We start from the raw sequence: 144,179 nt of genomic DNA, 5'->3' as shown, positions 1-144,179 counted from the left end.
CATGGCACGGGTGTGTCCTGCACCAATGTGAACAGTTCCAGCAGTGCAAAAGTAAACAGTAAACAGTGCTGCTACTTGCACATGAAAGCGCTCACTTCACAGCAGAATCATGTCACGCTCTTGCAAGCGTATATACGACTTTCCACATCTGCAGGAGCCCTAAGATGTGTCTTGTGGAACGATTGCATTCTGCGAGAAAGCACTCTAATAAACTAACTTCACTGTTGATATTGATACAACCAATGTTTGCACCCTGATTTGATTACAATTTTGTTATTGTTTTTGTGTGTTATTTCAAAAAATTCATTAAAATATACTTATAAAAATATATTGAGAACCAGATAAGGGTTTACACGGGACAGAATTAGTCCACAGGATAGAGTGCTGATTTCTAGTTTCTACTTTTCCGTTTTTGGATTTTAACAGGATTATTCTAGCCCCATAGGGATAGCATTGTGATGCAGAAATGTCCAAGCAAATTAATTTTGTCCTATGTGAAAGCACCATAAAAAGGAAAAGCAATTATCTCCATATGTGCTTTTTAATATTTTAATCCATTATCATTGCCATATAGATATCTTGATGAATTCTTATTTTCATAAAATCTTCATTTAGAAAGTATTTTAAATGGCCATTTATAGTTCAAAATGACATTTTAAAAGGCAATTTTCTAAAACTTTTTCATAGATCATGAACCTATTTTCGTGAGCCCAGCATGCAGCATTACCAGCAAAATTATAAATGTAATGATGGAAAGCATTTTGCCAATAGAAAGCATACATTATAAGTAACATTAAGCATTTGGGTTATTTTCTGAAACAATCAGACTTACAGCTTGTATATGAACAAAAAGTATAAAACACATCTGCCTCATTCAACTGAATCTAGCAAACAAAGCTAAAACGACACCTAGCTCCAAGCCTGAACAAGTGATATACTGTTTGCTCCTTTTTAATGCTTCGTTCAGATGAGCGTTTTTTTTTTGCGCACTAATAGCCATGCAAAAAGGTCACCGCTCGCGTATAGAAAAAAATGTGTGAATGAAGCTAAAAGCGTGATCTATATTCGTGCATAATTTGCGCGTTCACATGGGGAATTATGCACGGCTAGCAGCACAGCAGAGCATTACACTATGAACGGACGGATCGTCATTCCAGAATTGAGAATCCTTGTACAGCCTACTGCAAGCTGCTATAAAATGGGGACGAGTATGGCTGCGCTTTATTCTGCTTCTGGTTTGACTTGAACTTGCAAGACAGTTACTAGACTTAGAGACATGTCGTCATGAGACTATATTAGTTTTGGCTAATTGCTGTTGAGCGCATTTGGTAAGTCTCCTGAGACCCTAGTCACCTTTCTAATGACCAACCTAGTACTAGCAATAGTGCTAGGCGGTCAGGAGGAGTAGAAGGATCTGGGTGCATCCGATGGTGTCACAGCATGACCGTATTGGGCAGTTTTATTCCCTTTACGAAGACTTGAGGTGCCACCCGGAAAAGCTCATCACTTTCTGTCATTTGTTGGCCATTCAATTTCTGGAGGAGGTGCATTTCGGGATTACCCACAGAGATAACACCATGCGTGAGTGCGTCTGTGCTGAGCAAAGACTCCTGGTCACTCTGTGGTAAATTCATCTGCGCATTTATGTTCAAAGGTGCTGATATTTTAATTTCCTTGCCCTTTTTTTGGCTGCCCTCTGTTGTTTTTGTTTTTTTAGCGTGTTTGTTGCCTTTGCTTTTCCCAAAAATAGCAACAATGCACACAGTTAGGCAAATGCACTTTTTGGGGGCGGTTTCTCTTGTCAGAGAACTGCCCCTGTGTGAATAGAGCCTAAAAGCAGAATTCAGCTGTGGTGTTTTGTTTGGACTTAAAACCTCACCCCAAACTGCATTGGTGCAACCAGGTGTGTTTTGACTATTTTTGCATTAAATTGTGGCCAGAAACGCACACAGCCGGCCGATATACTCTACTTTGTTAGTGAAAAATTTGGTGAATGGGCGCACAAATCCAACATTTGTGCGCCCATTCATATGGCCTGGTGAGCCCAGCGCAAATGAGCTGAGCTCACCAGGCCATCATCCACTTCCCCTCCCTCCCCATTGCAGGTTCACCTGTCTTCCTCCCCGCTCGTTCTGTGCAATAGGAGGGGGCGGGCAGGGGCAGAGCTAAACACCCCCTTTTGATGGCTATGGACAAGGGGCAGTGGGAGGGCGGACACTTAGCTCTGCCCCGCCCCTTGTCCATAGAATCAATGGAAGGAGGCGGGCGGACCTGTGCTTAACTCCACCTCCGCCCTGCCCCTCTTATTGCACAGAACGAGCGGGGAGGAAGACAGGTGAGCCTGCATGTGGTAGAAGAACAGAGAGATGGAGTTTAGCAGCCACGCTGCTAAACTCCCTCTTACCTACGGCCGCTGCCATGGGAGCCTATGCAGCGGCTGACGTATTACGGCCAAAACATAGTTCCAAAACTATGTTTTGGGTCCAACGTAAAAACGCCTGGCACTATATTGGCTTGGCCGGGCATTTTTACATCTCACACACACGACTTCACTTTCTCCTGCTGTCAATTAAGCTAGGGCATCCGAAAATTTTAAACTGTGGTTCCACTCAAGAGCAAGTTAAGCTACATAACTAATGGTGGAGATCTGCACAGTGGCCAGACATACACCAATAATCTTCTTGAATTACCCACTCTACGTGTACCATCACTTAACACTTCCTGGGGGTAATGACACCTGCAAGTCTGCTATCGGTGATTTCAGGGGAGAAAAGTGAGCATTTTTGTTTTTGAAGAAACGCTCTCACGTAGAAACCATGGGCTAAAGATTTGCACGACCAGATGCCTAAAATGGCCGCCATAAGACCCACCAACATCCACATGTGCCACTATGCAGCACTTCAACAAGCTCATAATCGGGTTAATTCTTTCCTGATAATGAATCTCTCTCCAGATCTTCCTTAAATGACCCAGGACCTTTAATTTAAGGTCACTCTACCTCTTTTGCATTTGCTCCCATGTCTGCACAGTCCCGCACTTGTGTGCCATTGCCAGTGTGATCTTTCTCAAGGTCTTTTTTTGTGGGTAGTAGGGTGTAGGTAGAGGCCATACTTCCTTTCGTAGTCAAGCTGGTCCATCATCTGGACCAGCAGCTGTGTTTCTTGCCAACCCAGAGGAGATGCACACCCAGACACATTGTTTTTATGTTGATTTTTAACAAAATGGTGGGTTAGTTTCACTTTCAAGTGCAAGCTGCAAGCATGGGATGTATATTATTATGCAGGGTTGGGCACGCTGTTATGATGCTAGATGCACAGTAGACTCCTCTTGCACTTGGAAAGCTAGCACATTTAGCTTCTGGGCAAAACCCGAAGACTGTATTTTGCTTGCCAAGAAAACAAGAAATTGGACATATTGCCAGCCATTCGAAACCCCACCACCTCCTCCTTAGAAAACTAAAAGGGCCATTAGGATCAGACAAGTGCATACACGCTGTTCAATACACGCAGTCGTGTATCTTCACCATTTACAATGCACAATAGCAGTTAATGACAGATGTTGTTTGTGGCAAGTACAAACAATCTAAAATGTGTTTACATAATTTGGGGCTTTCTTTAGATTGTTAGGCACGTTCCAAAATTTCATCACTGAGAAAGAATCATGGGTCAAAACATTTACGGGAACGAAGTTTTGGGCGAATTCCTAAACAGCCCACTTAAAGGCTCACTGCCAAAGAAAAAACTGGACTTCACCTGGGTGACAAATCAAGGCACACCTCCATGTAGTTATTCTGATAAAAGGTGGACTAATGTAAGAGTCTGCTGTGGATGTGCCACTCCGCGTAGGCCAACACACACTTCTGTGGAGGGGATTACAGGCTTTTCGGAACACCCTATCACCCAAACGCTTTTCCCCAGAAAACAGGGCAACATAGTCTCCTAAAGCTATGTTAAAAACACCTTAGGGCTAAATCAAAATCATTACACCATGTGACTGAAAACAAAACCATAGACTACGCTGCCTCCCCCAACTGTATCCTGCTTGGGAAAAACAGAGCAATAGCCTTTTGCAAAACCTGGACCCAAAGACCTTAAGAATTAAAAAAAAATAATCACCCACAAGTAACTTACATTAAAGGAAGTAAAATTTGAAATGTTATCAAGGGAAGTTTTATTGGCACATAAATAAAAAAAACACAAAATAGAAACATTTAAAGAAAAAATACAAAAGCAAATATCACAAAACACAACACAAACATAAACGCCTACTGGCCATGATCTGTGCTTGACACATCCCCCAGATGCTGGGGAGTTTTTCTACGTGCACCATATTGCTGCGCTTACTGTCCGGCCTTGGGCAGGTGGCCAACTCACTTCCTTGCTGTGGGTAAGGGCAGATCATAGGGGCAACAGGCTAGGAATAGGGGCCACTGCCTTGTGGCACCCAAGAAGGGTCTGAAAGGTCTTGTTGGCCCACAAGGCCTGGTTGTAAGAAAGATGTCCCAGAAGGGCCTTTAGCTTCCATAGGTGGGCCTTGTTGGGCCACATGGGCCTGAAATTGGCCTAGTAGACCATTAGGGGGCTGAGATTGGCCTGGGGTCCTTTGGTCTGCAGGAACTGCTAGTGGCTACTTATGTGTTGGGGGAGGACAACAGAGCCCTGTGCTGGAGGTAAAGCTCCAGTAGGGGGTGGGGGGCATGTGATTGTGTTTGGTGCCTAGGCTTATCTTTCCTCCTCAGTGCCCGTGCCTCAGCTGGAGACCTGATGGAGCTATGGGAGTCTCCCGAGCTGAAGTGCACTTGGGGCGGGTGGGGGTTAAAAACATCAACCACAGATGTCTGATCTGTAAAAAACTCAGGGCTAATGTCACCTGCATGGTACGTCGGATCTCTGGTCCAATGCTCATAGGCCTGCCTCTGGCAGTGCCTTCCCCTCCAATTGAGATGCCACAAGTCTAAGAACCAAAAGACTTTCATGGCTGGTTCTGGCAGCTGGGCAGCCTAAAAAAGTGTCTCAATGACCACCCTTATGGTCCTCACCAATCTCTTGGGGAGCTATCGGAAATGGGAGGAGCGACCAGCAGTAAAGGTCAGCCCAATCCTTATCTGTCTGGATTTTCAGGTAGTCCAAGACTCCACATTGGACCTCCATTCCAGATGAAGGAGGATTTGTCCGGTCTGCCGGAGGTGCCCAAGGGGGAGCCCTGAACCCAAGATGTGAGTGACCACGCTGAGGCGGCCCTTTCCAACCAAGGGTGCTGCTGTTGCTGGCTGGAATCATGTGATCTCCCAGACATTGTAGAGGCAATCTCCAGGTCCGTCTCCTTCTCTTCACCAAGATTGTTGTATCTTCTATTGGCCGGAAGGGGAAGCAAAAAAAAAAACATGTTAGTTTCTTCATACCTGAAAAAATCCATGTCAAACTTGCACATGGCTCACCAAATGTCCCAAATTAGTAATGGTTAGTGTCTAGGCCACTTTGCTTGTGGGCCCAAATAATGACATTGTTTGTACTATGTATTTTTGGCCTATGTTATCTGAGGCAAAAAGCACACACAGCTTGTAAAAGGGCCATACTTGCGTTGTTTGCTTAGGAAGGGGAAACACAAGGGCCAATGACAATAGAGCACTTTACTCTTTAAGGATTGTAGATGATGGAAGAGTATTCAGCAAGTGTGCACAAACATTACATGTCTAGCATATTTGACAGGGAAAAGGCAAGTTGCAAGGCCACCAAAATGGCCATTATTTTGGCTACTAGAGTCAGGGGCTGCACACACTGGCTGCCTAGTTGTGCAGGCAAAAAAGGGTTACAAACCAATGTGATGTTTTAAAAGAAGGAATAGCCTGGGGTGGTAAAACAAACTGCTAGTGTATGCTAACGAGTCTAGTTCCAGACTACCACCAACACTTTTCCCCAAATGCCCAATGAAAGGATATACTTACGGGGCAGCTCCATTAGGGGGGTTAGAAAGTGCAGAAACTGCCCGAATTTGTAAGGCTACCTTATGGAAGTGCCCGGCTGGCCTTGTCTGTACCACTCCCATTTGTAGTGGTCCTTGATGGACTGCCAGGCTGTCTTCACCAGTTTTTCTATGGGGGCGAAAGAAACCACACCAAAAAGCAAAAAAGATACAAAAGTCAATACTAGCCTGAAAAGTATAGCTAAAAACCAGAGTGTGTACAAAAATAATTACCCAGAAAAGGACTGTGGCAGGGTACATGTAAACCGTTTTAGACCCCCCCCCAAAGCGATCTGATTAGAGATGAGCGAGCATGCTCGGATACAGCAGTTACTCGAGTGAGCATCGCTCTTCTCTAGTAACTGCTTACTGGTCCGAGCATGCTCGGGGGGGGGGGGGGCAATGGGGAGCAGTGGGGGGCGGGGGTCAGCGGTGGGGGATAGCGGGGGAGAGATCCCCCCCCCCTCCGCCGCTCACCTCCGCCACCCCCCAGAGCACGCTCGCATCAGTAAGCAGTCATCCTTCGTGCTCGGCCATGCACTTTCATTCGATCGCCAATACCTGTTAGATGTCGTCAAACAGATGACTGGAAACTGCAAACCGCAGTCCTCAGTGTCTGCTCCACACTCCGGTAGGTGAAAGCCTGGAGTTGTGACACCCTCCAGACCCCATGGCCTTATTCCACAGTGTGGCTATCAATTGACAGCCGTGTGAAATAAGACCCAGCCCAGGAGGCCATCAAACAGCGTATCGGCAGTCGTTAAAGGGGTTGTCCCGTGCCGAAACGGGTTTTTGTTTTTTTTCAATAGCCCCCCCGTTCGGCGCGAGACAAACCCGATGCAGGGGCTTAAAGAAAAAACCGCACAGTACTTACCCGAATCCCCGCGCTCCGGTGACTTCTTACTTACCGTGCGAAGATGGCCGCCGGGATCTTCACCCTCGGTGGACCGCAGGGCTTCTGTGCGGTCCATTGCCGATTCCAGCCTCCTGATTGGCTGGAATCGGCACACGTGACGGGGCGGAGCTACGAGGGCAGCTCTCCAGCACGAGCAGCCCCATTCAAAACGGAGAAGACCGGACTGCGCAAGCGCGTCTAATCGGGCGATTAGACGCTGAAAATTAGACGGCACCATGGAGACGGGGACGCCAGCAATGGAACAGGTAAGTGAATAACTTCTGTATGGCTCATAATTAATGCACGATGTACATTACAAAGTGCATTAATATGGCCATACAGAAGTGTATACCCCACTTGCTTTCGCGGGACAACCCCTTTAAGGGACATATTTTTTACATCTATAAGGGCGCCAACCCACTTGCGATTTTTTTTCCTGCGATGTTTTGCGTTTTTTCTCAAGAGCAATTAGTATAGAATGTGTTCTTGTCCATCTGGGGTTTTTTTTCCGTTTCGTGGGGTTTTTTCACATAGGAACTGTCAGTTGCATATGTGTCCTTATTTTTCTCTTAATGCACCCATGATTGTCAATGGAGGGCTGCAAAAAACGCGCAAAAAAACCGCGAAAAACGTGAAAAAAACACGCGAAAACGCCGTGTTTTTCACGCGCGAAAATCGGCAACGCAAGTGGGTAGGCGCCCTGACTTAGGATAGATTTGCACCACATATTCAAAAGTATCTGGATATCATACAAAAAATGCAAACAATAAATCTTTTTATGCTCACTGCTCAAATGTCCCTCAGTTTGAACACCATGTCTAGCTTGTGGAAGTGTGATGTTAATTGCTAGTTATGTAGTGAAATTCTTCAAAGAGAGGATTGGAATTCAATACTTTCAATAACATTTTTAATTGTTTATGATAGCACAAAATACAGCCTAAGGGCTCAGTCACACCGGCGCATCGGCACCCGTACATAGGCGCCGATGCGCCGGTGTGACTGAGCCCTCACTGCAGGAGGAAGACGGACGTACCTCAAGACGGACGTCTCTCTGCAGCGCTGAAGATAGAACACATGACCGGCAATGAAGCCGGTCACATGTTCTTTCTCCAGGCGCTGCAGAGAGATGTCCGTCTTGAGGTACGGCCGTCTCCTTCATGCAGTAACACGGGCACCGATGCGCCCATGTGACTGAGCCCTAAAAAAGCACAACATGGTCCAAAACAGCAAATGAATCATCTGATACGGCTTGTCAAAGTTTGCACTTCTTCATCACAGCATATAAGACTTTGAAACAAAGATACTATTTAACGCAAAGAAAAAGTAGACAACTAAAAAACTTTAATTTGAAGGTATATGAGTAGAGATGAGCGAACGTACTCGTCCGAGCTTGATACTCGGGCGAATATTAGCGTGTTCGGGATGCTCGGTACTCGTAACGAGTACCACGCGATGTTCTGGTTACTTTCAGTTTCCTCTCTGAGACGTTAGCGCGCTTTTCTGGCCAATTGAAAGACAGGGAAGGCATTACAACTTCCCCCTGTGACGTTCAAGCCCTATACCACCCCCCTGCTGTGAGTGGCTGGGGAGATCTGATGTCACCCGAGTATAAAAATCGGCCCCTCCCGCGGCTCGGCTCAGATGCCTTGTGAGTTAGCTGAGGGAAAGTGCTATCGTGCTGGAGCTGCTGTAGGGAGAGCATTAGGAGTTAGTGTAGGCTTCAAGAACCCCAACGGTCCTTCTCAGGGCCACATCTAATAGTGTGCAGTACTGTGTTAGCACTGTATTTTTTTTATATTTTTTTCAAAATTGGATCTGCAGAGCATTGCGCCCTGCAATAGGGACAGAAGTGGTGGTTAGGCAGGGAGAGTGTTAGCAGTGAGTGTAGGCTTCAAGAACCCCAACGGTCCTTTCTAGGGCCACATCTATCCGTGTGCAGTACTGTCCAGGCTGCTGTTAGCAGTGTTGCATTTTTTTTTTCTTTCTCAAAACCGGCTGTGCAGACCATTGCACCCGGCATTAATACTACAGGGATAGAATTGTGTAGGCAGGGCCAGAAGACATACATTATTCATTGAATAGACGCAGTGTGGCTTTTCCTTTGAAAAACAAGGGAAAAAATTCTATTTCGCCTGCCTCTGACAGTCCTCAGGGCTCTGGGTACGTGTGTGTTGCGTGCAGAACGTTAAAAAAAATCAGACGCAGCCAGCTACGTTTTACTGCAGGCTTGCGCCAATTTTTTTCCTGCATGGGAAATCCCTGATCTGCTGTAGCGAATAACTTTGCATCACTGCAGTTCTGTGACACATTTGCAGGGCCACAACACAGTTATTAAACTTAGTAGTATTCATTGAATACACGCAGTGTGGCTTGTCCTTTGAAAAACAAGGGAAAAAATTATATTTTGGCTGCAGGCTTACGCCAATTTCTTTCCTGGCTTGGAAATCACTGGTAATACAGCATGCTGAGGGGTAGGGGTAGGCCTAGAGGACGTGGACGCGGCCGAGGACGCGTAGGCCCAAGTGAGGGTGTGGGCACAGGCCGAGCTCCTGATCCAGGTGTGTCGCAGCCGACTGCTGCGCGATTAGGAGAGAGGCACGTTTCTGGCGTCCCCACATTCATCGCCCAATTAATGGGTCCACGCGGGAGACCTTTATTAGAAAATGAGCAGTGTGAGCAGGTCCTGTCGTGGATGGCAGAAAGTGCTTTGAGCAAGCTATCATCCACCCAGAGTTCTGCGCTGTCCAGTGCTGCAAATCCGAATCCTCTGTCTGCTGCTCCTCCTTCCTCCCAGCCTCCTCACTCCACTACAATGACACATGCTCAGGAGCGGGCAGACTCCCAGGAACTGTTCTTGGGCCCCTGCTCAGATTGGACAGCAGTGGTTCCTCTCCCACCAGAGGAGTTTATCGTCACTGATGCACAACCATTGGAAAGTTCCCGGGGTCCGGGGGATGAGGCTGGGGACTTCCGGCAACTGTCTCAAGACCTTTCAGTGGGTGAGGAGGACGATGACGATGAGACACAGTTGTCTTGCAGTGAGGTAGTAGTAAGGGCAGTAAGTCCGAGGGAGGAGCGCACAGAGGATTCGGAGGAAGAGCAGCTGGACGATGAGGTGACTGACCCCACCTGGTGTGCAACGCCTACTCAGGACAGGTCTTCAGAGGGGCAGGCAAGGGCAGCAGCAGGGCAGGTTGCAAGAGGCAGTGCGGTGGCCAGGGGTGGAGGCAGGGCCAGACCGAATAATCCACCAACTGTTTCCCAAAGCGCCCCCTCGCGCCATGCCACCCTGCAGAGGCCGAGGTGCTCTAAGGTCTGGCAGTTTTTCACAGAGACGCCTGATGACCGACGAACAGTGGTGTGCAACCTTTGTCGTGCCAAGATCAGCCGGGGAGCCACCACCAACAGCCTCACCACCACCAGCATGCGCAGACATATGATGGCCAAGCACCCCACAAGGTGAGACGAAGGCCGTTCACCGCCTCCGGTTTGCACCGCTGCCTCTCCCCCTGTGCCCCAACCTGCCACTGAGATCCAACCCCCCTCTCAGGACACAGGCACTACCGTCTCCTGGCCTGCACCCACACCCTCACCTCCGCTGTCCTCGGCCCCATCCACCAATGTCTCGCACCGCACAGTCCAGCCGTTGCTAGCGCAAATGTTGGAGCGCAAGCGCAAGTACGCCGCCACGCACCCGCACGCTCAATCGTTAACCGTCCACATAGCCAAATTTATCAGCCTTGAGATGCTGCCGTATAGGGTTGTGGAAACGGAGGCTTTCAAAGCTATGATGGCGGCGGCCCCGCGCTACTCACTTCCCAGTCGCCACTACTTTTCCCGATGTGCCGTCCCAGCCCTGCACGACCACGTCTCCCGCAACATTGTACGCGCCCTCACCAATGCGGTTAGTGGCAAAGTCCACTTAACTACGGACACGTGGACAAGCACAGGCGGGCAGGGCCACTACATCTCCCTGATGGCACATTGGGTGAATTTAGTGGAGGCTGGGACAGAGTCAGAGCCTGGGACCGCTCACGTCCTACCCACCCCCAGAATTGCGGGCCCCAGCTCGGTGGTGGTATGTTCGGCGGTGTATGCTTCCTCCACTAAAGCACCCTCCTCCTCCTCCTCAACCTCTGTCTCGCAATCTAGATGTGTCAGCAGCAGCAGGACGTCGCCAGCAGTCGGTGTCGCGCGGTGTGGCAGCACAGCGGTGGGCAAGCGTCAGCAGGCCGTGCTGAAACTACTCAGCTTAGGAGATAGGAGGCACACGGCCCACGAACTGCTGCAGGCTCTGACAGAGCAGACCGACCGTTGGCTTGCGCCGCTGAGCCTCCAACCGGGCATGGTCGTGTGTGACAATGGCCGTAACCTGGTGGCGGCTCTGCAGCTCGGCAGCCTCACGCACGTGCCATGCCTGGCCCACGTCTTTAATTTGGTGGTTCAGCGCTTTCTGAAAAGCTACCCACGCTTGTCAGACCTGCTCGTAAAGGTGCGCCGGCTCTGCGCACATTTCCGCAAGTCCCACACGGACGCTGCCACCCTGCGCACCCTGCAACATTGGTTTAATCTGCCAGTGCACCGACTGCTGTGCGACGTGCCCACACGGTGGAACTCTACGCTTCACATGTTGGCTAGGCTCTATGAGCAGCGTAGAGCTATAGTGGAATACCAACTCCAACATGGGCGGCGCAGTGGGAGTCAGCCTCCTCAATTCTTTTCAGAAGAGTGGGCCTGGTTGGCAGACATCTGCCAGGTCCTTCGAAACTTTGAGCAGTCTACCCAGGTGGTGAGCGGCGATGCTGCAATCATTAGCGTCACCATTCCTCTGCTATGCATCTTGAGAAGTTCCCTGCAAACCATAAAGGCAGCCGCTTTGCGCTCGGAAACAGAGCCAGGGGAAGACAGTATGTCGCTGGATAGTCAGAGCACCCTCCTGTCTATATCTCAGCGCGTTCAGGAGGAGGAGGAGGAGCATGAGGAGGATGAGGAGGAGGGGGAAGAGACAGCTTGGCCCACTGCTGACGGTACCCATGCTGCTTTCCTGTCATCATTTCAGCGTGTATGGCCTGAGGAGGAGGAGGATCCTGAAATTGATCTTCCTAGTGAAGACAGCCATGTGTTGCGTACAGGTACCCTGGCACACATGGCTGACTTCATGTTAGGATGCCTTTCTGCTTCATCAATCTGTGTATAATATTCCTCCTCCTCCTCCTGCTCCTCCTCCTGAAACCTCACGTAATCACGCTGAATGGGCAATTTTTCTTAGGGCCACAAGGCTCACTCATATAATTTTTCTAAAAAATTTTTATACGTTTCAATGCTCTTAAAAGCGTTGGAACTTTAACTTGAACCAATTTTTCGTTAAACTGGGCTGCCTCCAGGCCTAGTTACCACTTAAGCCACATTAACCAAAGCGATTAATGGGTTTCACCTGCCATCTTGGTTGGGCATGGCCAATTTTTACTGAGGTACATTAGTACTGTTGGTACACCAATTTTTTGGGCCCTCACCTACAGTGTAATCATAGCAATTTCTATGTTCTTCGCCTGCACTCATGGTACAGAAAGGTGTGTGGGGTTGGCCTACACTTTAGCTACATAAATGTAACTTGGGCCTTGGCTATACTGCAGCTACTGAAATGGAACTAAGACTGCGCTCCCACTATACTGCTGCTTCGGAATTGTTCCTGGGGCCTGTGTAGGCTGCTACTATTACTTAAATGGAACTTAGACTATGCTCCTCCTATACTGCTGCTTCGGAATTGTTACTGGGGCCTGTCTTGAGTGCTACTATTACTGAAATGGAACGAAGACTGTGCTCCCCCTATAATGCTGCTAGTGATATGTTAGTGGGGCCTGTCCTAATGCTACGGCTGAAATGTTACGAATTCAGGGCTCTGCCTATACCGCTGCTAATGGTATGTCTCTGGGGTGTGGAAACAGAGGCTTCCCAAAGACATGATGGCGGCGAAGCCATTTCCCACAAACGCGGTTACTGTTAAGGTGCATATAACCACGGACACGTGGAGAGGACACGTAGTGCCTCAAAAACATCCCCCTCCTCCTCCAACAATGAAAACATTCTTGGCAAATGTTACAGCTGTGGCAGAGAAGAAGGATTTGTCTTCTATATGTTCTCAATGGGGTTGGCGCTGCTGCCGCCGGCCCCATTGAGCGCATATAGAAATGATTTCTCAGGGAAGAAAGTTAAAGTAACCCGAACATCCGAACATCGTGTGGTGTTCGTTACGAATAACGAACATCCCGAACACCCTAATATTCGCCCGAGCATCAAGCTCGGACGAGTACGTTCGCTCATCTCTAATATATATATAAAGATGAAAGTACTCACTGACTGACTGACTCACTCACTCACTGACAGACACTCGCCACTAATTCTCCAATTCCCGATGTCGTATAAACATGAAATTTGGCACGGGCATTGATTATTTCCAAAATATGCAAAGTAAAAGGGTCCCAACTCGATTTTTCAATTAGAGCACTAAAGAATTAGCATCCAAATTTTATGTACGTAACCTAGCGATTTAGCACTTGAAATTTGGCACGAGCATTGATTATGTCATAAATAGGAAAAGGTAATGGGTCCCAACTCGATTATTCAATTCTAGCGCAAAAGAATTAGCGACAAAATTTTACGTACGGAATCTAATTCACTTCCCGATGTCATAGAAACATGAAATTTAGCACGAGCATTGATTATCTCATAAATAGAAAAAGCTAATGGGTCCCAACGCGATTATTCAATTATAGCGCAAAAGAATTAGCATCCAAATTTCATGTACATAATCTAATTCTCTCACTTGAAATTTGGCATGGGCATTGATTATGTCATAAATGGAAAAGTTAGTGGGTCCCAACTCAATTATTCAATTCGAGTGCAAAAGAATTAGCGTCCAAATTTTATGTACATAATCTAATGCTCTCACTTCCCAACGTCGTAGAAACATGAAATTTGGCACGGGCATTGATTATGTCATAAATAGGAAAAGTTAATGGGTCCCTACTTGATTATTCAATTCTAAGTGCAAAAGAATTAGCGTCCAAATTTTACGTACGTAATCTAATTCTCTCACTTCCCGATGTCATCGAAATTTGAAATTTGGCACGGGCATTGATTATTTCATAAATAGGAAAAGTTAATGGGTCCCAACTCAATTATTCAATTCCAAGCACAAAAGAATTAGCGTCAAAATTTTATGTACGCAATCTAATTCTCTCACTTCCCGGTGTCATAGAAGCTTGAAATTTGGTATGAGTATTGATTATGTCATAAATAGGAAAAATGTAATGGGTCCCACCTCGATTATTCAATTAGAGCGCAAAAGAATTAGCGTCCACATTTTACGTACGTAATCTAAGTGTCTCACCTCCCGATGTCATAGAAACATGAAATTTAGCACGAGCATTGATTATCTCATAAATAGGAAAAGCTAATGGGTCCCAACTCGATTATTTAATTATAGCGCAAAAGAATTAGCGTCCACACTTTATGTACGTAATCTAATTCTCTCACTTGAAATTTGGCAGGAGCATTGATTATGTCGTAAATAGGAAAAGTTAATGGGTCCCAACTCGATTATTTAATTCTAAATGCAAAAGAATTAGCGTCCAAATTTTACGTACGGAATCTAATTCTCTCACTTCCCGGTGTCATAGAAGCTTGAAATTTGGTATGGGCATTGATTATGTCATAAATAGGAAAAGCTAATGGGTCCCAACTCGATTATTCAAATAGAGCGCAAAAGAATTAGCGTTGAAATTTTATGTACGTAATCTAATTCTCTCACTTCCCGAGCTCATAGAAATTTGAAATTTGGCACGGGCATTGATTATTTCATAAATAGGAAAAGTTAATGGGTCCCAACTCGATTATTCAATTCTAAGCACAAAAGAATTAGTGTCGAAATTTTATGTACAGAATCTAATTCTCTCTAATTCTCTCCCTGTGTCATAGAAGCTTGAAGTTTGGCACGGGCATTTATTATGTCATAAATAGGAAAAGCTAATGGGTCCCAACTCGATTATTCAATTAGAGCGCAAAAGAATTAGCGTCCAAATTTTACGTACGTAATCTAATTCTCTCACTTCCCGATGTCATAGAAGCATGAAATTAGGCACGAGCATTGATTATCTCATAAATAGATAAAGCTAATGGGTCCCAACTCGATTATTTAATTATAGCGCAAAAGAATTAGCGTCCAAATTTTATGTACGTAATCTAATTCTATCACTTGAAATTTGGCACGGGCATTGATTATGTCATAAATAGGAAAAAAATAATGGATCTTAACTCGATTATTCAATTCTAAATGCAAAAGAATTAGCGTCAAAATTTTATGTACGTTATCTAATTCTCTGACTTCCCGGCGTCATAGAAACTCTAACTTTGGCACGGGCATTGTTCATGTCATAAATAGGAAAAGTTAATGGGTCCCAACTCGGTTATTCAATTCAAAGCGCAAAATAATTAGCATCCAAATTTTACATACAGAATCTAATTCTCTCACTTCCGGATGTCATTTTATATAAAGGAAATGTTGCATAGTTACCTCCACGTAGTGTTTCCTGGGTAACGCAAAGAACGATGTAAAATGGTGAACATATTTTTTTCCTCGGTATCTCTAAAGTAACCACGACTTAATAAGATTTTCCCTGTGAGCACCAGATAAACACCAGTACCAAATTAACTCGGGCGAAGTCGGGTATATCAGCTAGTGTGTAATGAATCTCTTTTATAATTCATGCCCCTAGAATATCTAGTGCATAAAAACATAATACAAAAGCCTTCTCAATTTATTAAGCATTGCCTCCAATCACCCACTATCATGGATTTAGTCCTTTTTAATACCCTTGAATCAGAATGAGTTAAGGGAAACATTATATACACTTATGAAATATTTAGCAACACTTGAAAAATTAGATTGTGCCTTCCTAATACATGTGCCTTCCTAATACCATAAAGTATGGTCCCACATAATACATGGCTGCCATGTAACCGACAACCCTGCTAGTGGTGTAAGTCCATGTGGCTGACTCATGAATTAAGTTTTCACTAGCTGTAAGTTATTAATGGCCGCATTATTTTAGGCAAACTGAATGGCCATTAACAACTTACATGTCTTGAAGACTTTCATTTATCAGCCACACAGACACCGTCGGAGTTGTCAGCTGCATTGTTGCTGCAACCTAGCCATTCCAGTAGCCCTTTGTTGCCTCCTATGTGGGATCATAACCTTACATGGTCAGAGACATTGCACATGATGATATGATTTATTTTTACCTTATGAAAAAAATTTAAATAATGTTTGCAGCTCTCTTTATTTATTTGTTTAGCCAGAAACCAGATAACTTCTGTTAAAGAGTAAAAAGTTAACAACTCCTGAATAGGAATATATGGTCAAAATAGATTAATGGTGTTACTGAGTAATTTTTGGATGTTTGCTAGAAGCAGCACACTTAATCTGTGATGAAAGTAACTGAAAGTAACTCTTAATCCTGTTCGGGCAATAGAGATAAATTCAGAAAGTCTTGCGGGACATGTACGTTTGTGAATTTTATCTACTTGAAAAAAAATTCTCTGCTGTTTACTGAACCTAGAGTGATTATGAAAATTAATGAGTTAACCTCCAGAAACTAATGTCAGCAATAGAAAAAAACAGAATACAAAATATTATTTCATACAGTAACATATAGGTACTTTTAAAAGTAAAATATTCAAATGAATCCAGGAAAGACACACCTTAATGAGAAAAGCAATGGCAATGCTCAGTTGTATAAAATTATTCATACATTCCAAACAGGAATAACAGAGAAACTATGCAGTAGTTATCAACATTCTTATTTTATGGGAAGTGCAAGCAAACATAGTATTGAGGCTGAAAAGTCCTCGTTAAGTCATTATCAATAATACAAATGTATTATAACAAGAATCAATCAGCACATATTTTAATACATTTCTAACTGTGCAGTATCAATTTACAAAACTTTTTATCGCCTCTGAGTGGCCACAGCGGTCACCTAACCAGGAGCTGGCGCCGGGTTGTGGGAGCCACTGAACTGCATCCAGGGGGACCTGAGGAGAGATGAGTATGCTCTTTTTTAATTTTTTTCCCAATGGTGCGGAAGAATTTTTATTGTAGTGATAAAACCCCTTTAAGAAGCAGGTACAAAAATATTGCACATGAACAAAGAGTGTTAGCATTTGGTTAGCTCATCCAGATCTATTTTTGTGACTTCTTTACATCTTAATAGCAAAGTGATCGTTCGAGCACAGCTGTTCCTCCATTTTTATAGCTGCTCAGCAAACTGCTGTTACTCGGAATGCTGTACTTTTAGTAGTGCCAATTTTGAGTATTCAGCCTTTGTCCCATTGTATTGTGTTTTAATAAATGATGTGGCCTCCGCTTTAAGTTACTGTCTGCTCCTGTTCATGTGTCTCCAACTTTTTTTGATTGTCCCAACTTATGTTGTTTGCCTTTTTTGCTCCCATTTGTTGACTGCAGCCAGCCCTGCTCCAAACCCTGCCAGTGTCTTTGGTCACTTGGGAAAATGCAGTAGTTTACTGGCTGACAGCTTGCAGGAAAAGTTGTGCGTCAGAACAACCCCAAAAAGGACATTAGTGTGTTGGTGTCGAGTACTGTGCTAAAGCACTGCTGCATAAGGAGGGATTAATTGTAGGTGAAAGAAAAGAAGTGACACAGTATGTGAAATTGACCTTGTGTAGTACCAGAGAGACCTGCTATGTGTGCCTCAGAGCAGCAGGCCACTGTACGGCCATGATAGAATGGTGGCTGGTAACAGAGTCTGAGAGACTCTAATAGCCATTGCTTGATCAGCATTAGCTGAGAGTGATAAAGGTTGAACAGTGGACAGAATGACTGGCTGCAGTGAGGCCTATATAGGGCCTGTTCTTCCAGGTTTAGCAGCATGGGGGGACTAGTTGGGGGAAGGAAATTACCACAAGAGTAGTTGTTACAGTTTGTTCACACCTGAACTGGCAAACTAATATGGGACTCATGGGCAGACATAACACAAGGACTGACAAACGACCCAAAACACTCACCTCACATACCTGTATGTATAACCAGATGGAATAGCTATATAATGTACAAGGTATTAGTTTGTATTTTGGCCAAGATACGTAAGCCAACAAGCCCGCTAACAAGGGTCTTTATCTCATAGGTCCCTACTCCCACAAGACAACTTCCACATGAAACTTGCCTGCATGCAGGGTGATTGTCCTGATAGGAACCACACTGGAACCTAAGGACCTAACTCGCTCTTGATGGTAAATGATTCAAACACACAGGACACAGTTCACACCAACACACCAGGTTATATACCACAAGAAACAGGACTGTTCACACCACATGTCCAGCCACCTGCACAGACACAGAGAACACATCCCTGTTCACACCAACAACAGAGAGAAACCCCATTTAGAAAGCTCATGCATACAGATATTAAGCAATAGCTAGTGCAAGTGTTTTCACACCAAAGGGAAAGAGGGTCAGACACCAAACTGACATAAAGGGAAAAGTGTCAGGCATCTCCCACCTGACAACACACATGTCATCCAATGTCTGGAGGCAAAAGGGAAAAGGAGAAGGAGCTCGCAAAACATGCAAATGGGGAATACAGGTGTCCAGATCATCCTCAGGGAAGGTGGGAGAAACGCTTCCAATCAATATACAACAACACCAAGCTCAGAGTGGGAATAACATAGGATGAATAACTGACCAGAAACCTCTAGCCTGGTATCTGCAGCAGAACAGTGGGGATTGATTGGCTGGCTGAAAAAATCCACACCAAGCCAGCTCAATTATCCCAAACCTGTGGCATTGTGCTGCTGGAATCTTATAGAACCACAGGTCCCAGCTGCACAACCTAACAGTAGTACTCCTCCAGCGTACTGGAGCAAAATGTTCAATCAGTTAATATTGTGTTCTGCAACTATTTAGCATTGTGTCTTCAAACTTTCCAGTTATTCTTGCAGCAATTTATACTGAGTGATCCCTCTAAAGCACAGCTTTTAAAATGATTTGAGCTAGAATTGTATTTGCCACCATGCTGTTTAGGGATTGTACTACTGTATTGTGCTGCTGTACATATTATTGCATTGTGTGTTCTACCTGAGGAAGCACTCAGTCCAAAATAATGTTTTAGCCTCACACAAGTAAAAGTGACCTTTTCTTTAAAAAAAAACATTTGCTGAATCATTTGATGGTAGTGTTACTAAAGATCCAATTTGTTTTTCTACATGACTGATTTTCCAACCATTTAACACTTAATTATTCAAAAGCTAAAAAAGTAATCCATGATGACTGCATGTTTATGAGCAATCAAAAGTATTTAGTCATGAATAAGGGCTAACAATGATAGCATAGATGTGATTTGACCCTTGGCATTTATAATTACCTACACAATTGCACTATAAAGGAATTCTATATATATTTTAATGTTTGTAGAATGCCATTGCATTTCATTACGCCTTTCTATTGTTAAGAGAAAAAAACCCATAGAATCAAAGCGATGAACCTAAAGTAGTAAATTATTTTACTGCATCACTCAGTTTATAAAATATCCTATATGGCAAATGCTGTTTGTCCTTCTTTATTATTTTGCTTTATTGATTTTATCCATTTTCTCCAGTCCTATATGTCTAGAGCATGTGCTTAAGGTTAATGCTATAGTCTTTGAGAATAACCCTAAGCCTAACAAAATAAATGTTGCAGTTTAGCTGAAAGCAGCTCTGCAAAGCAAATATTTAAAATAAATATTCTCAATGCAATCCAGTTTAAATTAGTTGATATCTGATTATTAAATACAAAAAGGACTGGCAATATTCCAAATTGCTTATTGTCAACTAGAGATGAGCGAACGTGTTCGTCCGAACTTGATATCCGTGCGGATATTAGGGTGTTCGGGATGTTCGTTATTCGTAACGAACACCATGCGGTGTTCGGGTTACTTTCACTTCCTTCCCTGAGACGTTAGCGCGCTTTTCTGGCCAATAGAAAGACAGGGAAGGCATTACAACTTCCCCCTGTGTTGTTCCAGCCCTATACCAACCCTGCTGTGAGTGGCTGGCGAGATCAGGTGTCCGCCGAATATAAAAGTCGGCCCCTCCCGCGGCTCGCCTCAGATGCCTTGTGAGTTAGATGAGGGACAGTGCTGTTTGTACCGGAGCTGCTGTAGGGAAAGAATTTGTAGTTAGTGTAGGCTTCAAGACCCCCAAAGGTCCTTATTAGGGCCACTGATAGCTGTGTGTTGGCTGCTGTTAGCAGTGGCAATTTTTTTTTCTCTCAAAATCGGCCCCTGCAGAGCGTTGCACCCGGCATTAGGGACAGAAGTGTTGCATAGGCAGGGAGAGTGTTTAACCATGTGCAGTACTGTGCTGGCTGCTGTTAGCTGTGCTGCATTTTTTTTTTTGTTCTCAAAATCGGCTCTGCAGAGCATTGCACCCTCCATTGATACTACAGGGAAAGAATTGTGTAGGCAGGGCCACAACACAGTTATTATTCATTGAATATACGCAGTGCGGCCTTTTGCTTGCAAAACAAGAGAAAAAAAATCTATTTGACCTGCCTCTGTCCGTCCTGTGGAGTGTGGACACGTGTGAGCTGCGTGTACAACGTTAAAAAATCAGACGCACCCAGCTACGGTTTACTGCTGGCTTCGCCATTTGCTTTCCTTAATTGGGAAAAAAAATACCTGCTCTGCCAGAGTTATAATAACTCTGCTACCCTCACGTTCTGTGACACATTAGCAGGGCCACAGCACAGTTATTAAACTTCTCATGTTCATTGAATATACGCAGTGCTGCCTTTTGGTGGAAAAAAACTGAAAAAAAATCTATTTGTCCTGCCTCTGTCCGTCCTAAGGGCTGTGTGTACGTGTCGGCTGCGTGTGCAACGTTTAAAAATCAGACGCACCCAGCTACGTTTTACTGCTGGCTTCGCCATTTGCTTTCCTTAATTGGGAAAAAAATACCTGCTCTGCCAGAGTTATAATAACTCTGCTACCCTCACGTTCTGTGACACATTAGCAGGGCCACAGCACAGTTATTAAACTTAGATTATTCATTCACTAGAGGCAGTGGGGCCTTTCGTTTTCAAAAAAGGGAAAAAATTATATTTAGCCTGCAGTCTTGCGCCAATTTATTTCCTGTCTGTGAAATCAAATCACTGGTAATACAGCATGCTGAGGGGTAGGGGTAGGCCTAGAGGACGTGGACGCGGCCGAGGACGCGGAGGGCCAAGTCAGGGTGTGGGCACAGGCCGAGCTCCTGATCCAGGTGTGTCGCAGCCGACTGCTGCGCGATTAGGAGAGAGGCACGTTTCTGGCGTCCCCACATTCATCGCCCAATTAATGGGTCCACGCGGGAGACGGTTATTAGAAAATGAGCAGTGTGAGCAGGTCCTGTCCTGGATGGCAGAAAGTGCTTCGAGCAACCTATCGTCAACCCGCAGTTCTGCGCCGTCCACTGCTGCAAATCCGAATCGTCTGTCTGCTGCTCCTCCTTCCTCCCAGCCTCCTCACTCCACTACAATGACACATGCTCAGGAGCGGGAACACTCCCAGGAACTGTTCTCGGGCCCCTGCTTAGATTGGGCAGCAGCGGTTCCTCTCCCACCAGAGGAGTTTATCGTCACTGATGCCCAACCATTCGAAAGTTCCCGGGGTCCGGGGGAAGAGGCTGGGGACTTCCGCCAACTGTCTCAACAACTTTCTGTGGGTGAGGAGGACGATGACGATCAGACACAGTTGTCTTGCAGTGAGGTAGTAGTAAGGGCAGTAAGTCCCAGGGAGCAACGCACAGAGGATTCGGAGGAAGAGCAGCAGGACGATGAGGTGACTGACCCCACCTGGTGTGCAACGCTTACTCAGGAGGACAGGTCTTCAGAGGGGGAGTCAAGGGCATCAGCAGGGCAGGTTGCAAGAGGCAGTGCGGTGGCCTGGGGTAGAGGCAGGGCCAGACCGAATAATCCACCAACTGTTTCCCAAAGCGCCCCCTCGCGCCATGCCACCCTGCAGAGGCCGAGGTGCTCTAAGGTCTGGCAGTTTTTCACAGAGACGCCTGACGACCGACGAACAGTGGTGTGCAACCTTTGTCGCGCAAAGCTCAGCCGGGGAGCCAACACCAACAGCCTCACCACCACCACCATGCGCAGACATATGATGGCCAAGCACCCCACAAGGTGGGACGAAGGCCGTTCAGCGCCTCCGGTTTGCACCCCTGCCTCTCCCCCTGTGCCCCAACCTGCCACTGAGATGCAACCCCCCTCTCAGGACACAGGCACTACCGCCTCATGGCCTGCACCCACACCCTCATCTCCGCTGTCCTCGGCCCCATCCAGCAGTGTAGTTCAGCGCACCGTCCAGCCGTCGCTTGCGCAACTGTTGGAGCGCAAGCGCAAGTACGCCGCCACGCACCCGCACGCTCAAACGTTAACCGTCCGCATAGCAAAATTCATCAGCCTTGAGATGCTGCCGTATAGGGTTGTGGAAACTGAGTCCTTCAAAAGTATCATGGAGGCGGCGGCCCCGCGCTACTCAGTTCCCAGTCGCCACTACTTTTCCCGATGTGCCGTCCCAGCCCTGCACGACCACGTCTCCCGCAACATTGTACGCGCCCTCACCAACGCGGTTACTGCCACGGTCCACTTAACTACGGACACGTGGACAAGCACAGGCGGGCAGGGCCACTACATCTCCCTGACGGCACATTGGGTGAATTTAGTGGAGGCTGGGACAGAGTCAGAGCCTGGGACCGCTCACGTCCTACCCACCCCCAGAATTGCGGGCCCCAGCTCGGTGGTGGTATCTGCGGAGGTGTATGCTTCCTCCACTAAAGCACCCTCCTCCTCCTCCTCCTCTGTCTCGCAATCAAGATGTGTTAGCAGCAGCATGTCGCCAGCAGTCGGTGTCGCGCGGTGTGGCAGCACAGCGGTGGGCAAGCGTCAGCAGGCCGTGCTGAAACTACTCAGCTTAGGCGATAAGAGGCACATGGCCCACGAACTGCTGCAGGGTCTGACACAGCAGACCGACCGCTGGCTTGCGCCGCTGAGCCTCCAACCGGGCATGGTCGTGTGTGACAACGGCCGTAACCTGGTGGCGGCTCTGCAGCTCGGCAGCCTCACGCACGTGCCATGCCTGGCCCACATCTTTAATTTGGTGGTTCAGCGCTTTCTGAAAAGCTACCCACGCTTGTCAGACCTGCTCGTAAAGGCGCGCCGGCTCTGCGCACATTTCCGCAAGTCCCACACGGACGCTGCCACCCTGCGCACCCTGCAACATCACTTTAAGCTGCCAGTGCACCGACTGCTGTGCGACGTGCCCACACGGTGGAACTCTACGCTCCACATGTTGGCCAGGCTCTATGAACAGCGTAGAGCTATAGTCGAATACCAACTCCAACATGGGCGGCGCAGTGGGAGTCAGCCTCCTCAATTCCTTTCAGAAGAGTGGGCCTGGTTGGCAGACATCTGCCATGTCCTTGGTAATTTTGAGGAGTCTACCCAGGTGGTGAGCGGCAATGCTACAATCATTAGCGTCACCATTCCTCTGCTATGCATCTTGAGAAATTCCCTGCAAACCATAAAGGCAGCTGCTTTGCGCTCGGAAACGGGGGCGGTGGAAGACAGTATGCCGCTGGATAGTCAGGGCACCCTCCTGTCTATTTCTCAGCGCGTTCAGGAGGAGGAAGAGGAGCATGAGGAGGATGAGGAGGAGGGGGAAGAGACAGCTTGGCCCGCTGCTGACGGTACACCGGCTGATTGCCTGTCATCCTTTCAGCGTGTATGGCCTGAGGAGGAGGAGGAGGATCCTGGCAGTGATCTTCCTAGTGAAGACAGCCATGTGTTGCGTACAGGTACCCTGGCACACATGGCTGACTTCATGTTAGGATGCCTTTCTCGTGACCCTCGCGTTGCACGCATTCTGGCCACAACGGATTACTGGGTGTACACACTGCTCGACCCAAGCTATAAGGAGAACCTGCCCACTCTCATTCCCGAAGATGAAAGGGGTTCGAGAGTGTTGCTATACCACAGGACCCTTGCGGACAAGCTGATGGTCAAATTCCCAGCCGACAGCGCTAGCGGCAGAAGGCGCAGTACCGAGGGCAAGGTAGCAGGGGAGGTGCGGAGATCGAGCAGCCTGTACATCCCAGGCAGTGCAACAGTCTTTAAGGGCCTGGACAGCTTTATGGCTCCCCACCAAGACTGTGTCACCGCTCCCCAGTCAAGGCTGAGTCGGCGGGAGCACTGTAAAAGGATGGTGAGGGAGTACGTAGCCGATCGCACGACCGTCCTCCGTGACGCCTCTGCCACCTACAACTACTGGGTGTCGAAGCTGGACACATGGCCTGAACTAGCGCTGTATGCCCTGGAGGTGCTTGCTTGTCCTGCGGCTAGCGTCTTGTCGGAGAGGGTGTTTAGTGCGGCTGGGGGAATCATCACAGATAAGCGTACCCGCCTGTCAACCGACAGTGCCGACAGGCTAACACTCATCAAGATGAACAAAGCCTGGATTTCGCCAGACTTCTCTTCTCCACCAGCGGACAGCAGCGATACGTAAGCAATACGTAGGCTGCACCCGCGGATGGAAGCTACGTTCTCTCTCACCATCCAAAACGGGGACATTTCTGCTTCATCAATCTGTGTCTAATATTCCTCCTCCTCCTCCTCCTCCTCCTGCTACTCCTCCTGAAACCTCACGTAATCACGCTGAACGGGCAATTTTTCTTAGGGCCACAAGGCTCACTCAAATAATTTTTCTAAACAATTTTTAAAAGTTTCAATGCGCTTAAAAGCGTTGGAACTTTAACTTGAACCAATTTTTCGTTACACTGGGCTGCCTCCAGGCCTAGTTACCACTTAAGCCACATTAACCAAAGCGATTAATGGGTTTCACCTGCCCTCTTGGCTGGCCATAGCCAATTTTTTGGATGTACATTAGTACTGTTGATACAGCAATTTTTGTGGGCCCTCACATACAGTGTAATCAAATTAATTTTTAGCCCACCTGCATTCCAGCTGACGTTACCTCAGCTGTGTTGGGCAATGCAATGGGATATATTTATGTACCGCCGGTGGCTTCCTGGCACCCACCCATGCTGTGGGTCCACACGGAGTTGTAACTACATGTGTCCACTTCTAAAGAACCCCAGTCAGACTGGGGCATGCAGTGTGGGCCGAAGCCCACCTATATTACGCACGACATTACTACCTCAGCTGTGTTGGGCAATGCAATGGGATATTTTTGTGTACCGCCGGTGGGTTCCAGGGAGCCACCCATGCTGTAGGTGCACACGGAGTGTAACCTACATGTGTCCACTTGTAAAGAACCCCAGTCTGACTGGGGCATGCAGTGTGGGCCGAAGCCCACCTGTATTACGCACGACATTACTACCTCAGCTGTGTTGGGCAATGCAATGGGATATATTTATGTACCGCCGGTGGCTTCCTGGCACCCACCCATGCTGTGGGTCCACACGGAGTTGTAACTACATGTGTCCACTTCTAAAGAACCCCAGTCTGACTGGGGCATGCAGTGTGGGCCGAAGCCCACCTGTATTACGCACGACATTACTACCTCAGCTGTGTTGGGCAATGCAATGGGATATTTTTGTGTACCGCCGGTGGGTTCCAGGGAGCCACCCATGCTGTCGGTCGACAGGGACTTCACAATAGGGAGTTGTACCTGCCTGTGTCTATGAATTAAAAAGCCCAGTCTGACTGGGGCATGCAGACACCTGGACAGAATGAATAGTGTGTGGCACATAGGTTCCCCATTGCTATGCCCACGTGTGCAGCTCCTGATGGCGGTGGCACAGGATTCTATTTCTCATTGCTTCTGTACAGCATTGTGGGCTATCGCCCCGCCACTTTTAAAGAGGGTCGCTGCCTAGCCGTGCCAACCCTGTGCAGTGTGTGCCTGCGGTCCCTCGTCATGGCAGACGCACTTCTAAATAGACATGAGGGTGGTGTGGCATGAGGGCAGCTGAAGGCTGCGCAGGGACAGTTTGGTGTGCGCTGTGGGGGGGAGGGGGTGCGGTTGGGCAGCATGTAACCCAGGAGAAGTGGCAGTGGAGTGTCATGCAGGCAGTGATTATGCTTTGTTGGAGGTAGTGTGGTGCTTAGCAAAGGTATGCCATGCTAATGAGGGCTTTTCAGAAGTAAAAGTTGTTGGGAAGGGGGTGGGGCACTCTTGCCGCTATTGTGGCTTAATAGTGGGACCTGTGAACTTGAGATGCAGCCCAACATGTAGCCCCTCGCCTGCCCTATCTGTTGCTGTGTCGTTCCCATCACTTTCTTGAATTGCCCAGATTTTCACACATGAAAACCTTAGCGAGCATCGGCGAAATACAAAAATGCTCTGGTCGCCCATTGACTTCAATGGGGTTCGTTATTCGAAACGAACCCTCGAACATCGCGGGAAGTTCGTTTCGAATAACGAACACCCGAACATTTTGGTGTTCGCTCATCTCTATTGTCAACCTATTAGAAGGACCCTAGTTTACAAACAGGAAGGAATTTAGATTGCATGCAATGCAAAAATGTAAACAACAAAATTATTTTTTAGAGAATTAGAGATTATAGGTGGGCATGGCCAGCGGTTCATGGTAGAGGACGCATAGTCTCTCATTGCCAGCACAGATGACTATAAAGTAGCACAAACCAGCAGCAAGATACCTGTTCTGCCAGCACTACTACTAATCTTCTGCTGGCCTGCCAGCTCTGACACCAGGGGCAACAATGGTCCACAGCAGAAACAAGAAAAGTCTGTTAAAACTGAGAAACTTCTTCCTAGCCAGTGATACTATTCAAGATGGCCCACACAGTTTCCTCTTCCAGTGATGCCCCCTACAAGCATTCACCAGCGGTAACCAATCCACTGCTTCCTTCTTAGGCTTTACTAATGCTAACCTCCTCAGCAAACAGCCCTGTATCTACAGCTGCTCTATTTGATCAGAAGCTGATATACTTGGAGGAAAATCCTCTGATGAGGAAACAGCAGATACCTTGGCTGCATTAATCCAATTCTTCCCTCATACTGCAAACTCCTGGGTAAGGTAGAGTGAGATCTTGGATAGCAATACTTAAGCAAAGCACATGGCTGTTCAGAGTACCTCTGATGTATCCATTACTAAGCAACAATGTGTTCCTTACTAACAGATCTTAAATAGAGATGAGCGAACACCAAAATGTTCGGGTGTTCGTTATTCGGAACGAACTTCCCGTGATGCTCGAGGGTTCGTTTCGAACAACGAACCCCATTGAAGTCAATGGGCGACCAGAACATTTTTGTATTTCGCCGATGCTCGCTAAGGTTTTCATGTGTGAAAATCTGGGCAATTCAGGAAAGTGATGGGAATGACACAGTGACGGATAGGGCAGGCGAGGGGCTACATGGTGGGCTGCATCTCAAGTTCACAGGTCCCACTATTAAGCCACAATAGCGGCAAGAGTGCCCCCCCCCCCCCACTGTCAGCATAAAGATCGTCCTCCTCTGGCACAGCTGTAACAGCTGTAGCAGAGAAGAACGATGTTTGCCCATTGAATTCAATGGAGCGGCAATACAGCATGTTCCACTGAATGCAATGGGCTGCCGGCGATCGCAGGATGAATGGTCGGAAAGGGGTTAAATATATAACCCCTTTCCTGCAATTCATCCAGAAATGTGTTACACTAAAAATATATACCGGCGTATAAGGCGACCGGGCGTATAAGACGACCCCCCAACTGTCACCTAATACGCCGGCAATACAGTGGAGCAAAGAATAAAAAGCATTACTTACGTTTTTAGATGATCTGCGGTGCTCCTGCAGGCTGTCACTCCCTCCTAATCCACGGCAGACAAGCTTTCTCTATGAAAGGCTTTAAATCCCTGCCTCCAGGAACACACGTGCCTTCAGCCAATCACAGCCAATGACAATGATGTCATTGAATGGCTGTGATAGGCTGTGTTTCTGGAGGCGGGGATTTCAAGCCTTGAAATCCCCGCCTCCAGAAACACAGCCAATCACAGCCATTCAATGACATCATTGTCATTGGCTGTGATTGGCTGAAGGCACGTGTGCTTCTGGAGGCAGGGATTTAAAGTCTTTCGTGGAGAAAGCAATACTCTGCCGTGGACCAGGAGGGAGTGACAGCCTGCAGGAGCGCCGCAGATCATCTAAAAACGTAAGTAATGATTTTTATTCTTTGCTCCACTGTATTACCGGCGTATAAGGTGACAGTTGGGGGGTCGTCTTATACGCCCTGTCGCCTTATACGCCGGTATATATTTTTAGTGTAACACATTTCTGGATGAATTGCAGGAAAGGGGTTATATATTTAACCCCTTTCCGACCATTCATCCTGCGATCGCCGGCAGCCCATTGCATTCAGTGGATCATGCTGTATTGCCGCTCCATTGAATTCAATGGGCAAACATCGTTCTTCTCTGCTACAGCTGTTACAGCTGTGCCAGAGAAGAAGGATTTGTCTTCTATATGTTCTCAATGGGGTCAGCGCTGCTGCCGCTGGCCCCATTGAGCGCATATAGAATGCATCCATAGCGAGCAGCGGGAGGGGCAGATTTCAATACTCAGGTGACACCTTATCTCCCCAGCCACTCACAGCAGGGGGGTGGTATAGGGCTTAAACGTTGCAGGGGGAAGTTGTAATGCCTTCCCTGTCTTTATATTGGCCAAAAAAAAGCGCTAACGTCTCAGGGAAGAAAGTTTAATTTACCAGAACACCGCATGGTGTTCGTTACGATTAACGAACATCCCGAACACCCTAATATTCGCACGAATATCAAGCTCGGACGAACGCGTTCGCTCATCTCTAATCTTAAACTCTCAATCCAAAAAGATATACAGCAAGTATTTTCCTCGATGTAAACAGAAATTGCATCTCTTGGTGACTGCACCTCTCATATTGAGAAGAAAATGGCAGAACTGATGTCTAGTCATAATGAGCTCAACTCGATGGAAGAGGAATTGGAAGCCATGAAGTTGTACCTTGCTGATGTCAAGGATAGATCCAGATGGGGCAATATTAGACTTAGTGGTATTCCTGAGCCAGTCAAAACAGAAGGACCTAGAGAATTTCTTACCAATTTTTTTTTGCTCTCCTTCCTGATGCTACCCCGTACGATCTACCAATTGACAAAGCACATAGGCTCACTAAGCCTAAATCCCTCCCTACTTCCATACCAAGGGACATCATTACCTGCATACACTTTTTCAATATAAAAGAGAAATTAATGAAAGTTGCTAGACTATCACCTGCCATCCCAGATCATTTTAAGAGCATTTCACTTTTCATAGACTTATCCACAACAATGCTCCTGCGGAGGAGAGCATATGCATCAGGTACCAAAATTCTAACAATGATGCAATGCATCACATACAAATAGGGGCTCCTGCTGATGCTTATTATTACAAAAAAATGGAGGAAAATTCTTTGCATAGTCTCTGGAGGAAGCCTTACAACTCAGCAAAAAATGGAATCTCTTCTCACAGGAAAATGGATTTTTACCCCCAATAAAACTAAAAAACTGAAACAAAGTCAGTGAAAAAGATATTTTAAAAAATAGCCCTATATGTTGCAGAAAAAAATGCAGCAAAAATACTCTCGGTAGCTGAAGTACATAAAATAAGGCAGTAAAACCACCACATGGGTAAAATCTTTAAAAAGTCTGTGGTTCTTAAGATACAAAACAGCCTGGATCTTAAGGGGTTAACCACCCCCCTCTTTTTTATCTGCATTACAGAAGCCAACCACTGTGGAGGGCTTATTTACCAATTACAGGCTGCCTATCTCCTAGCTACCTGACCCATACACAAAATCTAGATTGTGGTGACTTTGAGACATAGTGTGGTTGACAAACCAACAAACAATAAACTTACATACATAAAGGCAGGACGCATAGTGCTTTTTTGAGTGTACTACTCCGATATACTATGTCTCTCATTAACTGGAAATTAAATAGAATGAATAAAAACTCCTGCGCTCCGGTCTGTGGTATGTATGCAAAATGCTAATCCATCAAGTAAAATTGAAATTGACACTTACTAAACTGAGGGGTCTGATGGAACTATAGACCCCCCCGCACATCCAATGCAGAAACCAGAGGTAGAAGGACCAGGGTACTAGTGTTGATTGTCATCAGGGAATTCTTTAATAACCATAGGCAACATTAATATGGACGAATACAGTGGACTACAGTGGCATATGACACATTTTGGGTTACAAATCTACTTTTTCAGGCATCATTAACTGGCTTGAGATGCATTCACATATAATTGTTTTTTTGTGGGAATTCTGAGATGGAGGTGGATTTTCCTGATCCCCACTCCTCAGGACTCCTCCCTAATCGAAACAGATGTATCCCTCTCTACTATTGTATTCAAAATAACTTACAAATGCCAAGAGTCTAAACTTGCCCTTTAAGAGATCAAGGGTGTGGAGGGAAGCCTATATAAAGGCCCATTTACACTGGACAAGTGTCGAGCAAATGATGCCTGACACTCGTCCCTGTATCCCCATGCTCCCGTGCTCTTGCCGCCATTTGCTATTGAACGGCGTCTGTTTAAACTACACAATAAGCGATGATCTGCATAAAAGATGAGTGATGCAGATAATCACTCATCATGCAGTTTAAACAGCTGCCGTTCAACAGCAAACGGTGACTGTGTTATGTGAATGAAGAGGGGTGGGGGAGCGAGAGGAGAGAAATCTCCTGCACTGCCCCGCCCCCCTGCTGGCCGCTCTGTGACCCAGCCAGCTGTGCTAGCTCCTGTGCAGGAGCACAGGAGCGCGGGGATACAGGGACGAGTGTTGGGCATTGTTTGCCCGACACTCATCCTTTGTGAATGGGCCTTAACTGGTACTGATATATTATGCATTCAAGAAACACATTTAAATAAAGAAGATATCTTTAGATTAACACATAAACGATTCCCCTAGTTTTTTTCTCCCCTGAAACACATAAAGGATATGGAGTATCTATAGCTATTAACCCGTTCTCACCACAAGACGTAAGGTTACATTATGGCAGGGTGGTACTTAAGGCAACATAATGTAACCTTACCTCATCTTGCGGCATCTGGCAGCGGGAGCCGGGTGTTACTGATTGCCGGCCTCCCACTGCAACAGCGGAGGTGCATCAAGACAGAAAACCCTGCTGTTAACCCCTTACATGCCATGACCTATGTAGATCACGGTGTGCAAAGGGTTCACAGAGGGAGCGCACTCCCTCTTTGATGTCATCAGACCCCCCGATGCAATCGTGGAGGGCCGACGGGTTGCCATTGCAACAGGATGCCAGCTACATGCGTCCTGCTTTACCATTGCCTATAATCACGGTAACCAGTGATATGGCATTGCAGTACAGAAATCCTGCAATGCCTTACCATAGCAATCATAGCTAGTATGCATCATGTCCCCTTCAAGAACCGAAACAGTTTAAAAAAAACAAAAGAAATGATGCAAAAAAACATAAAAAAATAAGAAAAATCTTTTTGTGCTCATTTTCCCCTATTTATATGAAAAAATAAAAAATTTAAGAAAAAAACTCACGTGTGGTAGCATTGCATCCATAGCAACCTGTGCAATAATTTGAGCACACAAAAGCCGTTAAATAACAGAGGAAAAACGCTTATTTTATTCATTTTACATCCAAAAAAGTACAAAAAAGTGATCAAAAAATCCATATGTAGCCAAATAGTAAAAATTAAAAATACAGCTTGTGATTCAAAAAACAAGCCCTCACAGAACTCAAACCATTGAAAAATTAAAAAAGTTATGCAGCTTTGAATGCAACAATGCAAAAATAATTCTGATTTCCAAAAGAAAAGAGTTTTTATTATGCACCAACAAATGGTATCAATAAAAAATATAGTTTGTCATGCAAAAAACAAGCCCCTATACCACTACGTCGATGGAAAAATAAAGAAGTTATGGATCTTGAAAAGTGGAAATGAAAATGCCCCAAAAATCGTTGCATCACTAAGCCCAAAATAGGTCATCTCCTTAAGGGGTTAAAGACACTATTGCATTCTCTCTTCAAAAAGAGATTGCTGATGACAAAGAGCGATATGTCATTTTGGTTTGCTCCAATAATAACACAAAATATACTATAGCCTCAGTGTATTCCCCCAACTCTAGACAACATACATTTATCAAAAAAATTCTAAAACTGTAAAACCCATTTAATGTAGTAAATCGTCACTGGTGTCTTTAATAAAACCCTCTGGCCCTCAATCGACTTATCTGCCACCAAACCCACAAATTAACCAACCTTTATTGTCCCTTTTCTTAATAACAACCATTTATTAGATATCTGTATCTACAACACCCAACTGAATGAGACTATACCTTCTTTTCACTCCCCCACAATGTATATAGTAGAATTGATCTTATCCTAATAGATAAACATATAAATAATGTCACTTTTACTATAATAGACACTATATTCTGGTCGGACCAGGTCTGTACAGCAATATCAATTCAAGAACAATTTAATCAACCACTCGTCAAGATTTGATGTCTTAAGAATTACATATTGTAACATCCAAAATACACTTTCCACTCACCATAATCACTTGTAGACTAGTTTGAACTCAATGATAATAGCAAAGTTTCTGATTTCAATTGTGGTGTGCCAACAAAGCGGTTATAGGAGGCCATTTTATAAAACAGGTATCTTACGATACAAAACACAGAAACAATTTACAAATACTCAGTGCAAACACAACTTTGTACATTACATAGATTAAACAAAGCATCTTACTCTTCAAATAGAGCCAAAGAAATATCTGCTTTACATCAAGAATTTCAAGAGCTTAACATTTACGAACATGATTTAGCTTTAAGGAAATTGAAAATGACATATTACTGGCATAGTAACGAACCGAGAGCTATACTAGCAAGACAAGCAAAAATCTGTGCAGCTAAACTTCATATACCCTTTAATCATGACGCCAAAGATAATAAGATATTCGATCTCCAAGGCATTATTGATGTATTAGCGAGCTACTATAAATCGTTATTAGAGATGAGCGAACGTACTCGGTAAGGCCGATTTCGCAATCGAGCACCGCGATTTTCGAGTACTTCACTACTCGGGTGAAAAGTACTCGGGGGCGCTGTGAGTGAGCGGGGGGTTGCAGAGGGGAGTGGGGGGGAGAGGGAGAGAGAGAGCTCCCACCTGTTCCGCGCTGCTACCACCCGCTCCCACCACGCCACGCCCCGCCACACAGCTCCCCCGAGTACTTTTCACCAGAGTAGTGAAGTACACGAAAATCGCGGTGCTCGATTGCGATATCGGCCTTACAGAGTACGTTCGCTCATCTCTAATCGTTATATATAATTTGACTGATGATAATTTCATTATCCAACTCATGCACAATGATATATTCTCCTTTTTGAATAATCCTGATTTCTCATGGCCTTATAAATAAGTACTACAAAGCCTATAGATTTAACCTAGGCCCTATCTGACTAGAGTATTTATCAAAATAGCCACAAATAGACATGCCCCGCCAGAGATGACGAAAGCACTCCTTATTACCCTATCTAAACACAGAAAAATTTCAATTTACCCCCCCGCCCTAATTTCAGGCCTCTTCCCCTTTTATGTATGGACATAAAACTATATGCTAGGATAATAGTAAGCAGACTCTCAAAGGTTATGCCAAATTTAATTGACAAAGACCAGTTGGGATTCATCAAAATACATCAAACAGTTGATGGCACATGGCGATTTATCAATATTATTTCCATGGTTTCGACCTGGGGAACTCCTTCTCTGCTCCTCACTCTGGATGTGGAAAAGGCACTTGACTGTGTGCATTGCGATTTTCTTATGGAGGTGCTCCTAAGACTTGGCTTTGGTGGTCCCCTGATCTCTTCTACAATGCCCTTATACTCCTATCCATCAGCCAAGGTATATACATCTGGCTCAATATTCAACTCATTTAATATTTCAAATGGGGCATATCAGGAATGCCCACTGTTGCGGATAATATTTGCATAGTGATGGAGCCCTTCACCCACATGACTCATCCCCAAATATATCTGGCATTATAATAGGAAATATTGAACACTGCATTGGAATTGTCATGGATTAACATCTCCAGAATCTTCCCTCAGCTCAATATCAGGAATTATAGAGAAATGTGGCTTGGTAAGCTGCTATAAATGCCTCTAAGTCTTCAATCCTCAACAAGAATCCCTGGAGCTACTCAAGCAAAACCACAACATTTCTGCCCTTACAAATGGGCAAATGGACAAATTCCCTATCTATATATACATATATAAAATCTTTGCGCATATGCAATGTAAATGACAATATACTGCCACTTATTTGGACAGAGGGGGCATGGATGTATTTTAGAGAACACCCTCCTGTTGGTGATAGAAGCCCAGGTTTAATCTTGAGACGCCAGCTTCATGGAAAATCTTTTTAATGTAGATAAGCTGATGCAAGTACAAACAGACATAGAATCTAAAGCAAGTACACAGGCAACTATTGCACCTTTCTCAAGCCCGCTGGCTAAGAGGCACGAGACGCGCCATCAATGGCAGCCATGGGCATAGCCCATATGCACTGTGCTTTAATCAAATGTGAAAAAATGCCCACCTCCAGGATTTCCTACTCCTCCTAATGAAGGTAATTGATCCTTTTGCTCCTATATATACACTAATGTAACTCTTGGATAACTAGGCTTTAGAAAGGTGCAATAGTTGCACCGAAACCCCTTGACTGTATACTTGCTTTGGATCCTATGTTTGTTTGTACTTGTATCTGCTTATCTACATTAAAAGATTTTCCATGAAGCTGGAGTCTCAAGATTAAACCTGTGCTTCTATCACCAACAGGAAGGTATTCTGTGAATTACATCCATACCTCCCTCCTTCCTAGTTAATGGCAGTATATTGTCATTTACATTGCATATCAGCAATTATATTGTTTATGATTTATCGCCTATTAGCGCAAAGATTTTTTATACATGCATCTTGTTTTGTAGTCAAAGAGCAGCACCAAAGTAATGTCCACCATAAAATAGGTGTGGCGGAACAAATAATAAATACTCGCCTTGCACGCCTGCCGAATCCTGGATACCGAAGATCCAAAAATAAACTGTAGAAGAGATGTTTTGGAAGGCAGCAGTGGTCCGCAGGAACTCAGCAAAGGAGCAGAAGAGTTTGCTTGTATATCATCTTTTATTCATGAACATAGATCCAGTAGTAAAACAGCGTGGCGACGTTTCGACGGCTGCTGCCGTCTTTGTCAAGCTCAGTACACAAACAGAAAAGTGTCCCATATATAGTGGTAAAACACCCCCCCCCCCCCCCATAAAGTTAGGTGCAATAGTAAATACCTGTGTTCTGGGCATTGCAAATCCATCACGGCTCAGTGTCATAATCAAATGCCAGTTGCGTTGGACCAGAAGTATGTCACAGCTCCTGGTGTATGAGGGCAGAAGTAAATCAGCGCTCCTGACAGCGCACGCTCAAAATACCCTTGACATTTACCATAGGAGGGGGGGTATCCCAAAAGATGCGAAAGTAGGTTACAACAGATGATATGTCAGGGCGGAAGTGTATCGGCGCTCCTGGCAGTGCATATTCCGGGTACTTTCAACAATATCGGCCCAAGACAACCATGTTGTCATGGCAGCGGCCGCATAGTCCCAGGTACATAGTAATCCGCAAGGGATCGGGGCGGAGTTTAGGACGCGCTGGTAACAGCGCATATGCCTGATGTTGTAAATCAAGAAAAACAAAAAAACAGTTAAAAGCGGGAAATGCAGAAAAACTCCAATGAGAACAACAACAACAGATGATGATTACAAGTACGGAGAAACATGATAATCGAGATTGAGGCCTTTGGGGTGAAGCGTATCAAGCTCGAAAATCCATTTTAACTCTAACAGTTTCAATTTATTTCCCTATCTCGCCCCTAATGTTGCGTGGCACACAATCTATGACCCTATAACGGAGCTGGGCTACCATGTGGCCCGCATCCAAAAAATGTTTTGCTACAGGTACATCAGATTTTCTAGTCCTGATCGTGCTTTTATGTTGGCCAATTCTGTCCTTGACCATTTGGGTAGTCTGCCCCACGTACATGTGACCACACGGACAAGTGATTACGTAGATTACATATCTCGAATGACATGTAAACCGATGTTTGATTCTGTATAATTTACCTGTACGTGGATGAGTAAAAGAAGTACCTTTTCACCAAGTTGTTGCAATTGGCACATGACATACATGGAAAATTGCCCACTTTGCCATCAGTGGAGGTTGTAACATAGTAACATAGTAACATAGTATGTAAGGCCGAATGAAGACATTGTCCATCTAGTCCAGCCTGTCTATCCTACTGTGTTGATCCAGAGGAAGGCAAAAAACCCCAAGGCCAGAAGCCAATTAGCCCTTTTGGGGGAAAAATTCCTTCCCGACTCCCTAATGGCAATCAGACTGTTCCCTGGATCAACCCTAATAGTTCCTACCTGCCTATATACCAGGATTGACACTTAACCTAATATTTATATCCTGTAATATCCTTCTTCTCCAGAAAGACATCAAGTCCCCTTTTAAACTCCTCTATGGATTTTGCCATCACCACTTCCTCCGGTAGAGAGTTCCACAGTCTAACTGCTCTTACAGTAAAGAACCCCTTTCTGTGTTGGTGATGAAACCTACTTTCCTCTAATCGTAGCGGATGTCCTCTTGTTACCGTCGTGGTCCTGGGTGTAAACAGATCGCGGGAGAGATCCATGTGTTGTCCCCTCATGTACTTATACATGGTTATTTGGTCGCCTCTTAACCTTCTTTTTTCTAGAGTAAATAGTCCCAATTTGGATAGCCTCTCTGGGTATTCCAGTCCCGTCATTCCATGTATTAGTTTAGTTGCCCTTCTTTGAACCCCCTCAAGCACTGTGACATCTTTCCTGAGCACCGGTGTCCAGAATTGTACGCAGTATTCCATGTGAGGCCTGACAAGTGCCTTATATAATGGAAGGATAATGTTCTCGTCCTTCGCCCCTATACCTCTTTTAATGCACCCCAAGACTTTATTTGCCTTTGCAGCAGCTGACTGGAATTGGTTACTCCAGTTTAGTCTATTATCCACTAATATCCCCAGATCCTTTTCCATATCACTTTTCCCTAGTGGTACCCCATTAAGTGAATATTTGTGACATCCATTTCTCCTGCCCATGTGCATAGTCTTACATTTTTCAACATTGAACTTCATTTGCCATTTTTCTGCCCAAGCCCCCAGCTTATCCAGGTCCGTTTGTAGCCGTACATTGTCCTCCGTTGCATTGATTATATTGTATAATTTTGTGTCATCTGCAAATATTGATATTTTGCTGTGCAGCCCCTCTATCAGGTCATTGATAAATATGTTGAACAGAGTGGGGCCTAGTACTGAACCCTGTGGCACCCCGCTAGCGACTGTGGTCCAATCAGAGTATGAGCCATTTATTACCACCCTCTGCTTTCTATCGTTGAGCCAATTTTTTACCCACTTACACACTTTTTCGCACAGTCCGAGCTGCCTCATTTTGTATATCAGCCTATTATGTGGCACTGTGTCAAAGGCTTTAGAGAAGTCTAGATATACAAGATCAATAGATTCTCCCTGGTCCAGCTTAGAGCTTACTTCATCGTAGAAACTGATCAGATTTGTCTGACATGAGCGACCCTTCATGAATCCATGCTGGTGAGGAGTTATTCCCTTAATTTCCTTGAGGTACTCATCGATGGCGTCTCTCAGAATCCCCTTGAAAATTTTTCCCGTTACTGAACTGAGACTTACTGGCCTGTAGTTACCAGGCTCACTTTTGCTCCCTTTTTTGTAAATTGGAACCACGTTGGCAATGCGCCAGTCCAATGGTACTACTCCGGTCTTGATAGTGTCTAGAAATATTAGGTATAGCGGCCTAGCTATCTCGTCACTTAGTTCCTTTAGTATCCTTGGGTGTAATCCATCTGGGCCCGGCGATTTATCAATTTTAGTTTTCTTTAGACGCTTCTGCACCTCCTCCTGCGTTAGGTATGAGATATTTTGTGAGGGGTTTGTTTTATTCCCCTGCATCTCGTGTGGCATTTCCTTTTCTTTGGTGAACACACTTGAGAAGAAACTGTTTAGTAGATTTGCTTTCCCTTCGTCATCATCAATGATTTCTCCTGCATTGTTTTTTAAAGGGCCAGCGCTCTCCCTGCAAATCCTTTTGCTGTTTATGTAGTTGAAAAATAGCTTCGGGTTGTTTCTGCTCTCTTTTGCGATCCGTCTTTCTGCTTCCTCCTTGGCAGTTTTGATCGTATCTTTGCATATTTTGTTTTTTTCCCTGTATGATTTTAGCACTTCTTCGCTGCCTTGTTGCTTTAGTAGTTTGAACGCTTTCTTCTTTTCGTTTATTGCCCCTCGTACCGTCTTGTCGAGCCACATTGGTTTCCTTTTAGCTGAGTTTCTTTTATTTTTAAAGGGAATGAACTGCTCACATGAGGCAATTAGGATCCTTTTGAACTTTTCCCATTTTTCCTCCGTACTGATATTTTTGAGGATGTTGTCCCAATTAATGTTACCGATAGTAGTTCTAAGCTCATCAAATTTTGCTTTACTAAAGTTTAGTTTCTTTGTCTCTCCCTGATAAGGCTTCCTATTGATTGACAGCTGGAAGTTGATTATATTGTGGTCGCTGTTCCCCAAGTGCCCCTCAACCTGCACCCCCTTTATACGTTCCGGTTTGTTGGTTAGTACTAGGTCCAGAATGGCCCTCCCTCTTGTTGGTTCCTGCACAAGTTGGTTCAGGTAATTGTCTTTAATTGCTCTCAAGAACTTATCACCCCTGTGAGATTTGCAGGTTTCGTTCTCCCATGTTATATCTGGGTAATTAAAGTCCCCCATGATAATTACTTCGTTTCGTTTTGACACCTCTTCTATCTGCCTTAGTAGTAAGTTTTCAGTTTCTTCTGTTGCTTTTGGTGGTCGATAGAAGACCCCTATCAGGATTTTGTTATTTTTTCCTCCCTGTATTTCTACCCATTTGTAGGTCTCTCAATTGAATCCGCATGTGTATGAAATTCGGTCCCCGTCTGTAGGCCATAAGGGGAGGTTCTACAAATTCAAGAATATTGGGATGGCAAATACCAAGTATAGACCAATTTTTGCGGAGAATTTGGGAGATAGCTCCACGCTGTTTTACTACTGGATCTATGTTCATGAATAAAAGATAATTTACAAGCAAACTCTTCTGCTCCTTTGCTGAGTTTCTGCGGACCACTGCTGCCTTCCAAAACATCTCTTATACATCCTGTTTTGTACAAAGCTCCTTGTTGGAGTTTTCGTTAATTTGCAGCTCGCCATTTCATCTATATGGATGCTACTCTAGCATAGGGGGTATCCTCTATGATCAGTAGGATTACAAGTGTGACACTTGGTCTATCGGGCCCAGGTGTTCACACCAGGTGAGTTCTTCTATCTGATTTTGTGAGGCGCTTTCCTACATATTTACCTAAATCCCCTATCTAGTTATCACTTTACCATTTCCTATTAATCAAGTGGAAACTATTAATTTCAAAGATTTATTATTACTCCTTGAAAATTATATAAAAATTATACTGATTTATGGCTTTCTTGTATAGATCCTATTGCTATTGTCAAAATGTTACTACTCCCCAAAATATTACATGTATTTTGCAACCTCTCTGTGATTATGTCAATTATTATCTTGAATGAAATACAAGGTTACTACTGTGTTTCATTTGGCGGAACCAAAAAGCATAAATATCAACCAAGGTATTATACCTTAAAATATAAAAAAATATTAATTTGCTTCATTACTTGACCAACTAAAAGGTTGGTGATTGAATGATCTCTCCAAGTATTGGATTCACATTGAATCCAATATTACTGGGTACCCCAAACTCTCAAACATCTTATGGGTCTATAGATTAACTAAAAAATGTACCACCTCTACTTCACCTATGATGACTGCCACCCTCTAAATTTTGAAATAAATTATGTCTTTAATTCCAAACTCCCTTCCTCTTCGCATCATTAGTGTGCTGCTAGAAGTAGTCCAACTAATAATTCCAGATATAAATCTTGATGCTTAGTATGTCAGAGGTATTTCTAAAGTTGAGGATTTATTTGAAGCATCAACTATGATATCTTTCACACAATTGCAGGAATCTTTTCAATTTCCACATAAAGAATTTTATAAATATCTTCAAATACGACACTTCCTTTCTTTACTTAACCCTTCAACTATAACCCCACTTACAAAATATGAATCATTCCTATATAAATTAGAGAAACAAACTAAGGGTATTACTAAGGCCTATATAGCACTATCATCTCACTGCCCTCCACCTACCCCTCCTTTTCAAGTGAATTGTGAAAAAGATTTCCAAGAATCTTTCAACACTAGAGATGAGCGAGCACCAAAATGCTCGGGTGCTCGTTACTCGGGACGAAATTTTCGCGATGCTCGAGGGTTCGTTTCGAGTAACGAACCCCATTGAAGTCAATGGGCGACCCGAGCATTTTTGTATATCGCCGATGCTCGCTAAGGTTTCCATTTGTGAAAATCTGGGCAATTCAAGAAAGTGATGGGAACGACACAGCAATGGATAGGGCAGGCGAGGGGCTACATGTTGGGCTGCATCTCAAGTTCCCAGGTCCCACTATTAAGCCACAATAGCGGCAAGAGTGCCCCCCCCTCCCAACAACTTTTACTTCTGAAAAGCCCTCATCAGCAATGCATACCTTAGCTAAGCACCACACTACCTCCAACAAAGCACAATCACTGCCTGCATGACACTCCGCTGCCACTTCTCCTGGGTTACATGCTGCCCAACACCCCCCCCCCCCCCCCCCCCGCACGACCCAGTGTCCACAGCACACACCAAAGTGTCCCTGCGCAGCCTTCAGCTGCCCTCATGCCACACCACCCTCATGTCTATTTATAAGTGCGCCTGCCATGAGGAGGAACCGCAGGCACACACTGCAGAGGGTTGGCACGGCTAGGCAGCGACCCTCTTTAAAATGGGTGGGGCAATAGCCCACAATGCTGTACAGAAGCAATGAGAAATATAATCCTGTGCCACCGCCATCAGGAGCTGCACACGTGGGCATAGCAATGGGGAACCTATGTGCCACACACTATTCATTCTGTCAAGGTGTCTGCATGCCCCGGTCAGACCGCGGTTTTTTATAAATAGTCACAGGCAGGTACAACTCCGCAATGGGAATTCCGTGTGCACCCACAGCAGGGGAGGCTCCCTGGAACCCACCAGCTGTACATAAATGCATCCCATTGCAGTGCTCTGGACAGCAGAGCTAACGTCAGATTAAATGCAGGTGGGCTTCGGCGCACACTGCATGCCCCAACCTGACCGGGTTTTTAATTCATAGACACAGGCAGGTACAACTCCCTATTGTGAAGTCCCTGTGGACCGACAGCATGGGTGGGTGCCAGGAAGCCACCGTCGGTACATAAATATATCCCATTGCATTGCCTATCACAGCTGAGGTAATGTCATGTTTAATGCAGGTGGGCTTCGGCCCACACTGCATGCCTCAGTCAGACTGGGGTTCTTTATAAGTAGACACAGGCAGGTACAACTCCCTATTGTGAAGTCCATGTGGACCGACAGCATGGGTGGGTGCCAGGAAGCTAGTGGCGGTACATAAATATATCCCATTGCATTGCCCATCACAGCTGAGGTAATGTCATGTTAAATGCAGGTGGGCTTCGGCCCACACTGCATGCCCCAGTCAGACTGGGGTTCTTTAGAAGTGGACACATGCAGTTACAACTCCGTGTGGACCGACAGCATGGGTGGGTGCCAGGAAGCCACCGGCGGTATATAAATATATCCCATTGCATTGCCCATCACAGCTGAGGTAATGTCATGTTAAATGCAGGTGGGCTTCGGCCCACACTGCATGCTCCAGTCAGACTGGGGTTCTTTAGAAGTGGAGACATGCAGTTACAACTCTGTGTGGACCGACAGCATGGGTGGGTGCCAGGAAGCCACCGGCGGTACATAAATATATCCCATTGCATTGCCCATCACAGCTGAGGTAATGTCATGTTTAATGCAGGTGGGCTTCGGCCCACACTGCATGCCCCAGTCAGACTGGGGTTCTTTAGAAGTGGACACATGCAGTTACAACTCTGTGTGGACCGACAGCATGGGTGGGTGCCAGGAAGCCACCGGCGGTAAATAAATATATCCCATTGCATTGCCCATCACAGCTGAGGTAATGTCATGTTAAATACAGGTGGGCTTCGGCCCACACTGCATGCCCCAGTCAGACTGGGGTTCTTTAGAAGTGGACACATGCAGTTACAACTCCGTGTGGACCGACAGCATGGGTGGCTCCCTGGAACCCACCGGCGGTACATAAATATATCCCATTGCAGTGCCCAGCACACCTGATGTAACGTCAGCTTTAATGCAGGTGGGCAAAAAATTAATTGGATTACACTGTAGGCGAGGGCCCCAAAAAATTGGTGTACCAACAGTACTAATGTACGTCAGAAAAATTGCCCATGCCCAACCAAGAGGGCAGGTGAAACCCATTAATCGCTTTGGTTAATGTGGCTTAATTTGTAACTAGGCCTGGAGGCAGCCCAGTTAAAATAAAAATTGGTTCAGGTGCAAGTTTCAACGCTTTAATGAGCATTGAAACGTATAAAAATTGTTTACAAAAATTATATGACTGAGCCTTGTGGGCCTAAGAAAAATTGCCCGTTCAGCGTGATTACGTCAGGTTTCAGGAGGAGGAGCAGGAGGAGGAGGATGAATATTATACACAGATTGATGAAGCTAAAAGGTCCACGTTTTTGATGGTGATAGAGAACAATGCTTCCATCCACGGGTGCAGCCTACGTATTGTTTAGCTATCGCTGCTGTCCGCTGGTGGAGAAGAGAAGTCTGGGGAAATCCAGGCTTTGTCCATCTTGATGAGTGTAAGCCTGTCGGCACTGTCGGTTGACAGGTGGGTACGCTTGTCTGTGATGATTTCCCCAGACGCACTAAACACCCTCTCTGACAAGACGCTAGCCGCAGGACAAGCAAGCACCTCCAGGGCATACAGCACGAGTTCAGGCCACGGTCCAGCTTCGACACCCAGTAGTTGTAGGGGGCAGAGGCGTCACGGAGGACGGTCATGCGATTGGCTACGTACTCCCTCACCATCCTTTTACAGTGCTCCCGCCGACTCAGCCTTGACTGGGGAGCGGTGACACAGTCTTGCTGGGGAGCCAGAAAGCTGTCAAAGGCTTTAGAGAGTGTTCCCCTGCCTGTACTGTACATGCTGCCTGATCTCCGTGCCTCCCCTGCTACCTGGCCCTTGGAACTGCGCCTTCGGCCACTAGCGCTGTCGTATGGGAATTTTACCATCAGTTTGTCCACCAGGGTCCTGTGGTATAGCATCACTCTCGAACCCCTTTCCTCTTCGGGTATGAGAGTGGAAAGGTTCTCCTTATACCGTGGGTCGAGCAGTGTGTACACCCAGTAATCTGTAGTGGCCAGAATGCGTGTAACGCGAGGGTCACGAGAAAGGCATCCTAACATGAAGTCCGCCATGTGTGCAGGGTACCTGTACGCAACACATAGCTGTCCTCACTAGGAAGACAAATATGTTATGGGAAGGCGCCTTGATGTTTTTTTTCAAAATATGTTATATAACTATAACAAAATTAACAGAAAATGAGTGTTAACTCACCTGGTGTCAAACGAGGATACCTTTCACAAGGCACCTCGCTGACACCATAATCCACGTTCGCTTATAGTTAAGCCTTTTTGTTCCATCCGACCTTGTTCGGAGAGCAGCAGGACCGTTTCAGATATGCTTCACCGGATAACCAGGGCTTAGATCAGAGTATGCAGGGTAAGTAAAAAAGACTATCCGCGACTTTTCAAAAATGTCTGTAACCCCACTGGAATATATAGAAACAGATTCAGTTAGCGAACTGAGAAGACGCGAGATGTTCTGGATCCACAGACTTAATACCCTGTGCCCATATGGCTTAAATGAGGTACTAGAAAAAATATAAAATCTAATATTTAATATTCAAATTAATGTAAAGAAAATACTGCTAGAACTGCTACATGCGGGGTTAATGATCTTTATATGAGATTTAGTGATAATGTATATGTAGAGGAGCATTGCGCTAATATGTATTTTTGAGCGAGAAATTATTTTTATATTTTTAGTGAGTAAGAATGTATTGTGTTTATTATCTATTTATGCAAATTTTATTCATTCGATCTCTAAATTGAATATTGCATATCTTCGAGTATATTTCCTGAAATTTTAACTAATTTATAAACAGCGGATAGCGGGTGTGCACAGAACTTGGATGAAGGTTGCTGTTCCCCAGCAACCCAAATAAAGTTTTATTGAAGACCGTGGAACGCAGACTGAAGCGTTCCAGGTGTCTTACCTGTATGACGTTTGATCTACCTGGGAGGTGTGTACCACGCCTCCGCTAATTACGGAGCTGCACTGCACCGTGTTGTAGACAACTCCGAGGACATGTGAGTGCCTATTTATGTGTGTTAGTCATTTGTAAATGTATAGAGCTTGAAAAAGGTAGTGTTCCTACCGAAACGCGTTTCTCACGAATATTAATAAAGAAGGATATTGTTTCCCTGTACCGAAGCCCTGTATTCCCTTGGAGCGCAGATAGTCTTTTTTACTTACACTGCATACTCCTCACTAGGAAGATCACTTTCAGGATCCTCCTCCTCCTCCTCCTCCTCAGGCCATACACGCTGAAAGAATGGCAGGCAAGCAGCATGGGTACCCTCAGCAGTGGGCCAAGCTGTCTCTTCCCCCTCCTCCTCATCCTCCTCAACGCGCTGAGATATAGACAGGAGGGTGCTCTGACTATCCAGCGACATACTGTCTTCCCCCGCCTCTGTTTCCGAGCGCAAAGCGTCTGCCTTTATGCATTGCAGGGAACTTCTCAAGAGGCATAGCAGAGGAATGGTGATGCTAATGATTGCAGCATCGCCGCTCACCATCTGGGTAGACTCCTCAAAGTTTCCAAGGACCTGGCAGATGTCTGCCAACCAGGCCCACTCTTCTGTAAAGAATTGAGGAGGCTGACTCCCAGTGCGCCGCCCATGTTGGAGTTGGTATTCCACTATAGCTCTACGCTGCTCATAGAGCCTGGCCAACATGTGGAGTATAGAGTTCCACCGTGTGGGCATGTCGCACAGCAGTCAGTGCACTGGCAGATTAAACCGATGTTGCAGGGTGCGCAGGGTGGCAGCATCCGTGTGGGACTTGCGGAAATGTGCGCAGAGCCGGCGCACCTTTCCGAGCAGGTCTGACAAGCGTGGGTAGCTTTTCAGAAAGCGCTGAACCACCAAATTAAAGACGTGGGCCAGGCATGGCACGTGCGTGAGGCTGCCGAGCTGCAGAGCCGCCACCAGGTTACGGCCGTTGTCACACACGACCATGCCCGGTTGGAGGCTCAGCGGCGCAAGCCAGCGGTCGGTCTGCCCTGTCAGACCCTGCAGCAGTTCGTGGGCCGTCTGACTCTTCTCTCCTAAGCTGAGTAGTTTCAGCACGGCCTGCTGACGCTTGCCCACCACTGTGCTGCCATGCCGCGCGACACCGACTGCTGGCGACGTGCTGCTGCTGACACATCTTGATTGCGAGACAGAGGTTGCGTAGGAGTAGGAGGAGGAGGGTGGTTTAGTGGAGGAAGCATACACCGGCGCAGATACCACCACCGAGCTGGGGCCCGCAATTCTGGGGGTGGGTAGGATGTGAGCGGTCCCAGGCTCTGACTCTGTCCCAGCCTCCACTAAATTCACCCCATGTGCCATCAGGGAGATATAGTGGACCTGCCCGCCTGTGCTTGTCCACGTGTCCGTTGTTAAGTGGACCTTGGCAGTAACCGCGTTGGTGAGGGCGCGTACAATATTGCGGGAGACGTGGTCGTGCAGGGCTGGGACGGCACATCGGGAAAAGTAGTGGCGACTGGGAACTGAGTAGCACGGGGCCGCCGCCGCCATCATACCTTTGAAAGCCTCCATTTCCACAACCCTATACGGCAGCATCTCCAGGCTGATAAATTTGGCTATGTGCACATTTAACGCTTGAGCGTGCGGGTGCGTGGCAGCGTACTTGCGCTTGCGCTCCCACACTTGCGCTAGTGACGGCTGGACGGTGCGCTGAGAGACATTGGTGGATGGGGCCGAGGTCAGCGGAGTTGAGGGTGTGGGTGCAGGCCAGGAGACGGTAGTGCCTGTGTCCTGAGAGGGGAGTTGGATCTCAGTGGCAGGTTGGGGCACAGGGGGAGAGGCAGCGGTGCAAACCGGAGGCGGTGAACGGCCTTCGTCCCACCTTGTGGGGTGCTTGGCCATCATATGTCTGCGCATGCTGGTGGTGGTGAGGCTGGTGGTGGTGGCTCCCCGGCTGATCTTGGCGCGACAAACCTTGCACACCACTGTTCGTTGGTCGTCTGCACTCTCAGTGAAAAACTGCCAGACCTTTGAGCACCTCGGCCTCTGCAGGGTGGCATGGCGCGAGGGGGCGCTTTGGGACACAGTTGGTGGATTATTCGGTCTGGCCCTGCCTCTACCCCTGGCCACCGCACTGCCTCTTCCAACCTGCCTTGCTGCTGCACTTGCCTCCCCCTCTGAAGACCTGTCCTCAGTAGGCGTAGCAAACCAGGTGGGGTCAGTCACCTCATCGTCCTGCTGCTCTTCCTCCGAATCCTCTGTGCGCTCCTCCCTCGGACTTACTCCAATTACTACTACCTGAGTGATAGACAACTGTGTCTCATCGTCATCGTCCTCCTCACCCACTGAAAGCTCTTGAGACAGTTGCCGGAAGTCCCCAGCCTCATCCCCCGGACCCCGGGAACTTTCCAAAGGTTGGGCATCGGTCACGACAAACTCCTCCAGTGGGACAGGATTCGGAACCATTGCTGCCCATTCTGGGCAGGGGCCCGAGAACAGTTCCTGGGAGTCTGCCTGCTCCTCAGAATGTGTCATTGTAATGGAGTGAGGAGGCTGAGAGGAAGGAGGAGCAGCAGCCAGAGGATTCAGAGTTACAGCAGTGGACGGCGCAGAATTCTGGGTGGTCGATAGATTGCTGGATGCACTTTCTGCCATCCACGACAGGACCTGCTCACACTGCTCATTTTCTAATAAAGGTCTACCGCGTGGACCCATTAATTGTGAGATGAATGTGGGGACGCCAGAAACGTGCCTCTCTCCTAATCCCGCAGCAGTCGGCTGCGATACACCTGGATCAGGAGCTCGGCCTGTGCCCACACCCTGACTTGGGCCTCCGCGTCCTCGCCCGCGTCCACGTCCTCTAGGCCTACCCCTACCCCTCAGCATGCTGTATTACCAGTAGTGCAGAAACAGAACGCTGTAATTAAATGTGCCGCTTATTGGCCTGTGGTTGGAGGCTGACTTTGCTTACGGAACGCACAGCAGAGGCAGGAAAGAATTTTGCGCAAACCTGCTGTAACACTTAGCTGGCTGCGTATGAATTAGGACAACTACCCCCAGCAGAGACGCAGTACAGTCAGGACGGTCACAGGCAGCCCAAATAGATTTTTTTTCCCAAATTTTTTTGGAAAAGCCCACTGCGTATATAGACTAGATATGTCTTTCACTGTCCCTGCCTCACCACCACCACTGGCCGTGGACTATGTAAAATTACTGCAGGATGCAATGCTCTGGATGCAATGCTCTGCACGGCCGATATACAAAAAAAAAAAAAAAAGTGCAACACTGCAAAAAGCAGCCTCAACAGTACTGCACACAGTCAGATGTAGCCCTAAGAAGGACCGTTGGGGTTCTTGAAGCCTAAAATCACTCCTAACGCTCTCCCTATAGCAGCTCCGGCATCAGCAGCACTTTCCCTGATCTCTGTCAGAATGCATCTGTGGCGAGCCGCGGGAGGGGCCGATTTATATACTCGAGTGACACCTTATCTCGCCAGCCACTCACTGCAGGGGGGTGGTATAGGGCTTGAACGTCGCAGGGGGAAGTTGTAATGCCTTCCCTGTCTTTCTATTGGCCAGAAAAGCGCACTAACGTCTCAGAGATGAAAGTGAAAGTAACTCGAACATCGCGTGGTGCTCGCCTCTAGTAACGAGCATCTCGAACACGCTAATACTCGAACGAGTATCAAGCTCGGACAAGTACGTTCGCTCATCTCTATTCAACACGCATCAGTGGTCACTACCATACCATCTTAATCTCAAAACCTGTCATCATACAAATCACTTGGAAGCAAATAGGAAAGTTTTGTACAACTGTTACTTAACCCCTACCTTGTGGGCAAAATATCATCACAACACTTCGGTACTTGCTGGAGATGCCGCAAACAAATTGGTTCACTGATACATATTTGGTGGCCATGCAAATCCATTAAACCTCTGTGGGATCAGGTATACCTAGCACTTTGCTCGATCTTGCATATCCATTTTAACTGGAGTCCAAGTGTAGCTTTTATCATTGGGTACTGAGAGTTGTATGCCCTCTGACCTTCTTATTATATCTCATATTTTGACAGCAATGAAAACGACCATTGCTAGAAAATGAAGACGTTCCAACATTCCTTATTTAACTTAAAATTTTCTAGTGGTCCAATATAACTGCTTGATTCAACTATTGATTGCCACTAGACTAAGCTAATTACAAAAGCATAAATACCGTTGGGCAAAGTGGCTCCAATTCTCAGGATATACATGTTAATTATTTTTACTATTTATCAACCATTGGATATAGAAAGAACTATCTTAATAATTAAACTCTGTAGTGAATTATTGTATACCTAAATTACACACAAAAGCGCAGCCAGCCCACTCCACTAATGCTATCTCCGACCAGAATTCTTACTTTTAAGGCCCATTTACATGCAATAATTGTGATTTGAACAAATGAATGACACAACGACTGGTTTTGGTTTCAAATGATGAGCGTTTACATGTAAAGATAATCATTTGAAATCTTCGCCATTTCCCTCGTTAGCTCTGTAAACACTGTATATGTTGCTTGCTCAGATGTACACTTGTATATCCAAGTAATCTTTAAACGGGAGGTTTTTAATTACTGTGAAGAAAAATATATTGTCTACTCATATATGAGTCATTTTGTTTAGCTGGGCAAACAATCAACCCTGCCCTCAAGTTGTTAAAAGACTGAACAACTGCTCTTTAAACCTAACGACAAGTGAACAAACTAATGACAATTTTTTAGCAGGCTGAAACTCAGTAATAATTGACAAGTCAATGAATAGTGGATCATGGCTTCGCATTTACACATAACAATTAGCGCTCACTTTTGCTCGTTTGAATAAATTTTGAGTGATAATCATTGCGTGTAATTGGACCTTTATTTGTTTTTATCATTTTTTATTCTTTCTCCTGTTAACCTCTGCAGATTTTTATTCACAACTTGTACAGAAGGGAGGAGATTCCTGATTCACAAGCACTCTTTCTGACCTTTCTGAAGTATACATTGCTTTTGGTGTTGAAGATCTAAAAATTGTGGACTAGGCAGCAATTCAAGGTATCACAAGTATCGCACCTCCAATATCGTGGGATATTGTCTGACCCAGTAAACAAGTTAAAACCCGCACAAGATCTGGAAAATGTACCCCTAAAAGAATCAGCATAGACTCCCCTTAATATCCTCAACTATGATTTGCGAATATGTACCAACAAACAGAATTATCAATGTAACTTTTTCTATGCCTTGAAAGCTCTGTGAAAGCTTCAGCAACTTCATCATTCTGCCCCTCTCCCCTAGAGATAAAGATTTAACCTCTACTTGCGAAATCAATAGTTCGCTTCCTGTCTTTCTTTGAGAGACACATGTGGTGTTACATGGACAATCATAGTCAGTTCTATGAATATAACCTACTTCTCAATTAGACATTGGAAGTGAGTTTCACCCTTCCCTCCCTATTTGCCTATGTGCTCAAATCCTTCATTCTTCCCCAACACATTCCTTTTTTGCCCTCTAGCCTTCATCATTTTCTGATTCAACATGAGGTATTAATTTTCCAGGAAAGGTTCTTTATGTTGCTTATAACTGCTGATAGACTCTTCGTAGGCTACCCCTGGGGACGAGTTATTAGTTACAACATATGTCTTATGGTTTAAAGTTAGCAATCTATGTTCTACCTGACAGGATATGTTCATTATCTCTAACCTTCTGGCAGAATTATAATGAGTGCCTCATCTATAATTAGAGGTTTTCACCCCCTCCCTTTACCTTATCTATTCTTCCCCCCTGCCACTGTCTGGTGAGTAAGATTCAGATATGTCAATTTTCTCTTAGTTTCTTTGAGTGGATCCAGTTATTAATCTAATTGATGATGATAAATTTTTATCCGTTATTTCGTATAATTGTTTTAATATTTTTTTTGGTTCCTATCTACATTCCGGAAGACCCTCATAAAGGAAGTTGCCAGTTATTAAGCAACTAATGTTTAATATTGCTGGTAATAAATAGAGATGAGCGAGCACCAAAATGCTTGAGTGCTCGGTACTCGAGTCAAACTTTTTGTAATGCTCGAGAGCTCGTTTCGAGTAACGAACCCCATTGAAGTCAATGGGCGACTCGAGCATTTTTGTATGGGACTGATGCTCCTCATAGGTGATGACTTGTGAAACATCAGAAAGACATGGAAACACCACAGAAACAGATAGGGAAGGGCAGGGGAAGCCTGCATGGCTGCATCTGAGGCTCCCAGGTCCCACTATTAAGCCAAAATGGGGGCAAGAGCCTGGCGGTCACCCCCCTAACAATTTACTTCGGACAAACCCTCATTAGCAAAGCACACGCGCTGGCACATCTTAGCTAAGCACCACACTATCTGCAACCAAGGACAGTCACTGCCTGCGGGTGACACCGCTGCCTCTTTTCCTGGGTTACATGCTGGCATTGCTGTCCAACCCCCGTCCCCCACGCACGATCCTGCATCCGCAGCACACACAACATTTTCCCTGCGCAGTGTTCAGCTGGCCTCATGCTACACGCTCGCTTCATAGCCACACCACCCTCATGTCAATTTATAAACGCGTACTGGATGAGGAGGAACTGGAGGCACATACTGCAGAGGGTTGGCAGGGCTAGGCAGCAACCCTCTTTGAAAGTGTGGGCAATAGCCCACAATGCTGTTGAGAATTGATGATAAATTGCCGTATGATCATCATTCCAATCCCGTGCCACCTCCGTCACAAAATTGTCAGGAGCCGCAAAGTTGGGCATAAAGAGGACTCAGTTGCCAGCACTTCTACACATCTCCACAATGCAGCAATACTCTGTGTGGGAAGCACGTGAGTGGGCCCAGAGTCAGGTTCGGTTTCAGCCTCCATCTTGTGTGACCCAAGGTGCCGCGAGTTACATAGCAATGGGAAATCCATGTGTCCCCACACAATTCATTCTGTGTAGGTGTCTGATAGCTCAACACCGCAATGGGAAGTCTTTGAGTTCCTTGGGCTCGCCTATGCTGTCTGTGCAGAAAGATAGTATTACACAGGAAGAAATCAAAGTGCCTAAACATGGCAGAGTTTCACCCCGCCAAGGGCTTCGGCCCACATTTCTACCCTAGTCAGTCAGTGTATTTGTGCCAGACAGGTAAAACACTGCAATGGGAAGTCTTTGTGCACCCACAGCATAGACGAGCCCAAGGAACTGAAAGATGGTATTACACATGAGGAAAACAGAGTGCCCAAACATAGCAGAGTTTCACCCCGCCAAGGGCCTTCTCCTCGGCCCACATTTCTGCCCTAGTCAGTTAGTGTATTTGTGCCAGACAGGTAAAACACCACAATGGGAAATCTTTGTGCACCCACAGCATAGGCGAGGCCAAGGAACTCAAACATGGTATTATTACACATGAGGAAAACAGAGTGCCCAAACATGGCAGAGTTCCAGCCCGCCAAGGGGCTCGGCCCACATTTCTACCCTAGTCAGTCAGTGTATTTGTGCCAGACAGGTAAAACACCACCATCAGAAGTCTTTGTGCACCCACAGCGTAGGCGAGCCCAAGGAACTCAAATATGGTATTACACATGAGGAAACCAGAGTGCCCAAACATGGCAGAGTTTCACCCCGCCAAGAACCTCCGCCTCGGCCCACATTTCTGCGCAATTCATTTTTTGTATGTGTCAGAGAGCTGAACAATGCAATGGGAAAGCCTTTGTGCGCCCACAGCATAGGCGAGCCCATGAAACTCACACAGTATTAACCATGAAGAAAAGAGAGTGCCCAAACATGGCAGAGTTTCACCCCACCCAGGACCTCAGCCCACACTTCTGCCCTAGTCATTCAGTGTATTTCTGCCAGATAGGTAAAACACCACATTAGGAAAGCCGTCTGCACCCTAGCCAAGTCATTCAGTGTATTTCTGCCAGACAGGTAAAACAACACAACGGGAGGTCTTTGTGCGCCCACAACATAGGCAAGCCCGTGAAACTCAAAGACGAAATTACACATAAAGAAATAAGAGTGCCCAAACAAGGCAGTTTCACCCTGCCAAGGACCTCGGCCTCGGCTCACACCCTCAGTAATCATGGGCATAAAGCGGACTTGGATGCTAGTACAGCTGTGAACGTCTCTTTAAATCAGTAACAGTTGCGTTCATCGCTCCAAAGACTGGATATACCACAAAGAAGTTCCACAGGCCATACCTGGCGCAGTTGATTCTTCCCCCCCAGGACCTTGGCCTCTGCCCACACCATCAGTAATCGTGGGCCTCAAGCGGACTCAGATGCTAGTACAGCTGTGAACATCTCATTAATGCAGTAACGCTCCTTTTGTTTGGCCCAAACCAGTGTCTCAGATAACTGTGGTAACAAGAGCGAAAATACATGTTGCCCACTGCTGATCCCCAGACCCCAAGCAAGAGGAGGAGGTGGCATAGTAAGGCCGAGAAACCATGACCAAGATAGGACCCGCAATACTCTGTGTGGGAAGTACGTGAGCAGGCCCTGGGTCAGGCTCGGTCCCAGCCTCCACCTTGTGTGACCCAAGGTGCCATGAGTTAAATAGCTATGGGAAATCCATGTGTCCCCAAACACTTCATTCTGTGTATGCGTCAGGCAGCTGAACACCACAATGGGAAACCTTTGTGCACCCACAGTATAGGCGGCCTCCAGTAACATTTCTGTAGCAAGAGTATAGGCGGACCCCAGTAACATTGATGTAGAAAGAGTATAGGCAGACCCCAGTAACATTTCTGTAGCAAGAGTATAGGCGGATCCCAACAACATTTCTGTTTCAAGAGAATAGGCAGACCCAGTAACATTTATGTAGCAAGAGTATAGGCGAACTTCTGTAACATTTCTGTAGTAAGAGTATATGCGGACCCCTGAAACATGTCTGTAGCAAGAGTATATGCGGACCCCAGTAATATTGATGTAGCAAGAGTATAGGCGGACCCCAGTAACATTGATGTAGCAAGAGTATAGGTGGACCCCAGTAACATTTCTGTAGCAAGAGTATGGGCGGACCCCTGTAACATTTCTGCATCAAGAGTATAGGCAGACCCAGTAACATTTATGTAGCAAGAGTATAGGCGAACCCCTCAAACATTGGTGTACCAAGAGTATAGACGAACCCCTGAAAAAATGTGGTTACCAAGAGTGTAGGCGTAGGCTGGAAAAATTAGTTAGATAACAGTATAGGCAAGGGCCTGAAAAATTGGTGTTCCAAGAGTACAAGTGTACCCCTGAAAAATTGCTCAACCGCGAGGGCAGGTGAAACCCATAAGCATTTATTAAAGATACAGCTCGCTGTTGCTTAATGTGCAACAGCCTGGAGGGAGCCCTCCGAAAAAATTGGTTGCAGTTAAAGTATAAAAACTTTTGAAACTTTTAAAAATTGTAAAAACTTTTAAACAGAGCCTTTTGGGCCGCATGAAAAATTGACAGGTTAGCGTGATGACATGCTGTTTTAGGAGGAGGAGTAGGAGTAATAATATCCAAGAGTGATTGACGAAGCTAATTCCCCCTTTTTTGGTGGTGATAGAGGATGCATTTTTCTCGTGTTGCAGCAAAAAGAATCATTAGGTTCCGCTGCTTTCCGCCGGTGGAGAAGAGAAGCCTGGGGAAATCAAGCCTTTGTTCATCTTTATGAGTGTAAGCATGTTGGCGCTGGCAGTTGACAGATGAGTACACTTATCCGTGATGATTGCCCCAGCTGCACTAAACACCCTCTCTGACAAGACGCTAGTGGCAGGGCAGGCCAGCACCTCCAGGGCATACAGCGCAAGTTCGTGCCACGTGGCCAGCTTTTACACCCAATAGTTGTATGGAGCAGAGGCATCATGATGGACGGTGGTGCGATCGACTATGTACTCCCTCACCATCTTTTTACAGGGCTCCCTCCAACTCAGCCTTGACTGGTGAATGGTGACACAGTCTTGCTGGGGAGCCATAAAACTGGCAAAAGCCTTGGAGAGTGTTCCCCTCCTGCACTGGACATGCTGCCTGATCCCTGTGCCTCCCCTGCTAGTTCATCCTCTGAACTGCGTGTTCTGCCACTAGCGCTGTAAGATGGGAACTTTAGCATAATTTTTTCCACAAGAGCCCTGTGGTATTGCATCACTCTCGTACCCCTTTCCTCTTCGGGAATGAGAGTGGAAAGGTTCTGGGTCTAGACGGGTGTATACCCAGTATACGGTGTTGGCCAGAATGCGTCTAATGTGAGGGTCATGGGAAAGGCAGCCTAACATGAAGTCAGCCATGTGTGCCAGGGTCCCAGTACGCAACACATCACTGTCCTCACTAGAAAGATGAATTTCAAGATCCTCCTCCTCCTCCTCCTCCTCTTCAGCCCATACATGCTGAACTGATGAGAGGCAAGCAGCATGGGTACCCTCTGCAGTGTGGCCAGCTGTCTCTTCCTCCTGCTCCTCCTGCCCTTTCCCGTTCTACTCCTCCTCCAAAACATGCTGAGATATAGAGATGAGGATGGTCTGGCTATCAAGCGACATACTGTCATCCCTGTCTCCTGTTCGAACCACAAAGTGTCAGCCTTTATGCTTAGCGGCAAACTTCTCAGCAGGCAAAGCAGGAGGATGGTAATGCTAATGAGCATCACCGCTCACCATCTGGGTAGACTCCTCCAAGTTTCCGAGGACCTGGCAGATATCTGCCATCCATGCCCACTCCTCAGTAAAGAATTGCGGAGGCTGACTACCTCTCCGTTGCCCATGTTGCAGCTGGTATTCCACTATTGCTCTACGCTGCTCCAACATGTGCAGTGTATAATTCCAGTGTGTGGGCATGTCGCACAGCAGTCGGTGCTCTGGCAGCTAAAACCGACCTTGCAGGGTCTCAGGGTGGCAGCGTCCTCAGGGTGGACTTGCGGAAATGTGCGCAAATGCGGCGTACCTTGCCAAACAGGTCAGACAAGTGGGGGTAGTTTTTCAGAAACCGCTGAACCACCAGATTGAAGACATAGGCCAGGCATGGCACGTGTGTGAGGCTGCCGAACTGCAGAGCCGCCACCAGGTTACGGCCATTGTCACACACGACCATGCCCATTTGGAGGCTCAGCGGTGAAAGCCAGAGGTCGGTCTGCTCTGTCAGACCCTGCAGCAGCTCGGAAGCTATGCGCCTCTTGTCAACTAAGTTTCAGCATGGCTTGCTGATGCTTGCCCACCGCTGTGCTGCCGCACGCTACCGACTGCTGGCGACGTGCTCACACTACTTAATTGAGAGGCAGACGTGGCGGAGGAGGGGGAGGGTTTGGAAGTGGTAGCATAAAAAGCTGCAGATACCAGCACCAAGGTAGGACCCGCTATTCTGGGTGTGGGTAAGACGAGAGTGGTCCCAGGATCTGACTCGGTCCCAGCCTCCACCAAGTTCACCCAATGTGCCGTCAGGGAGATATAGTGGCCCTGCCCGCCAGTACTTGTCCATGTGTCCGTGGTTAAGTGGACCTTCCTAGTAACTGCATTGGTAAGGGCACGATTTATGTTGTGGGAGACGTGCTGGTGTAGGGCGGGGATGGCACACCAGGAAAAATAGTGGTGACTGGGGACCGAGTAGCGCGGGACCGCCGCCGCCATCATGTTTTTGAAAACCTCCGTTTCCACAAGCCTGTACGGCAGCATCTCCAGGCTGAATAATTTGGCAATGTGCATGCTTAAAGCTTGTGCATGCGGGTGGGTGGCGGCATATTTCTGCTTTCGCTCTAATACTTGTGTTAGCGACAGCTGAACTCTGCACTGAGAGACAATGCTGGATGGAGTGGAGGACGGTGGAGGTGAGGGTGTGGGTGCAGGCTGGGAGGCGCTCGTGCCTGCGTCCTGGGAGGGGGATTGGATCTGTGTGCCAGGTTGTGGCACAGGGGAAGAGGCAGTGGTGTGACCCGGAGGCAGTGAATGGCCTTCGTCCCAACTTGTCGGGTGCTTGGCCATCATATGACTGCGCATGTTGGTGGTGGTGAGGCTGGTAGTGGTGGCTCCCCGGCTGATCTTGGTGCGTCACAGGATGCACACCACTGTTCGTTGGTCGTCCGCGCTCTCACTAAAAAACATCCACACCTTTGAACACCTAGCCTTCTTCAAGGAGGCTTGCCACGAGGGGGTGCTTTGGGAAACAGTTGGGGGATTCTTTGCTCTGGCCCTGCCTCTACCCCTGGCCACTCCACTGCCTCTTCCAACCTGTCCTGCTGCTGCACTTGCCTCCCCCTCTGAAGACCCGCTCTCAGTAGGCTTAGAAAGCCAGGTGGGGTCAGTTACCTCATCATCCAGCAGCTCTTCCTCCGAATCCTCTGTGTGCTCCTCCCTCGGACTTACTGCTCTTACTACTACCTCACTGACAACTGTGTCTCATCATCCTCATCAACAAAAAGCTCTTGAGACAGTTGCCAGAAGTCCCCAGCCTCATCACCCAGACTACGGGAACTTTCCAAAGGTTGGGCATTGGTCACGACAAACTCCTCAGGTGAGAAGGTAACCGTTTTTTCCCACGCAGGGCAGGGACCCGAGAACAGTTCCTGGGAGTCTGCCTGCTCATCAGAATATGTCATTTTCATGGAGTGAGGAGGCTGGGAGGAAGGAGGAGCAGCAGCGAGAGGATTCAGAGTTGCAGTCGCTAGGTTGGAAGTAGTGGACTGCGTAGAATACTGGGTGGTCGATACATTGCTGGAAACATTTTCTGCCATCCACCACAGGACCTGCTCGCACTGCTCTGTTTGTAATAAAGGTCTACCACGCGGACCCGCAAAATGTAATATGAAGCTGGGGAGGCCAGAAACTTGCCTCTCTCCCAATCCCTCAGCAGTCGGCTGTGATTAACCACACCCAGGAACTCGGCCTGTGTCCACACCCTCACTTGTACGCCCGCGTCCACATCCTCGACACTTACCCCTACTCCTCATCATGGCGGATGAAGGATAGAGCAGGGCCCAAATAAATTACCCCTCTGTACAGCGCTGACAACTGTGGCTAATTCACCGCACACAGAGACTTGCAGATAGTGGAGGCTCTATGCTGTGACTTGAAAAAATTAACCCGCTGTCTTGCGCTGATACCAAGGGGTAACTTACTGCTCGCAGAGACTTGTAGATAAGGGAGGCTGTATGGAGTGGGAGAAAACTGTAAAGCCAGTGGATAGTGCTGGTAACTGTGGCTATCAACCCCCCCCCCACACACACACACACACACACCACCCAAGGAAAGGGTATTGTGGGATGCTCTGCACAGTGGCAGAGCTGAAACAGTTTGGTGTTAAATTACCTCGGTGCAATGTGCTGCAGGCTGAGAACGCTATTACTGAAAGGCTGGGAACAGGCCTAGATGCGTAACACAAAAATTGGTGCACAACTCCTCCCAGCTAGCCACAACTGTAATGCAGACGGTGAGATGCAGCCCTAAGAAGGAGCATTGAGGTTCTTGTACGGAGGATCAGGACTGTAAAACTTTCCCTATAGAAGTCGCTGTGTCCCTACACTCTGCCTTATGCACTGCACACCCAGAACGGTATAACTGAACTACTTTGCAGTAGGTTAGGAAATTTTATAGTGCAGTTTCATGGTGAGAGCTCGTTGTACGGCACTGCAGGCTGAGAACGCTATTACTGAAAGGCTGGAAACAGGCCTAGATGCGTAATACAAAAGTTTGTGCACTACTGCTCCCAGCCAGCCACAACTGTAATGCACACGGTGAGATGTAGTCCTAAGAAGGAGCGTTGGGGTTCTTGTACGGAGGATCAGAACTGTAAAACTTTCCCTATAAAAGCAGCTCTGTCCCTAAACTTTGTGTTATGCACTGCACACACAGAATAGTATAGCGAAATGGCCTGCACACTCAGAACAGTGTAACTGAACTACTTTGCAGTAGGCTAGGAAATTTTAGAGTGCATTTTTACGGCGAGAGCTCATTGTATGGCACTGCAGGCTGAGAACGGAAAGGCTGGGAACAGGCCTAAATGCGTAATAAAAAAATTGGTGCACTACTGCTCCCAGCCAGCCACAACTGTAATGCACACGGTGAGATGTAGCCCTAAGAAGGAGCATTGGGGTTCTTGTGTGGAGGATCAGGACTGTAAAACTTTCCCTATAGAAGCAGCTCTGTCCCTAAACTCCATGTTATGCACTGCACACACAGAATAGTATAGCGAAATGGCCTGCACAGCCCTAGATGCTTAAAAAAAAAAATTGGTGCGCTACTGCTCCCAGCAAGCCACAACAGTAATGCACACTATGAGGAGTAGCCCTAAGAAGGACTATTGGGGTTCTTGATGACAGGATCCTACTCTAACACTTTCCCTATATCAGCAGCAGCACTTTCCCTAACCTCTGCCAGCATGCATCTGAGGTGAGCCGCAGGCAGGACCAGTTTAAGTACTCGGTGGTCAGCTGATCGGCCCAGCCACTCACTACTGTCGGGGGCAGAGGGCTAGAACGTCACAGCAGGAAGTGGTAATGCCTTCCCCGCATGTTTATTGGCTAGAAAATGGCGCTAAACATGCGGGGAAGGAAATTTACTCGAGTACCGTGTGGTGTTCGTCTCGAGTAATGAGCATCTCGAGTACCCTAATACTCAAACGAGCCTCAAGCTCGGACGAGTGTGCTCGCTCATCTCTAGTAATAAACCTATAACTATGACATCATATAATATTAAGGGTCTGAACATACCCAGAAAGACAGGCCAACTCCTTTTTTTGCTTAGAAAGGAGAGTGACATAATTTTATTCTAAGAAACCCATTTTAAAACTAACAATATCCCCTCACTCTCTCACTATCACTATTACACCAAATGTCACTATACTCAAGCATTCTCTACATCAAAAGGAGTAACTGTTGCAATACATAAAAATATACCATATACCCATTCTATCTCATAATCAGACCCAGGTTTCTGTTCATCAAAAGCACTAGTGAAGAATTGCTATTCTCCATCGCCAACCGAAATGCTCCAAATCATCAGCAGATCTCTTGTATTATTTAAACACAATAACGTTTTCTGAGGGTATAACTATAGTGGTAGGTAACCTAAAAGTAGCCCTGAATCCTCTCTTAGACACCTTTAAATAGAGATCCTCTGTCTCCTATACTGCCCTTGAAAGACTGAAGAAACACCTTTCTGAATTTAACCTAATATATATCTGGCATCTACATTATCTATACACTAAGGATTATACCTTCTTTTCCCCAATACATAACTCTCATCATAGACTAGAATATCTTTTTTTTAAACTACAGATACTTAGCGTCAGCACGCTCCTCTTACATTGGTCATGTTACACTTTTAGACCACACCCCTCCTTTTTCGGTACATTTTTCTAACATTTCACCTGATTCTTGAAACATTACAGTACCGTCCTCATCATATGTCCCAATTAAAGTAATCCCTGGAGGAAATTATCACTAGAAACAAAATGTTCCCTCCCCCTACTTCTATGGGATGTGCAGAAGGTGTTTATATGAGGCAAACTTATTGTATTAGGCACAAAATGTAAGAAACAACACTCATCTAAACGTAACTCTTTAATTGCTCAGATTTCAGCTTTGGAGAATATGCGTAAGTTTTCCAAGGTGATGGGGGTGCAGGGGAACTCTCCCACCTTTGCAGAGAACTCAAAAACTTACTCAACAAGCACTTTGCGGGGTTATATCGGTGAAGCTCTTTTAAACTTTATGCTCATGGTGATAGGGGCTCTAAAGCAATGTCTACTATGGTCAAGAAACGCAAATAAAACTAATTTATTGAGAAATTAGATCTCCTAACAATAGCATAGTTACAAAAATTGATGAGATAGCTAAACAGTTCTTGAATTTTTATAACTCTTTGCATGACCTCCTCAATCACTCGGATGCAAACTCCCTATTTTCCAACTTCTTAAATTTTATTAAATTGCCTACACTCTCTGAGGAGGAGGGGAACCTCTGGTTGGAATTCTTTACCACTAGGGAGCTCTCAAAAGTATTAAACCAAGACCGCCACATAGATTATTATTGATACTCAAACCTTCGACGATGGCATGTGTATGTGACAGGTCTTTTTGACTATTATAAAGTGGTGCACTTGTGTAGGTGGTTACACCTTCCAAAGATGAATGATAGCCCTTTACACATATCTTTTGAGAGAAACATTCTGTGTCCCCAACACTTGGAATGCTTGTGGTACCAAGCAAACAAAGATAGCTGACACAGAATAATGGCGCCCTTACAAAGGGTACTGTTTCAATTTTTCAACCATATCTGACCTCTTTACATCCCAACAAAACAATTTCATCCAGTGGCGTAGGAAGGGGGTGTGGCAGGTGCAGGCCGCCCTGGGTGCCATCGGTGGCTTACATGCTACATGTGGTGTTGCTGCCTTTTCAGGGCTGGATACAAATGATGAAATATTTTGTAACGTGTCAGCAGGACCACAACGCTATCTGCCGTGGAAGCACCAAATGTACATTGTGGCGGATCTGATCCCAAGAGTTGTGTGCAGACTGACTCAGAAATTCTCCAGTATTGTCCCCTCCAGTTTTTGGGCCAGCGGGACGTGAGCAGCATCACAGATGTTATACAGGGTGCAGTCAGAAAGACAGATTTAGCGCTACATCTCCTATTTTGTGCATATATGCACCAAAGGTCCCCATAGAAATCTATGGGAGGTGTGCAAATGCACAATTCAGTGAAAAAAAGACACATCTAGACCTCATTAGACTGAATAGCTATTTAAATCTGGGGGTGTTTGTCTGCTGCGCACAAATGTACATGCCTTCTATGCACAAAAAGTAAATAAAATTACGCCAATTCGCACGCAAATCAACTTTGATCATAGCATGAAGCGTACGCTTGTGTGCAGAAACACTTATAGATGCCAAAACACAAAATTGAAATCCATGTTTCAGGCGCATACCATTGTGTGGCGCATACATGCCTTCCTATTCAAGTACTCCATAGTTCCTTTAGTATAGGCCATTGCTGAGATATAGTGCTGGGTTCATCTTATTGACGACACTGATGTACAGTGACAGCTACGTATATGATCACTATTCTTGCTTTTTCTGAGGAACCATTATTCATCCTTCAAACATGGTCTGCTTCAATCTCATGCATGGATGGTGTTTGCTCAGCTTCACACAGTTGTCGAGGACTTGGGGACCACATTGCGATTGGCTCATATCCATGGCAAGCTGGAGCTGTGTGGCTACGTTACTAGTCACTTTGACTTTGTGTGGTGTTTGATGTCGTACATTAACTTTCACAATTGCCCAAATGACAGATTGTGGCTGCATATGGACTCAAAAGAGTTTTATGATATTGCAAATGTACAATTTCCAATTAAAAATGGTTTTCCCAAAATGCCCATCACTCTCATCAGTAGTTGTCTAACTTCTGGGTATTTGGTTCGGTGACGCCTTTAGAATTTTTTTTTTTTAGTGTAGTACAACTTCCGACCAAACGCTGTGCATGAAGTGTAATTTTTTCTGAGTTACTTTAGTTCCGTTACTTGTGGAAAACCTTGTCACAAATGGTGGTGTGTAGAGAAAGTCAAAAGCTCCTTTGTTTGATCATTAGGTATCTGGGCGCACAGTTGGTCAGTTAGTGATGGCATATTTTTGTAATATGCTATAAACTACTATGATGTATGCATAGGGTTCTCTCACACAAGCAGTATTTGCCAGCGCAGAGCATTATGCACTTGCTGTGCGCCGACAATCTCCATTTGCTATCTTGGCGTGTATGCAGCGTAATAAGTGCCAAGATACTGCATGCTGTGCGTGAGAGGCGCAATTAAAAGTAATGTTAAATTTGGTACTGCAAATTGTTGTTAGCCATTTAGTCCTAACTAGAGATGAGTGAACATGCTTGTCCGAGCTTGATTAGCATACTCGATGGTGCTCGTTACTCGAGCGAGCACCACGCCGACTTCAAAGGGGAGCATTACTTAAATAGAGCTCTCGAATATTACGAAAGCTCGACTCGAATAACGAGCACTCGAGCATTTTGGTGCTCGCTTATCTCTAGTCACAACCCTCGGTAACCCTAAAGGCGAGCTACCTCCATGTTTTTCAGTTTTGCACTGCTTCTTTTAGTTGTATGATATCCATGCCAGTATCAGCTTTGACAGTATCAAGCCATCCTGTATTTTGGTGGCAGGTCTTCTTTTGCATTATAGATTTTTCTAGCAACTCTGTTTGCATTACATTCCAAAAATTTGTGATATTGAGTCTGTTCATTTTGCCCTCCAGTGATATATTGGGTCTTATATGATTCAGAACTCTCTTTGTTACTCTTACCCTCCAGGGCATACACAGCAGCTTTCGCCAGCACCACAGCTCAAACACATCAAATCACCTTCTATCAGTTTTCACATCCATACATGGTTATGGGGAACACAGTGGTTTGCACTATCCTGCGTTTAGTTAGAATCACAGCATGGTAGAGTTGGAAGGGACCTCCAGAGTCATCTGGTCCAACCCCCTGTTCAATGCAGGATTCATTAAATCATCCCTAGCAGATATTTGTCAAGCCTTTGTTTGAACATTTCCATTGAAAGAGAGCTCGCCACCTCCCATGGCAACCTGTTCCACTCGTTGATTACCCTTACTGACAGAAAGTTTTTTTCTAATATCTACTTTGTGTCTCCTCCCTTTCAGTTACATCCCATTGCTTCTTGTCTTTCCTTGTGCACATGGATGATACCTCTGCAATGTGACAGCCCTTCAGATATTTGTAGACAGCTATTAAGTCTCCTCTCAGCCTTCTTTTTGACAAGCTAAACATCCCCAGATCCTTTAACCATTCCTCATAGGACTTGATTTGCCAACTACTCACCATCTTGGTAACTCTTCTCTGAACTTGCTCCAGTTTGTTGATCTCTTTTTTAGGGCTCCCACCCACTTGCCTTTTTTCACGAGTTATAGCTTGCTTTTTTTTCATGCCATATGGGCTCCTGCACACTTGCGTTTTTTTCACACGTTATAGCTTGCCTTTTTTTATGCTATATTGCTGCTTTTTTTTCACGCGATTGTCAATGGGACTTTCTAATGTTAAAAACGCACCAACTTGCAAAGCGTTTTTAACATTAGAAAGTCCCATTGACAATCGCGTAAAAAAAAAAAGCAATATAGCATGAAAAAAAAGCAAGCTATAACGCGTGAAAAAAAAGCAAGCTATAACGTGTGAAGAAAAAGGAAGCTATAACGTGTGAAAAAAAGGCAAGTGGGTGGGAGCCCTCAAAGTGGGTTGCCCAGAACTGGACATAATATTCCAGATGAGGTCTGACTAAGGAAGAATGAAGCTGGATAATTACCTCACGTGCTCTAGACTCTTTGCTTCTCTTAATACATCCCAGAATTGTGTCTGCCTTTTTGGCTGCTGCATCACATTGTTGACTTATGTTCAGTCTATGATCTATTAGTATAACCAAGTCTTTTTCACATTTGCTGCTGCTTAGCCCAATTACTCCCACTCTGTATGTGTTTTCTTTTTCATTTTTCTTGCCCAGATGTAGGACTTTGCATTTATTCTTGTTAAATACCATTCTGTTAGTCTCCTCCCACTGTTTAAGCTTTTCTAGATCTTTTTGAATACTCCTTCTCTCTCTTTCCTAGTGTTAGCTATCCTTCCTAGCTTTGTGTCGTCAGCAAATTTGATCAATTTCCCATGAATTCCCTCCTCCAGATCATTTACAAAAATGTTGAACAACACTGGGCCTAGGACAGAGCTTTGTGGTACCCCACTTAATACATTCATCCACTTGGATTTGCAGCAATTTATGACCACTCTTTGAGTACAATCACTCAGCCAGTTGTTAATCCACCTAACAGTTGCCTTGTCAATCCCATATTTGGTAATTTTTTTCAATAAGTATGCTATGAGATACTCTGTCAAATGCTTTACCAAAGTCAAGATATACTATATCCACCGCATTTCCCTGATCAAAGCAGTCAGTGATTCTGTCATAGAAGGAAATTAGATTCGCTTGGCATGGCTTGTTTGTCACAAACCCATGCTGGCTCTGGTTAATTACTCCATTTTTATCCAAGTACTTGCATACATGCTGTTTAATAATTTGTTCAAATATCTTTCCTGGTATAGAAGTCAGGCTCACAGGCCTGTAGTTTCCTGGATCCACCTTCTTCCATTTTTGAAGATAGGGACAACATTTGCCCATTTCCAATCTTCTGGGACTTCTCCTGTTCTCCAGGAATTTTCAAAGATTATGGCTCAGAAATTACCTCTGCTGCTTCCTTTAGTATCCTGGGATGTAATTCATCTGGACCTTGAGACTTTAACTCATTTAAGTTAGCTAAGTGTTTCCTCGCTATCTCTCTGTGTTACGATCGTGTGGGCAAACTAAGCACCGGGCCCACACGATTGTACCCAAAGAGGGATAGATGCACGCACATGGGTAGCAGGCAAACTGACCCTGTTCTACATGGGAGGATGGCAGTGCCCTACCTGAGCGAGGACATTGCCCCAATAATTAGGGCAGCCCAGCGGTCTTCGGATCTTGGCCCTAGCTGATCCTAGGAGCCACACACCAGAACAGGATTCATTCACATGCCACATGACAGGGACTGAACACCACACCCTGCTGAGACATGTTGTACTACTGTGCTTCCAGCAGAGTGTTGTGGCCCCATACAGCTTTGGTGGCATGCATGTTGTGTCTGAGTTCCATCGGTCTGTTACCTGTCCTGCGTTATACAGTCTGTATTCCTGTCCCTGGTTCCATCCTGTGGCGAGGTGAGCCCGGTGGAAATAATTTGCTGTAGACCCCTGTGCGGGAGTTACCAGTGTGTATTTCCTTCTCCTGCTGACTGGCTGGCATCCACATCAGGCCCATAGTGATAAGTCCTGTTCACGCTATGTCAGTAAGGAGGGTAGCCATCTTTCCCCTCTGGATTGTGCATATTCTATGCAGGCTACTGTTCTGTGGCCTTTTGCATAAGGTGCAGTGGTCCTGCTTAGTAATTTCCTTACTCTCTCCCATTTTGCAATTTTTGCCTTGGTGTCAGGTCCTTTTTAGATAAATCCTGTACACGTGCGTAGTTTGGAGGAGTTCCATAACTTTTTTTGTTGTTATGCTTAAAGGGTCCAGAGGCCCCCTTTTTTTTAAAGGGGAGGTACTGTTATGTGTGCTGCTGGGATCTGTAGTTCTAAGCTTCCTAGCAGCACAGCCCTCACAGGGTTAATTGATTGAGCTGGCTGGGTTGATATTTCCTGCTAGCCAATCTCCTGGGTCTGAGCTCATATATAAACCCAGCTCCTGGTCAGTCTGTCTGGTATCTGTCTGTACCTGCTATCTGTGTCCTGTCCTGTTGCAGCGTTCTGTGTGAACTCTGTCCGATTCTGCTGGATTACTGGTTAGTGTAGGGACTAGCAGTATAACCAGGAGCCACTAGCTTTCATGTTTTGTACAAAATGTCAACTAATACCTGGTATTTATATTCAGCTTATCCGTTACTAGTGGTTGCATTTTGGCTGCTATATGCTGTGTATTCTGGCTCTGTGTGTTCTGTTGTTCAGTCCCTGTCATGTGGCATGTGAATGCATCCTGTTCTGGTGTGTGGCCTCTAGGATCAGCTAGGGCCGAGATCTGAAGACCGCTGGGCTGCCCCTATTGGGGCAATGTCCTCGCTCAGGTAGGGCACTGCTATCCTCCCGTGTAAAACAGGGTCAGTTTGCCTGCTACCCATGTGCGTGCATCTATCCCTCTTTGGGTATGATCGTGTGGGCCCCGTGCTTAGTTTGCCCACACAATCATAAAACTCTGCTTACAGATAGCCTGCATTATTTTATTCCCCAAATAGCACAGGGAAGATCGGTTGATGTTACATCTACTTGGAGAAAACAGACGCAAAATAGGAATTTAAAAGTTCGGCCTTCTCAACATCATTCTTAACCAATTCACCATTTTCATCTTGTAAGCATCCAATAGCATTTTTTACTTTGCTTTTGCTTTTGACATACCCCCAAATCCCTTTTTATTGCTTTTAGCCTCTGTTGCAAGCCTCAATTTATTATTAGCTTTAGCTTCTCTGACACTTGCCCAACAGTTTCTGCAGACCACATTATATTTGTTTTTAGATATTCTCCCCTCTTTCCTTTTGATAAACATATTGTTACGTGTGCTGCTGGGATCTGTAGTTCTATGCTTCCTAGCAGCACATCCCTCACAGGGTTAATTGATTGTGCTGGCTGGGTGTGGTACTTCCTGCTAGCCAATCCCCTGGGTCTATGCTCACATATAAACCCAGCTCCTGGTCAGTTTGTATGGTGTTCAGGGTGAGCAATCATGAATCCTTGTCTGTTGCAGTTTGCTGTGTGACCTGCTATGTATTTTGTTGCAGCTTGCTGTGTGATCTGTGCCTTGCGGTTCAAGTCCGTTTGTACATTTATTTTGTGTCAGTTTGGTCTGCTGAGTTTGTTTGCTATGTCTGCACTAGGTTGGCCTCTAGGGCCCTCTAGTAGATGTGTCTTGCTAGTGTAGTGACTGCAAGATATAAGGGGCCTTGCCAGGGCTTGCAACTTAAGTTCATTGGCCAATGTACGAACAACCACCTCACATTTATATTCAGCTTATTATCTGCTATTAGTGTTTGCATTGTGGCTGCTGTATGCTGTGTATTCTGGCTCTGTGTGTCCTGTTGTTCAGTCCCTGTCATGTGGCATTTGAATGCGTCCTGTTCTGGTGCCTGGCTCCTAGGATCAGCTAGGGCCCAGATCTGAAGACCGCTGGGCTGCCCTTATTGGGGCAATGTCCCCACTTAGGTAGGGCCAGTTCATCCTCCCTGTACCACAGGGCCAGTTGCCTGCTATCCATGTGTGCGGTTTGGAGGATGTTGTGTGTGAATAGTGACAGGTTCAGTGTCTGTGCTGGTGGCCAGAAATCAGGTGTGGATAGTCCTGTTCTGAGTATGTTGGTGTTCATATGTATGGTAGACACATTGTGTTGTAGTGTCTGTGGCATGCAGTTGTTGGAGCAAGTTTGCCCGTATTTCACTGCAGATGGTTTGGTCACCTGCTGTTCCTCCCCTCCTGGCATTCTGTGGTGGTGCCTAGTTTGCCCATACGATCGTAACATAATGCCCCCCCCCCTTACCTTTTTGGAAGATAAAGTTATCAGCAAGAGCCGATAAGAATTTGTTGGATCCATTACTTTTACCTGAGAGTGATTCCCAACAAATGGCTGGATAGTTAAAATCTCCCATAATCACTATGCTGTGCTTTTGAGAGCTTAACCATCATGATGTAGAAAGAGTTCATCAATATCTTCTGCTTGTCCAGGTGGCCTATAATAAATGCCTACAATGGTGTCCTTTCTGTTGTTCTCTTGTATTCTTACCCAAACAGTTTCTATAAAACTACCATGCTCTGAAGCTTGAATCTCTCTGGATATGAATGTTTTCCTAACATACAACACAATATCTCCTCCCCTTTTTTAGGTCTATTTCTTATAAATAAGTTGTATCCTTCAAGCCTTGTATTCCAATCAGATGTATCATTCCACCAAGTTTCCATGATGCCTATGACATTATATTTCTCTTTCTGTGATATGAGCTCCAATTCCCTTTGTTTCCCCTGCTCTGGGCATTTGTGTAGAAACATTTCAGTTTATGATTAGTGTCGCATGCTCCTCTACTTTCCTTCAGAATTTTTGGTCTTTGTTCTTTCTTTCCACTTCTACTATCAAGGTTCTGAAATGTATTAATTAGCTGTATATTTTTACCAGGCCTTTCACTTCCCTTCCCATATTGTTCTAGTTTAAAGTTCTCCTAGTTGCTATACCGATATCCCTGCCTTTCCAGATTTTGTCCACGATTAGCATTGTGCTTCGCCCAAATGCTATCCTGCATTTTATCTCAGGCATAGATTCTCCAGCCTGGTTAATTTTTTTAACCAAAGAAGATGAAGCTCTGCTAAATCTAATAGACTCAAGCCTGCTGTATGTGACATACTCAACAATCTTATATCACTGCTGAATCTCACAAGACACACACTCAGCAATGCTACACCTAGAAGACTCAACTCTACTGTATCTGACATATGTTTTATCACTCAATCTTAATCTTAATTAAAAACAAAGCAGCGGAAGGAATTGATTTTAATGATGTGATTTCAAAATTTGCAGAGAACAAACTTAGGAGACAAAATATTAAGTGTTAAGGGCTCCTGCACACTGGCGAGGGCGATATCGGGCCATGATTCATTGACTGATATCGCCCTGACAGTTCTTCTGAAACCCCTTGGATGCAAGGTGTTTTCACAAGGAAACTGCCTCGCATCCCTGCAGAGGTTTCCTTCATCTCTGTCGTGGCTGTCACAGCCGCAGCAGAAGATTGCATATTCTTCCATTGTTTTCAATAGGGCCGGCACCACTGCCGCCGGCCTCGTTGAAGACAATGGGCAATATCACAAAAACAATGGATATGTTGTGATGTGTTTCCCGCATCGCAGTATGGTGCCATGCAGGGAAACATCACACGTGTGAATGAACCCATTCAAAAGAATGAGTTTCAAATTTGTGTGAGATTTATGCATCTCACAGCTCACAAATCTCACACTTTCTCATCAGTGAGAAGGAGCAGTTATGCTCACAATGTTAAGTAAATAAACCAGAAAATTACACTTGCAACTGTATGTATCTTGTTCTTCCTTCTTTTAATAATTTCAAAATTAGTGGTGGTGGTGGTGACAAAAAATGTTTCTCATTGGGTACCACCTGACCTCGCTACGCCACTGATTTAATCACCAGGACCGTTTAGCTTCTTCCCAACCTAATTAAACAGCTCTCAGGCATATTTGACCAACAGGGAAGACTGTCTCCATCTCACAGTTATCGATCTCTTTAAAAAAAAAAGGACAGCCCTACATTCTTTGATCTCACCACCTATACACGCAAGAGTCACACCTAACTTTATCTAGACCTTTACTTACCAGGGTCTATGCAAACAATTTCTAACTAAATTTAGTACTATCCACTAACCTTTTTAGTTGGAAACATACTGATTTCTGCCATCCCTGCCTATTCTCATTTGCAGAAGGAAAGACTAGAAGCAATGGGATGAAACTGAAAGGGAGGTGACACACATTAGATATTAGAAAAAACTTTCTGACAGTGAGGGTGATCAATGAGTGGAACAGTTACCACTGGAGGTGGTGAGTTCTTCTTCAATGGTAGTTTTCAAACAAAGGCTTGACAAATATCTGTCTGGGATGATTTAGTGAATCCTGCACTGAGCAGGGGGTTGGACCAGATGACCCTGGAGGTCCCTTCCAACTGTACAATTCTATGATTCAGGACTGATCTCTAAATTATATGAAGAACTCTTACATCTGACCTCTTCTCTTAAATCCAATTTTATTTTGGCTTGGGAAAGAGAACTGGGAATTTTTTTTCTCAAATGAGACTACTTTCCTCATACTCTCACATTCCCATTCTTTCTTAAGATGTATTAAAATTCCAGAGAATTCCTTCAAAACTTTGACTAGATGTTAGTGTACCCTGGATTACCTATGGAAATCAACCTCATTCCCTCTGACAAATGTTGGCAATGTAACTCTGGTTCAGATACAATCGCTCATATCTGAGTAGATTGCCCAAAAATTCAGGGTTTCTGGAACACTATCTCGGATCTTAAAAAATGCCGCCCGCATTTGGACTGGGAACACACTGTCATTGCATGAAGATACTTTGGTAGGAAAATAGCTATCCTTTAAAGGAAATTTGTAGCTAGCCAAGATGCCTACACACCAACATTTAGTATGTCATGGGAAAGGGAACTTAACTGCTCCCTATCAGATAGTGACATTAGAGTTATTCTAAGCAACTCACACGGCTTTTCTAGATGCACTAGACTTCAAGAAAACCATTGCAAACTCTTTACTAGGTGGTATAAGTCTCCAGAATGGCTTTATGCCTACAGATTAGCTGATTCTAACCTATGTTGGAATGGAATAGAAGTGTGGGCATTTTAGCACACATTTAGTTTCTTTCTGGGGTCGGATCAAAGGTTTCATACGTAATTTCTGCAACAGCTCCTTTGAGCTTACTCCAGAGGCAGTAATCCTTTCAAAATCTTCATCAACTTATGAACCCTCAATAGCCAACCTTAGGGTGACTACCCACTACAGTTTTTTTTCACTGCGAAATTCGCAGCGTTTTTTTTTCCTGTAGGGGTCCATGGGTCTTGTAATGTTAAAATCGTGATCGCGCAAATTCGCAATTTACTGCATAATCGCGATTTTAACATTACAAGTCCCATAGACCCCTGCAGAAAAAAAACGCTGCGTATTTCGCAGGGAAAAAAACTGTAGTGGGTAGTCACCCTTATCTCTCACATGATTGCTGGGGCAAAATGCCTAATTCCTGTTTTATGGCTAGCCCCAACTGTTCCCTCACACGAACAATGGATTGCTAAAGTTAACGAAATTAGAAGACTTGAAAAACTAACTAGCTGGGCTAATAAATCACGCAATAAATTTAGGAAAACCTTGGGACTCATGGTCTGACCTGCCTTCGTTTAAATTTACCAAGTACTATGTGAGATAAATGCATACTTGTAATTACTGTATTGCTGTGTTTTGCCTTTCTCTATTGTTTTATTGAACGCATTCCACTCTATAAGCCTTCTATCCTAACTCATTCTCCCTTTGCTCACTTGAACTAGGGCCATTGTTAAGATTCAGGTTCTGTCCTCCATACTTGTCTCCTGTCAACCATCTTATGTACATAAAGTTTCTCATCTCCCGTCAGCCATCTCATCAACTTTAGCCTAATTCTTTTTGCAAGCTGGGATATGGATTTTCTGGGCCTGCAACCAGCATCGCCAACACAGCAATTCCCATAAAGCAAATCTCAGTTGTTATGTCTTGAGTTAGTGTAGAAATGTTCTATTTATTAGTTTCTCATGAAATGCCTGTTATCATTTGTCGCCTTGCTATTTCTTAAAACAACTGTATACAGCTTTGGCATAAAGCCACTCCCTTTCTCTCTCCATAAAGGTCTATGTTTGTAGAATAAATTTTAGAACTCTTTGAAATACAGCAACCTGTCTGTGTGTCACTGACTTCTGCAGGCCTGCTACACTTCACTAATTTGGAACTCGGCAACATATCATTGGGGTGGTGGGACTGCAGGGGTGGTGGTAGCAATAAGAAGTTAACAGCAGTTTTGAAATCCTCCTCCATGCATGCGTGATTCTTTTTCACAATGCTAATTAGCCTTCTAACTCAAGGTGGAGGTAATTCTCCCACTTGTGTGAATGAGTAGTGCTTATGCAAATACTCTCAGTATTTGTATAGGCATGGGTGCAAAAAGCACTTCTTTTCTGGGCAAATACATTGCGCAAGGCAAGCATTTTGCACTTATGTTCATGTGCAGCTGCCCTAAATGCATAAAAACTTCTAAAGCGAATGCAAAGTCTTGGAGACATGGCCAGCACATGCTTCAAACCAACATATGTCTTAAAACCAGATTGCATGTGCCCTGCACAGAGCAGGTGTCATGTGACCTAGGCACAGTGCAGAGACAATGCTCTTTCCCACTTTCAGCAACCACCACCTGGGAGAAGACAGCCACATCTCCTGCCCTATGTGACCTTTCTCTCCCAGGCTCAACAAGCATAATGCAGCAGAAGGAGTATAAGTTACACTCTGCCCTGTCAGGACTGGAAGGCATCTATTGGAGAGAATGGGAAGGAGGAAGAAAATTTCAGAAGTTGAACCAGACTTACACAACCGCGGAGATGTCAGTTGGCCATAAAAGACATGTACTGTCTCTGACCATAAATGCTGCTCAGTGTGTTGATGGTGGCATGCACCTTGTTGCAGACCAGCAATCGCAAGGACTAGCTCACCTTCTCCTCCACCTGATTGTGCAAGGCAGGGATGGCTTTCTTGGAGAAGTAATAATGGCTAAGTATCTGCCACCCAGGCTGAGCACATACTATCAGTTGCATAAAGGTGGTGGACTCAACCAGAAAATATAGCAGTGTCTGCACCACCAGAAACTTTGGCAGGTGTGAGTTTAGCCGCATGACAACTAAAAAATTGAGCACATAGTATTATTTATCAGCTATAGATTCTCTTATGGATAACTGATGACACAGGGAAGAAGGAATTCCAGTTGACCGTGATGATGACAACTATAAGACAGTGCAGCCTGTGGATGAGGCCTGGCTACTAGGCAGTTGACAAAGATTTAGAGCAGCAGCAGCAATAACTTTGATTATCCTATGTGGCCTTGTATGCTCATAGAATCATAGAATGGTAAAATTTGGAGGGACCTCCAGGGTCATCTGGTCCAACCCCCTGTTCAGTGCAGGATTCACTAAATCATCCCAGACAGATATTTGTCCAGCCTTTGTTTGAACACTTCCATTGAAGGAAAACTCACCACTTCCTGTGGTAACCATTCAGCTCATTGATCACCCTGTCAGAAAGTTTTTTCTAATATCTAATGTGTGTCTCCTCCCTTTCAGTTTCATCCCATTGCTTCCAGTCTTTCCTTGTGCAAATGGGAAGAGGACTGATCCTTCTGCACTGTGGCAGCCCTTCAGATATTTGTAGATATCTATTAAGTCCCCCCTCAGCCTTCTTTTTTGCAAGCTAAACATTCCCTGATCCTTTAACCGTTCCTCATAGGACATGATTTGCAGACCGATCACCATCATGGTGAACTTGCTCCAATTTGTCGATGTCTTTTTTAAAGTCGAGTGCCCAGAACTGATTACACTATTGCAGATGAGGTCTGACTAAGAAAGAGTAGAGGGCAATAATTACCTCACGTGATCTGGACTTTGTGCTGCTCCATGCGCTTACATAGAGACATATTTCCTGCATTTCTGTCCTGGTCATGCCTTACTTTCTGCTTGCAGATCCAGTAGAGTGCCATTTTTCATTCCTCCGGAGAGGTACAAAGGAAATGCCACACAGCAGAGTACCAGAAAGAGCTTTTGTTACTACAACCATCACCCAGCTTGCTCTTCCTATGGCAAGCTTTCCTATGCAGTCTACAAAGGCAGCAGCAGTGTAGCCATCACCTGCTCCTGGGCTGATCATACCAGCAGACCTTGGGACGTTTTGTAGATGTTGCCTTTCCTCTGTTGAGCGCTTTAATATTGCCAGGGCCACAAGTACTCTACTCCTCTGACAACGTCAATGTCATCACCTCCCCATCACCTGGTTCCTATGTGCTGTCCAAAACCACAACAATATCATTGACTTCAACATTCCTGCCACTTCCCTCAGTCTGTTAAGATGTCTAGTGGTCTCCTTGCTCCCCTTCCAACCTTTTTCACCTTCATAACCAACAGTACCACCACGGTTACTACCACCCCCATTAGTACCACAGCTAAGCATTTCGGCCACTCCTTCCACCTCTACAACACACTCTGAAAGATGACTGTCCTAACAACTTTTCATGATTATTAGTACTATGTTGTTGATTATCAATCTTTGTTGATTATCAATCTTTACTCTTAGCACATGGAGTGATGTCTCTAAGGAAAAAATGTGGAGCCTAACTGGGAGGGGTAGTGAAAACAAAAATGAAGGAAGGAAAAGGCTAATACCTTTATCAGGGTGCCAAATAACTGTAGAGGAGCCACTGAATTCTGGCTTAAAGCAACTTTTCAGTTAGAGAGCAAGCCAACTACACAATTGCTCTGTTATCCTCTAAAATCACAACTACTGGAGATCATGGACAAGCTTGGCTTGATGATGCTGCAACTACAACTACCAGGCACATGATTGCTGCTACTAGTACTGGGCCTGGGCACATGGCTGGTGCTAACAGTGCTGGTACTGGCACAAACATCTTTACTGGTAGAGGGTGTGGCATGGATGTTTTTCTACTACCCCATTATTTCCCGCCCCTTCTTTCACCAAACATTGCTATTTCTAATTTTGAAAACAGATGCCCGCCGCTGTGTACACGACTTGTAACTGACCAAGCACCACACACAGTTTTAAAGTGAAAAATTGGTGAACAAATGATACTCACCCACTCCATTATAGCTTGCGCTGGAATAGATTGTGTGCCAATTGGAACAGACGCACAAAGCTCTGTTTTGACCTGCATCAGTACTATACACTATTCTCTTACACTGTCCCTCATAGATCTCCTCACAGCTTCTTTCCTGGTTAAAATGGCTGCTACAGTAATGTTCACAGCCTAAGGCCTCGTTCACACGAGAGTGTGTTCGGGCGTACATAGGTGCGTACAAAACTGTGCATCTATTTGAACCATTGGTTTCCCTATGGTGTGTTTACAAGTCCGTGTTTTACAGGCGTGCAAATGCACGTACCTGCAAAACATAGGACATGTGTGCACCCCAAAGATCTGTGGTGCGTGTAAATATTCCCTGCGGGGAGTCCCCTCATCACTGAACACTGTGACAGCACTGTCACAGTGTTCACTGACAAGGGGACTCCCCACGGAGATGAAAGAATCCCCTGCCTTAGCTGTGACAGCTGTGACAGCTGTGGCAAAGGATCACAATGTTCTCCCATTCATTTCAATGGGGCCGCCACAGCTGCCGGTGGCCCCATTGAAAGCAATGGGCTGCTGGCAACCCCTCCAGTGATCTTCAGCGAAGGGCTTTAAATATAAGCCCTTCCCTGAAAATCATTCCTTATTTTAAAAAAAATATATACTCACCTCTCCGCCGCTGTGGGGCTCAGGCGCGTCTAGCCGCTTGGTCCTCCTGAACTGCTCTGAAGCTCTTCAGCAGGAGGGGATTTAAAATCTCCACCTGCTGAAAGGGCTGTATTTGATTGAGTGGGCGTTCAGCCAATCACAGGCAGCGCTCAGCCATTCATTGAATGACAGCTAAGCGCTGCCTGTGATTGGTCACAGCGCTTAGCTAATCACATGCAGCACTCGGCCATTCATTGAATTCAATAAAAAACATTGGTGCACGGAGCTTCATTCACGAGTTTTTGCACATACATGGATGCACATTTTTTTGCGCACCTATGTACGCGCGAACACACACTCGTGTGAATGAGGCCTTATATAGTTACTCTGACCTCACCCTTGCACTGCCCCCTGATTGGCTGCAAGAGACATTTGCATTGTTTGTTCTGACAAGATGAATTGCATGGGCTTTGGGTACATGCAGAATTAAACTTTTAATAAAGTTTGACCCAAATTTGGGTTCTACGGCTTGATTCACTCATCTCTATAAAGAAGAACACCCCCCAGGAGTAAGTGAACACTTATTTAATTAGGTTCACTTTTACTCACCCCTTCAAAGGAGTACAAGATTTTATTTTTTATTCTTTTGTTTTCATCTCTATAATTAGGCTGTATCCGCACGGGCAACAGCAATATCGCTGCTACAAAATAGCTGCGATATCACTGCTATGTACACGCAATTTTGTAGCGTCAGTGATGCTTTTTTCTTGTTAAAAATGTAGCATCGCATCACTGCTACATGCGATTTTCTCGCACAACAAAATTGTGCGTTTTTTTCTGCAAGAAAGTTAATAGAACTTACTGATGTTAAAATTGTATCGTAAAGCATGAAAGTCACAAAGTCATGCTATGTGATGCGATAAAAAAGATGCTCTATAGGGAAACATGGGCTACAAAGCATAGCAAATTGCAGCTGTTTAGAGCATGCTGCAATTTTGTAGTCTCGCAATGTAGCAAGCTGCAAAACGTCGCTCATGTGGATGAATCCATAGGAAAGCATGAGCTCTATATACATGTTATTTGTAGCTATGTTGCATTGCTACAAAATCGGACTACAAAGCCTCCCGTGTGAATACAGCCTGAGGCCTCGTTCACACAGGCGACACTGCGGCGCCACAAGAAAATCGCAGCAATATTGCATAGCGCTTTGTAGCGCTACAAAGTCGCATATGATGCTACAAAGTCGCGCGACTTTGTAGCATCACCTGCGAGGATTTTCAGGGGAGGCTTGAAATGTAAGCCCTACCCCGAAAATAAGCTGTAGCTGAAGAAGAGAAAAAAATACACATACATCACCTTAGACGTACTGTAAGCCCGGTCGCATCTTCTCCCTTTGCACCGGCACTGATCTTCTTCTTCTGTTCTGGGCGGGGATTGAAAAATCCCCGACTTCTTGAAGAGCTGGCTGTTATTGGCTGAAGCTTAGCCAATCACAGCCAGCACTTGATGAATGGCTGTGATTGGTTTAACGCTATTTTGAGCTCAATGTTAGTGTTAGCGATTATTTACACAGCCTTATATATTCTGTATGTGTGCTCTCCAAGTCTGCAATAGAGAAGACTTGAGTAGCATATGGATTCATAATAGTCAAATAGGCCATTGTGAGGTGCAACTTTACACATAGACCATTGATGTGCTGTCCTAATGCTGTTTGATGTGTTTGCGTCTGGCTTTGCTGACAGCATATGGCCATGGCCTTGTACATAATCCTTTATTGTTGTGTAAGCTGTGTATCTGTACATTTTTTACTATATGGTTTACTTTCCTGTTACTAGGCAAATATCTGAGATGTAGGTTCTCATGGTGACTGCAATTTGATTATATAAATATCTCATTGTGGAACAATATAGCTTTGACATCTGAATCTAGCCAGAACTTTGCAAATAATAAAACATTTTCAGATTTTCTCAAAAGCAATATAGTTCATGACATGCAACAGTTGGCTGTATTGCCGGCTCCATTGAATTCAATGGGCTAACATCGTTCTTCTCTGCCACAGCTGTTACAGCTGTGGCATAGGAGAACGATCTTTATGCTGACAGTGCGGGGGGGGGGGGGGGGTCTCACTCTTGCCACTATTGTGGCTTAATAGTGAGACCTCGGAGCCCGAAATGCAGCCCTGCATGTTGCTCCTCGCCTGCCCTATCCATTTCTGTGTTTTTTACACGACTTCACAAATGAAAACCTTAGCGGAGCACCAGTCATATACAAAAATGCTCGAGTCGCCCATTGACTTCAATGGAGTTCGTTATTCGAAACGAACTCTCGAGCATCACTGAATGTTCGACTCGAGTAACGAGCACTCGAGCATTTTGGTGCTCGCTCATCTCTACTAAAGAAGCCTCTAGGTACTTGATATAATTGCTGTAGTTGCTCAAAGGAACCAATATTCCATCAATATATAGGTGTTCTAGTGTGGTGTTTCCAAATTTGACCAAAACTGTCTATCTGGCAGGTTCAACAGATGTGGTAGTGTTCTGTTATCCCATAGGGGGGTTTCCAAGGGAGTGTCGTCTTGTTTAGTCAATTGCTTACACGCCAGCCATACATTTGTTGCAAGTTTATAGATGGGCAGCATTTGTCTGGCCAATAATCCTGGTTTTTCCAGGAGGATCCAGAGCAATGCTTCCGAGAGGAAGAACATCAGGTGGTGCTCGGAGTTCGGGAGAGGAGAGCCCGACAGCCAGTGACGGATATATCTGATCTGTCCCTCTAGGTAATATATTTTAAAGTCTGGTAGGGCCATTCCTGCCAACTCTTTGGGTCTTTGTAAGGTCTCCATGCGAAGTTTGGCTCTGGATTTCCCCCAGATAAATGATATTATTAATGAGTTAGTTTTTTTGAAGAACTTCTGTGGTATAGTTGTTTCTGCGTGCTCTAGACAGTATAAATATTTGGGGAGTATTATCATTTTAATAAGGTTTACTTTGCCCGCTACAAACAATGGCAGGGAGCTCCAGGTTTTAAGTTTTAGTTGTTGGGTTGTCAACAGGGGGGTAATGTTTAGGTCAAAACTTTGGGTGTGGTCTCTGGTGATATGAATCCCTAAATATTTGAATTGGGGGACAACTTGTAGTTTACAGAACACTTCTCCCGTCGACCATTCCCCCGGTCTCAGTGGCATAAGGGTGGACTTTTGCCAATTATTACGCAGGCCCGAAAAATTCTTGAATTTATCTATTTAAGAGATGGCTAATGGCAAAGTGTTTTTGGGCTCCGACATGGAAAGTATTATGTCGTCTGCATATAGCCCTATCCTATCCCCTCTGGGTCCTATCTGGATTCCCTTGTATAATGTGTGTTGCCGGATCTTCAAAGCCAGAGTTTCTATGCCGACTGCGAAGAGGAGGGGGGAAAGCGGGCATCCCTGTCGGGTCCCCCTGTGGAGTGGGAAGGAGGTGGAGGTCAGGCTGTTCATCACTATTCTGGCTGTCGGGGAGCTATATAGGATGGAAACCCATCTAATGAATGAATCTCCAAATCCGAATTTTCGTAAAACCTCTATTAAGTATGGCCACTCAACTGAGTCAAATGGCTTAGCCGCGTCTAGCGAGGCCAAGGCCCAGTCCGATCTCCACCTCCATCCCACCTGCGTGACCACCTGTGTGCTTCTGATGTTGTCCGACGTAGACATTCCCGGAATAAAGCTGGTTTGGTCAGGGTGTTTGATGTCTTTTATCGCTTGATTTAGTCTAGAAGCGAGCACTTTGGTAAGGATTTTGTAATCTGTGTTTAAGAGAGAGACAGGTCTATATGACCCACATTCCTCTGGGTCTTTATTTTAAAATAAGGACTATGTTGGCCTCTAGCATTGACTCTGGGAGATGTGTTTTTTCAAATATATGTTTATACAATGAGAGTAAGTGTGGTGTAATTTCTTCCTTATAGTGTAGACAGACCTCTACTGGTAGGCCTTCTGTACCCGGGGTCTTATTTTTTGCCATGTCCTTCATTGCCTCCTCAATCTCCTCTGTTGTAATGGGGGGAGTCCAGTAGGGACTTATGTGTTTCTTGTAGTATTGATAATGTTATATTAATTAAATAAGTCTCTAATTCTGCAGGGAGATAGTTAGTCTGGGATTGATATAGGTCATAGTAAAATTGTTGGAATCTATCTAGTATATCTTTGGGGTCTGTAAGTATTGTGCCCTCGGTTGATTTAATCCTAAGTATAGACGGTGGAGCGGTTTCTTCGGGCCTATTCTTTTAGGTGTAATAAATCATCTCTGCCTGTCTGTAGCCATTTATCTCTTTTGGTGTCTGAGGGGTCAGAAATAAACTCTTTTTCTAGTAGTTGGCATTGCTCCACTAGGTGTTCCCCTTCTTTTGCAGTGGCTTCTTTAATAAAGGAGATTGAGGATCTGAAGCAACCTCTAAGACATGGTTTAAATGCCTCCCATACTAATATCATATCAGAGTGTGCTTCGTGTGTCTCATAATATATTTGGATTTGGTCTGCTATACGGTCATTTGGGCCGAGCAGTGAGAGCCAGAATGGATGTATTCTCTGTCTCCTAATAGCAGTCGGGCCTGGATTTTTGAGGGTCATGCAAATTGGTGAGTGGTATGAGACCCCTCTTGGGAGGAATTCTATGGAGTCAACTCTTGGGAATAGTGAGGGGGACCCGAATATATAATCTATTTGACTCAGTGCATGGTTGTGGGCTGCGTGGTTCATCTTTAACCCAAGAATTTGCAATAGGATTAAGTAGTTTTAGTAATACATTTGTGTATGGTATGATTATAATACTTTTTAATATATTTAATTGAAAGATTCGGGCTGCTTTTAATAGAACCATATTGAACTGCTGCTCTTCTCCTATTCAACTGAAGACTGTTGCTAGGGAAAACATGTATTAAGTCACTGAGTTCAGACAGCTCTTTCACTATGTGCCTAAAGACTGCTTCATTCAGGGTACAGTGTTGGAAATAAGAGTGTTTTACTAGAATGTTTTTTTATCTCTGCAATCTCTTTGGTTCACTATACACTGTAATCTTATGTTTTTGCCTGCCCTGCTGTAAAAAGAAGCTGTGTAAATAGAGATGAGCGAACATACTCGTCCGAGCTTGATACTCGTTCGAGTATTAGCGTGTTCGAGATGCTCGTTACTAGAGGCGAGCACCACGCGATGTTCGAGTTACTTTCACTTTCATCTCTGAGACGTTAGCGCGCTTTTCTGGCCAATAGAAAGACAGGGAAGGCATTACAACTTCCCCCTGCGACGTTCAAGCCCTATACCACCCCTCTGCAGTGAGTGGCTGGCGAGATCAGGTGTAACCCGAGTATATAAATCGGCCCCTCCCGCGGCTCGCCACAGATGCATTCTGACAGAGATCAGGGAAAGTGCTGCTGATGCCGGAGCTGCTATAGGGAGAGCATAGGGAGAGTTTTTTTGAAGAACTTCTGTGGTATAGTTGTTTCTGCGTGCTCTAGACAGTATAAATATTTGGGGAGTATTATCATTTTAATAAGGTTTACTTTGCCCGCTACAAACAATGGCAGGGAGCTCCAGGTTTTAAGTTTTAGTTGTTGGGTTGTCAACAGGGGGGTAATGTTTAGGTCAAAACTTTGGGTGTGGTCTCTGGTGATATGAATCCCTAAATATTTGAATTGGGGGACAACTTGTAGTTTACAGAACACTTCTCCCGTCGACCATTCCCCCGGTCTCAGTGGCATAAGGGTGGACTTTTGCCAATTATTACGCAGGCCCGAAAAATTCTTGAATTTATCTATTTAAGAGATGGCTAATGGCAAAGTGTTTTTGGGCTCCGACATGGAAAGTATTATGTCGTCTGCATATAGCCCTATCCTATCCTCTCTGGGTCCTATCTGGATTCCCTTGTATAATGTGTGTTGCCGGATCTTCAAAGCCAGAGTTTCTATGCCGACTGCGAAGAGGAGGGGGGAAAGCGGGCATCCCTGTCGGGTCCCCCTGTGGAGTGGGAAGGAGGTGGAGGTCAGGCTGTTCATCACTATTCTGGCTGTCGGGGAGCTATATAGGATGGAAACCCATCTAATGAATGAATCTCCAAATCCGAATTTTCGTAAAACCTCTATTAAGTATGGCCACTCAACTGAGTCAAATGGCTTAGCCGCGTCTAGCGAGGCCAAGGCCCAGTCCGATCTCCACCTCCATCCCACCTGCGTGACCACCTGTGTGCTTCTGATGTTGTCCGACGTAGACATTCCCGGAATAAAGCTGGTTTGGTCAGGGTGTTTGATGTCTTTTATCGCTTGATTTAGTCTAGAAGCGAGCACTTTGGTAAGGATTTTGTAATCTGTGTTTAAGAGAGAGACAGGTCTATATGACCCACATTCCTCTGGGTCTTTATTTTAAAATAAGGACTATGTTGGCCTCTAGCATTGACTCTGGGAGATGTGTTTTTTCAAATATATGTTTATACAATGAGAGTAAGTGTGGTGTAATTTCTTCCTTATAGTGTAGACAGACCTCTACTGGTAGGCCTTCTGTACCCGGGGTCTTATTTTTTGCCATGTCCTTCATTGCCTCCTCAATCTCCTCTGTTGTAATGGGGGGAGTCCAGTAGGGACTTATGTGTTTCTTGTAGTATTGATAATGTTATATTAATTAAATAAGTCTCTAATTCTGCAGGGAGATAGTTAGTCTGGGATTGATATAGGTCATAGTAAAATTGTTGGAATCTATCTAGTATATCTTTGGGGTCTGTAAGTATTGTGCCCTCGGTTGATTTAATCCTAAGTATAGACGGTGGAGCGGTTTCTTCGGGCCTATTCTTTTAGGTGTAATAAATCATCTCTGCCTGTCTGTAGCCATTTATCTCTTTTGGTGTCTGAGGGGTCAGAAATAAACTCTTTTTCTAGTAGTTGGCATTGCTCCACTAGGTGTTCCCCTTCTTTTGCAGTGGCTTCTTTAATAAAGGAGATTGAGGATCTGAAGCAACCTCTAAGACATGGTTTAAATGCCTCCCATACTAATATCATATCAGAGTGTGCTTCGTGTGTCTCATAATATATTTGGATTTGGTCTGCTATACGGTCATTTGGGCCGAGCAGTGAGAGCCAGAATGGATGTATTCTCTGTCTCCTAATAGCAGTCGGGCCTGGATTTTTGAGGGTCATGCAAATTGGTGAGTGGTATGAGACCCCTCTTGGGAGGAATTCTATGGAGTCAACTCTTGGGAATAGTGAGGGGGACCCGAATATATAATCTATTTGACTCAGTGCATGGTTGTGGGCTGCGTGGTTCATCTTTAACCCAAGAATTTGCAATAGGATTAAGTAGTTTTAGTAATACATTTGTGTATGGTATGATTATAATACTTTTTAATATATTTAATTGAAAGATTCGGGCTGCTTTTAATAGAACCATATTGAACTGCTGCTCTTCTCCTATTCAACTGAAGACTGTTGCTAGGGAAAACATGTATTAAGTCACTGAGTTCAGACAGCTCTTTCACTATGTGCCTAAAGACTGCTTCATTCAGGGTACAGTGTTGGAAATAAGAGTGTTTTACTAGAATGTTTTTTTATCTCTGCAATCTCTTTGGTTCACTATACACTGTAATCTTATGTTTTTGCCTGCCCTGCTGTAAAAAGAAGCTGTGTAAATAGAGATGAGCGAACATACTCGTCCGAGCTTGATACTCGTTCGAGTATTAGCGTGTTCGAGATGCTCGTTACTAGAGGCGAGCACCACGCGATGTTCGAGTTACTTTCACTTTCATCTCTGAGACGTTAGCGCGCTTTTCTGGCCAATAGAAAGACAGGGAAGGCATTACAACTTCCCCCTGCGACGTTCAAGCCCTATACCACCCCTCTGCAGTGAGTGGCTGGCGAGATCAGGTGTAACCCGAGTATATAAATCGGCCCCTCCCGCGGCTCGCCACAGATGCATTCTGACAGAGATCAGGGAAAGTGCTGCTGATGCCGGAGCTGCTATAGGGAGAGCGTTAGGAGTGATTTTAGGCTTCAAGAACCCCAACGGTCCTTCTTAGGGCCACATCTGACCGTGTGCAGTACTGTTGAGGCTGCTTTTAGCAGTGTTGCACAATTTTTTTTTTGTATATCGGGCGTGCAGAGCATTGCGTCCTCAGTCTGCAGTCATTGTACAGAGTATAGGGCCAGTACTGGTGAGGCAGGGAAAGAGATATACAGGCTATATAGGCAGTGGGCTTTTTCAAAAAAATTGGGGAAAAATACTATATTTGGGCTGCCTGTGACCGTCTTCAGTTTACTGCGTGTCTGCTGGGGGTAGTAGTCCTAATTAATACGCAGCTAAGCATTACAGCAGGCTTGCGCGAAATTGTTTCCTGGCTCTGCTGTCTCCGTTACATCACCGCCGTCATCCCGGCAGAGGGAAACAGTATACATAATATTATACGCTGCCTACAGTATCTGTCTGCTGGGGGTAGTAGTCCTAATTAATACGCAGCTAAGCGTTACAGCAGGCTTGCGCAAAATTGTTTCCGGGCTCTGCTGTCTCTGTTACATCACCGCCGTCATCCTGCCAGAGGGAAACAGTATACATAATATTACACGGTGCCTACAGTATCTATCTGCTGGGGGTAGTAGTCCTAATTAATATGCAGCTAAGCATTACAGCAGGCTTGCACAAAATTGTTTCCTGGCTCTGCTGTCTCCGTTACATCACTGCCGTCATCCTGCCAGAGGGAAATAGTATACATAATATTATACGCTGCCTACAGTATCTGTCTGCTGGGGGTAGTAGTCCTAATTAATACGCAGCTAAGCGTTACAGCAGGCTTGCGCAAAATTGTTTCCTGGCTAGTCTCTCTCTGTTACATCACCACCGTCATCCCGCCAGAGGGAAACAGTATACATAATATTATACGATGCCTACAGTATCTGTCTGCTGTATCAGCTCAGCATTTTAAAAAAATAGAAGCAAAATACTTAAGGCCTACTACTGGCCTTTGGCCACTTGACTGCTTCTGCGCTGTGAATTCCACTAGCTCAGTCATACGCACCTACGTCTCACTACAGGCGTGCACAAAATTGTTTCCTGGCTCTGCTGTGCATTCCATAAGGGAAGTAAGCCTCCAACCACAGGCCAATAAGCGGCACATTTAATTACAGCATTCTGTTTCTGCACTACTGGTAATACAGCATGCTGAGGGGTAGGGGTAGGCCCAGAGGACGTGGACGCGGGCGAGGACATAATTGGAGTAAGTCCAAGGGAGGAGCGCACAGAGGATTCGGAGGAAGAGCAGCAGGACGATGAGGTGACTGACCCCATTTGGTTTGCTACGCCTACTGAGGACAGGTCTTCAGAGGGGGAGGCAAGTGCAGCAGCAGGGTAGGTTGGAAGAGGCAGTGTGGTGGCCAGGGGTAGAGGCAGGGCCAGACCGAATAATCCACCAACTGTTTCCCAAAGCGCCCCCTCGCGCCATGCCACCCTGCAGAGGCCGAGGTGCTCAAAGGTCTGGCAGTTTTTCACTGAGAGTGCAGACGACCGACGAACAGTGGTGTGCAACCTTTGTCGCGCCAAGATCAGCCGGGGAGCCACCACCACCAGCCTCACCACCACCAGCATGCGCAGACATATGATGGCCAAGCACCCCACAAGGTGGGACGAAGGCCGTTCACTGCCTCCAGTTTGCACCGCTGCCTCTCCCCCTGTGCCCCAACCTGCCACTGAGATCCAACCCCCCCTCTCAGGGCACAGGCACTACCGTCTCCTGGCCTGCACCCACACCCTCACCTCCGCTGTCCTTGGCCCCATCCACCAATGTCTGTCAGCGCACCGTCCAGCCGTCGCTAGCGCAAGTGTTTGAGCGCAAGCGCGCGCTCAAGCGTTAAACGTGCACATAGCCAAATTGATCAGCCTGGAGATGCTGCCGTATAGGGTTGTGGAAACGGAGGCTTTCAAAGGTATGATGGCGGCCGCGGCCCCGCGCTACTCAGTTCCCAGTCGCCACTACTTTTCCCGATGTGCCGTCCCAGCCCTGCACGACCACGTCTCCCGCAACATTGTATGCGCCCTCACCAACGCGGTTACTGCCAAGGTCCACTTAACAACGGACACGTGGACAAGCACAGGCGGGCAGGGCCACTATATCTCCCTGACGGCACATTGGGTGAATTTAGTGGAGGCTGGGACAGAGTCAGAGCCTGGGACCGCTCACGTCCTACCCACCCCCAGAATTGCGGGCACCAGCTCGGTGGTGGTATCTGCGGCAGTGAATGCTTCCTCCACTAAACCACCCTCCTCCTCCTCTTCCTACGCAACCTCTGTCTTGCAATTAAGATGTGTCAGCAGCAGCACGTCGCCAGCAGTCGGTGTCGCGCGGCACGGAAGCACAGCGGTGGGCAAGCGTCAGCAGGCCGTGCTGAAACTACTCAGCTTAGGAGAGAAGAGGCACACAGCCCACGAACTGCTGCAGGGTCTGACAGAGCAGACCGACCGCTGGCTTGCGCCGCTGAGCCTCCAACCGGGCATGGTCGTGTGTGACAACGGCCGTAACCTGGTGGCGGCTCTGCAGCTCGGCAGCCTCACGCACGTGCCATGCCTGGCCCACGTCTTTAATTTGGTGGTTCAGTGCTTTCCGAAAAGCTACCCACGCTTGTCAGACCTGCTCGGAAAGGTGCGCCGACTCTGCGCACATTTCCGCAAGTCCCCCACGGACGCTGTCACCCTGCGCACCCTGCAACATCGGTTTCATCTGCCAGTGCACCAACTGCTGTGCGACGTGCCCACACGGTGGAACTCTACGCTCCACATGTTGGCCACGCTCTATGAGCAGCGTAGAGCTATAGTGGAATACCAACTCCAACATGGGCGGCGCAGTGGGAGTCAGCCTCCTCAATTCTTTACAGAAGAGTGGGCCTGGTTGGCAGACATCTGCCAGGTCCTTGGAAACTTTGAGGAGTCTACCCAGATGGTGAGCGGCGATGCTGCAATCATTAGCGTCACCATTCCTCTGCTATGCCTCTTGAGAAGTTCCCTGCAAAGCATAAAGGCAGATGCTTTGCGCTCGGAAACAGAGTCGGGGGAAGACAGTATGTCGCTGGATAGTCAGAGCACCCTCCTGTCTATATTTCAGCGCGTTGAGGAGGAGGAGGAGGTGGAGGAGCATGAGGAGGAGGGGGAAGAGACAGCTTGGCCCACTGCTGAGGGTACCCATGCTGCTTGCCTGTCATCCTTTCAGCGTGTATGGCCTGAGGAGGAGGAGGATCCTGAAAGTGATCTTCCTAGTGAGGACAGCCATGTGTTGCGTACAGGTACCCTGGCACACATGGCTGACTTCATGTTAGGATGCCTTTCTCGTGACCCTCGCGTTACACGCATTCTGGCCACTACGGATTACTGGGTGTACACACTGCTCGACCCACGGTATAAGGAGAACCTTTCCACTCTCATACCCGAAGAGGAAAGGGGTTCGAGAGTGATGCTATACCACAGGACCCTGGCGGACAAATTGATGGTAAAATTCCCATCCGACAGCGCTAGTGGCCGAAGGCGCAGTTCCGAGGGCCAGGTAGCAGGGGAGGCGCGGAGATCAGGCAGCATGTACAGCACAGGCAGGGGAACACACTCTAAGGCCTTTGACAGCTTTCTGGCTCCCCAGCAAGACTGTGTCACTGCTCCCCATTCAAGGCTGAGTCGGCAGGAGCACTGTAAAAGGATGGTGAGGGAGTATGTAGTCGATCGCACGACCGTCCTCCGTGACGCCCCTGCTCCCTACAACTACTGGGTGTCAATGCTGGACACGTGGCCTGAACTCGCGCTGTATGCCCTGGAGATGCTTGCTTGTCCTGCGGCTACCGTCTTGTCAGAGAGGGTGTTTAGTGCGGCTGGGGGAATCATCACAGATAAGCGTACCCGCCTGTCAACCGACAGTGCCGACAGGCTTGCACTCATCAAGATGAACAAAGCCTGGATTTCCCCAGACTTCTCTTCTCCACCAGCGGACAGCAGCGATACCTAAACAATACGTAGGCTGCACCCGCGGATGGAAGCATTGTTCTCTATCACCATCAAAAACGTGGACCTTTTAGCTTCATCAATCTGTGTATAATATTCATTCTCCTTCTCCTGCTCCTCCTCCTGAAACCTGACGTAATCACGCCGAACGGGCAATTTTTCTTAGGCCCACAAGGCTCAGTCATATAATTTTTGTAAACAATTTTTATACGTTTCAATGCTCATAAAAGCGTTGAAACTTGCACCTGAACCAATTTTTATTTTAACTGGGCTGACTCCAGGCCTAGTTACAAATTAAGCCACATTAACCCCTTCATGACATGGCCTATTTTGGGCTTAAGGATGCAACAATTTTTGGCGGATTTTCTTCTCCGTTTACCAAAAGCCATAACTTTTTTATTTTTCCGTCGACGCGGCCGTATGTGGGCTTGTTTTTTGCGTGGCGAACTGTAGTTTTTATCGATGCCAATTTTGGGTACATAGACTATATTGTAAAATTTTTTTTTTTTTTAATGATAGCAGAGAGAGAAAACGCATCAATTCTGCCATAGATTTTTTTTTTTACACCGTTAATCATGCAGCATAAATGAGACTTTCTATTTTTTCTGCAGACCGGTATGGTTACAACGATACCAAAATTCTAACATTTTTTTTAGGTTTTCCCACTTTTCTGCAATAAAAACCCTTTTTTTTGGAAATCTTTTTTCTATTCTAAATTGCTGCATTCAAAGTCCCGTAACTTTTTTATTTTTTGATGTACAGGGCTCTATGAGGGCTTATTTTTTGCAAGACGAGCTGTAGATTTTATTGGTACCATTTTGGCGTACATAAGACTTTTTTGATCACTGTTATTGTGTTTTTAGTGAGGCAAAATGCTAAAAATGAGCATTTTGCCTCAGTTTTTTAGCTTTTTTTTTTTTAGCGTTTTTTTCCGTGCACAGTCAAAAGCCTGTGCAACTTATTGTATGCATCGTTACGGACGCGACAATACCAAATATGTGGGGTTTTATTTTTTTTTTACCTTTTTTTATGCTAATCTGAGAAAAAGCATAAAAAATGTTTTTTTTACTCTTTTTTTTACATTTTTTTTAATTCATTTTTTAAATCTTTCTTTTTTTTACACTGTTTGTGTCCCTCTGAGGGACTTTAACCACTGCCCTGATGATCGCTGTCATAAGGCATGGCAGAGCTACTGCTCTCCCATGCCTTATCGCTCATACAGCGATCTCAGGCATAGGCAATACAGGACGCCAGTGTCTGGCGTCCTGTTGCCATGGTGACAGGCTGGGCTCTCGCGATGACATCGCGAGTTCCAGCCAGAGACACAGAGGCGCTCCCTCTGTGAACTCTTGCCCTGCCGCGATCTACTTAGATCGCGGCAGGGAAGGGGTTAACAGTGGCGGGCGCATCTCCGATGTCCCCCCGCTGTTGCAGCGAGACACCGGCTGTGACTGACAGCCGGCTCCCGCTGCGGGATAGCGCTGGATCATATGTGATCCCGCGCTATCTCCAGGACGTAAGTTTACGCCCTGTTGCGGGAAGTACCAGGCTCCCAGGACGTAAACTTACGCCCTGCAGCGGGAAGGGGTTAACCAAAGCGATTAATGGGTTTCACCTGCCCTCTTGGTTGGGCATGGGCAATTTTTCTGACGTACATTATTACTGTTGGTACACCAATTTTTTGAGGCCCTCGCCTACAGTGTAATCCAATTAATTTTTTGCCCACCTGCATTAAAGCTGACGTTACCTCAGCTGTGCTGGGCACTGCAATGGGATATATTTATGTACCGCTGGTGGCTTCCTGGCACCCACCCATGGTGTCGGTCCACACGGATTTGTAACTGCATGTGTCCACTTCTAAAGAACCCCAGTCTGACTGGGGCATGCAGTGTGGGCCGAAGCCCACCTGCATTAAACATGAAATTACCTCAGCTGTGCTGGACACTGCAATGGGATATATTTATGTACCGTCGGTGGGTTCCAGGGAGCCACCCATGCTGTCAGTCCACACGGAGTTGTAACTGCATGTGTCCACTTCTAAAGAACCCCAGTCTGACTGGGGCATGCAGTGTGGGCCGAAGCCCACCTGCATTAAACATGACATTACCTCAGCTGTGATGGGCAATGCAATGGGATATATTTATGTACCGCCGGTGGCTTCCTGGCACCCACCGATGCTGTCGGTTCACACGGAGTTGTAACTGCATGTGTTCACTTCTAAAGAACCTCAGTCTGACTGGGGCATGCAGTGTGGGCCGAAGCCCACCTGCATTAAACATGACATTACCTCAGCTGTGCTGGGCACTGCAATGAGATATATTTATGTACCGTCGGTGGGTTCCAGGGAGCCACCCATGCTGTCGGTCCACACGGAGTTGTAACTGCATGTGTCCACTTCTAAAGAACCTCAGTCTGACTGGGGCATGCAGTGTGGGCCGAAGCCCACCTGCATTAAACATGACATTACCTCAGCTGTGATGGGCAATGCAATGGGATATATTTATGTACCGCCGGTGGCTTCCTGGCACCCACCCATGCTGTCGGTCCACAGGGACTTCACAATAGGGAGTTGTACCTGCCTGTGTCTATGAATTAAAAACCCCGGTCAGGTTGGGGCATGCAGTGTGGGGGGGCACTCTTGCCGCTATTGTGGCTTAATAGTGGGACCTGGGAACTTGAGATGCATCCCAACATGTAGCCCCTCGCCTGCCCTATCCGTTGCTGTGTCGTTCCCATCACTTTCTTAAATTGCCCAGATTTTCACAAATGGAAACCTTAGCGAGCATCGGCGATATAGAAAAATGCTCGGGTCGCCCATTGACTTCAATGGGGTTCGTTACTCGAAAAGAACCCTCGAGCATCGCGAAAATTTCTTCCCGAGTAACGAGCACCCGAGCATTTTGGTGCTCGCTCATCTCTATGTGTAAAGCTTCTTGTGAAGGGGTATGGACTCAGAGCACCAGCTCCTCTGCAGAGATAATATAATAGTGCAGAGTGAACTATAGAGATTACAGGGATAAAAGCCTTGTCTAATTTAAAAAGAAAACTTTTCTCTCAAGAACTGTGCCCTAAATGGCAGACTGCAAACACACAGTGAAAGAGACTTCCATACTCAATAGCTGAATATGGATTTTTTACAAGCAACAGTCTTCAGCTGAAGAGAAACAGAGTAGCAGTTTAAGTGTGGTTTTCTATTTAAAGCAGCCTGTATCATTTAACTAGATTAGAAAAAGTCTCTGTTGCTCAAGAAAATCTGTCCTGCATTTCATTTAGTCCATTGACTTTAATGTGCTCCATGTAATGCTTAGGAGACATTTAAAAAGGTTTTATGCCAGAAAACTGAGGTATAAAAGTTGCTAAATTTGGCGCAAGGGCCATTTGTGAAACATTTTGCGACTTTTCAGCCTCTTGTGTCGGCCTGTGAGGCTTGTCGGGAAGCTGTGTCCACCCCTGTCTGACAGATGTATGTAGAAACTAGTGTAAAAAAGTCCTAAATTTACTAATTAAAAAAAACAAACTATAAATGTAAAAAAAATCCTTTTTTTAGCTTTTTGCCCCCCAATAAAACAAAAACACGGGAAAAAAAGTCAGCAAAAAAGATATTAAGAAAATAGCTCTATATGTTACAAAAAAAAACTGCAGCAAGATTTATTTTGGTAGCTGAAAGAAAAAAAATAGGGCAGTTAAACCACCACATGAGTAAAATCCCTAAAAAGTGTCTGATCCTTAGGGTTCCTTAACACAACCACATATACAGTGACGGCGTTTTTATGTTTTCACGTCCGCTCCATATAAGCGTCTGAATGGCGGACAGTGTTTTCTCATCCATTCACACAACGGCGAGCATCGTTTTCAGGGAAAAAATACGCCGCATCCCGGAAAACCCTTGCTTTGCCAAACTCCTCAGGATGTCTTTCAGTGCCTATATAGAGGCACCTGTAAGCTTTTTGCATCGTTGGATGCTGTAAAAATGCCCCACCCCCTTCTTTCTCCCTGCTTCCATAGGAGTCTATGGGACCTGCCGGCATATATTAGCCAAAAGATAGTTCCAGAACTTTTTGTTCACACCGCTTATGTTCTATCTTTCATGGTGCTGACATATTTACGCGCCGTATAGTCGCCCATGTGAATAAATGCATTGGGAACCAATTCTTCATATGGGTAGCATTTATACGCCTGGGCGTAAAAATGTGCCGTATATGCGCTTGTGTGAAAAAGCCCTTAAGGTACAAAACAGCCAGTCCTTAAGGGGTTAAAACTCACTGACAAATTTAGACACAACTTACATCTGAATGCAGGCTTCCAAACAGGGGGAAAGTCAGTGTTCAACTTATTATTAAAGGACTTTTAGGGATCATCCAAAGTGAATAATACCTTAATTATTAAATATAAAATGAGAGTAGACAATCATAGCATCCATAATAAATATTAATAATAAGTTTAGCATATTTGAGTAAACAGATTTACAACACAGGGAATGAGCCCATAAAATGACACTATATATCAAATCAACACTTACAAAAGTCAAGCCTACAGATTTGAAAATTGCATATGTAAAATTGCTTAATTGTTATCATAATCATTATTATTGTTCTTTATTGACAGTATTTGCTCTTAGTGACAGAAGTTACATTTTAGTCATAGTGCAGAATTTGCAAAAGTCATATTATTTATTTAGGACATCCATTAAGGATTCTCCAAAAAAAACTTCAAATAATTCTGAAACACAGCTGGACTGAAGATGATTCACATTGATTATGCAAGAGATGACATCTGTCCCATTAAGCACTACATAAATGCCGGTCCAGCAAGTCTTAGGCACAAGTAACTTCTCATTTAGTAAATTTTGCATTGCCAGTGGCTAGCAAACACACTTAACTTTATCACTGTCAAATTGAGTACTTAAACAGAATATAAATCAAATTTCAGTCTGTTTCTTGATTTTTACTAGCATTGTTTGCACTAAGTTAAATGCATTCTATTTTGCAAAAGAATAGTATTTTTATTTTTTTCAATATTTTAGATCAAGTCATGGGCCTATATATTGATCAGTCATAACATTAAACTTACTAACTTAATATTGTATAGGGGCCCCTCACGCATACACCAAACCTCTTAAAGAATCCTGTAGTGTCTGATACTGAGATGCTAGTCACACTATAGTACATTATTAGCAATATTTATCACACAGCACTTAAATAGGGTTTCTCAGAATTAGGCAAACATGGCTACTTTCTTGATAAAACAGTGCAGTTTCTGTCCACGGATAGAGTCTAGTATTGCAGTTCAACTCAATTGAAATTAGGCTGACCGGCAATTCCACACACAATATGTGGGCAGGTGTGGTGCTATTGTAGGAAGAAACTAGCCATATTTTTGTAATCCTGTACGTAGCTTTCAGCTTGCATCTCTACTTGAGCATACAAAAATACAAACTTCCAATAAAAATATTGTGTTCTCTTTACATTGTCGTACATTGACTTGAAGGAATGCTGCCATCCAATAGGTTGGAGCTGCAGAGGTACTGTTCCATCTTCCTTATTTGCACTTCACTTTAAGAACTCCAATTTCTCATAAAACCAATTCAATAGAATATCACAACTTGCTAGCAACACACAACACAACCACTGAATGGCCATGTATAGGCACTTAATCAGATAAACATTTTCTGAGTATCATAAAATCATGTTTTTCAAGTTGGTTATGTCCAGCCATACATTTTGGAATATGTTGAGCCAAAAGGAAAAGAAAGTAACACACCTGGACACCAATACATTATATTAAAACCATTGACAACCTGTCTGTCTATCTGTCTACCTGTCTGTCTGTCTGTCTGTCTGTCTGTCTATCTATCTATCTATCTATCTATCTATCTATCTATCTATCTACAGCTGGTATGAACTTATACATCTTCCTGTATGTACTGTATATACTTGCACACTTTACACACAATTAAAAACTTGCATCAAAAACACATGCAGTTTTTAGTAGTGTATGCAGTTTCTTTAAAATGTATGTGGTATTTGAATACTGCATGCAGTTTTTTAAATGTGTTTTTCTTAATTGTGTTTCAAAAGTACAACAAGAAATATGAACACACCCTAAGGTCGCTCTCACACGTGTTCAGAAAACGCAGCTCAAAATTGTGGCATTTTTACCATAATTTTGAGAATTTTTGAACGCATGGTACAGAGTATGACAGTGATTTTTAATGCACCCAATCATTGTAATTTGTGAGAAGGCGCTTAAAAAATGTCAAAATGCAAAAATAGAACAGACAGCTCCCAAAAATCACAGCATTCGATCGCAGGTCTGAGTAACCCCATTAAAATTAATGGGAGCATTGTGCCGTGGTTAGCATGGTGCTCGAGATGCTGCGCTTATAGCAGTAAAAAGCGGTGTGTGTGTGTGTGTGTGTGTGTGTGTGAGTGGCCTAAGGGGCTACAAATAAATTTTCATGTAGTGCAGGAAATGAGGCATGCTTGGAAAGATTACGCCAAGGGGCTAGTTGTTGTATGAAAATTCATTTTGCAGTTGTATGCAGCATGATTTAGGTATGGGTATGGGGAAGGGGGTGGCCCAAGCCGACTTTTGCACCTGGGCTCCTGAGCCCTTAGTTACACCCCTGCACCTAGCTAAACGTTATTGCAGTCCAAGTACACCTGTTCATTGCATTAGCACTCCATAATGGTACTTGTTGTAAAACTTGTTCAGAAATAGTCTAAGCAATGTGACACATATCCAAATTCTTCATATTTCAATCCAATCAAATATCTGTGGGATATGCTGCAAAAACAAGTCTGACCGATGGAGACCGGCAAAACTTGTGTTATTGTTGCGCAGATTCTTATCTCTGTTATAATGGAAAGACCCATGTTGATTTCTTATAAAAATGGAAATTTATTGCAGCGTTCATGAAGAGTGAAGTAATTACAGGAAAAATATAGAATTGTTACCTCAGCTGACAGAGACTATGTCTGTCTCCTGAAGGTTTCATGTTGGAGATCAACTACCTCTCTACAGGCCTCTGTGTGTCTTCCTTGTCTCTCCCATAGTCAGCCACACATACCCCCATGAATATGTCTTTTAGGGCTCTTTCATACGACCATATGCGTTTTTACGTTCTCTTGTCTGCGTCGTAAAATTCGCATGAATGGACGATTTTTTGTGATCAACTGCCAGAGATAATTAGAGTTTTCTCATCCATTCACATGACCATGAGCATCGTTTTTAGCGAATAAACACACTGGAAAACCCTCGCTCGGCATCAATTCTTGTAAAGCCTTCAAATGCCTAGAGGCCCTGTAAACTTTTCACAGCATTGAATGCTGCTAAAATGACTCCCCCTTGCTTTTTTCCCCCTGCTCTCATAGGAGTCTAGGGAGCTGCCGCTGTATATCAATCAAAAGATAGTTCCTATCGTATATTCGCTGCCACTGTCTTTCGGTCGCATATGTTCCATGTTTTATGGTGCAACATTTTTACGCGCTTTATTTTCACCCATGTGAATGAAGGCAATGGAAACCAATGCCTCAGATGGTCGTGTATATCGTTATATCGGTTGGACGTAAAAATGTGCCGTATATGTGCTCGTGTGAATGAAGCCTTATAGTCATATACACCAAGTATATAGGTGTATATTAAATGTAAATTTGATTCTTCATACAGAGAAATTTCAAATATAGGCTTCATATTTATCTACTTTGTTGTGTACTAATTAAGATATGTTATTAAATTGTGTAATATTTAACAAGGCCCCACCTTCCAACCTGTGGAACGTAAAAGAATTACTGGTAATGTCTTGGTGCCAGAGACTGCAGGACACCGTCAGAGGTTTGTGGAGTCCAAGGCTTCATGTAACCTACACATTATTAGGCGTTATTCACACGAGTGTACATACGCGGCTATGTAGGCACGTTGTCACCGCCGTCCGATATACGTGACCATCTGAGGCATTGGTTTCCAACGTGTTTGTTCACAGGGGTGAATTTTGCGGCATGCAAAAACGTTCCACTGTAAAAAATAGAACATACACGACTGAAATCTGCACCTGCTATTATACGCTGCGTAAAAAGATAGTTCTGATCTTTCGACCAATAGAGGTTGTCGGCTTCCATGGACTCCTAAGGGAGCGGGGAAAAAAAGGGACAAGGAAACATTAATTGAGCTGGAGACTTGATCGCTGAAAACCATCCATTCACGCAAATTCACAGCGTGTCCGAGTGAACGTAAAAACGGAGATGCTCCTGTGAAGGAGCCCTTAGGGCTCAGTCAGACAGGCATTTTAATGTGCAAATTTTTTGTGCGCAGAACACAAACGCACAAAAATTCACATGACCAAAGCAGGGGGTACGCAGAAAAATAACACAGGTCTGCGATGAAAAAATTGTAGCATATTTAATTAGTGGGTTTAACAGTATTTTTTGTGCTGAATACGGTAAAAATAGTGAAAAAATTCCATCACCCCTAGATAAGTCACAAATTTCACCTGAAATTTTCTTATTTTTAGGGTTTTTCAGGTTCGGTACGCGTACGACAACGAATCTAAACTGTCTGCTAGGCGTGACCTTGACTGCAGTCAGTGACTCAGTGTGGAGCCAGCCACTGTGGTGTACGCATCAAACAGTTTTGTGATACGGTATTTAGAAGAAATGGCTACTAGAAGATGTGTCAACTCTCCTAACTGTTTCTGTTATATTTGTGGGTCTTATACCGTCAAGAAGCAACAAAGGAACATTTCTAATTTTGTTCAGAAGGTGTATTTTGCATACTTTGGTATGAAATTAGGAGACCAAGATAAATCTTGGGCTCCCCATATAGTGTATTCTGTGTGTCTTGAAGAACTGAGACAATGGTTTCAAGGTAAGAAGAAATCATTTCGTTTTGGAGTACCCATGGTTTGGAGAGAGCCTAAAAATCACAGTGATGACTGTTATTTTTGTTCTTGTTCAGTGCAAGGTTTCAATTTAAAAAACAGGAAGGACATTTCATACCCAACCAACATACGTTTGGCTATTCGCCCTGTTCCTCATGGACCTGACTTGCCTATTCCTTCACCTCCGGATACCCTGGACAATATTTTAGACGATTTAGACCAAATGTCACATAGTAGCAGCGATAATGATGACAGCTATGATCCAGGTACCAATGACCCTGAACTTTTCTCTCAATCAGACTTGAACGATTTAGTACGAGATCTGGGCCTACCAAAGGATTCAGCGGAAGTGTTAGGGTCTAGACTTAAAGAAAGACATATGTTAGCCTCCGGTGTTTCATTTTCATGGTACCGACTTAGAGAAAAGGAATTTGTCCCTTTTTTTACACAAGAGGGTGAACTAGTTTTCTGCAACAATGTACCTGGAATCATGGAAATGTTCAACATAACGTATGACCCAGAGGAATTGAAACTTTTCATAGATTCGTCAAAAAGGAGTTTGAAAGCCGTACTTCTTCACAATGGTAACCAATATGCTTCTGTGCCTGTTGGACACTCAGTCCATTTGAAAGAATGCTACGAAAATCTTGGGTTTGTTCTTACTAAGCTCAGCTACTCTGACCATAAATGGACCATTTGTAGAGATTTGAAAGTTATTTCCATGTTACTAGGTCAACAAAGTGGTTACACAAAGTTTCCATGTTTCCTCTGTGAATGGGATAGCCGTGACAGGAAACAACACTATGTCAAGCAGACCTGGCCAATCAGAAAGGCTCTTATTCCTGGAGTTAAAAATGTTGAAAGACAAAGTTTAGTGGATCCTAAAAGGATCTTACTTCCACCACTTCATATCAAATTGGGACCAATGAAACAGTTTGTGAAAGCATTACACAAAGAAGGAGAGTGTTTCAAGTATCTTTGTGAACAGTTTCCTAGTCTATCAGATGCTAAGCTGAAAGAGGGAGTCTTTGTTGGGGCTGACATAAGAAAACTTTTAAAAGATGAAATCTTTGTCACTAAAATGGAAATGGAAGAAAAAAATGCCTGGAATTCATTTAAACTTGTTGTAACAGGCTTTCTTGGAAATAAAAAAAGACCCAAACTACAAAACTTTGGTTGCTGAATTGTTACAAAACTACAAAATCTTGGGCTGTAACATGAGTGTCAAAGTCCATTTCCTTCACTCACATCTGGACTACTTTCCAGAAAATCTTGGGGCTGTAAGTGAGGAACAAGGAGAAAGTTTCCATCAAGAGCTAAAAGAAATGGAGCGCAGATACCAAGGTCGATGGAATGTCAACATGATGGCAGACTACTGTTGGATGTTAAAAAGGGAAAATTCACAAGAACACAGCCGAAAAATTACTAAAAGAAGCTTTGAGGGAAAAAGAAAACATTTTTACAAAGACTTATAATAACTTTGCAACACATGTGTATCACTATTCGGCCTTAGTCACACAGGCGTTTTTTCACGCGATTTGCGGATCGCATGACGGATGCGCATCCGCAAATCGTGTGACCGGGGCCAAAAAAATTGCCCGAAAAATCTGCTCCTAGCCGCGTTTCATTAGAAACGGGCTGGAGCTGTCCAGCGCATTGAATTCAATGGAGCAGGCAATACAGCCGGCTCTATTGAAAGCAATGCGCTGCGGGCGAGCGCAGGATGAATTGTCGGGAAGGGCTTAAATATATAAGCCCTTCCCTGCAATTCATCCAGAAAAGTGTAAAAATAAAAAAAATCTATATACTCACCTTGTCTCGGCAGACGGAGTTCAGAGCGGCCGGCCTGCAGTGGGTGTGAAGGGGGTGTGAGTCAGACTTGGCAGAGGAGAATGATTTGTCTACTATGTGTTCTCAATGGGGTCGGCGCTGCTGCCGCCGGCCCCATTGAGCGCATATAGAGAAGAGAACAGGAATCGCAGATCGCAGATAGGTGCGATCTGCGATTTCTGTTCTATAATTTATCGGACGAGCGCATAAAAAGCGCTCATGTGTCCGATACCATTGTAAAGCAATGGTTTTAAAAAATCGCCGGACGCATGCGCATGCGCAAGCGCAAGTCGCGCGAAACAAGCCCGTCTGACTAAGGCCTCATGCTCATTTTAGCTAGGTATTGTTTTGGTTTTTTTTTGCTTTTACTTCATGTTAAAATAATAAAAACAAAAAAAATTTCAGTTTTTTGTATTTTTTCCAAATACATCAACTTTATTTTGTAGGCAAGCCTTACGTGATAAAAAAAAACCCATGTCATTTTTTAAATCTGTGCAAAAAACTACATAAAGATGATTTAACAAAATCAAAACTATTTTTAAAAAAGTTTTTTTTTTGCAGACCTGTGTAATCGCACTTGGCCGCGTTTTTCTGCACATAAAGTGTGCTGCTCGCTATCTCCTGCTGGGGCTGTGACAGCTGCAGTGGGGGATTCCTTGGATACAAAACCCCTAGATGCTGTCACATCCAGCGGTTTTACCTTTTGTCAATGGGACTGGGGGCAGCAGCGGCTGCCCCATTGACATACAGAGAACATCGCGATTGTACGCTACAGCTGTGACAGCTGTGGCAGAGGATTTCCTCATCACGGCGGGAGTCCCATTGTCACTGGACACTGTGACAATTAAGTGACAAGGGGACTCCCCATGGAGATGAAGAAATCCTCTGCCACAGCTGTCACAGCTGTAGCAGAGGATCACAATGTTATTCCATTGAATTCAATGGAGCTGGCGCTACAGCCGGCTCCATTGAAAACAATGTGATGCCGGCAGGCCCCGCTAGTGATTTCCGGGGAAGGGATTTAAATATAAGGCCTTCCCTGAAAAGCATCCCTAAAATAGTTAAAAAATAAAAATTTATATACTCACCTCTCTGCAGCTGCAGGGGCTCAAGCGCATCTAGCCGGGTCTTCTCCTGAAGAGCTTTCAGGAGGGCTGCCTCTGATTGGCTGAGCACTGTGACCAATCAGAGGCAGCACTCAGCTTTTGAGCCCTGGCAGCTGCAGAGAGTTGAGTATATATATATTTTTTTATTTTTTACACATTTTAGGGATGATTTTCAGGGAAGGGCTTATATTTGAAGCCCTTCCTGAAAATCCCTGCAGGGCTTGCTGGCAGCCCATTGCTTTCAATGAAGAACATCGTGCTCCTCTGCCACAGCTGTCACAGCTGTGCCAGAGGATTGGGATCTTTACTATATGTTCTCAATGGGGTCGGCGCTGCTGTCGCCGACCCCATTGATCACAAGGAGAAACCCAAAGAAGATGGGTGCTGCCATTACCTGGGTTTTAAAATCTGCTGTGCACAGGTAAATATCTGGCATGTGACCGCTGCTATTGAAAAGTATTGATTCTTTATAGATGCGGATCGCAAATGCAGGTAACATACACACATAAAAACGCCAGTCTGACTGAGCCCTTAGACAGGTAATTTTGATGTTATGGTTCAACCTGTTGTTATGTATATATATATATATATATATATATATATATATATATATCAAAATTCACATTTAAAAAAACTTTAAAAATACTTCCTAAGAGCCTTCACTTTACTATTTAATACACTTATTTGTTGCATCATGTTTGCTGCCTTCATTGCTAATGTGTTAAAGCAAAGTAGGCTGATTTCTGTCTTTCAGGCTGGATTCACGTGAGCATATATCAGACACGGTTTTCACGGCCGGCCTATATACGCTACCATCTGATGAATTGGATTCCAATGCATCAGATCACACAGGCATATTCCACGGTGTAAAAGCGCCCGGCCAGCCAATATAGCGCAGGGCGCTTTGAAGCTGGGCAGGAAAGATAGTCCTGGAACTATCTTTCCCAGCCGGAATACAGCCACTGCCATAGACTCTTATAGGAGCCAATGACAGCTGCTGGAGAAGGAAGTTGGGAGGGAGTTTAGCAGCGAGTCTGCTGAACTCTCTCCCCCTTCTCTCCTCCTGACCACTCCTTGCCAGCTGTTTGCAAGGGGAGGAGGCGGGACAGGGTGAAGCTAGTTGCTAATCTCCCACCTCGTGCAATCCCTTTCCATTGCTGGCTGCCTACAGGGGGCAGAGAGGGGGCGGTAGCTTAGCACACTAGCTCTCACCCTGTCCCACCTTCTCCCCTTGCAGAGAGCTGTAGAGGGGGAGGGAAGGGGAAGACAGCTTAGCATAGCATAGCTAAGCTGTCTTCACCTGCCTGATGGCAATGCAGGCTCAACATATATGTGCCGGGCCAGACTTGTCTGAACAGGTGCACAAACGTTACATTTGTGTGCCTGTTCACGTGTTTTTATGGCGCCGGTGGGTGCACATAAAAACGCTGAATCACGTGTAAATAAGCCCTCAGATTCATAATAATATTTTCTGTGACTTACAATTTGTGAGATTGCAAGGTTTAATTGGGATTTTAGGGTGCATTCCCATGAACGTATATCGGCTCAGTTTTCACGCCGAGCCGATATACGTTGTTCTCATCTGCAGGGGAGGGGGATGGAAGAGCCAGGAGCAGGACCTGAGCTCCCGCCCCCTCTCTGCCTCCTCTCCGCCCCTCTGCACTATTTGCAATGAAAGGAGGCGGAACGGGGGCGGGGCTAATTCTCAGAACTTAGCCCCGCCCCATCCCACCTCCTTTCATTGCAAATAGTGCAGAGAAGGCAGAGAGGGGGTGGGAGCTCAGTTTCTGCTCCTGGCTCTTCCATCCTCCCCCCTGCAGATGAGGACGGCGTATATCGGCTCGGCGTGAAAACCGAGCCGATATACGTTCGTCGGAATGCAGCCTTACTATGTGTCTATGGTAATTGCTTGATTATTTAAATTATTATTCTAAGGAAAAGCAGTTTTGAACTTTCAGCTTTGCCTTTATATTCTTGTTTAAATTTGTATTCTATATAATCATTGCCAATTTGAATTATCATGGAATGTATTCAGATTAAATAGCTTACTCTATTTTAACCTGTGTATGTCTGTAATTACAAATCAATTAATTAGTCACGCAATCAACAATGTTAAAGCCAAAAATAAACCACATGCCTGTTTTGGGTCAGTAGAGGGATACTGAAAGGATAAAAAACAAGAAGAACAAGAAGTAAAAAGAAGAGAAACAGAATACATGAAAAAAGAGAGAATAAAAAAACAAAAAGAAAAGACCAAGATGAAAAGAAAATTGAAGTAAAAGAAGAAAAGCAAGATGAATACAAAAATAAATAAGAATCAAAGTATATCCAAATATACAGAACTGAAATTTTTCTTATTGCCGTATTTTCTGGCGTATAAGACGACCATTTAACCCCCAAAAATCTGCTCTGCAGTTGGGGGGTTGTCTTATATGCCGGGTATACAGTGTCCCCCCCCCAAAAAAAATCAATACTCACCTCCTGCAGAGCTGCTGCAAGCTGTCGCTCCCTCGTGCACGCCAGCAGAGCATTCCTTTCTGCAAGCGGGGCTTGAATGCTCCGCCTCCAGAAAGCTAATGCTCTGATTGGCTAACTTAGTCTGGCGTTAGCCAATCACAGCCATTTATGATGTCATTGAATGGCTGTGATTGGCTAACGCCAGACTAAGTTAGCGAAGCAGAGCATTAGCTTTCTGGAGGCGGGGCATTTAAGTCCCGCTTGCAGAAAGCAATGCTCTGCCAGCGTGCACGAGGGAGCAACAGCATGCAGCAGCGCCGCCGGAGATGAGTATTGATTTTTTTTTCACACTGTATTCCCGGCATATAAAACAAAAAGTTCCGTCTTATATGCCGGAAAATACGGTAAATCCGGAGGAAAAAAGAGGAAAATATGCATCAAATCATGAATTTTTTGAAGATTTCCCAGATGCGAACAGCCAGATGTCTAAAATAAATACAAAATATAAATATTCTGCTTTGAGATAATTGGGATATGTTTGTTATTGAAGGAAAAACTGTGTTTATAGTTTATTCTCTTATTTACTATGCTCAAATTCAATCAAAATTATGGTATATATAAATTTAAAATATAGAATTAATTAATTAATTAACTTTTCCTGGTGCTCCTATGGCTATATTCCTCAGATCTTAAAGATTTAGTTTAAGGCCTCGTTCACACGAGCATTGTTTGCACTCATCCATGCTGCACAAAAAGCAGCGCTGCGCGGATGTGCAAAAAAACGCATGATCGAAGCTCTGTGACCATTGATTTCAATAGGGCCCCCACTGCAGTTGGCTGCAGGCGCCAACGACAGTGATTTTTGGGGAAGGCCTTTAAATATAAGCCCTTCCCTGAAAATCATCCCTAGCTTGTGTAAAAAAATAAAAATATATATATACTCATCTCCCCAACACTGTCGGGGCTTGGCGCATTTAGCCGCTTGGCTTACCTGCACTGTACTGAAGCTCTTTCAGCAGGCAGGGATTTAAAGTTGTGTGCGTCTTTGCCGTCATGGTAATGGCTAAAAAGGTGAGGCACACATGGTTTCAGTAATGCTGCCTATTGTGCAATTTTCTGGTCGTAAAAACCAGCCCCTGTGAATGATCCCTTTGTTTGCTACATCACTCTGCTTTTAGGTTGTTTTTGGGGGCCAGGCATGTTTCCCTGTACTTAATATTGCATTCATACTATTCAGTTATTGTGTAGGATAAATAGTTGCCTACGTCTGTTTGCTCATTGGCTTGTTTGTGGGCCCCATTGTACTCCCAATATTTTACCTACACACCTAATGTTAGCAACCTGGTTTATAGGGAGCTTTTAGACCCCCTGCCCACGGGCGTTGTGGTATCCCGCGGTGGATCTCCGCTGCCGGAGCTGCCGCCGAATCATCGCCGGTCAGCATTTGGAGAAATTTGTGCTTAATGCCCTGAGCTCAAGCAAGAGAGACTGACAAACACTCAAATGTAGCTTGACAGACTTTTAGGTCCCATGAACCTTGTAAACAAGCTGCCACATGGGAATGGAGTCCGGCCTTTGTTGTTTTAAATTAAAGGCAATAGGACAATGGTTACACCAACCCTGGCCTACAAACTATTTCTAAAGGCCATGTGCTGGCCATCCACTTTCCTCCCCCACCTCAACGAGACACTATTTCCTTGTTGGGACAGCTAGTGCATTGAAGACTTTGACCTTAATTAAAGGGGTTGTCCCGCGGCAGCAAGTGGGTCTATACACTTCTGTATGGCCATATTAATGCACTTTGTAATGTACATTGTGCATTAATTATGAGCCATACAGAAGTTATAAAAAGTTTTTTACTTACCTGCTCCGTTGCTAGCATCCTCGTTCCCATGGAGCCGACTAATTTTCGCCCTCCGATGGCCAAATTAGCTGCGCTTGAGCAGTCCGGGTCTTCTGCTCTCTTCAATGGAGCCGCTCGTGCAGAATGCCGGCTCCGTGTAGCTCCGCCCCGTCACGTGCCGATTCCAGCCAATCAGGAGGCTGGAATCGGCAATGGACCGCACAGAAGAGCTGCGGTCCACGGAGGGAGCAGACCCCGGCGGCCATCTTCAGCAGGTAAGTATGAAGACGCCGGACCGCCGGGATTCAGGTAAGCGCTGAGCGGTTTGTTTTTTTAACCCCTGCATCGGGGTTGTCTCGCGCCGAACGGGGGGGGGGGGGGGGGTTTAAAAAAAACAAAAACGTTTCGGCGCGGGACAACCCCTTTAAGGCATTCTGTGCTGCCAATAGGTGCAGACAGGGGTGTTAAAAATGAAAGTACTGGTATGTGTTCCCTGTGTAGCTTGTCACTAAGAAATTTGGCGACACTGTGTAACAAAAATACAAATTTTTATTTCTGTGTCATTGAGCAAAGAAAATAGTTTTATATAAATTTAAAACAGCAGCATTTGGTACTTTGGACAAAGAAACTCGTCAAAATAATGGACGAGCAGGCCACAAAGGGAGATATGTGCACCAACTCTAGCCAGCTTCCCAGAAGAACAGCATCCTGATGCAACATAGGCAACTTTTGGGACCGCCCACAAGAGCCTAAACTGGTGTCCCAAAATTTTCCACCCCCCATTGGTGCATGAGCCCTCTGAGTGCACTACGCAGGGTTAACGCGCACCCTGTGCACGTCCAGAGGTTATCGAAGAACCATGCCGCCCTGGCCCCAGGGGTGATTGGCTCCAGGCTATGGCCAAAAAAAAAACAAATCACAGTCTGCTTTACCAGACGCCATATGACATTCATTGAGAAAATATTTTACTACTCTCAAACCCTGCTAGGGCCCCATGCATTGGCCCTCCCTTCACTTCACTTGCCTTTTTGCTAGAGTCTGGTCACCTAATCTATCCTTCAGATTCTACATCCAAATAAGATGACTTCCTGCAGACCACTTGCAGGGACCTTTGTGTACAAAGTCCTGTGTCCATACATGATGAGGGGATATTCTATTGGGTATTTTTTTTTAACTCTGCACAAATTTCCACCACGCAATTTAAATTTGGGGCTTATGGCCTGTGTCTTTTACAAATAATGTTGGATGTGCTTGCAAATGGCTTGCATCTAAATGCCTGTTCTTATTGTTGAAAACCCTAAAGCTGTATGGACAACCCGTTGCCTTGCTAAAGGGTTACTTGTTTAACACCAAGCTATTTTAGGGGGGTGCCAAAAAATGTCAGCTCTGGAGACTTTCTGACAAACTCCTGCAGATTAGAAGTGTACCATTGTTGTGGGACAGAACAGGAACTGGGCCTGAACCACAGGAGGTGGTTGTGGGGAGGCCACAGGTGGGGAGATAAAAGGAAAGAGGGCCTGGGCCACAGTCTCCTGGGGGGGAGTTGGGGCAACAGTGTGTGGGGTTACTTGGGGAGCCTGTACAACCATGGGAGTTTTAGGGGCAGAGGGTGAGGAGGTTGGATACTGGTGAAAGGGGGAATAAGCCCTCTGATGCCGGGCTGAGGACTGCACTTCCATAAACACATTCCTCTGGGGGAATATCAAGGGGTCAAAAGTTGGGGAAACCCCAGGTAAGCACTCCCTGTTAGGCACACCCTGTGCAGGTCCAGATCAGGCCAAGCTGGTAAAAGTGGCTCTCTCCGGTACCTCTCATGGCCGTGGAGACTCCATAGAATCAGCATCCAAAAACATTCCTCCATCGGTTCTGGCTGCAGCACAGAGTCAAAGAGAGTCTCCACAGCTACCTTCATCTTTGAGATGAAATGTCTGGGGAGTACCCGAAAGTTGTCCACCAGACCACGGCAGTAGAGCTAAGCCCAGTCTTCACCATCCCTGCTTTGCAGGTAACCCCAGTCAGTCTGGTCCACCTGTGAGCTGGGAGAAAGCCTGGGTGGAGGGGGCCTATTGCCCTTATTGGAGGCCCTCTGCTCGTGCTGGGCCTGCGCAGAGCAAGCCTGTTCCTCCTCCTCAAGGGAGGAGCCAGATGTGGCTGAAGATGCCGATGCAGCCAGCCTGGCTTCTCCCGCCCCCTGGTTGCTGCCCTCCAGCAGCTCTCGATTCTGCGAGGCCTCCGCAGTATCCTCCTCCATCTCTGGAACATTAGTTGAGTTCCTAATAGGGGTCAAGAGAAAAGGTTAAAAAAAATCTGAGTTCCATCTAGAACAAATAGACGAAAGGCCAGCAAGGGCGTGAGAATTTGCAAGTGGAACTGTCTCTGGCCAGGCTTGGGGTCATTAACAAGGAGCATTTGGTGGGGAAAAAATGTAGCCCAAATACAGATATTATAACAAGTAGTGTTTGATGGAGCTTTTGGGAAAATCGCCACAACCACACACACTGTTGATTTAGGAGACTTTGTGGGCCCATTAGTCCAAAAGGAATCACAACTGGCCCGTGTGCAAGCACGTAAATGTTGTTGAACAAACAGGCACAAAAATTACCTTGAAAAGCCCAGACAGATATAACCAGTTCCAAAAGAGAAAGATGTGTGCCTTTATATCCACTCTCTATTGCTACAGGCACTTGCACACCTCATAGTGGAGTATTCTGTTGGTGGCTACTATTTTTGGTTTGGTGCTAAGTTCAACACAACGAGCAGCAAACAAACCCAATAAGCAATACTAGTTGCACGTAGAGAGGGGTTTTGATTATAATAAAGTAATGTGGAGAATACCGTGGGAGCTTCAGAATAAAACATTAAGCTACACTCGGAGTAGCACAGCAAAGCATATCTGCAAAAGAGTCATTTTTTACAAAACACCAACTCTCACTATACTTACAGGGGCAACTCCATTTGACAGTCAAGGAAGTCCAAAAGATGTAAATATTCATATTGTCTCTCGTGACGTTCTCCAGGAATTGCTTGGCGCCCAAACTCTCGCCCCCCCGCCCCCCGATATTGGTCACGTGTCCAACGCCACCTCCTCTGCACTCCATCGACTATTGGATTTGGAATGATAAAAACAGCGCACTAAAAAAGAAACCAATTACTTTCAAGACACTGAAACATTACTAGCAAGCTGTAGTCCCCTATTTTCACCCCAAAATACAACACCCAAAAGACTCCCCACCAGAGGCGTAACTTGAAGCTTCTGGGCCCTGGTGCAAAATCTGCAACCGGGCCCCCAAGTATAATGCTTTATTCATAGTACTAGGCTCCCTATATGGAGAAGAGAGGCCTGATGGGCCCCCTAGGGCCCTGGTCCCAGGTGCAACCGCATCCTCTGCACCCTCTATGCTTACACCACTGCCCGACACACTACATCCACATATAATTCAGCAGAGGCAAGGAATTACTAAAGTGCAGAGTGGTGTGAATGAGGGTGTGCTAATCACCCCAAAAGGCCTCAAGGAACAATGCAAAGCAAAATTACAAACAAGCAAACCTGTTTTTTTTAAGATGACCAAATGCAGCCACACAATAGCCATACTACACAATGCTAAGCTCACAGAGTCCACTTACTCAAGGGGGTCACATATTGCAATACATCCCGTCATATAATATGAAACAACAAAAACCAAAGATACCTACCAAACTCTTGGCGCTCTGCAGACATACCAGCCTCCCACTGGGCAGCATAAACTCTTTGGGCAACTTCTTTCCATAAAGATTATTTTCTTTCTTTATCCTTGTAGCTTCGGCAGCTGATGTTCCACAGGGGTGGCCGGGCTTCAACCGCTGGAATGAGCCTATTCATATTCATCCCTCTAGAATGGTTTGTATATGATTTTTTTGTGCTTGTTTGGCAATAAATTATTTGAAAAAAAAGAAAAAACGAAGATAAAGATCATACTTTCTGGTTTGATGGAGACCTCCTTTGAACCTGCGTACTAAAGAGTTGATCTCCACTACCCATATTGATCAGCATCCTACGTCCTTGAGGGGTCTCTGTTCTTGGGGGACCCCTCCTTAAGTAAGTGACTTGTTATTTTCTATAAGTATTTAACAAATAGGATCCTATGTTAAATTTGTTAAAGGGACAATGCGCTGACCCCACATTGTCCCTTTTTATTTTCAGTACACACCGAGGTTACTTTAGTCTTTACTTTCTGGATACTCAATATAGAGTGTCTGGCGTTTTGGGGGTTCTTCAGCTCTCCATTTAACAGTGGATTTCAGGTTTCCTTCACATGCAAAATTTCTGTCAGTTTTTTGTATATTGTCACTTTTCCAAAGCACTCTCTCTTTTCGCTTTTTTCTTATTGATTTTAATGAGGGTTGGAATACACTGTCCTGATTCATGATGATTTTTGTGAAATCAGCCTGATCCCAACACGAATGGATTATTCCACTAATCACTCAACACTGGCAACGATTTAGGATTATCTGTGAGCCTGAAATGTGTAACAGATTATGCTATGTGTTTTCTATTCTGGATTTTAAGCAGGATTGTTAGTAAAGCTGTTGATTTCAAAGAATGCTGGACTTTGTTGTTATCTTTACGTTTAAGAAATACCAATTTAGTTCCAATCAATTCCTTCTGTATTATGTAAGGACTCCATCGACTCTGTCATGTAAACAGACTGATGAGAAACAGCCATTTAAATCAATACCATAATCCCTTGTTTGACTGCGGAACAAGCTGATGGATTGTGTATTGTAACTGGGAAATGTGTTCCATATTTTTGCAGTTTTTTAATAGATGGTTTAAACTGGTTGGGAAACATTTTTTATTCATCCGTTTCACAGTCTAGATGCCTAGTTCCTTCTGTAGAGAGTATCTAAAGAGATTTCCATCCTGAATATATTTTAAACTATTTAAATGTGTAGAAAATAATGAAAGTAATTCTTCATATGTTTTATTTTCATTATTTAGTTTTTAATATATGTTTATTTTAGTTTCTGTAAAAAAAAAATAATTCTGGGGTTGTCATGTTGCAGGCGCACATTCATACATGTGTGCATGTGTGTGCTTGCGTTTATAGATACAGCAGTTTGTACTGTATGTATAGTATCCTAGCAAAAGTATTTGGACACTCCTATCATTAGAATGGATTGTGTCTTATTAGCGTATCACATGTCCAAGCCATGCTTTGTAAGATATTAACCCTTGGAGATGTTAACAGTAGGCTTTGATGGGAGATGCATGCTATTGGATATACAGGATATGTTGCTGCACACAGGCTGTGCATCATAAAATACAATGCATTGTCCCGTCAACATTGGTGCAAGTTGTGTGGTCATTGAACAAGTGAGCAATGTAAGAATGTTCTACGAAGTAACAAATTGCCTACTCCATCTTCAAATCACATGAACATACCTGGATATGGAGGATGCCTTGGGAATGCCTTTTGCATGAGTGTGTTGTGTCAACAATTAAGTACGGTGGAGGTTTTGTTATGGTCTGGGTATGTTTTATGTGGTATGGTCTCATTCTGTTGGTTGTAGCGTCAAGAACCATGAACACAGAGGTTTACCTTGACATTGTAGACAATAATGTGCTATTAACTATGTATCAGTACTCGGTCAGCAGTACGTCCAACAACATCCCTTCTCACAAATCCAACGTTGTTTTACGTTAGTTTAAGGATACGGATGTTCCATTATTGGAATGGCATGCACAAAGTCCCAACCTGAACCCCATGGAACATTTTTGGGATGAACTGGAACATTGATTCAGTAAATATGAACAGCGTCCATCTTCTATGAGAGATCTTGCTAGGCATTTGCAGGATGAGTAGCAGGAAACAAGGGCTGAAGTGCATCAGATGTTAGAAGAAAATATGCCATAAAGAGTATCCATTGTCATTAGGGACAAAGGAAGCCTCACTAAGTATTAACATATGGAAATAAATACCATTTTTAAATCTTGCCCAGGTGCCAAATTGCTTTTGTCAGGCTAGTGTACTTCTGCAAAAGGATATGTACACACCCACATTTATAGTAGCTAAAGGGATTGCCAGGTTTTTTTTGTTTAATTCCTGCTACTCATACCTGAAAATAAATAAAAATTCCTATTCTTACCGCTTCTGGATCCCACAGCTCCAGTTGTGTCACTGGAATATATGGGATATTCATCATACTGGGGCTATACGTTGAGTAACCTAATGTGATATGTATCTGAGGGAATTAAGTAATGTAATGAACCACTATTTCTGATATTTAAGAACTCTGTAATGACAGGGTCTGTTTCAAACCATGGTCTGAAGGAATGCTGCACCAATAGTGAAAGGATGAAAAAAGTGAGCCTGGAAACTACATATAGGCCTATAAGAATAACCTTTAATTTTGGTAAATTGTTCTTAGGTTTTTAGAAGACATGCTACTCTGAAGTAAACTAATCTGATCAGCTTCTAAAAGAAGGTAAGTTCTAATTTGAACCAGGGAAAATAATTGAATGTAATTTTTCTTTTTTTTTTTTTTTTTTTAAGTATTTAGTACTATGCCTATAAAAGTTTATTTGTAATACACTCTGCAACATTGAAAATGGCAACAGGACCAGTGTGAGGTTCCCTTCTGAAGACCTCCACATAGTGTTGCACACGTGATCTCCAAATAAATCTCCGGCTATCATTGTGACTGAGACAAAAGGGAAACTCATTGCTGAAGAGGATAGACCTCCTTTCTAGCCTGTTTTTCTCTGCACCATGATAGCCTTTAAGAGCAGTTGTGTGAGATCAATGGAACACCTATTGTAGGATGTCTGGCTCATAGTCCAATTTCATGCAACCACCTTCTGATGGCTTGCGAAGACACTGTTTGGGATGTGACATCCAATTTAACTTGCAGTACAGAACAGATCACTATGTGCCATTCTTCTAATCTAAAGATTTATCTATGCAGAGGTTTGCCTCTGCTCACCTCTTACTGTCATTCGAGTTTGTCGTTGTTTTCTGAACCTCTGGGACATGCAAGATTGAACCACGGCAACATCTCGGCCTATGCACATAGTGATCTTTCAAAGTGATTAACCAAAATCTCTCAATTCAAGAATTCTATCCCTCTCAGTCTGCAACATGTTGCAATAATTAGTAAGTTGACGAACAAGATCATATCACAAGACTTTATCCAATATTTAAGGTTTCATGTGGCTAAAGAAAACTTGTTTTCGTTCTGGCTTTGATACCATTGAAACCCCTCTTAAATACTACATATTAGAGCTGGGTGCTTGAACATTTGATGATTTGCATTTCTTAGCGACATCTGCAATGGTCTTGATTTGCATAACCTTATGACTTTTCCTTCTTAGTGTTGCAATATCAATGTTGAGGATTGCATACCTAGTAGACGAATCGCACACTAAAATATCATTTTTCACAAATGAAACGTGAATGTGTAAAGTAATTAACAGAAAATTGGACACTATTATTATACCAATTATGTGTAGATATTTGTTATTTTTATTTTTTTCAACATTTAAGCATTGTGTAAGCAAAAAAAAGAATGCTTTTTATTTTTTTTGTAGAACCACTTAGGTGTCTCAGTCAGCATTGACAGAAGCATCTGCAGGGCTAGAAGGCATAAAGGAGTTATTAAATGAGCAAGTTCTCATCTCACTCTTTTTCTGGAGTTTAAAAATAAAGACCATCATATGTGACATACAGAAAATATGCTATTTGATAACCGGCTATGATAACGGGGATAACATAAAAAGTCTGTGTTACCTCTCTTCTGCGACAGAGGAACAGACAGACAGATCTCCCTCTGCTCTGTGCACAGGCTTAAGGGCTCACTCACATGGGAGTGAAAATCATGCAGGAGTTATAGGTTCCAAGAAAATGAGTCTAACTCGTAAGAAAATCGCGTGAATGAACGATTTCCTGCTATCAAGTCCTGAGCTTAATTAGCGATGAAATCACCCATTCACACAATTGGGAGCTGCATATTGCTTTAAAAATGTGCTGCTGCTCTGGTAAGAGAGATAAAGAGATAAAGGAATTCCCATGCTGCTGGGAATTGCCTTATTCTCTGCTGCAGGGGATCCCCACCATAGTGCTGCTGGGGAATCCCTTATTCTCCACTGCAGGAGAACCCCTCTATTCCCCCTACAGGGGAATTTCTCCAGCCCATGGAGAAGAAGGGGGGTTCCCCAGGGCTTCCCTTCATAGCTCTCTCTCTCTTCCTGCTGCAGGGATATCCCTCCAGCCCTGCTGAGATGAAGGGAAGCCCAGTGGAGAAGGGGCTTTCCTTTATCTCTCTCTCTCTCTCTCTCTTCCTGCTGAGGGAAATGCTGGACGCCTTGCATAGTCTCCTATAGGAGTCCATGGAAGCTTCTGCACTTTGCACACCAAAGATAGGTCAGGTCCTATTTTTTCACGCAGCGGGGAATTTCAGTTGTGGGATTTCAGTTGCGCGTGTCCTATCTTTTTAGGTGCAATTTTTTTTAACATGCCTAAAATTCTTTCATTTAAATGTTTGCATAGGAAACTATTGGTTCTTATAGATGTGTTTTTTGTGCATGTAAGTTAGCTGTATGAATTACCCCATGTAAAAGAAAAGTTAAAGTTGCCCTAAGTTAACGTTGCAAGTTCAGTATATGCAATTCTCACTTCAACTGCCTCTAACTCAAGTTACAGTAGAGTCTCTTTTTAAAGCCAAACCAAAATTATTGGCTATAAAATGAGACTTAAGCTAAGGCTTCTTTCCCACAAGAGTATATAAGCCATCCGTTTTAACGAACGGCTGATGTATGCTGTGATCTATTGCCATGGATTCCAATGCATCAGATCACATGGCTGTATTCCTGAGATATAAAAGCACCCGGCCAGGCCAATATAGAGCCTGGCGCTTTTACGTTGGGCCAAAAACATAGTTCTGCAACTATCTTTTGGGCCAGAATACATCTCCTATGGGAGCCCATGACAGCGGTCGTGGCTGCTAAACTCCCTCCCTCTGCTTTCCTCCCTGCTCGCTCTTTGCAATGGGAGGGGGTGGGGCAAGGGTGGAGCTAAGTGCCACCCTGTCCCACCTCCTCACATTGCTGGCTGTGGACAAGGGTTGGGAGGTGGCGGAGCTAGGCCCCGACGCTTGTCCGCAGCCAGCAATGAGAGGAGGCGGGACGGGGTGGCACTTAGCTCTGCCCATGTCCTGCCCCCTTCCATTGCAAAGAACGGGAGGAGAGCAGAGGTGAGCTTGCGAGGGGGAGGGGAAAGGGCGACGGCATGGTGACTTCGGCATATATACATTGGGGCCCATGCCATGTGAACGGGTGCACAAACTGTAGATTTGTGCGCCTGTTCATGAGCTTCTACACCCCAGATGGTAGCATATATCAGCCGGCTGTGAAAACACCGTCCGATATATGGTCATGGGAATAAGCCCTAAGTTCTATCCTGAGCTGAAGCATTTAAAAGCAGAACAAGCTCTGCTCATTTAAAGCTGTAATGCCATTTTTCCAGTTGAATGAGCTGATTTCATTCTAATTAGTTAATGGCTTAACCCCTTAGGGACCAGCCTATTTTGTGCCTTAGGCACCAAGTGATTTTCATCATTAGGCCTCTTTCATATAGGGACCTATGCGCATAAAAAGCTTGCGGCTATTAGAATTAATGGTTTTCTATGAGAATGTTCAGATATTTTTTGTGCATCCAAAATTCCATTATAAACATTCCCATAGTAAACCATTGGTTTTAATAGCCACAAATTTTTTACACTCGTGATTTTTATGCATGTAGGTTTCCTTTTGAAAGAGACCTAACATTGCAGGAGACATAACTGACTAATGTAGCCATATAAGGGTTTGTTTTAATAGGATGAGTTGTATATTTTAATGGCACTACTCTGGGGTACATATAATGTGCTGTTTAAGGGCTTATTCTCACGGGGAGCTACGCACACAAACATCACGCAGCTATTAGAACCAATGGTTTCCTATGGGAACATTCAGATATCTTATTTGAACACTCCCATGGGGAACCATTGGGTCTAATAGCTGCATGTGAGAGGGCTTACTTTTACTAAATTTTTTTGGAAGACAGAGGGAATAGAAAAAACGTTCAGAAATTGCGCCATTGTTTTGAGGTTTTGTTTTTATAGTGTTCATCATTCAGTAAAAATAACATTATAAATATCTTATGTGAATAAACACAATTACTGCAATACCAAGTTTATATAGATTTTTTTTCATTTTTTACTACTTTTGCATTATTAAAACATGTTTGTAAAGAATAACAATTGAATCTACATCATTGCATTCTAAGTCCCATAACATTTTATTTTGGAACTCTCTTCATTGTCTGTGTCATCATGGATGCGGCAATACCTATCATGTGCTGCTTTTTAAAACATTTTTTTTGTATTTTAGCCATTTAAAACAGTTTTTTGTGGGGAAAATGCATATTCTTTAACTGGATTTTTTTCTTTAAATTAAACTTTATTAAATTCTTTTACACTATTTTTAGCCCCTATAGGGGACTTGAAGACTTGATTATTCAATCGCTAGAATAATACACTGCATTACTTATGTAGTGCATTCTACTAAGACTATGACAGCATTTTATTAGACTCTGCAGGAGGTGGGGCCTAGTAGGCTAAATCACAATGCAGAAACGGAGGCCTTTCTCAGGCTTCTAGCTGCCATGGGAACCCATTGGTACTTTGCGGTCGCATTGTGGAGTGCTGATGGGTGACAAAAGGAGCCCAGTCCACCTGTCATCTGCTGACATGCTGCAGTTGCTATTCATTCTAAAATGTAAGTGGTTAAACTGCTAGGGTCTGTGGTCTTTCTGCTACTGGCTGTTAGAGCTGGAGCCTGGCTGTCAGTAATCAGCCAAGCCACAGGCTTAAAAGGATGTATGTGCAAGGTTAAAGCCCATTAGTGAGGTCAGTAAAAAAGGAGTATTGTGGTTGCTAATGGGTTAAAGAGATGAGACCCGTTTCAAAAGGATTTGGACTAAAACTGTATTTGTCACTTGTTCTCCTGTAATGCACAGTGTTATCTGAGGTGCACATTCCATCCTTGTAGTTCGGAGTCCATGAAGAGTAATGCCATAGAGCCGGAAAGCAATACCCATAATAGGTGACTAGCGCAACCCTGTGAGTTGCATTTCGGCAGCTTAGACTGTGGCAGAATATAGCCTTTCAGAGACTTATAATGATACAATAGGATTAGTTTAAAGCCTGCAGTGACTTTGGTGTAATCAGACTTGGTGGGATTTCTGACATAGGCCCCCAAACACAATTTAGAAACTGCTCAGGAAAGTCGTTCAACTATTGATTAAACAATTTCTTCAACTGCAATGTCAGTGTCATTCTAGGGAGTGTCATTCTTGCATGTTTACAATTAATTGCAAACGACCTGAAACATCCATTGTAGAACCAGGTTTAGTTTGCATCCTAGACTTGCCCCTATACTGCTGGTGGGTAAATCTGGGTGATGCAGAATTTTAACTGTCTGCAGCTGTTACAAGTTATTAAAGAAGCAAAATTAGAATATTCTATCCAGATGATGATGCAATAAAAATGACAAAGATCTGTCGGCCTTCAGTTGGAACAGTTGCCGTGACAACCTTCTGCATTTTATTCTAATCTTTTAACTGCTGAAGCTGCTTGATTATTTGGCAGAAAAATAAATATGTGTAAACACTTAAATGAACAAAAGACATTACAGGCATTAAACAAGATTACTGACAGTAAGCTAATCTGGTGAGGCAGAATATTTTCATGACAGTGCGGTCTTATGATACATTAATGCAACCAGGGACTCTAATTTATTCACAAAATAAAAGGTTGACATGGCCAGCAGAGAGATAATTGCAGTTTTGTGCCAGAGTGATCCGCATGCTGGTTTAGTGGCCATTTGTTGGAGTGTGTGTTTTAAGCATTAGGACACAATAGGGAGCCCTTCACCTGGGCATTTCTGCTCAATATAGGTGTGCTTCATTACACAAGACTGATGAGTTTTACTAACTGTGCTCAGGATCATGTGGAGACTGTCCAGATGTTATGTTCATTTCTAGATAGTGCTGAATGGCTTATGCAAAGAATTATTGCTGTATCTCTATCTATTTACATGTAATATGCCAAAAGTCATACACTAAACACATGCTGCAGTAGATCCAGTAATGTGATGACATTTTTTAGAAAAAAAAATGCCAAAGAAAACTACCTTTTTCTGTGTTCACCATATCCATCTGTTTACTCATGTGCAAAGGTTATTAAAATGTTATTATTATGAAATACAATATGATCCAATCTACTAGCATTCACATACTTGACAACAGGAGGCTAAAGCTTTTTTAACACAAGATTTTGACAGAATAATATCCAAAAAAAAAAATGTACTCTTTGTTTAAAGGCATTATTTTAAAAATGTTGCTAGCTGTGGGTAATGCATTCCATAGCTCATTCTAATAAAAGTCACAACCATTCATTCTTTTCTGTACCATTAAAGTTTTTTTTGTGGAACAAAATGGAAAATCTGAAAATGCTGAAATCTAGGAGGCTCAGCAAAGTAGTGATAACCTGTAGTTTTTATCTTCTGCTTTTCTGGACACTCTTCTTTGACCCAATCTGCCACTGTGTTTACATGAATCCCTTCTGCAGTAATCACAACAGACTGTTACCTACAACGTCCAGCAAGCATGGTGTTTGTCTCCAGCTAGCACTGTAACTCTGCCCACAACTCATTGGTCCTGCAACTTACTAGCCCCAACTTCCTGCTTAATCAGAGTACGTCTGCGCAGCAGACAGACCGGGCCTTCTGTTACTCTGAACTACCTATGAGCAATATAGCACAGTGCTTCCACTCCTGTCCTCCCATCCTGCACGGCTCACTGGATGCTGGAGGCTATGGACTGAAGAGGAAGCAGCAAATGCGGACAAGATGTCAGAGGAAGTGGGGATATTTTTTCAGCTGGAGGGTCACTTGACAGTAAATTAATAAAGTAGCTAGACCAGTTATAGTGAACCTATTACAGAATTGTGATGATGTACATTAGATTTTTAGATGTTTGTCTTCGCCAGAATATTCATTTAAGCGCTTCACTCAGCCATAACAAAGTGGTTCACAGGTGATTTCATGACTCCAAGCAGTAGCACACTTTGTAAAAAAAGGTCACTGTTGAATAAAAGTAAATTATATAGAATGTACCAAATAATGTAATCATGTAGGGCCGATGGGTTGACTTGGCAAGATGACACTAAATACTGGTGTCCATGCTTGCCATTGACTATGATCATTATTGTAAGCAATAAGGCATTGTACTACAGAAGTCCTGCAATGCATTATCATAGCGATCATAGCTGTTATGGTTCATGTCCCCTACAGGGACATAAAAAAATGTAAAAAAAAAATAGCATAAACAAATACATTTTTCCAAATTTTCCCATATTTGTTTAAAAAATATTCAAGAATTTTAAAAATCCTGCATATTTGGTGTCATTGTATCCATAACGGCCTGTACAATGAATTGAACACACTAATTATCCTGCATGGCAAAAACTGTAAAACAAAATCCCCAAAAAGCTGAGGCAAAATGCTTATTTAGTTTTGTTTGCCTCTCCCCAAAAATGCAATAAAAGTGATCATAAATCTGTATGTATAGCAAAATGGTTCCAATAACAACTGCAGAAGCCCTCACAGAGCTCCATCCATGGAAAAATAAAAATGTTATAGGACTTTGAATGCAACGATGTAGAAAAAAATCTCTAAAAAAGGGTTTTTATTGTGCAAAGGTGGAAAAAGTGTAGCATGTCATTTATGCTGCATGATTAATGCTTTGAGGGCTTATTCAGACGAACATATATCGGCCGAGTATTCACTCTGGCCGATATATGGCATTCCTCTCTGCAGGGGGAGGAGGCTTGAAGAGTCGGGAGCAGTGTCCAGAGCTCTCGCCCCCTCTGATATGGTCGTCTGAATAAGCCCTAAGGAATAAAAAATGTCAGAATTGAAGTTTCCTCTCCCTGCTTTCAAAAACAATTAATAAAAGTTTTGCAATATATTATGTGCATTAAAAAATTGTACCAATAAAAATTACAGTTCACAAAGCAAAAAACAAGCCCTCATATGACCATGTTGACGGTAAAATAAAAGAGTAATGGCTTTTAAAAAGTGGAGATGAAAATCCCCTAAAAATCGTTGTGTTCTTATGGCCAAAGTACGTATTGTCACTAAGAGGTTAAGAGAACCTACCAACTAGGGGTTACCTTTAATCCCTGGATTCACTGAAGGAAGGAAGCCTGTTTATCAGAATAGAACCAGAAATGTATCGACTTTTACAATTCAGTATTGTTTCTCTATCAAGGGGTACACTAAGGTAAGTTATAGTTTCAACATTTAAATAAAAAGTTTGGGCTGAAGTTTTAGATCAGGCATAGAATCTATAAACTGAAAAAAGTTGATAATTACATGGCTGTGAAATCATTTGAGGTCTTAGATTAATTTCACATGGGCAGGTGCGATATCGGGCTGTGAATTGCAGCCCAATATTGTGCTCGTCAACATGCGATATCTTTGCGTACTTGAGACGTTTTATCTCAAAACCACCTCACAACACTTCTGGGAAGTAGCAATCCTTAACCTCATATCTTAATGCATGCACCCAGCACTTGGTGTGATGCTGCCGCTGGCCCCATGGGAAGTAATGGGTGATGCGAGTTCACGCCCAGCGATAGGAGAAAATAGCTTATGTGTATGATCCCATGCTAAAGAATGGGGTTTATATTCGTGCGGAATTTGTGCATCTCGCAATGCACAAATCTCACGTGATTTTCTTAGGCCTTAGTCAGATGGGCGTTTTTTTTAAATTCATGAATGGGTGTGAGTCAGACCTGCCTCTGATTGGCTCAGCGCTGAGCCAATCAGGGGGCAGGTCTGACTCACACCCCCTTCACACCCACTGCAGGCCGGACGTGGGGAACTCCGGCTGCCGGGAGCAGGTGAGTATGTATATTTTTTTTATTTTAACACTTTTCTGAATGAATTGCAGGGAAGGGCTTATATATTTAAGCCCTTCCCGACAATTCATCCCACACTCGCCCGCAGCGTATTGCTTTCAATGGAGCCGGCTGTATTGCCAGCTCCATTGAATGCAATGCGCTGGACAGCTCCGGCCCGTTTCTAATGAAACGCGGCTAGGAGCAGATTTTCTGGCACCGGTCACGTGATTTGCGGATGCGCATCCGTCATGCGATCCGCAAATCGCGCGAAAAAACGCCCGTCTGACTAAGGCCTCAGTCTTAATGAGGGATTTGATTTGTCTAGACCAGTGTTTCCCAACCCCGGTCCTTAAGGCACACCACCAGGTCATGTTTTCAGGATTTCCTCAGTATTGCACAGGTGATATAATTCTTGTGAATGCCTCAGACATTGCCACAAGTGTTCTTACTATAGGATATCCTGAAAACATGACCTGTTGGGGTGCCTTGAGGACTGAAGTTGGGAAACACTGGTCTAGATACTATATATTTAAATATTTTCATTTGATTCATCTTCTGGTTGCTCAAGCAAAGTGATCTGTATTTATTTTACAAAATTTTAGAATATTTTATGGATAGAATTCCCAAAACTTAATTCATTCAAAATTAATTAATAAATCACGTTAGAATCACATATCTAGAAATTGTGAGAGGAAGCATAAGGCATGTAGGGCAAATCTAACAGGTTAATTGGGACATAATATTTTGCAATATGACTAATATAACTTTGGGCCTATTCACACGAGCGTACATCGGCCGGCCGCGAGAAAGGCCAGCCGATATATGCTACCGTGTGGTTCATAGGGCGGCATATTCGCAGAGAGCCGGCGAGGGGGAGTGAAGGGCTGTCTCTGTCCACCCAATGGCAAGGGGAGAAGGCAGGACAGGGTGGGAGCTAGTGTGCTGAGCTCCTGCCCCTCTCTGCCCTTTGCCGTTGTTTGCAATGGGAGGGGTGGGATGGGAGTGGGGTTTAGCTACGCCCTCACCCTGACCCTCTCATTGCAAACAGCGGCAAGGGGTGGAGAGGAGAAGAGAAAGGGGACGAAGTTTAGTAGTCACACTGCTAAACTCCCTCCCACCTCTCTTCTCCTGCAACTGTCATTGTCTCCCATAGGAGTCAATACAGTTGCCACTGTCGACACAAAAGCGCTGGGGAGATACGCCCCTGTGCACTGATGCATTGTAAACTAATGCATCAGAGGGGCAGCATGTATACGCCCGTGTGAGTAAGCCCTGATACTGTATTTTTGAATACTATACATTGGTTTACTATTCATAGGTTTTATTATACTACATTAATTTTAGGTAAGACATTTAAAAAAAAATCAGATAGGTGTTGCAATTGTTTTCAAGTTTTGGCCGATCTGAGGCATCCTCTCTGAATATGCCTGTATTTATATTTGAGGCAGATACATTCACTGGGGTGTATCAAACCAAGGACTCCCTGTTTCCCTCTGCTATGTTTATTTGGTTATTAGGTGTGCCATAATCGGGGTCTACTAGGCCCCTTCATCAGGCTGGCATAAAGAACATATATCTGAAGAGATACATAATATTTAATAGAGTACAGACATGTGGTGTTTTTATTTTGTATTAAAAAAGGAAGTAATAAAAAAAAAAAGGCATGATGACAATTGGGACACTGAAAGGAATAGCACAGCACTTAAATAATGATTAGAGATGAACGAATGTACTCGTCCGAGCTTGATGCTCATTCAAGTATTAGGGTGTTCGAGATGCTCGTTACTCGAGACGAGCACCACGCAATGTTCTCGTTACTTTCACTTTCATCTCTGAGACATTTGCGCGCTTTTCTGGCCAATAGAAAGACATGGAAGGCATTACAACTTCCTCCTGTGATGTTCCAGCCCTATACCACCCCCTGCAGTGAGTGGCTGGGGAGATCAGGTGTCACCCGAGTTTTAAAATCTGCCCCGCCCGCGGCTCGCCACAGATGCATTCTGACACAGATCAGGGAAAGTGCTGGTGATGCTGCTGCTGCTATAGGGAGAGCGTTAGGAGTTATATTAGGCTTCAAGAACCCCAACGGTCCTTCTTAGGGCCACATCTGCCCATGTGCAGTACTGTTGAGGCTGCTTTTAGCAGTGTTGCACAATTTTTTTTTTTTGTATATCGGGCGTGCAGACCATTGCGTCCTCAGTCTGCAGTCATTGTACAGAGTATAGGGGCAGTAGTGGTGAGGCAGGGACAGTGGGAAAGGTGAAAGAGATATACTGTCTATATAGGCAGTGGGCTTTTTCAAAAAAATTGGGGAAAAATACTATCTTTGGGCTGCGTGTGACCGTCTTCAGTTTACTGCGTGTCTGCTGGGGGTAGTAGTCCTAATTAATACGCAGCAAAGTGTTACAGCAGGCTTGCGCAAAATTGTTTCCTGGCTCTGCTGTGCCCGTTACATCACTGCCGTCATAGCACCAAAGGGAAACAGTATACATAATATACGCTGCATACAGTATCTGTCTGGTGTTTCAGCTCACCATTTAAAAGAATTGAAGCAAAATACTTAAGGCCTACCCATTGCCCTTTGGCCACTTGACTGCTTCTGCGCTGTGAATTCCACTAGCTCAGTCCTACGCACCTACGTCTCACTACAGGCGTGCACAAAATTGTTTCCTGGCTCTGCTGTGCCCGTTACATCACCGCTGTCATAGCGCCAGAGGGAAACAGTATACATAACATACGCTGCATACAGTATCTGTCTGGTGTTTCAGCTCACCATTTTAAAAAAATGAAGCAAAATACTTAAGGCGTACCACTGCCCTTTGGCGACTTGACTGCTTCTGCGCTGTGAATTCCACTAGCTGAGTGATACGCACCTACGCCTCACTACAGGCGTGCGCAAAATTGTTTCCTGGCTCTGCTGTGCGTTCCGTAAGTGAAGTCAGCCTCCAACCACAGGCCAATAAGCAGCACATTTAATTACAGCATTCTGTTTCTGCTCTACTCCATAATACACCATGCTGAGGGGTAGGGGTAGGCCTAGAGGACGTGGACGCGGGCGAGGATGCGGAGGCCAAAGTCAGGGTGTGGGCACAGGCTGAGCTCCTGATCCAGGTGTATCGCAGCCGACTGCTGTGGGATTAGGAGAGAGGCTAATTTCAGGGGTCCCCAGATTCATCTCACAATTAATGGGTCCACGCGGTAGACCTTTATTAGAAACTGAGCAGTGTGAGAAGGTCCTGTCGTGGATGGCAGAAAGTGCATCCAGCAATCTATCGACCACCCAGTCTTCTACGCCGTCCACAGCTGCAACTCTGAATCCTCTGTCTGCTGCTCCTCCTTCCTCCCAGCCTCCTCAACCCATGAAAATGACAAATTCTGAGGAGCAGGCAGACTCCCAGGAACTGTTCCCGGGCCCCTGCCCAGATTAGGCAGCAATGGTTCCTCTCCCAGCAGAGGAGTTTATCGTGACCGATGCCCAACCTTTGGAAAGTTCCCGGGGTCCGGGGGATGAGGCTGGGGACTTCCGGCAACAGTCTCAAGACCTTTCAGTGGGTGAGGAGGATGATGACGATGAGACACAGTTGTCTATCAGTGAGGTAGTAGTAAGGGCAGTAAGTCCGAGGGAGGAGCGCACAGAGGATTCGGAGGAAGAGCAGCTGGACGATGAGGTGACTGACCCCACCTGGTTTGGTAAGCCTACTGAGGACAGGACTTCAGAGGGTGAGGCAAGTGCAGCAGCAGGGCAGATTGGAAGAGGCAGTGCGGTGGCCAGGAGTAGAGGCAGGGCCAGACCGAATAATCCACCAACTGTTTCCCAAAGCGCCCTCTCGCGCCATGCCACCCTGCAGAGGCCAAGGTGCTCAAAGGTGTGGCAGTTTTTCACTGAGAGTGCGGACGACCGATGAACTGTGATGTGCAACCTTTGTCGCGCCAAGATCAGCCGGGGAGCCACCACCACCAGCCTCACCACCACCAGCATGCGAAGGCATATGATGTCCAAGCACCCCACAAGGTGGGACGAAGGCCGTTCACCGCCTCCAGTTTGCACCACTGACTCTCCCCCTGTGCCCCAACCTGCCACTGAGATCCAACCCCCCTCTCAGGACACAGGCACTACCGTCTCCTGGCCTGCACCCACACCCTCACCTCCGCTGTCCTCGGCCCCATCCACCAATGTCTCTCAGCGCACCGTCCAGCCGTCGCTAGCACAAGTGTTGGAGCGCAAGTACGCCGCCACGCACCCGCACGCTCAAGCGTTAAACGTGCACATAGCCAAATTGATCAGCCTGGAGATGCTGCCGTATAGGCTTGTGGAAACGGAGGCTTTCAAAAACATGATGGCGGCGGCGGCCCCGCGCTACTCGGTTCCCAGTCGCCACTACTTTTCCCGATGTGCCGTCCCAGCCCTGCACGACCACGTCTCCCGCAACATTGTACGCGCCCTCACCAACGCGGTTACTGCCAAGGTCCACTTAACAACGGACACGTGAACAAGCACAGGCGGGCAGGGCCACTATATCTCCCTGAGGGCACATTGGGTGAATTTAGTGGAGGCTGGGACAGAGTCAGAGCCTGGGACCGCTCACGTCCTACCCACCCCCAGAATTGCGGGCCCCAGCTCGGTGCTGGTATCTGCGGCGGTGTATGCTTCCTCCACTAAACCACCCTCCTCCTCCTCCTCCTCCAACGCAACCTCTGTCTCGCAATCAAGATGTGTCAGCAGCAGCAGCACGTCGCCAGCAGTCGGTGTCGCACGACGTGGCAGCACAGCGGTGGGCAAGCATTAGCAGGCCGTGCTGAAACTACTCAGCTTAGGAGAGAAGAGGCACACGGCCCACGAACTGCTGCAGGGTCTGACAGAGCAGACCGACCGCTGGCTTGCGCCGCTGAGCCTCCAACCGGGCATGGTCGTGTGTGACAACGGCCGTAAGCTGGTGGCGGCTCTGCAGCTCGGCAGCCTCACGCACGTGCCATGCCTGGCCCATGTCTTTAATTTGGTGGTTCAGCGCTTTCTGAAAAGCTACCCACACTTGTCATACCTGCTCGGAAAGGTGCGCCGGGTCAGCGCACATTTCCGCAACTCCAAGACGGATGCTGCGACCCTGCGGACCCTGCAACATCGGTTTAATCTGCCAGTGCACCGACTGCTGTGCGACGTGCCCACACGGTGGAACTCTACGCCCCACATGTTGGCCAGGCTCTATGAGCAGCGTAGAGCTATAGTGGAATACCAACTCCAACATGGGCGGCGTAGTGGGAGTCAGCCTCCTCAATTCTTTACAGAAGAGTGGGCCTGGTTAGCAGACATCTGCCAGGTCCTTGGAAACTTTGAGGAGTCTACCCAGATGGTGAGCGGGGATGCTGCAATCATTGGCGTCACCATTCCTCTGCTATGCCTCTTGAGAAGTTCCCTGCAAAGCATAAAGGCAGACGCTTTGCACTTTGAAACGGAGGCGTGGGAAGACAGTTTGTCGCTGGATAGTCAGAGCACCCTCATGTCTATATCTCAGCGCGTTGAGGAGGAGGAGGAGGTGGAGGAGCATGAGTAGGAGGGGGAAGAGACAGCTTGGCCCACTTCTGAGGGTACACATGCTGCTTGCCTGTCATCCTTTCAGCGTGTATGGCCGGAGGAGGAGGAGGAGGAGGAGGAGGAGGATCCTGAAAGTGATCTTCCTAGTGAGGACAGCCATGTGTTGCGTACAGGTACTCTGGCACACATGGCTGACTTCATGTTAGGATGCCTTTCTCGTGACCCTCGCGTTACACGCATTCTGGCCACTACGGATTACTGGGTGTACACACTGCTCGACCCACGGTATAAGGAGAACCTTTCCACTCTCATTCTCGAAGAGGAAAGGGGTTCCAGAATCATGCTATACCACAGGGCGCTGGTGGACAAACTGATGGTAAACTTCCCATCCGACAGCGCTAGTGGCAGAAGGCGCAGTTCTGAGGGCCAGGTAGCAGGGGAGGCGCAGAAATCAGGCAGCATGTACAGCGCAGGTAGGGGAACATTCTCTAAGGCCTTTGCCAGCTTTCTGGCTCCCCAGCAAGACTGTGTCACCGCTCCCCAGTCAAGGCTGAGTCGGCGGGAGCACTGTAAAAGGATGGTGAGGGAGTACGTAGCCGATCGCACGACCGTCCTCCGTGACGCCTCTGCCACCTACAACTACTGGGTGTCGAAGCTGGACACGTGGCCTGAACTAGCGCTGTATGCCCTGGAGGTGCTTGCTTGTCCTGCGGCTAGCGTCTTGTCGGAGAGGGTGTTTAGTGCGGCTGGGGGAATCATCACAGATAAGCGTACCCGCCTGTCAACCGACAGTGCCGACAGGCTAACACTCATCAAGATGAACAAAGCCTGGATTTCCCAAGACTTCTCTTCTTCACCAGCGGACAGCAGCGATACCTAAGCAATACGTAGGCTGCACCCGCGGATGGAAGCATTGTTCTCTATCACCATCAAAAACGGGGACTTTTTTGCTTCATCAATCTGTGTATAATATTCCTCCTCCTCCTCCTGCTCCTCCTCCTGAAACCTCACATAATCATGCCGAACGGGCAATTTTTCTTAGGCCCACAAGGCTCAGTTATATAATTTTTGTAAACAATTTTTATATGTTTCAATGCTCATTAAAGCGTTGAAACTTGCACCTGAACCAATTTTTATTTTAACTGGGCTGCCTCCAGGCCTAGTTACCAATTAAGCCACATTAACCAAAGCGATTAATGGGTTTCACCTGCCATCTTGGTTGGGCATGGGCAATTTTTCTGAGGTACATTAGTACTGTTGGTACACCAATTTTTGGGGGCCCTCGCCTACAGTGTAATCCAATTAATTTTTTGCCCACCTGCATTACAGCTGACGTTACATCAGCTGTGTTGGGCACTGCAATGGGATATATTTATGTACCGCCGGTGGGTTCCAGGGAGCCACCCATGCCGTGGGTCCACACGGAGTTGTAACTGCATGTGTCCACTTCTAAAGAACCCCAGTCTGACTGGGGCATGCAGTGTGGGCCGAAGCCCACTTGCATTAAACATGACATTACCTCAGCTGTGATGGGCAATGCAATGGGATATATTTATGTACCGCCGGTGGCTTCCTGGCACCCATGCTGTGGGTCCACACGGAATTCCCATTGCGGAGTTGTACCCGCCTGTGACTATTTATAAAAAACCGCGGTCTGAGTGGGGCATGCAGACACCTTGACAGAATGAATAGTGTGTGGCACATAGGTTCCCCATTGCTATGCCCATGTGTGCAGCTCCTGATGGCGGTGGCACAGGATTATATTTCTCATTGCTTCTGTACAGCATTGTGGGCTATCGCCCCACCCCTTTTAAAGAGGGTCGCTGCCTAGCCGTGCCAACCCTCTGCAGTGTGTGCCTGCGGTTCCTCTGGCAGACGCACTTATAAATAGACATGAGGGTGGTGTGGCATGAGTGCAGCTGAAGGCTGCGCAGGGACACTTTGATGTGCGCTGTGGACACTGCGTCGTGCGGGGGGGGGGGGGGTTGGGCAGCATGTAACCCAGGAGAAGTGGCAGCGGAGTGTCATGCAGGCAGTGATTGTGCTTTGTTGGAGGTAGTGTGGTGCTTAGCTAAGGTGTGCATTGCTAATGAGGGCTTTTCAGAAGTAAAAATTGTTAGGAGGGGGGGGCACTCTTGCCGCTATTGTGGCTTAATAGTGGGACCTGGGAACTTGAGATGCAGCCCAACATGTAGCCCCTCGCCTGCCCTATCCGTTGCTGTGTCGTTCCCATCACTTTCTTGAATTGCCCAGATTTTCACAAATGGAAACCTTAGCGAGCATCGGCGATATACAAAAATGCTCGAGTCGCCCATTGACTTCAATGGGGTTCGTTACTCGAAACGAACCCTCGAGCATCGCGATAATTTCGTCCCAAGTAACGAGCACCCGAGCATTTTGGTGCTCGCTCATCTCTAATGTTTATACGTTTCAATTCTCATTAAAGCGCTGAAACTTGCACCTGAACCAATTTTTATTTTAACTGGGCTGCCTCCAGGCCTAGTTACAAATTAAGCCACATTAACCAAAGCGATTAATGAGTTTCACCGGCCCTCTTGGTTGGGCATGGGCAATTTTTCTGAGGTACATTAGTACTGTTGGTACACCAATTTTTTTTGGCCCTCGCCTACAGTGTAATCCTATTAATTTTTATGGGCTTCGCCTGCACTCATGCTACAGCAAGGTGTGTGGGGTTGGCCCACACTTTTGCTATATAAATGTAACTGGGGCCTTGTCTATACTGCAACTACTGAAATGCGAAAGAGACTGTTATCTCCCTAAACTGCTGCAACGGGAATGTTACTGTGGCCTGTCTTGACTGCTACTACTACTGAAATTGAACTAATACTGTGCTCCCCCTATACTGCTGCTTCGGAATTGTTACTGGGGCCTGTCTTGACTGCTACTACTACTGAAATGGAACTAATACTGTGCTCCCCCTATGCTGCTGCTTCGGAATTGTTACTGGGGCCTGTCTTGACTGCTACTACTACTGAAATGGAACTAATACTGTGCTCCCCCTATACTGCTGCTTCGGAATTGTTACTGGGGCCTGTCTTTTTTTTTTTTTTTTTTTTTTTTTGTAAATCAAATTTTATTCCATTTTTTAATAATTAACAATACAAACAGCATCAACATAACCTGTGTCAAAAATCGTACAGGTCTGAATATCAATTGAATCAAAGCGGGTCCGTCTGGATCCCCACAGACGTGCGATAAGACAGACCAAATACATATGTAGCTACAGCATACAAAGAAGAACAAATAACAGGCAAAATAATAGACATAATACAAAAAGAAGACAAAGACAGCCAGACTAACTACATAGGGGGGAAATGTAGGGAGAGGGGGGGGGAGGGGAAGGGAGATGGGGTGAAGAAAAAGGGGGGGGGGGGTCCCAACTATCCTAAGCTAGCATCCAGTGGCAGGGAATCAATGTCAACCGTCACAGCCTACCCAGGAGTCTGATTCCCCCTCTAAGATGTGAGGTTCACCCAGCAAGTACACCAGAGGTTTTCGTGATTGTGATTACACCAGACCACCTAGTCGCTAAGTCTGCCAGATGACCGCTCTCCAAGGAGCCCACATTTCCACATATTTATCGTGGGTACCCTTAGACCAAGCAGAGAGCTCCTCGAAGTTTGCTAAAGTATCTACTCTGTCCCTCCACTGAGAGACCGTCGGAGGCTCCCTCTGCTTCCATCTCAGTGGAATAAGGGCTTTTGCCGCATCTATTATTAGGGCCACCAACTTGTGTCGCAGTGGATGGAACGCCTCGGACGGCTTCCACAGGAGGACCAAACCAGGGGAGAGGATCAATTTCGGGGAGATCTTCTTCAACACCTCTCCCACCTGTTCCCAGAATAACGCTAGGACAGGACATTCCCACCAGATATGTAAAAAGGACCCAGTTGCCCTCTCGCATCTCCAACACACATCCCGTTCAATTAGTTTGTGGTCAGAAAGCCACTGGGGAGTCCTGTACCACCTCGCTAGAAGTTTGTAATGGGTCTCCTGCGAGGTGACACAAGGGGAGAGTCCAAAGGCGGTCTTCAGGATAAGCTTGGTCTCACTGGGAGACAGAGAGATACGGAGTTCCTTCTCCCAAGAAACCAGAAAGGCCGGGCGCGTATCGGCTGGAGGGGAGATGAAGTGCCGCCGAATATATGAGACCTTTCTAGCTAAGGCGTTGCCCCCCATTATAGTAGTCTCAAATGGAGTCAGAGGTCTTTCCAATTTGTGAGTTTTAAGGAAGGCGTTAATGACTTTAAGCAAATGGGCCACGACAAGAAATGAAGAGGTACCATCTGGAAGCAGGTCTTCCAACGAAGACAGAGGGTATCTGTGTGAGATGTCAAAAACATCTTGCAGTTTCTTGTTTGCAAATGTCTGCCACACTCTGGCAGTACAAGGATCTAACCCAAGATCCATGAGCCTATGCAGAGAGGATAGAGGGGCTGCTGGCGAGGGGGTCGGGGCCAGGGTCGGCCCGATGGCCCTCCATGTCTCTAGGGCGCCTCTCGTTAGTGGGTTAGCCCTCTGTTTTCTATTGAATCTCTCTCCCGGGACCCAAAGTTCCTCAATGAGGAGTTGGCCATGGGCACCCCTGGCTAGGGTCTGTAAAAGCGGGTCCTTAATGGGATGCGTCAACTCCATCCAGTGATTAAGTTGTGCTGCCCTATAAAATTCCCTGGGGCACGGCAGGTCCACTCCTCCCTCCGAGCGCCTTCTAGTTAGTAGACAGTGGGCTAGTCTCGGCCTCCTACCCATCCAGAGGTATCTAAGGAAAATCGTGCGTAGGTTTTTAAAAAAGTTAAGAGGTATAAAGACTGGGAGGAGTCTAATTTTGTATAGTATAATAGGAATGACATACGATTTCAGCACGTTCTTCCTTCCCAGCCAGGAAATAAAAGGTAAGTCGTAGGATCGTAATAGTTTTTTAACTTTCGTTAGCAGGGGGAGGAAATTAGTAGTGTAAAGATCTTCGGCTTTTTTAGTGATTTTGACGCCAAGGAAATCGATGGCTTTGTCTGACCAGGTGAAAGGGGAGCTATTTTTAATTTTTTGGAGTCTGTTGGATGGTATGGATATATTTAAAGCCATTGATTTAGACAAATTAGTTTTAAAGTTGGAAAGAGTTCCAAACTCTTCCAGCAGGGAGACAAGGCGAGGGAGGCCTCCCTCCGGGTTTGTAATGAGAAATGTTATATCATCAGCATATGCCGAAATTGAAAGGGTCTCTCCTCCGACCCTGAGGCCCTGTATCAGAGGATCGAGTCTCACCTTTTGAAGAAATGGCTCCAGGGCGAGGATGAAAAGGGAGGGGGAAAGGGGGCAGCCCTGTCTTGTACCGTTGTTTATGTTAAACGGCGGGGAGAGAGAGTTATTAATTTTTAGTCTCGCATGGGGCATTGCATATAAGGAGAAGATCGCCCTGACGAACTTGCCTGGGATATTGAAATGCAAAAGAACCTGTTCCATATAGACCCAGTTGACGCGGTCAAACGCTTTTTCAGCGTCCGTGCTCACAAGAGTAAGCGGAATATTATGCGTCTGAGCGTATCTTGTTGCATGTAATATCCTAAGGCAACCGTCTCTGCCCTCTCTCCCCCTGACAAATCCCGATTGTTCAAAATTAATCAGTTTAGTTATATGGTTTTCCAGACGTTTCGTGAGGATTTTAGCCCAGAGCTTCATATCAAAACTTATCAGGGAGATTGGGCGATAACTACTACAGGATTCGGGGTCTTTGTTTTCCTTCCGGACCAGAGTGATGTGCGCCTCTTGTGCCTGCCTAGGGAGGGGAACTCCCTGCAGCAAAGCGTTAAAGAGTTCTGTTAATTGAGGGACTAGGGTCTCTTTGAAGGTCTTATAATAAATCAGGGGGAGACCATCGGGTCCGGGACTCTTTCCGGGGGGGGAGGAATCTATAAGTTCTGTTATTTCCTGATCCGTTATTGTTTCTAAGAAATTATCAGTGTCCTCCTGGCTAAGCTTTGGCATGTTTAAGTCGTTAAGAAAACGGTTAATCTGTTCTTTCATATCGGCGGAGGCCACAGGAGTTAGGGGATCCCTAAGGTTGTAGAGAGAAGAGTAAAAGCTTAGGAATTCAGAGGTAATCTCCTGTGTGGAGGAAACCTTTTGACCGTTCGAGGTTTTAATCAGCTGTATATGGTTTCTGGATCTGGCTTTCTTTATAAGGGCGGACATGTATTTACTCCCTCTATTTCCTTGGGCGTAGGTGATGTGTTTTAAGTACAGGTGCTTTTTGTTATATTTAGTCTCAAGAAGGAGTTTGAGTTCCCTCCTGAGAGATGCCAACTCCTCCAGCGAGGCCTCGCAGGTCGACTGCTTAGTCACCCGTTCCAGTTTAGCAATTTGGCACAGTTTGTTGTCAATTTCTTTTTGTTGTTTTTTCTTAGCTCTGGAGCCAGCTGCAATGAGGAGGCCTCTGACGAATGCCTTATGGGCCTCCCAGATCGTTGGGATCGAGACCTCTTCGGATTTATTTAGCTGGAAAAATTCCTCTATCGCCTTTTTTAAATGAAGTTTCTCTTCCTCCGGATCTAATAAAGAGGGATTAAGTCTCCATCGCCATTCCCTAGGGGATGGGCCAGGGAGACGGAGGTTTAAGTGGACTGGGGCGTGGTCTGTGATTACAATAGGGTCAATTGATACTTTGGTCACGTACTGCAAGAGGGAGGGGGACACGAAGATGTAATCCAGGCGCTGGAAAGAGGAGTGGACCCGCGAGAAAAAAGTATAATCCCTGGAGTTTGTATTTAAGCATCTCCAGCTGTCCACAATATTAGTTTCTGATAATACCCGTATGAGATTTTTAAGCTTTCTTTGGGATATTTGAGATTTTCCTACAGAAGAGTCTAGGAGTGGACAGATTGTAAGGTTCAAATCGCCTCCTAATATTATCTGACCGGTGGCAAAGTGTTTTAAGGCCTCAAGTTGTTTACTCAGCCAGGGTATTTGGTTGGTGTTGGGGGCATATAGGTTCGCCAGAGTGACTTTGTTATCGTTGAGGATCCCCTTAACAAATAAGGCCCTACCTTCCTCATCTGAGTACTGTCCTTCACATGAAAAGGCAAGGGATTTATGTAAAAGGACAGATACCCCCTTAGCGGCCGACGTGGGGTGTGTGTTGTGAAATGCGAGAGGGAACTGCCTTCCCGGTAGGGATAGACACCGATCTCCCCTGTAATGGGTCTCCTGCAGAAAGACAATTCTTGAACCATACCTCTTCAGTAGTACTGCGATGTGATGCCTCTTAGCTGGGGAATTCAGACCGTTTACGTTCAGCGTAGTGACTCGGATCTGCTCCTCCATGTTGTCACAGTAGTAGATTTGTACTGGACTTTCCTTCTATACAATAACAGGCAAATAGGATGGAAGAGAAAATCGTCAGTCCCGCGCGATAAACTTTACTCTCTTACCCGACAGATACAAAGGACAGCCGGGATTATAAGGGCCCCGGGGTAGGTGGGAGGGGGGAGGGGTGGAAGGGTTAAGGGAGAAGTGGTAGGATAAGAATACAAAGGGTGAGAAAAAAGATAGACAGTAGGATGCACAGAAAAGTGCCAACAAAGAACACACTATAAATGTGTTGCGAATACAGCCCTCGTGCCCCCGAGGCCGGCACACTCCTAAGAGCCCACCGGGTCCGGGACTAGAGGGGGAGGGGGGGTGGGGGCGAGTTATCTACTCCTCCAACAGTGAGGGGCAGACAACGGGATTCAACCTGTTCATCCAGGCGCCCCCGGGTCACTGAAATAGATATTAATGCATACAAATTACAAAATTACACCGACCACAACCTGCGGAAGGAAAGGGTTAAACAATTATTCCATATAGTACGAGAATAACTTCGCATAAACATATGAGCAACGTCCCAGAGATCATAACACCGCCTCAAATATCTCCAAGACCCCAACTGTAGGGGACGGAGGGGATCTCCGTATGAGTCAACGACTCAAAGAGGGCACATAGAGAACATTTGTCCGTGTGAGGAGGAAGCAACCTTAAGAAATGTCCTCCCGAACTTCAGCGGAGGGCTCTCTGGGGATCCGTCAGCAGGCAAAATGTGAACCACAGCAACTTCTAGAGAGTCCGTCAAGTGTCTGAGTTGTCCACCAATTCCCTTGTTTTTTTCTTTTTGGATTTTGGAGACTTGAGGTTGCCAGCCGGTTGCCACGGCTCAGGTAGTGTAAGCCTGGGAAGTTTAGGGAACTCTGGAAGTGGCATCCAGCAGGGCAATTCAATGGGATCCATCCCAAGATGTTCCCAGCAAGCATGGAGATCGTCTGGTGAGCGGATAATCATTCTTCGGCTCTTGTAGAATATGCTAATTCCAAAAGGGAATAGCCAGGTATATCGGATTTCCCTTTCTCTGAGCGCCTCCAGCAAAGGGCGAAGTAGGCGACGCTTAGCTAGGGTTACCGGGGAGAGGTCCTGGTAAATCTGGATCAGAGCATCCCCGTATTTAACTTCTTTGCGGGATCTTGCTGTTTTTAAAATGATCGCAGTATCCTGGAAGGATAGCAGCCTACAGATAGTGTCCCTAGGGGGCTCAGCAGGTCCAGGAGGGGGTCTGAGAGCTCTATGGATGCGCTCTATGACGATCAGGGAAGCCCTCTCCGCACCCACTAGCTGTTGAAAAATTTCCATTGTTACCTTGTGGAGGGACTCCGCAGCCCAGGACTCCGGAATACCTTTAAGCCTTAAGTTATTCCTCCTGCTGCGGTTTTCTAGATCCTCTTGCAGGAGGAGGGATCGATTGAGATTTTCGTGCTGGTCCCTTAAGATTTTCTCCATAGCACTTGCATGAGTAGAAACCGAGGCTGAGGCGGCCTCTAGGTCCTCCACCCTGCGTCCCAGCTGTTTTATGTCCTCCTTTATCTCGGTGAGGTCAGCGACAATAGGGGACAGCGCATTTCTTATGAGTTCTCTCATGAATCCTCGAGAGACTCCTCCAGAGTCCTCCTCATCTGAAGAGGACTCTCCCTCCCCAGCTGTGCTGTGTGAAGCTGCTGCCTCGTGCACCGGCGCCATTTTGGAAGCGGGGTGCGGGGAGCGGGAGCTGCGCTCCTTCAGGTAGCGCTGCATACCCGCTTGACTTTTCGCCGGTTTGGGAGTGCAGGGGGGTTCTCCAACCCTTTCCTTTGCAGCTTTCTTCATTTTGGGGGTCGTGGTCGGTGCAGCGGGACCTCCGTGGGCGCCGTTCAGAGGGAGCTCCGGACTTAAGCGGCCATCTTGCTCCGCGGCAGGCTCCGCCCCCACTGGGGCCTGTCTGGACTGCTACTACTACTGAAATGGAACTAATACTGTGCTCCCCCTATAATGCTGCTAGTGATATGTTACTGGGGCCTGTCCCTAATGCTACCGCTGAAATGTTACTAACTCTGGGCTCTGCCTAAACCGCTGCTAATGCTATGTCACTGGGGTATGGAAACGGAGGCTTCCCAAAGACATGGTGGTGGCGAGGCCATTTCCCACCAACGCGGTTACTGTTAAGGTGCATATAACCACGAACACGTGGAGAGGACACATAGTGCCTCAAAAACATCCCCCTTCTCCTCCAACAATGAAAACATTCTTGCCAAATACCTTTGCATTGGTCCGTCTGGTGGCAGTCCAAGAACTTCACCCTTACCGACACAACAAGAGAGCCCACCCACCATCCCCCCGCCATGGCCCACTTAATCCTGGCCACATTCCGAAAACCAACTAAATAAAACCACTCTACTAGGTCCGCAGTCGCCACCACATTCCCACCAACTCTGTTACTGTTAAGGTACATATTACCACTCTGACTGGGGCATGCACTGTGGGCCGAAACACACCTGTATTGTATGTGACGTTAGCTCTGCTGAGCAGGGCACTGCAATGGGATACGTTTTTGTACCGCCGATGGGTTCCAGGGAGCCACCCATGCTGTGGGTCCACAGGGACTTCACATTAGGGATTTGTACCTGCCAGTGTCTATGTATTAAAAACCCCGGTCAGACTGGAGCATGCAGTGTGGGCCGAAGACCACCTGCATTTAATCGGACGCTACCTCAGCTGTGATGGGCAATGCAATGGGATATATTTATGTACCGCCGGTGGCTTCCTGGGACCCACCCATGCTGTCGGTCCACACGGACTTCACAATAGGGAGTTGTACCTGCCTGTGTCTATGTATTAAAAACCCTGGTCAGACTGGGGCATGCAGTGTGGGCCGAAGACCACCTGCATTTAATCGGACGTTACCTCAGCTGTGATGGGCAATGCAATGGGATATATTTATGTACCGCCGGTGGCTTCCTGGGACCCACCCATGCTGTCGGTCCGCACCGAGTTGTAACTGCATGTGTCAACTTATAAAGAACCCCAGTCTGACTGGGGCATGCAGTGTGCGCCGAAGCCCACCTGCATTTAATCTGACGTTAGCTCTGCTGTCCAGGGCACTGCAATGGGATACATTTATGTACAGCCGGTGGGTTCACACATGCTGTGGGTGCACACAGAATTCCCATTGCGGAGTTGTATCTGCCTGTGACTATTTATAAAAAACCCCGGTTTGACTGGGGCATGCAGACCCCTTGACAGAATGAATAGTGGGTGGCACATGGGTTCCCCATTGCTATGCCCACGTGTGCAGCTCCTGATGGAGGTGGCACGGGATTGGATTTCTCATTGCTTCTGTACAGCATTGTGGGCTATTGCCCCGCACCTTTTAAAGAGGGTCGCTGCCTGGCCCTGCCAACCCTCTGCAGTGTGTGCCTCCGGTTCCTCCTCATGGCAGACGCACTTATAAATAGACATGAGGGTGGTGTGGCTATGAGGCCAGCGTGTGGCATGAGGGCAGCTGAAGGCTGCGCAGGGACACTTTGGTGTGCACTGTGAACACTGGGTCGTGTGGGGGGCTGGGGGGGGGGGGGTTGGGCAGCATGTAACCCAGGAGAAGTGGCAGCGGAGTGTCATGCAGGCAGTGATTGTGCTTTGTTGGAGGTAGTGTGGTGCTTAGCTAAGGTATGCCTTGCTAATGAGGGTTTTTCAGAAGTAAAAATTGTTGGGAGGGGGTGGCACTTAATACTGGGACCTGGGAACCTGAAATGCAGCCCAACATGTAGCCCCTCGCCTGCCCTATCCGTTTCTGTGTCGTTTCCAGCACTTTCTTGGGTTTTGCAGATTTTCACAAATGAAAACCTTAGCGAGCATCGGCGATATACAAAAATGCTAGGGTCACCCATTGACTTCAATGGGGTTCGTTACTCGAAACGAACTCTCGAGCATCGTGAAAAGTTCGTCTCGAGTAACAAGCACCCGAGCATTTTGGTGCTCGCTCATCTCTAATAATGATACACCAGAGTCAAAGGGCTAAAAATACTTTAACAAGGGAAAATTATTATCTGTATACTTGCTAGAAACAGTAGTTCAAAAGAGATACTCGTCCCATGTACACTCACTTGTTGGAGTCGCTGTTGGCCTTTGGGAAACATTTGCACCTCAAAGCTAAACTTCTATAGGCCTGAGTAAACAGGCAGTCATTCATCTATGAATGACTGCCTGTTTGCAGTGAATAGAGATGGGCAAATAGAAGAAATTTCCCGCCACCCCACCTCCATTCTCTGAAGGACTATTGCTCCGTAAATGCACAGGGGCGATAGTCTATGGCAGGGGTGTCAAACTCATTTTCACCTTCAAAGGGCCGATTGTAAGACAGTATAGTAAGGGCCTGTTCACACAAGCATATTTGCGTACATAATATGCAGTGAATAGAAGCCATTGATTTCAATGAGTTCATTCATATGATGTATATTTTCACACAGCATGACCTATTTTGTTGCGTACTATGCACCCCAATAGGCCATTGAATCAATGGGCTGCGCAAATACGTGGTGAATGTGCAGGAAACCTGTGTATTCAGTGCATATTTGCGCAACATTTCAGTGGGCCTATCTGCGCTCTTTTTTGCATGCCCAAATATGCAGGCATAAGCGATTTTCGATTGCGCAAATACGCAGCGTACTTGTCCGACCAAAATACGATTACGCCCATGTAAACGAGCCCTAATAGTGACCCCTATAGCAGTTGTAGTAGTAATAGTGACCCCCATAGTGGCCCCAGTAATAATATTGACCCCCATAGCGTCCAAATTAGTAATAGTGACCCCCACAGTGGCCCTAGTAGTAATAGTGACCCCCACAGTGGCCCTAGTAGTAATAGTGACCCCCACAGTGGCCCCAGTAGTAATAATGACCCCCACAGTGGACCCAGTAGTAATAGCGACCCCGACAGTAATAATATTAACCCTCTCAGTAGTTATAGCTCCACAGTAAAATTATCCCCCTCTGTAATAATGGTATCCCCCTCAGCAATATTAACTCCCCCTATAGTAATATTAACCCCCCTCAGTAATAATATTATCCTCTTTCAATAATATTACCCTCCACAGTTATATTAAACCCCCCACAGTCATATTAACCCCCCTCAGTAATATAAACCCCCCTCAGTAATAATAGTTCCCCCCCAACCCATATACTTACCTCCTCCTTGCTGTCAGCGCCGCTCCCCCTCTGCTCGCGCTGATCCCGGGTGCACGCCAACATCACGCATATTAACCTTTTCCACAACACTTCTGCCCTATTCAGCAATTCCAGCAACCTGATTGGTTGTTTGGTGAATCAGCCAACCCAAACAACCAAGCAGGTTGCTGGAATTGCTGAATAGGGCAGAAGTGTTGTGGAAAAAGTTAACATGCGCCCAGCACGCTTCCTCCCTGAGTTCTCTCCTGCGGAACTAAGGATCGGGAGACTCAGGGGAGGAGGATCTCAGCTGCCCACTGACGTCAGAGTGTGCATCGGGATCTGAGCTAACAATGATTACCAGCGGGGAGCTGCGGCACCCCAGCTGGTAATCACTTCAGTGGTGAGTGGCCGTTTGCACGCCGCGGGCCACATAAAATGAGACAGTGGGCTGGATTCAGCCTGCGGGCCTTGTGTTTGACACATGTGGTCTATGAGATAGCTGCGCCCAACAGTCTGCTTCTGTAAGTTGAGGCGTGATGACTAGGAAATAACAGATATTTACATTGGAGAAACAAAACTCCAAACTACAGTCCAGGATGAATTTACACATACAATAACAAAGTAGCTGGATTCACCTGTGGAGAACCATTTCCCTGGATCGAATCACAATTCAAAAGACTTAAAAGTCTTAATACTCAAAGGACATTTTAAAAATGACAAAGGGAGAAAAATATGAGAAATCAAACTGATGAGGATTTTCCAGACGTTCACACATAGTCTAAATTTAGCATCGGAATATGTGTCTCATTCAGATATATTTTGTTATACCAGCTTGCTGAAGTGGCCTAGCAGCCTCAAGAGCTTGCATGTATAATTTTTCCAGTTAGCCAAGAAAGGTATTACCTCTATAAGACGTTTATCTTTTCTATACAATAGCATTTAACATCTGCCTAACACACTACCACACTATTTTGCCCTACATCTTTAGAAAATTACTGACACTAAGATTTCAGACTTCAAATAAACAGTCCACCTACTTTATGTAATAAGGAAAAATATGCAATCTTTCATAATTTTCAAAAAGAAAGGTACCTTTCATGCAAGAAGGAACTTAAAAATATTATTTAATACTAAAGCTAAGGCCTCGTTCACACGGCAGTATTTACGCTGGTATTTATCCACAAAAAAACACCCAAAAATTACTACTATCTGAAGCATTGGATTCCAGTATATTCATTCAGAACAAATTTTGGGCGCAATAGAAATCACACTGGGAAAAGTAGCACATACTTGACCGTTTTCGGTCACTGATTTTATATACTGCGTCAAAAGATTGGCCTTGCCCTATATTTTGCCAAGACATGCAGGAAGCTCCCATAAACTTCAATGGAAGTGGGGGAAAAAAGGGAGGGGGGGAGAGTTACCTGGCGTACAAAGTTGTCCCGTTTTAAGCATTAGCAGTCATTCCCAGCATTTAACAGTGATCAATGGTTTTCCGCATTTCTGAATATTTTTTTGCCTAAATGCAGCAGCGGCCCGTGTGAATGGCAGAAAATATGCAGCTAAAGTTGAGAACTCGATTGTGGGAATTATTCATTCAGGTTCACTGTTCAGTAGTGAAGAGAGGGCAATAATATGTTGGTAGCTTACTGTTTTGTCAATATTTGTTACCTACTTTTCCCCTCCTTGATTCCTTATGGAAGGGGATATGAAATTTGGAAAGAAAATATTTATCAATGGAATATGCGTATGGATAATCAAATAAGTACATTTCTATGAAAAAAAAAGATGTTCTGGATGTCCATGGGCTTGGCATTAATCTTTGAAACATAATAAACTATTACTCATCAGTTATTTATAGAGATGAGCGAGCACCAAAATGCTCGAGTGCTCGTTACTCGAGTCGAACTTTCAGTGATGTTCGAGAGTTCGTTTCGAGTAACGAACCCCATTGAAGTCAATGGGCGACTCGAGCATTTTTGTATATGACTGGTGCTCCGCTAAGGTTTTCATTTGTGAAAATCTTAGCAAATCACCAAAGTCATGTAAAAAACACAGAAATGGATAGGGCAGGCGAGGAGCAACATGCAGGGCTGCATTTCGGGCTCCGAGGTCTCACTATTAAGCCACAATAGTAGCAAGAGTGAGACCCCCCCCCCCCCCCCCGCACTGTCAGCACAACGATTGTTCTCCTCTGCCACAGCTGTGACCAATCAGAGGCAGCTCATTCAGCAGGCGGGGATTTTAAATCCCCGGCTGCTGAATACTACAGAGAGCAGTTCAGGAGAACTGCCAGCTGGCCGTGGCTGAACTCCGTCTGCCGGGACCAGGTGAGTATATATATTTTTTTTATTTTTACACATTTCTGGATGAATTGCAGGCAAGGGCTTATATATTTAAGCCCTTCCCGAAAATTCATTGTGCGATCGCCGGCAGCCCATTGCTTTCAATGGAGCCAGCTGTATTGCCGGCTCCATTGAATTCAATGGGCTAACATCGTTCTGCCGGGACAAGGTGAGTATATATTTTTTTTTACTTTTTACACATTTAAGGATGATTTTCAGGTAAGGGCTTATATTTTTAAGCCCTTCCCGAAAATTCATCCCGCGCTCGCCGGCAGCCCATTGCTTTCAATGGAGCCGGCTGTATTGCCAGCTCCATTGAATTCAATGGGCTAACATCGTTCTGCCGGGACAAGGTGAGTATATTTTTTTTTTTACTTTTTACACATTTCTGGATGAATTTCTGGTAAGGTCTTATATTTTTAAGCCCTTCCCGAAAATTCATCCCGCGCTAGCCGGCAGCCCATTGCTTTCAATGGAGCCGGCTGTATTGCCGGCTTCATTGAATTCAATGGTCAGTGCTCGTTTAATCGAGACGAGCACCGCGTGGTGCTCGTCTCGAGTAACGAGCATCTCAAGCACCCTAATACTCGAACGAGCATCAAGCTCGGACGAGTGTGCTCGCTCATCTCTAGTTATTTACAAAACAATGTAGAATAGTCACAAATCTTTTAATTGCTTTCCTCTTTTCTAAACTTTAAAGTAGAATAACATAATTTATTGTAACCCACTGACTAATTTGTGGTCAAGGACTGTTCTTGTGATATTAACTGTATATCAGTGTTACATGGGTTGTTTAGAACTATTTTGAATAGATACTTTTTACCATAAGTGTAAATGCAAATAGGTGACTTGAACACGAACATTAATATGACTCAACTGGCTCTGCTTGTTTTGCTGATATGGTCCCTCACTCCAATGCACAAGAACAGTCAGTCTCTAGGCATAATTTAAACTTTTAGGCCACCTTCACATGTGGCGTAATTGCTGTGGGCATTCCATATTGGAGCACTCGCTACAATTATGCTGAAAAACTGCAATGGCCAAATCTGCATCTAGTGTTGCTTGTTGTGAGCTGCAGGGTGATAACATCATACTATTTTTTGTAAAAATCGGATTTGGTCAACCCGGGCCATTTTTTTACAAAAATTGTCAGAAAATTATTTTACAAATAAAGAGAAGTGTGTAGGTGTGTGTGTTCTTCATGAAAGTGGCTCAGTTGGGGGGGGGCGTGGCTTGGAGAGGCACCGGGACGGCAGCAAATTCCTAGGCTCCGCTCGGCAGAGGCATTTCAAGCTACTTACAGCACTCAACAGAGACCAGTTGCCGACTAAAAGCTGTAGGAGGATACCAGGACTTCAGCAATGTCTAGAAGAAGGACACCGAAGCCTGCTCTGGCCAGATTGGAGTCCTTCTTCACAGCGCGCGGGACTTCCCCAGTAATGGCTGTCGAGGAGAAGCTGATTTCCGGCCCTGTGGAGTCGGAACGCAGCAACAGCGGCTGGGCTGCAATAGATGGGGAGAGGGAGCACCCAAAGGCATGGAGGGTGCCGGCGGCGATACCCAGCGGGACCCGATCTCAACAGGGAGTACGAGGTCAGCTTGCAGAAACATTAACTCCGACCTCTCCCCCTCCAAGATGGCGCCTACCACGCTGCCAGAAAAAGACAGATCACCCACCAGCAGCCCGGAAAAAAAGGAGAGACAGAGAATGTCTACAGCGGAAGGTGGTGAGTCTGCAAATAACCACATTAATGGGAATGTAATGGAGGGAGGATTAAATAATCTTACAGCTACTAACACACCAGTGACCGAATTATATATAAAGGAGGCGGTAATGGCTCTAAGGGATACTATACAGGCTGACATTCTTATCCTGACTTCAAAAGTTAATTCCTCAGTACTGGACATTAACAATAAAATTGAAAAAAGTGAAAAAAAGATGGAAGAAATAGTTATTTCACATAACTCACCGATCGATGCGCACTACAAAATTGAGGAAAAAGTCACCAAACTACAGCTCAAACTAACAGACTTAAAGGATAGGAATAGGCGCAATAACATCAAGATAAGAGGAATCCCTGAAAAAATACCCAACACTGAAATTTAAAACTACATTATATGCTTTATGCAAACTCTCCTCCCCAATATTCCTGAACAAGAGCTAAAAATAGACAGAGCTCACAAATTGCCACGTCCGAAATTCCTGAAAGAAGAGTATCCCAGGGATGTTATTGCCCAAATCCATTATTTTCGAACCAAAGAAGCTCTCATGAATGTGGCCAGAAGAGCACAAACATTTCCAAGTCCCTACTCCAACTTACGCCTCTTTGTCGATCTATCGCAAGCAACACTAGAGGCAAGAAGAAATTTTGCTGAAATAACCACAGCCCTGAAGAAAGCAAATATCCCTTATAAATGGGGCTTCCCCACCAAAATTATAGCTACCAAAAATAGTAAACACTATATCCTCTTAAACCCAAAATCAGTAGCGGAAACCCTGAGATCCTGGGGAATAACTATACAAGAAACATCACATCCTCAACCAGAAACTAGACCCAAGAAAGGTCAACAAAGTGAGAATCAAGATATCTCTGCTTTGAATTAACTCTATAAATATTCTCTGCTGAAACAAAGTTCAACTAAATGAAGTGCCTGCCCACTGTAGCTGGACTTTTCACCCCCATTGAATATGCAAGCCCAGTCTTGCTTCAGTTCCTTTACACTGTTTAGTATTTGTGTCCTCTACATATTGACTCTTGTATTCAATATATTTCTGCCCTGCAGAGAAGCGCAAAAGGAGGACCTTGTTCGGTTTTTCTGTTTTGTTTTTACAGGCATCACCTCATATCAAGATCTCCTGTGTCCAAGACGACATCTTCAAATCCCATCGATATAGCTGTGAAGCTCCTGTCATTAAACGTCAACGGCCTGAACTCACCTTTCAAACGATGATCCTCATGGAGAGAGGCGATTCTTCATAGTGCAGACATAGTATGTATGCAAGAGACTCACTTATTGGAAATAGAGAATAACAAAATGTGTCACAGGCAATTCCCACAAATCATATTTGCATGTGCTCCAAAAAACATGCTGGAGTAATGATAGCATTCAGAGAGAACACAACATTCACAATAGACAAACAAATCTGTGACCCTAAGGACGCTTTATAATTCTAATCGTCTCCCTAAAAAAACAAAAATTAACACTAGTTAATACCTATGTACCTAACCCAAGACAAATAAATTTCTTAAACAAGCTAAAAAAATAAATAAATCGGGAAGCGCAAGGCCCAATACTAATGTGTGGTGACTTTAATTAAGTCCCTGAAGAAAATCTCGACACCACCAACCAAAAAATTAAGAAATGCCACATTGGGGGAATGGCCTCACAAAAATGCATTATATGACTCCTTCCGCTGTGTCAACGCTTCTACGAAAGAATACTCATATTACTCCCCGAGATATCAGACCTTTTCACGCATAGATTTGTGTCTGATGAAAAAAATTCTTCTGGCCTCGGTCTCATAAGTGGAAATTGCCTCTGCCACCTGGTCAGACCATGCTCCAATAACCATGCAATTAAAACTAGGGGCTTTTGCCCCATCAAATAAAACATGGAGAAACAATACCTATCTGATGGATCTTACAAAATATAAAGAGGAGATCCAAGGAGCTTTGCAGGAGTATTTTAAATTTAATGACACCTCACAAGTCGATCCGATGAATCTCTGGAACGCACATAAGGCATACATGAGGGGTATCCTTATAAAGTTAGCCACAAAATATAAAAAAGATAAAACAAAAAAAATGGATGCTCTGCTCTCTGAAATTTGCCCTACAGAAAAGGATCTCCAACAGGATCCATCACAAAAAACGCACAATGAACTGCACAGGTTGAGATTAGACCTCCGTAAGGCACTGATGGGCGACTTCGACAGAGAAGCAAACGCCCAAAGAGCAAACATTTACTCATCAATCAATAAACCCTCAAAGTGGATGGCTAATTTAATGAAAAAGAAAACTAAAAAAGGCTAACCTACCCTATATATGGAGCCACCACGATAAAAAAATATAAAATAACACACCCAAATCAAATAGCAAATGCATTCTCCGCCTACTACAGCAACTTATATAACTTAAAAAATGAAACCCAATTAGAACAACCAAATAGTGCATCAATACAGAAATTCCTAAGCTTAGTCAACTTACCACTTCTGGAACCTTCCCAAGCTGAACTTATAGATGAAAGTGGCTCAGTTGTTAGTGCTGTTGTCTTTTAGTGTTGGGGGTCATAGATTCAAATCCCATCAAAGATAACACCTGCCTGGACTTTAAAAATCTGCATCCAGATGTTGTTCTCAAATTTGAACCTACAACTCCAGCACTATAAAGCAGCAGTGTTAACAACTGAGCCCCAATCATGGGCCATACATCCTACCTTGAGTGCAATGGGAATCAAAGATCAGGTTGGGCAGTCCCGACCTAAATATTTCATTAATCACTAAACACTGTCTACATCTAAATGGTGCAGATTTGTCTTGAGATTTGCTGTGGGATTTAAATCCTTGTGTTTCAATGCAATACTAATAATACTAATATTTACCTATTTCTAGTACCATTCCAGTCCACATTTATTTACACACGGGCAAAACTTTAAAATTCACAATTTTTTTCTATAGTTTTAAACTCTTCTGCCAGCACCCTAATGTACTAACACCCTAAAGTTCATACAAAATGAACTACATAGCGTTAAGGAATTTATTCTATGGTGGCAAAAATAAAAAAAAACAGGCACTACCTAATTTTAAAAATACACTCAACTCTCTACTCTGTTGCATACTTCCCTCCAATATCCTGCATTTCAGCTCACGATTTGTATTTCAAAATAATCATCCTTCATTCTTCCCACATTAACAACAAGCAAATTATGTCTTCTCTTTAAAAAAAAAAAACTCTAAATACCTCCCAACCTTTTGCTTTGTTTTGATCTCATCTTTCAGTACAAAAGCCTACAAAACCCTTGCCAACAACAGACTGATTTAAGATAACCTTGTATAATTTTCCCAGAATCCAACATAAATAGGTCATTTAAGTGGACATCTGTATGAGGATTGCATCTATTTATATTGAAGATTTATGTTTTACAGGACTTCAATAGATGTAACCTGTACATTGTATCATGTTTACTTTTATGGACTGGATCATAGTAAACCAGTAATGTCACTGGTAAATTGCAAGCCCGAAGCCTACCATTCAATCTGTCTACCTAAAAGGAAAGCTAATGGAAGTATCCTTGTTGTCTATTCCCTTTAGATATTGCTCCCTATTTTTCTCCACAGAAAGTAATATTTTTCCCTCTAGTACAATGCATCTCACCTCACTACTCTGACTCCCCAAAGACCTCAAGGTTCAATTACAGCTGCAGATATAATCAATACTGATTTTATTCTACAAACACAACAATAAATTCTGAAGTTGGTACTAGCAGCCGGCACACACTGCACAATCTCTCCACTGTATATCTCTGATCAAACTAAATGATACTGAGGCTGTAGTTCCATTTCTTTAGATTAAGCATACTAAATTGGAGCTCAAAATATGTGATTTGATCTTTCAAAGCAGCTATGAATTATTTCATTATAGAAGTAGTTTATCTTTTCAAGAAAAACATTGTTTTAAAATTCCCAAGAACAAA

Source organism: Eleutherodactylus coqui, chromosome 4 (genome assembly GCF_035609145.1).
Source record: "Eleutherodactylus coqui strain aEleCoq1 chromosome 4, aEleCoq1.hap1, whole genome shotgun sequence".
Taxonomy (NCBI): domain Eukaryota; kingdom Metazoa; phylum Chordata; class Amphibia; order Anura; family Eleutherodactylidae; genus Eleutherodactylus; species Eleutherodactylus coqui.
The sequence above is the reverse complement of the archived record's forward strand: the minus strand, read 5'-3'. Positions refer to the sequence as shown.